The sequence below is a fragment of the Delphinapterus leucas genome, chromosome 13 (genome assembly GCF_059928025.1).
Source record: "Delphinapterus leucas isolate spDelLeu-1000000601 "Yukka" chromosome 13, BTC_Dleu_Yukka2, whole genome shotgun sequence".
Classification (NCBI taxonomy): domain Eukaryota; kingdom Metazoa; phylum Chordata; class Mammalia; order Artiodactyla; family Monodontidae; genus Delphinapterus; species Delphinapterus leucas.
The window spans coordinates 3,108,533-3,249,910 of NC_143141.1; the positions used below are offsets into that span (position 1 = coordinate 3,108,533).

At 50.4% G+C, this 141,378-nt stretch overlaps 4 protein-coding genes across 11 annotated transcripts; 2 read left to right on the forward strand and 2 right to left on the reverse strand.

The window, feature by feature from the left end:
- Positions 1–3,017: 3,017 nt before the first annotated feature.
- FHL2 (four and a half LIM domains 2) lies at positions 3,018–29,425 on the forward strand. Of its 8 annotated transcripts, none has more exons than XM_089922554.1 (7): positions 3,019–3,585; positions 5,017–5,702; positions 14,216–14,393; positions 22,359–22,533; positions 25,609–25,778; positions 26,510–26,696; positions 28,838–29,425. In XM_089922554.1, the coding sequence occupies exons 3-7, from the start codon at positions 14,238–14,240 to the stop codon at positions 28,987–28,989; spliced, it is 840 nt and encodes a 279-aa protein (XP_089778680.1). In that variant the 5' UTR covers positions 3,019–3,585; positions 5,017–5,702; positions 14,216–14,237; the 3' UTR covers positions 28,990–29,425. The 8 variants fall into 8 exon arrangements, with proteins under 8 accessions (XP_022454787.1, XP_089778680.1, XP_089778679.1 ...); XM_089922553.1 differs by lacking the exon at positions 3,019–3,585 and adding an exon at positions 3,658–3,909; XM_089922555.1 differs by lacking the exon at positions 3,019–3,585 and having other exon boundaries at positions 4,152–5,101; positions 5,541–5,702.
- On the reverse strand, positions 27,558–46,995 carry TSLIG2 (tRNA splicing ligase complex subunit 2). The gene is made up of 5 exons (XM_022599084.3): positions 46,622–46,995; positions 44,498–44,664; positions 41,365–41,746; positions 39,008–39,082; positions 27,558–29,863 (listed from the first exon to the last, which is right to left on the reverse strand). Exons 1-4 carry the CDS (start codon positions 46,721–46,723, stop codon positions 39,026–39,028), a joined length of 708 nt encoding a protein of 235 aa, XP_022454792.1. The 5' UTR covers positions 46,724–46,995; the 3' UTR covers positions 27,558–29,863; positions 39,008–39,025.
- Positions 46,996–51,001: 4,006 nt separating this feature from the next.
- Positions 51,002–95,126, forward strand: TGFBRAP1 (transforming growth factor beta receptor associated protein 1). The gene is made up of 12 exons (XM_022599071.3): positions 51,002–51,073; positions 65,108–65,808; positions 73,565–73,759; positions 75,958–76,112; positions 80,309–80,391; positions 81,702–82,043; positions 83,737–83,794; positions 86,534–86,677; positions 88,237–88,380; positions 88,941–89,100; positions 90,313–90,746; positions 92,596–95,126. The coding sequence occupies exons 2-12, from the start codon at positions 65,121–65,123 to the stop codon at positions 92,770–92,772; spliced, it is 2,580 nt and encodes an 859-aa protein (XP_022454779.1). The 5' UTR covers positions 51,002–51,073; positions 65,108–65,120; the 3' UTR covers positions 92,773–95,126.
- Positions 95,127–103,150: 8,024 nt separating this feature from the next.
- On the reverse strand, positions 103,151–106,914 carry GPR45 (G protein-coupled receptor 45). The gene has a single exon (XM_089922558.1). The coding sequence runs from the start codon at positions 106,849–106,851 to the stop codon at positions 105,733–105,735; it is 1,119 nt and encodes a 372-aa protein (XP_089778684.1). The 5' UTR covers positions 106,852–106,914; the 3' UTR covers positions 103,151–105,732.
- Between the last annotated feature and the right edge of the window lie 34,464 nt (positions 106,915–141,378).

The following is a 141,378-nucleotide window of genomic DNA, read 5'->3' on the forward strand; positions in this document are numbered from 1 at the left end:
TAAGCGGTGTATATGCAGCGTGTCAAAGGATCTTCCCAACAATTTTGCAAATGATATGTCATTGGCCCATTTTACATATGAGCAAACTGAGGGTTAGGGAGGTTTTGTGGCTGCCCAGGGCCACAGAGCTAGTCACAGGTAGGACAAGGATTCAAATCTGGGCCTGATTCCAGAGATCAGCTATATTGCTACAGACAGTTATATTTTCTCTAGTATTCCATCTGCTATACTATGAAATAATCAATTACAAAGTGAGAGACATCACGTATTAAACAATTCTTCTGTGACCCAACCATTCATTCAAATTCTGTATTTAATAAGCACATACTATGTGCCATGCCCTATAGTTAGGTCCTGAGAATACAGTTGGCTTTCTCTATCAGTGGGTTCTGCATCTGAAAATTCAAACAACCTCAGATGGAAAATATTAAAAAAGAAAAAACATTTCCAGAAAGTTCCCAAAAGCGAAACTCGAACTTGCCAGACTCGCAGTTAGTTACATAGCATTTACAACTGTTTACATAGTTTATGTATTATAAGTAGTCTAGAGATGATTTAAAGTATACAGGAGGTAATATGCAAATACCACTCCATTTTATGTAAGGGACTTGAACATCCTTGGATTTTGGTATCCTCAGGGGTCCTGGAACCAATACACCTCGGATACAAAGAGACAACTGTACAATGATGTACAAGATAGAACTTTACACAATATATTTTCCCAGAATGTCTAGTGAACTATTTTTTTAGTAGTTTGTCCTTTGGTTAAAATTGTTCAGAAAAGTACCTATGTCATTAAGCTCAGAACGCATTCCGCCTTCCTCTATTTGTTTTCTAGCAAACCACTTTTGACTTTCTAAAAACTCAGTTTAACAAATTTGTTTCCTATTTTTCTTAAAGAAGGAGCATGTGTTGCTTTAACTTTTAAAATACTTTTATTTTTGAAGGGACAATACATACGTATAGCTCAAAATTTCAAAAAAGACAAAGGATTTACAGTAAAAATCAGTCTTCCTTGTACTCCTGACCCCCAGCCACCCAGAACTCCCCGGTGGCAACCACTATTATATGTATATATTGTCTTCCCCCTTCCCTTCCTTATTAACACAAATGGTTGGTTACTATTGCCAAATTAATAAATATACTTACCTCGTTCTTTTTAACAACAGCTGCATACAGAAATAATTCTAAAATGTACCAAGTGATATTTAATTAGGCCCAGTTGATGAACATATAACATGGTCCAATATTTTGCTATTACAAACAATTCTACGATGACTACTCTTGTATGTATATGAATTTACGCATGAGCAAGTCTACCTGTAAGTTAATTTCCTTTAAGGGGAAATGCTGGGTTAAGGGCAAATGATATGTGCATTTGTAGTTAAAATTCTTTGCATTACTGAATATTTCAAGCATTCAGTAAAGAAAGAGACCAGTGTCATGAACTTCTACCACTTTTCAACGATTACCATTAATCTATGACTGATACTATTTCACATATATATACCCTTCAGCCCAAATTATTTTGAAACAACCCCAGACATAATGTTTTTTGTTTTTTTGCGGTACGCTGGCCTCTCACTGCTGTGGCCTCTCCCATTGCAGAGCACAAGCTCCGGACGCGCAGGCTCAGCGGCCATGGCTCACGGGCCCAGCCGCTCCGCGGCACGTGGGATCTTCCCGTGCCGGGGCACGAACCCGTGTCCCCTGCATCGGCAGGAGGACTCTCAACCACTGCGCCACCAGGGAAGTCCCAGACATTATGTTTTTTCATTGGCAAACATTTTGGTATTATTTCTGAAAAGTAAGGGCTTTAAAAATATGTGTGTGTGTGTGTATAATTTTAAAAATATGTGTGTGTGTATAATTTCATTATCATACCTGAAATAAATCAATATTATTTATTAATGTCACCATTTGTTAGTGTTACATTTCCCAAGATTGTCTCATGAAAACTTATTTTTCGAATAGTTTTGTTCTTTGATTCAGAATCTAAGTAAGATCCATCCATTCATTGCAGTCGGTTAAGTCTTTTTTTAATCTATTGGTTTCCTCCTCCATCTCTCTCCTTTCTTTCTTTTTTTTTTTTTCCCTGAGTGATATTACTGTAGAAACAGAGTGAATTTGCTTCCAGAGTCTCGATTTTGCTGATTATATCCCCATAGGGTCATTTAATACGTTCCGCTATCCTTTAGGTCAAAGGAAATATACAAAATTAAACTGTAGAATTTCTTAAAATAATAAGAAAACACAACATATCGGAGTCTGTGTGGCATAACTAAAGTAGTTATTAGAAGAAAATTTATAGAACCAAATAACTATCCATTTAAAAATTAAAATAAATGAATTAAACATTCAACTCAGAAAGCTAAAAGAAAAATAAAATCAAGTAAGCCAAAAGAGAGCGAAAAGAAGATAAATGCAGAAATTAAGGTTTCATTATTTTTTCAACTTGTTTTTACAAACTGAAACTTTAGGCTCATCACTTGAGAACTAGATCATTTTGTAATTTGCAACTAAATAGACAACATACCTAGGTAACTGTCAGAGGGAAAGGCTTTTCTCCAGTTTGCCCTGGATTTCAAGATAGGGCCTGCTTTGACTGTCAGTGGGAAATCGGGTCCCGAGCCCACACTTCCGTTCTTGGTGAGAAGCTGCAAGGTTCAGGCAGGAAGCAGGCGACGCAGAGTTCTGGGGGCTCAGGTCTGGGGCGAGTCTCAGCCCCTAGTGGCCCTGGAGTCACTGAAGGGACTAGGGGCACCTCCTCTCCTGGGAGATACCAGGGCTTGGCCTTGACACACTCCAGGTCACGTGGCAGCTGCCATAATTATTGCTTAGCAGGCCTTGAGCAAACCTCTGTGAGCTGAAATTTCTTCACCATAAAACGGGGGTATTATTAACCCTTAACTTTTAAGGGGCGAGAATCCAATGAGATGCCCGGTAGAGCTAGATGGTAGGTGGTAGCTAATAGTAGGTGTTAGCTGATAGGATGTAGGTGGTAGCTAATAGGATGTAGGTGGTAGCTAATAGGATGTAGGTGGTAGCTAATAGGATGGCGCTCAGGTTCTGTGATTCCGTGATGGAGGCCCATTTGGGGAGCCGCTAAAACATCACGGGACACAGAGCATCAAAGAAGGGAAAGCAATCAGATAGCTTCCCTTCTCTGAGGCCCACCGATGCTAAACGCGACACGCCTGCCCGCGGTCCTTCTGCCCACCTTGCGCCCGGGCTGCACGCGGAGGACGTTTCCATCCCGGCCGCCGTGAGCTCTCCGCCTCTGATCCCCACCCCCGCCCCCAGGCCGGGCTCGGGGGCCTGGGCTCTGGTGTGGGAGGCGCTTTCTCCTCCTCTGCTAGGTCTTCCTGGCCCGGAGGGGGCCACAGAACGTCCGAGGAGCCCTCGGCCTGGAGTGTGGGCGACTGGTCCTTCCCCTCCCCTCCCCAGCGGGACAAAGACCCGGCCTTCCCCATTCTTCCTGCCATCGGCAGGCTCACTTGGTGGCAGAGGGGCCGCGGGGGCCGCGGAGAGACGCCACCCTCCGCAACCCCCGTCCTCGGTGCGCCTCCCACTCCTCCGGACCCGGTAAGTGGCCGCCCCTCCGCTGCGCTCCCCCGCACCTCCCCGGCCGGGCCGCCGCGCGCTCGGAACCCGGCGGGAGTCCCGGAGCCGGCGCCCGCGACGCCGCAGGACGGAGGAAACGCCCGCGGCAAACAAAGGGCTGGGGTCCCCAGCGCCGCCCCGGAGCCCAGGGGCGCTCGCCCGCCCGGCAGCGCCGCCCGCGCCGCCCAGCGAGCGTCTCCTTATTTGGTCAAATGACACGCGGGGTTCTCCGGGCGGGGCGCGCCTCTCCCCGGGCCCAGCCGCCCGGACCTCCGCTGCCGTCTGCCGTCCGCGAGAAGCCGCGCGGTGAGTGCGCTCCAGCCGGGCTAGGGCCAGGGCGCCGGCAGTGGGCGACGGGGGACAGGGGGGCCGGGGGCGGAGGAAGGCCTGCGGACGGGGGAGCCTGGGCGGAGGGCGACCCCGGGGCAGGGGAACCGGGGGCGGTGGGGGCATCTGGGGAGGGGGTGCTGGGCAGTGGGGGGACATGGGGACAGGAGAGCTGGGCCACGGGGACACCCCGGGGGTACCTTGGGTGGGAGGGACCCCGCCCCAAAATTGAACTACTGAACCACCAGGGTTAAAAAAAAAAAAAAAAGGGCTTGTTTTAGACGAACACAGTAGTAATCAAACTGTACTTGTGTGATACCTTAACATACCAAAAATTGCCGGAAGAGAGTGTTAAATGCTTTATTGACAAATGAAGAGAGTTCTCTCTACTTTCGGATGCCCATTTGGGTTTCCGTTCCCACTAGGCTAACCAGGTTAAAGGAGCTGCACTAGGGCACTTAAATCACAAAAAATCACAGCTGGGGCTCATAGCCGGGAGAACCGCGCTCAGAACCAGCGCCAAATACTTCCCACCCCTTTGGCGCTAACCCCTGCTTGTGTGCGTTTTGTAATAATACGTTAGAGGGAGAGGCTTTGGTATCCTGAAGGTGATTTCGACTAAAAAACATTTGGGGCAAGTCTGAGAAGTACAGGAATTCCTAGGCTGCCTGTTAAACTCCTATAAAAGCAAACAGTGAAGAATGTTTTATTGTGCATCTATATGAATTTTTTCACAGTGTCTTTCATCCTGAATTTTTAAGGCTTATCAGTTAATGTATAGAATGGGGTTCAGTGTTTGTTATCCCGGCATGCCTCAGTGCTTCTGCACAGCTACATGTTCAGAGGGCTGTGTTGGCTTACCACAGGCCGGGCAGTGCCAGGTACAGTGGGGTAGGCTCAGGTACAAACGTGCCACGAGGCAGGTGTGGCAGGTAGCCCGTGTGCTTGGGCTGGAGCTAGGCTGCCTGAGCTTACGTTCCCGTCCATCAGCCCCGAGCGGTGCAGTCTTGGCCAAGTCACCTATTCTCATGGTGCCTCAGTTTCAACAGCTGGAAAACACAGATAAGATGGTGGCTTGCTTTGCAGGGTTGACGTGCACATCAGAAGCAGTGTATACAAATTGGATATTACCCTCGTCTTTACAGATACACTGAAGCATAGAGAGATCAAGGTAACTTTTCTCAAGGTTTTCCAGCCTAGAAATGGGGACCCTGAGAGCTGACCCCAGGCAGCTCTTAACTTGAGAGCCTGAGCTCTAACCACTGAGCTATGGCGGATGCACCCCAACATTTCAGTGAGGCCTTAGTCTGCGTACTTTCATCCAAGGTTGTTGTTAAACCACTTCCAGTACTGAAAAGACTCTAAATTGTAGACAAAAGGGCCCACCCAGCAGGATATTGAAAAAAATCATCCTGGGCTCTCAGGAGGTCTGGGTTCTCTTCCTGTCCGGCCCTGGGCTGGTTCCCCAGCCTCTGGGGCTCAGGCTGCCTCGTTATCAGCAGGGGGCTGGAGTAGGCAGGTAACTTACCTAAGCTGCTCTGACTCAGCGCCAGGAGATACCCAGTTCTGTGAGCTCCCATGAGCAGAAAGAGACATTGGATACTTCCTAGGTGGTTTTCTCAGGACAGTTTTATCAGAGCCACGTTGGTCCCGTGGACTTACACTGAGCAGTCACTTCCGGAAGATGGCCACCTCGAACTGAACGCACAAGCCCTTCTCTAGTGACTGAGAGCCCAGTCTTCCGGAGTCCAGGCTGGCATTGTGACTTTGGGGTGAGTTAAGGGAATGGCCTCTCTTGTCCTGACTGGTGGATCTCGGCGTTAGCTCTTGTGATGGTTAATTTTGTGTCGACCTGACTGGGCCACCAGGCGCCGAGACACAAATGTTATTTCTGGGTGTGTCTGTGAGGTTGTTTCTCCGTGTGGTTAACATTTTTATCTGTAGCCTGGGTGCTCTTCCCAAGTGGGTGGCCTCATCCAATCAGCTGGAGACCTGAACAGCATAAAAGGCTGAGCTGGAGGGGATTCCCCCTGCCCTACTGTGGAGCTGGGACTCCGTCCTCTCCAGGCTCTGGTCTCAGACTGAAGCATCAGCTCATCTTGGGTCTTGAGCCTGACGGCTTTTGAGCAAGAACTTAAACCTCTGGTGCCCTGCTTCTCAGGCCTTCAGACTCAGACTAGAACCACCCAGTAGCTCTGCTGGGTCTCCAGCTCGTTAGCTGCTTGGGACTTCCAGCCTCCATAGTGATATAAGCCAATTCCTAATATCAATAATAAACCTCTTCATATTATATATATATATATTTCCCCTTGGTTCTGTTTCTCTGGAGAACCCTGACTACCACCGTTCCCCAGTAACTTTGCTTCCCAGTTCTGCCCACCAGCTCTCAGTCTTGTTTTTTTAAGATTCCATCACCCCTTTCCTACTGGTGGTCCTCACTTTCCTTTCACTGCAAAATGTGCTTGCCCACCCTTTTGGGTCTCTGATGAGAGGTTCAGGGCAGCCTCTGGTCTGTCCATCTTTAGTCCACTTCTCATGGGTGATTCTCACACACTGAGTTTGGACATCACATGTCACCCTACTCATCCTTGGCCTTTGTCAGCCACACGTTGCCAGCCCTGATTTAGCCTGTGACTTACAGATCTCCTTTAGGTGTTTCTAAGTGTCTGTGCCCACAGGAGAAGTGGCTGCCGTTTTTGTTTTTGTTTTTTATAAAATACATTTATTTATTTATGGCTGCATTGGGTCTTGGTTGCTGAGTGTGGGCTTTATCTAGTTGCTGAGAGCGGGGGCTACTCTTCGTTGCGGTGCGTGTGCTTCTCATTGCGGCGGCTTCTCTTGTTGTGGAGCATGTGTGGGCTTCAGTAGTTGTGGCTCACCGGCTCTAGAGCACAGGCTCAGTAGTTATGGCACACGGGCTTAGTTGCTCTGCGACATGTGGGATCTTCCCGGACCAGGGATCGAACCCGTGTCCCCTCCACTGGCAGGTGGATTCTTAACCACTGCACCACCAGGGAATTTCATCTGCCTTGTCTTTATGGGTAAATAAAACCAGTGTAAAAGAGCATCCTTGAAGCCTGTAAACATTTAGGTTTCAAGAAAATAGGTCTGGGGCTTCCCTGGTGGCGCAGTGGTTGAGAGTCCGCCTGCCGATGCAGGGGACACGGGTTCGTGCCCCGGTCCGGGAAGATCCCACATGCCGCGGAGCGGCTGGGCCCGTGAGCCATGGCCGCTGAGCCTGCGCGTCCGGAGCCTGTGCTCCGCAACGGGAGAGGCCACAACAGTGAGAGGCCTGTGTACCGCAAAAAAAAAAAGAAAGAAAAAAGAAAATAGGTCTGTGTATGTTTGGTGGTAAAACTTTTGGAACAAATAAGAATTAGCCAACTTAGGCAGCAAGCGAAGCCAGCAGCAGGAGGTGTGCACGCCTGTTGGTTGTGCTAGAGAAGCGCCACGGGGAGCAGGGTTTTGAGGACAGTGAGGGGCCAGCCTTTCCTGGAAGTTGGGATCATTGCAGATGGAAGGCCAAGCAGATGAGAGCAAATCAAACCGAGAGCTGACTTTTGGAGATGGGAGGAGACGCATGAAGGGCAGTGAGGGTTTTTCCTTTTGTTCTGTGTAAACAGACATGGATAACTGGACCACACGTTCCCGGGAAGCAGAGGGAGAGAGGGTGGGGTACACGCCCCCCCGCCACACACCCACACACACCCACACCATACACACCACACACACACACCACACACACCATACACCCCCACACACACAACACACCCACACACACCACACACACACCACAGCACACACACACACCACACACACACACCGTACACACACACACCATACACACCACACACACACCACACACACACCACACACACCACACACACACCACACACACCACACCATACACACACACCATACACACCACACACACACCACACACACAACACACACATCACACACATACCACACACACACCACGCCACACACACACCGCACACACACACCGCACACACACCACGCCACACACACCACACACACAGCACACATACAGCACACACACCACACACACACCACACACACATCACACACATACCACACACACACCACGCCACACACACACCACACACACACACCGCACACACACCACGCCACACACACACCACACACACAACAAACACACACCATACCACATTGCACACACCCACACCACACCCTCACCACACACATACCATACACACCACACACACCACACACCAAACACATAACACAGCACACACACACACCATACACACACCACACACACACACGCCGCACACACCGCACACACACACACACACACACACACCACACGTGCTAGTTATGGACCTGAGGCCGATCGCTGTCCCAGCCCGCGTAATGATGCTTGTCCTGCGTAGACAGAACTGACATGTTTCGAGATTAAATATCCAGATAGTATCTTAAAGGTGATTTAAACTCTTTGGAGCTAGAACTAACCTCTTTCGGAGACTGTGTGTTTTATCTCAGTCTCCCAGGGCCTAAGACGGTACCTAGAAAAGAGAGGTTACTTAATATATCCTTGTTGGCTGGATTTAAAAGTCCGCAGGACCTCAAAACAAGTGTCACTATTCTTAGTTTATGGTCTTAAGGTCAGAATCTGACATTTGTTATTTCCCACTTTCTGTATCCAAAAGATAATTCCAAAGACAGCCGTTCACCTTATTCAAGCCTTGTCTCTCACACAAAGCATTTCTTAACATGAGCATAGACAAATCAAGCTTGTTAGACGTTTTTGAAAGTTACCAGTTTATATATCAAGTTATAATACCTCCCTGATCCCTGCCTATATAGTCAGACAAGGCTCAGTAAATGAAGCCATAAATATACAGCAGTAGGCATAGCCGTTCTTAGAAGAATCCCAAAATGGATTTCAGATGAATTTTAAATATTATAATATGTTTTTTAAAATAGCAACATCCCTTAAGGTGGTGTCCCTCTCCCTTTCACCAGAATTTCTATTTAAGAGAAACAGTTCAGCTGGACTAATGGAAAGAGTGTCAGGGTAGCAAAGCTGGTTCGTGCGTTGATCCTTCTGTCCACAGAAAAACAAACTGGTACAGAGTGTTCTCTGGCTTCCCTTCTGGGGTGAGAGCCCCTGCCTTTGGACAGAGGATCTCTGATTTAAAGGCTGCTGCATCCGTGTAGGACACCCAGGGCCCCACTGGTACCTGGAGCCTGGGTCAGGGGAGCTGGCTCCGCACAGAGATGTTGGGAGCATCTCATGGTGAGGCTTGTGCGTCTTGGCCTGACCAGGCCTCATCCGGGGCTGTGCAGCTGTGTGTTCACATGGGTTTGGATCCAAACACAGTAAGAACAGTTCCACCCTCTGTGGAAGCAGCAGTGTATCTGGAAGGGGGAAGAGGCCAGAGGCGGAGGAGAAAGAATGCAGCTCAGGATCTGTTGCATTAGAAATTGTACCAGCATCGGATGCCAAGCTCCATTACATCTGGGGTTTGCTATGCAAAGTGGTTGTTCACATAAAACATTCCTCGTTTCCACTCTGGATGTCTACATGTTTGTGCTCTGGGATATTTGTGTTCACCCGCCGCCCATCCACGTGTCCGTTCATTCATTCCCCAGGTGTTCATGAAGCGCCTGACCCGGGTTTGTCACCTGGTGTGGCCGCAGTGATCCTAGGGTCCACCTTTGCGGGACTTATGGCTGGGGGCTGGGAGGTGCACAGGCAGTCAGCGTCCTGCGGTGTCATGAAAACACTGCATTTTCCAGTACATTCTTCAAAAGAGCGAGCCCGCATCTAACAGACCAATTTTCTTAATTCTCTCTAAAGAGCCCTGGATGTTGGTAAGCCATGGCGTTTCCCACCTGGGACCCGGGTGGCATTTAAAGCTGGGCGTGGCTTCTTCGGCACTGACTTCCTGAGGCTGCTTCCTGCCTGTGGGAAGGCTTTGGGAATGTACACAGATTTCTCTGGAGGAATCGAGGATGTTAGGGCAGTCTCCTGGAGCAGCGTGGATAGAGAAGGACGTGTGGGTTTCGAGGGGCAGGAGGCAAATGGCATCTTTGGGGTCAGATTAAAGTACATGGTTGAGAAAAGAGAGCATTGAAGAGGGTGCTCCATGGACACTCGTGCGGCCCAAAGGGCCTCCTGTTCAGGAAACACCTGAAACTCTGCCCCTCCCTTGATTCCCAAGAAACGTTTCCGGTAAAAAAAGAAAAAATGCACGTGCTTCCTGGGCTCTGAACGCCCTCCTCCCATCTCCCTCCTCCTTCCTTTCTCTCCTTTCCCCACCTCTCCACTTCCTCTCCTCCTCCCTTCTTGTTTCTCTTCTCTCTTCCCTCCCCCCCTTCCCTTCCCCCCAGCAGCCCGCTACTCCAGACACTGACAGTTCTTAAACCTGAGAAGATAAAAATAGCCCACACGTATAAGCCTGTGGACCTTGCAGATGGTCATTATTTTCCATGGGGCAGCCCTGCGCGTTGCTGTCCACTGCGCTCTGAACCTGTGTCCTTGCCTCGGACTCAGCGCAGGTGGAGAATTGGTTTTAATCGGAGATCAAAGCTCTGCACCCACCCCTCACCCCAGGACTTTCCTCTCCCAGCACTGTGGTCGGTGGCTGAGCCTGTGGCCACACCTGTAAACCTGCCCCCTAAGATCCGGGTGCTTGTTCAGAGCCAAGGGGGATGATATCAGAGGATGACGTAACCCCGGGGGAGGGGTGAGAACTCCCAGACCCTGGGATTTGGGTTTGGTTCATGAATAACAAGTCAGCAGTCACACCTGCGGTGCAGATGTCTCCTCGCTTGCTGCTGCTTCATGCTGTCAGCACCTGTGCACCAGGTGATGTGCAGGAGTGACAGGTAACCCGCGGGGAGGGATACGGCAGTTGAGAGAGGGTAAGCAGATTGTGCACAGTTAGGTTAAAAAAAACCAAGATGGGCTTCCCTGGTGGCGCAGTGGCTGAGAGTCCGCCTGCTGATTCAGGGGACGTGGGTTCGTGCCCTGGTCCGGGATGATCCCACGTGCCGCGGAGCGGCTGGGCCCGTGAGCCATGGCCGCTGAGCCTGTGCATCCCGAGCCTGTGCTCCACAACGGGAGAGGCCACAACAGTGAGAGGCCCGCGTACTGCAAAAAAACAAAAACAAAAACAAAAAAAACAAAAAAAAAAACCAAGGTGTTCTGTTTGGGTTTTTAAACTTTATTTATTTATTTATTTTTGGCGGCGTTCGGTCTTTGTTGCTGCATGCGGGCTTTCTCTAGTTGCAGCGAGTGGGGGCTACTCTTTGTTGTGGTGCACGGGCTTCTCATTGCGGTGGCTTCTCTTGTGGAGCACGGGCTCTAGGGGTGTGGGCTTCAGTAGTTGTGGCGCACGGGCTCAGTAGTTGTGGCGCATGGGCTCTAGTGCACAGGCTCGGTAGTTGTGGCACGTGGGTTCAGTAGTTGTGGCTCGCGGGCTCTAGAGCGCAGGCTCAGTAGCTGTGGTGCACAGGCTTAGTTGCTCCACGGCATGTGGGATCTTGCCGGACCAGGACTCGAACCCACGTCCCCTGCATAGGCAGGCGGATTCCTAACCACTGCGCCACCAGGGAAGCCCAACCAGGCATTTTATAAGATTAAAAAATGGAGTTATAGGAGGCGTCTACTGCAAGGCTATAGCTAAGTTTTTGCCATTAAAAAGAGGCTTAAGATGGATCGTATGACTTTGAATACACAATTTTGTATAATAATTTTCTATTTGACTGAAGAAGAATTGGTTTGAAACACTTTGTGGCGGAAGGGACGCACCTGGTCTCCTCAGTAGCTCGTGGCCTACTGACCGTGATGCTGAGGGGTTTGTGCTTCTTGTAACGCGCCGGAAATGTGGTCAGATTTGTGTCCCTCTGCTCTGCCCCTCATTAGTGACGGTCTCACTTTCCACCCCAGCTTGTTGCTCTGAGCACGAGTGCCGTCCTAGTCAATAAAACTGGAGTGACTTCTCAGAGGACACAAGGAACAGGATGGGAGAGAGATCCACCAGCGCCCAAGACGGTTCTGCAGAAACGGGGGCTGTCGGACCCTCCGGGCCCGTTGCGGCCACACTGGTCCTCCTGGGAGTTAGTTTCAGTGATGGGGGCGTTGTCTCGGGGTCACCTCGGTCCCCTTCAGCCGACGTGGAGCCCTGTGTGTTCTCACAGTTTACTCTGTTAGATGATTTCTGTCCCAGTCCTGCAGAGTTGGAGGAGGTAGAAAGCATATCCCAGGTCTGTAAGCATCACCAGGGCCTTACCTGGGACGAAAACAGTTCCCCACTTTGATGACTCCAGAGCACGGGAATGGTGCTCAGTGGGGTTGGTGCAGGCTATGGTCTGTCGTCTCCTTTCCCCCGCAGGGCCTGTGCTTGTCCAAACCCACATGGAACCACCTTTCCATTTAGATCGGGAGTTTCTTTTTTCTAAGTGAGACGGCTGTTTGGGAATGCTCATATGAATCTCTGTTTTCATTAATATTCCTGGCCTCCAGTTTTTCCATCCAGAAAATGAGGTAGTCATAGATAATCTCCCAAATTATTTCCAGATTAAAAATTTTTATGATCTATAGCCCTATCTCCTTTCCTTGTTCTTATTTCAAATCCTCAAGTCATTATTCTTACATTTGTGTGACCAGAATAGGCAAATAAGATTCCACAGGTAAATGGTAGGCTTTATTCTAAAAATCTGTATGTTAGAGGGACGGCGCTTAACTGCGATGAACTAAACGCTGGCAGCTTGCCAGGCCAGTAACTGAGGAATTACAGGAAAGCATTGCATCTTCTGCCAGCATAGCCGCTGCAACCTGACGGCGCCTTAGGACAAAGGATATTTACATGTTGTGTTTCAGAGCAAAACTTCAAACGATCAAGAGCCTCATCTTGTGATGTTATTGCAAGAATGTCCAGACAATGTTTTCTCCAGGAAGAGCAACGCATGTGTCCAGCTGCATGCTTCATACTTTTGGGAAAAAACTGTCCTATAAACACAGAAGTAACCAAGTATGGTTGCTTGAAAGTTGTCCATTTCTTTGCTTACGGTTGTCGGGATAGAGTACAAAGTAAATAAACAGTATCAAATTCGGTATTACCTCATAAACCAGGCAGCAGTATGTCATTTGCATCCTGGGGTATGATTTTGGAATTTCACTCCTAAGTGGGTGGAAATGACTGAAAATGGAATCAAGTTTAATCAGAGTTTGTGAAACGTCGCTCAGAGTTACACAGTCAACCTGTCTCCCTATTTAATAATTTATAAAGCTTTCTCACTTGTGGCAAATCAAATATTGCCACTTGAGAAGATATTTCTAAAGAAGTTGGACCGTGTTTCTAATGGCTCGGAGGCGTTTCTCCACACCTAGCCTTCCCAGGGTAGACTGGCTCTTTCTGGGGTAGTGCTGACATGTTTGTGCAGGAACCACATGGGGAGCAGGGGAGGGTGAAACCTCCCGCCTTCCTCTGCCCCTACCCTGTCCTTTCTGCTCAGACACACACCACACTCATCCTGGAAAAATGCAGCTCGAGGTGTCACCTGGAGTGGCCGTTGGCTGTGTTTCCCACCGTGATCATCCCTGTCCTTGGAAGCCAGCCTTTCCCTTTCTCCTGCTCCCTGGATATCTGGGCTGAGAGAGGATAATCTTGTCATCTGGGAGGAATGAGGCCCCCGGGGCGCCTCCTCTTGGGCAGGGGCCGGGCGTGCTTCCCAGTGAAGCCAGGTCGAGGTCATGCTCCCCTGGCCTCAGGTTTACCGGCTCTGACCCCCCCCTCCCTTGGCTTCTGTGGTTTCTTCTTATTCAGATTCATGAATCATAAAGGGGAGCTCAGGGAAAGTCTTTTTATAGCAACGAGCATATTGTTTTCTATCCCTGCTGTGCTATTTTGGGGGCGGGGAGAATGGGAAGATGTGAGGTTGCGTCCCACGTTGGAAGCAGGCACTCCTTCCAGGGGATGAGGGCTCTGATGCCAGCTCTTTCTTGGGTCCAAAACTGGGATCACGTTTTCTGACACAGTCACCCAGAATTGGGACTTTTAAAGAAGTGGCATGTACTCAGACACAGAACTGCCCCCAGCTAAGTTTTTAAAAGTATCATTGAAAATTACACCCGCTTCAAGGGTGAGTGCCGATTGCTCACGCAGAGGATGTAGCCACCGACGGGAAAGGTGATGGGAAAGGGGACCCTAGCGGAGCAGGGCGGTCACTGCCGTGCGCACGGGACATCGGGCGCGCTCACCGCGCCTGTCCTTTCTCTCCTCCCTGGTAGGTGGCACAAATCTGGCGCCAGGATGACCGAGCGCTTCGACTGCCACCACTGCGAGGACTCCCTCTTCGGCAGGAAGTACATCCTGCGGGAGGAGCGGCCCTACTGCGTGGCCTGCTTCGAGGCCCTCTTCGCCAGCACGTGCGAGGAGTGCGGGAAGCTGATTGGCTGCGACTGCAAGGTACCCGCCCCTGGGCATCCCCCAGCCCCGTGCTCTCCGCCCTCCCTTGGGCCTCCCAACCCCCCTGGACACCCACACTGGACTCCCCAGGAACCACGTGCTTCTCGGCACAGTTGTGCTCACGTCCTGGTCATCACCCTGGACGCCCTGGAGGCCCCTCTGCTGGGCTCGGACCCTCCACTGCCCTTTCCCAGCCTCCTCCCCACGGACTCTGTCTCTGCCGGTCCCAGTCCCGCCACACCTGGTCGGGGCTTTTCCGGGACGTGTGCGCCGAGCATCCCAGGTCCACTTGTGGTGGCCCCGTGGTCAGCATCCTTAGCTAACCGGCCACCTGCCGCCCGATCCCGTGCTCCCCCGAGGGCAGCGCTCTCCCTCCTGGGCTGACTCGTGGGGCAGGTGCGCGCGATCAGTATTGGCGCAGTGAGCGTGCGTGTGGGAGAGCCGGCGCCCACCCCCGGCTGGAGGGGCTGAGAGGCCCTGTCTGCACTGGGGTGTCGGGGGAGCTTCTCTTCTTCGTGGGGACGATGAGGATGTGTGGCTGCCAGCTGAGCAGTTCGGGCTGGCTCTGCTGGGGGCGATCCAGAGTGGTCCAGCGCGCGTCTGCCCTGTTTCTGTCTCATCCATCCTTCCCATGACGGTCAGTAAGCAGCCGGCTGACTGCCGCTAGGTGTTTAGTGACAGTTGAGGGATAATTTCCATCTTACGGGGAAGAAAACTTTGCCCTGAGCAGAGACAAAGGGTGTGGGATGCCCCCACTTGAGCCCAGGCTGCAGCCACGTATCGTGGCTCCACAGAGGAGTGGCACGTGGAGCGGAAGGGAAACGGGACTCGGCACCTGTCCCGTGGAAGCCTTAAAGCATCCAGAACTTTGGCTACGACCACGGGCAGAAGTAGCTGCTCTTGCTCGTCTGAAAGCCGCCTGGCCTCCGACCTCCAGCTCTGTGATGTGTGTCTGAGCCCCTCTGCGTTCATCTCCAGGCCGAGCACAAGCGCTAGGACACCGAGCTGCCCCGCTCCATCCTGGCTCTGCGTCTCACTGGCTGTGTGATCGTGGGCCCATGGCTTGACCCCTCTGTGCCCGTCCGCATGTTTATAAAAGGGAGGTACAGGGCTTCCCTGGTGGCGCAGTGGTTGAGAGTCCGCCTGCCGATGCAGGGGACGCGGGTTTGTGCCCTGGTCCGGGAAGATCCCACATGCCGCGGAGCGGCTGGGCCCGTGAGCCATGGCCGCTGGGCCTGCGTGTCCGGAGCCTGTGCTCCGCAACGGGAGAGGCCGCAGCGGTGAGAGGCCCGGGTACAGCAAAAAAAAAAAAAAAGGGGAGTTACAACAAGGGAGCCTGCATCATGGGTTCTCGTGGTGTGTAGCCACCATGCAGTCAGTGCTCTAAGGAGCGGCTGATGGTGTGGAAAATTCCACCCCCTCTTCTCTTCCGACTGCTTCCCTGCAGCTTGCTCCCTCCCCCTGCCTCTCGAAGCTTCGCCCTGTCTCTTTATCAGTTTTCACTAGAGAAACATGAAGAAAAATGTCCGCTTTGAGGAAGAACTAAGAGGCAGAGAAAACAATTATTATTTTATAAAGGCTTTACCTGGAAAAGATATAAGTAGGTGAGAGGTTCAGATATCATTCTGACAAACAACTCTGGTTTAAAGGAGACGTTTTGGAGATTTAGGGCTCATCATCCTTGCCTGGGAGCTAAACTAAAAACAAAAGCGAAGTCACTGATCATTTTTTCAGTATGATTTAGTGGACAGACCCTTGAAACTAGTTATCCTTCAGCACATGCTTTAGGAGCAGATAAACAAGAATTCCCCAAATGGGGCCAAAATCAACAAGACTGCTGCAAAGTCAGGCGTCAGTCACGCTGAACTTTTCAACCCGGATAACGGTTCTCTCTCTGCGGAGTTACGCCACGTGATTCTGCGCATGTGGGAAGGGAAAAGATGTGAACTTGCAGTTAGACCTTGCCATTTGGGGCTTCTGAATATTTGGAACGGTTTTCTTGGCTTTCAGAAGTAATTATGCAGTTGGTTTTGTGGAGGAAGTGATGGCAGGAAAAATGTGCCTCTGCACTTCGGGAAGAGAAGCCCCAGCTTGGCAGGTGGGGCGCTGGGCAGAGCAGCTAGGCTGGCGGGTCTGGTGGCCGTTCTTTTGTCTGAAAATAGCAGGGGTGCCATAAGCCCCACTTGGGTCTCCCTCTGAAGGACATTTGTGCGTAACTTAAAATACTGCAAGCCACTGGGGATTAGGCTGATGTTGTGGGTATTGACTGACTTTCAAATGAGGTAGGCAGGACTTCAGGATGACCTGCTTCCATAGGTAGCTTACCTGTGTTTGAGCATCATTTCTATGCAGACTCTCTTTCTGTTCTTTCTTTCTGTTTAGTTAACTCTGAGGAAATGCTGTGATCTCCAGGGGTAAAAATCATTCATTTTTATGGCCAGTGGAATAGTTGACAACAGGTAATACAAATAAAAATTTATGATCCTCTGACCTTATGCTCTTCCGGAAATTTTTCCTGGACACCTGTGGATACCAGCAAAGTATATATATATATTTTTTTTTGCCTGATTACAGATGTTTTTCAGGGGATAGGTCTACCTAAGTCCCGGGCTTCAAAAAGTCAAGAAACCGAAGAAAAGATAAGCTGGGCCAGTACTCAGAGATGGCTGCTGGTCCCTCCCATCAGCAAATTGGTGTCTTTAGCAAACTCTGGGCCACGTACCTGGCTCAGACTTTGGGTTTTCCGTGTCTCTGCGAGCAGTGCCATAGAGTCAGACGGGCCTCCAAACCCACGCACCCGCGTGCCTGGAGGGGGCTGCGAAGAGGAAGACGTGGTAACAGTCAAAGGACCTTCTGCAGGTCTAAAACCAGCATTGGGAGCTTCCCTAGTGGCGGTGCAGTGGTTAAGAATTCGCCTGCCAACGCAGGGGACAGGGGTTCAAGCCCTGGTCCGGGAAGGTCCCACATGCTGCGGAGCAACTAAGCCCGTGCGCCACAACTACTGAGCCCACGTGCCACAACTACTGAGCCCGTGTGCCACAACTACTGAAGCCCACACGCCTAGAGCCCGTGCTCTGCAACAAGAGAAGCCACCGCAATGAGAAGCCCGCACATCGCAACCAAGAGCAGCCCCCGCTCGCTGCAACTAGAGAAAGCCTGTGTGCAGCAACGAAGACCCAATGCAGCCAAAAATTAAAAATAAATTAATAGTAAAAATAAATTAAAAAAATAAGTAAACAGGTCCCCTTGAGGGCACACCTGGGACAGGGCTGCCCAGCGTCGTTCTTCAAGGATTTGAAAGAATGTGCAGCTGGGGACGTGGTAGCCTGACAGTCTCAAAGTGCAGAACACCTTTTCAAAGTGCTGGGCACGAATGACACGGCAGATCCACTGATGAGGTGAAATCCCGTGGAGGTGAGGACTGGCTGGTTTGGGAATCAGCAGCTGAGCTTCTCCCAGCCCAGGAGGGATAGACAGGGTGTAAAGGAGGATGAGGGACGCCCCCTGCCCGGAGCTGCCTTCATTAACTGGTGGGCGAGGGGGTGCCTCCAGGCCACTGACTCCCCCTGCGGCTCAGCTGAGGTCTCAACAAGGGCACATTCGGAGCAAAGCCACAAGCGCTTACCCTATTAGGAATATTTCTGCAATGGAAAAATATAAATTCTGAAAGGAAGTGTCTGGGCCTTACCTTACCTTGTTTATCAGACATTTTACTGCAGTTTATGACATTCTGCGTGTATAAGATTAGCATTGGCCTTTTTTCTGCGACGTGTCAAAGATCTTTTTTCTTCCAGTTTTTTGTTTCTCCCCTTCGTGCTCTCTCTCTACAGAACCTTAAAACCAGGGTACTTCTAGAACATTTCCAAGTTCTTGAAAGTCAGTCAGCGCGTCCATATGTCTTAGCCTTGAACCTCCAGCATCTAAATGGTATCTTTGGGGACCACGTGGCGTACTCGACACATAACAGAATTAAGTGAGGCGAGACTAGCTCGGTACTAAAAACCAAAAGTAAAACTCTGTTTGGAGCCGTGAACACCAGAGGTGGAAAGAGCCACTAGGAACCCAGTTTTACAGACGAGCATTCAGAGCAGCCGTGCATTTCGGTTCAGGCACCGGGTCGAATCAACCCAACCTGACCTGGAGCCTTGGCCTTTCTGTGCCATTTTCCGGCCCATCCCCACGAGCCCCGAGCCCCCAAAGCCAGTGGCATTTCCCACCTCCGCGCCCACAGGGCATGGACTCTGCAGAAGTGAGTTCAGGAGGAGGTGGTGACGTGAATTATCAACTTGACTCAGACTCCCTTTTCAGGACCCCACAAGAGAAGGAGAATTACGGGAAACCCGACAGCACAGCAGCAGATGAGGGCTTCCACGTGCGGTCCTGAACGAGCTGCATGACGTGGGCTTTTCCGGGGGTGCGCGCGGGGGTGGCGCCAGGGCCACCATCACTCATGGCCACACAGGCGTCACCGAGCGGCTGGTGCCCTCGCGGGGCCTCACAGCCGAGGGGGCGGAGCGGCCCGCCCCCTCGGCTGTGAGGGCACAGGCACGGAGTGAGAGAGGACACTGGGGCAGAGGGTAAGGCTGGGCGAGCGCGCTGAGACCTGCTTGCAGAGATGCTCCCGGGCTGCAGGTCAGCAGGAGGGATGCAAGAAACGGGGTTCATGGTGTCTTAGCATTGTTACGTTAAACTTGCTCACCTATCAGATGGGAATAAACCTTATTCCATGGGGTGGGGTTATTGTGCAGTTGAAATCAAGTAAGAGGGGACTAAGAATTTTAGAATCAGAAGGGCTGTGGAGGCCAAAAGCCCTGTACAGAGCAGTGACTGAGCCAGGAGCTCGGAGCTTAGGTGAGGGCGTCCGTTCCATCCCCGTCTTCACGAGTAAATGTGATCTCAGCGAGTGACGCTTCAGGGCACCTGCTGTCACCACGAGCTGGCATCTAAGACTGACATTAATTGAGCCGTGTCAATGTGCCAGGACCGTTGTCAGGGCTTCACCGTCATCCCTGTTTCCCCGGGCGGGTCTGAGGCTGGGAGAGGTCAGGTGACTCACCCCCAGCCCCACGGCAGGTACATACATGGCAGAGCCAGGGTTTGAGTCTGGAGCCCTCCGCTTTAAGCACTGGGATGAAATGCATCAGGCATTTTAGACACTGTGCTCCTGGGTCCCCGAGGGCACTGGTGGCACAGCAGGTGTGCAGGTTGGTGACCGGAGGGCAGTCACCGCTGGCTGCAGCTGGAACAGGGGAGGAACGGTTCCAGTTCCCCACGGCCCCGCCCCCGACAGTGATGCTAGCTTGTTCAGAGACTGTTTGTGACTCACTGAGGCTTCTGAGAGCAGGAGTGTGGGTTGGTATTTATCTCAAGGAAAAACACTTCATCAAAAGGTTTGAGAATTATCAAATGCCCCTGAACGAACATTTCAGGGCTGTGGAGTGTTAATGCAGAAACACGTGTGTGTGTGTGTGTGTGTGTGTGTGTGTGTGCGCGTCTGAGAGGGGCAGACAAGGGAGCAGCTGTGTGAGGGTCACAATGCTCCAGGGAAGGGATGGCTGGTGACTCAGCTGAGCCGGCATCTGGGAAGGACAGAGACTAGCTCCCTGGGGCGGGATGAGGGTGGGACCAGGAAGGGGGGATGATCCCACGTGGCTGCTGTTACCGGCCTGGAGGACTAGGCAGAAGCCAGGGCGTGAGCAGTCCTTCCCTTGAATACAGGACACGGGATGTGGGATGCAGGACAGCAAGTGACCAGCAGCCTCGGGAGGGTGGAGGCTAGGAGCTGGGCCTCCAGAAGGTCTAGAAGTCCTGCCTGGGTGCTTATGGTCTCGTCAGGACAGGGCAGTGGTACCCAGATTTCTAGGGAACTTTCTAGTGTCAGATGTCTGTCAACAAATCAGCTCTTGTCAACCTAGCTAATGTGTTTTCATGCCGGAAATGTTAACCGTAGGCAAGTGGATTTCTGCAGTGCTTTTGACCCACGAGATCGTTTTAAATGAGCTTTCCCCTGACCGTCCAGTCCCCTAACCATGCGCGGCTCCGTCCTCCTATGGGACTCGCTAACCAGGGCAACTGGTGACAGCTGGCGGCTTCGCTCTCACGATGTCGTCCGTGGAGGGTCCCCCTGGGCTGTGTTGAAGGTCAGGCCCCAAAGGCAGATATCCTTGGGCTTGGCTTCCTTTCTTCCCGGTTCACTCGCCGCCTCGCTGTCCCCTGCCCCGCCCTCCCGGCTCACAGCTCAGCGGGGTGGGGCTCATGGAGGGGACTCGCTGAACTTCTGGAAGGGTGCTTTCCACATGCCACGTGATAATCAAAACTTATTTTTTAATTGTGGTAAAATACACATAACATAAAATGTGCCATCTTAACTGTTTGGAAGTGTACAGTTCAGTGGTGCTAAGTACCTACACTCTGCTGTACGACCATTTCATCTTGTAAAACTGAAGCTCTGTCCCCACTCACACCCGCACTGCCCCAGGTACCCACCTTGCTGCTTCCTGTCTCTGAACTTACCTCCTCCGGGACCTCATATAAGTGGAATGATTCAGTATTTGTCTTTTTCTGACTGACTTATTTCACTTAGCATGTTCTCAGAGTTCATCCATGTTGTAGTGTGTGTCAGAATTTGTTTTCCTTGTGAGGCTGAATAATAGTCCATGTTTATCTGTCATCTGTGGACGGACGCTGGGGTGACTTCCCCCTTTGGCTGCTGTGAATGTGGGTCTGCAGATTCCTTCTTTTTTTTTTTTTTTTTTTTTTTTGCGGTACGCGGGCCTCTCACTGTTGTGGCCTCTCCCGTTGAGGAGCACAGGCTCTGGACGCACAGGCCCAGCAGCCATGGCTCACGGGCCCAGCCGCTCTGTGGCATGTGGGATCTTCCCGGACCGGCGCACGAACCCGTGTCCCCTGCATCGGCAGGCGGACTCTCAACCACTGCGCTACCAGGGAAGCCCTGCAGAGTCCTTCTTTTGGTTCTTTGGGGCATATACCCAGAATTAGAACTGCTGGATCATATGGTAATTCTCTTTTTAATTTTTTGAGGAACTACCATACTGTTTTCCATACAAAAAAACTGTTAAATGCATTTATTCTATAATCAGTGTTGTAACAGTGATCCCATGATCAGAAACTACTCTTCTTAAATTAGGCATATTGTTCTTAGTGGACGGGGCATTATTTGTTTAATTATTTAAATTTTTTGGCCACGACGCTTGTATCATGTGGGATATTAGTTCCCTGAGCAGGAATTGAACCCGTGCCCCCTGCAGGGAAGCACGGAGTCTTAACCACTGGACCACCAGGGAATTCCCAGCGGATGGGACTTTAAATGGTTTGTTCGACTTTCAAAGCCTCAACAAAGACAGTGCTGAATTGCATTCATTCGTTTGGCCTCCTTGGTCTAGCCGGGCGGGAACTCTCCCAGCCGGCTACCTGGAGCCGTGGCACAGCTCCGCCCGGCGCCCCTCTGTCTTGCCCTCCTGGTCTGTGCCCTTTCTCTGCCCAGCTCACGTCTTCGACCCTCAGCTGATGGCACCTACTGGATCTCTCCTGACCTGCTTTCCACCAGGTTGACCCAGGGCCCCATCCTCAGGCTCCGTCTCTGAGCTTCCGAGCAGCCCGGCCTCCCTCCCGCGGGGATCACAGCCATCATCCAGCACAGTTGGGTTTGCCCAGCGTCCTCGCGGCCAGAGGACTCCCGGGGTCTCTGTGTCCAGGAGAAGCGCTGATGAGTTTCATGGGCCGTTTCTCTTTCTTACAGTCCCCAATGGAAAGCCACTCGTTTTTCAGACGCATCTCTCGCACACACCCCTGTCTAAACAGTGGCCCTAAGAACAGCAAGAGAAGCATCCTACCTAACTCATTCCAGCCCCTCGTTGCCCACTTGCCCCCCTCGCTGTGGGTCCAGCAGAGCCCACGCCCCCGGCCCCTCTCACGTCTCACGTCTCGTGTGCTCTGGGCCTGCAGGACTTGTCCTACAAGGACCGGCACTGGCACGAGGCCTGTTTCCACTGCTCGCGGTGCAGGGGGTCCCTTGTGGACAAGCCGTTCGCTGCCAAGGAGGACCAGCTGCTCTGCACCGACTGCTACTCGCAGGAGTACTCGTCCCGCTGCCAGGAGTGCAAGAAGAGCATCATGCCAGGTGGGCACCAAGCCGCTGAGTGTGCGCGTGCGTGTGAATGTGCGTATGCGCGCTTCCCCCGCCCCCTCTGCCCCCTTTGCCTCCCGCCCGCCCCCGCAGAACTTTCGCGCGCGGGCGTGAGCGTGCATGTGTGCGCGCTTCCCCCGCCCTCTCCGCGCCCTCTGCACACACGCAGAATTCCTGCCCCATCGGTTACTGCCGCAGGTGGGTGCTGGGCCGGGAGCTGGGCGCTGTGCCCTCATGCAGGTTATGTTCCCGGCAGGCTCGGCGGCAGCTGGATTCAGTGCCAAGGCCAGTGATGGGTGGCCTGTCTGTTGGTGGGGGAGCATGGTCCTTGCTCTTTGGGGGGACTTTGGTTTCTTTGTTTTATGGGAGAGAGGAATCTTTCATTTTAAAGAACAGAGTGGACAAAAATACTTTATGGAATTTTTCAATACAGAATTTAAAAAACGAATCTTGTTAGACACGCACACAGTGCGGGCGAGAAGAGCCTAAGATTTGGACCTTGGATGGTTCATCGGCTACTTAGGGTCAGTGACGTCCTCTGTGTGACCAGTAAGGGGTGGCTGGACGGTATAGCCTTGCCAGATTTAGCAAATAAAATACAGGACTCCCAGACAAATCGGAATTTCAGCTAATCCCACCTGGGACCTCGTTAATCTGGCATCCCTACCAGAGAGCCACCTAAAACCAGGAGAGGACTCTGTCCATTGACCGACTTTGGGGATGTGGCCCCCGAATCAGGCTCAGGCTGGGGAGTGGGAGTCAGGGGCACAGGCCGGGACCCCTAGCTCTTAGGAAGCTCGATACAGTTCCGCAGGGAGCCCTCAAATTGCCCTGGAAGGTATCTGTTCTCAGGACAGCTTCTTTGGTAGATACACTTCCTTTAGTCCTGCGAAGGTTTAGAATTAAGGGCACACATATAAAGAGAATCCAACTCAGAGCAATAATAGTGTGTTAAATAATCTGGTAACGTGTGGGTGAAGTTTAGAAAAAATTTGGTCTAAAGACTAAATTAACCTTATGATTCTGACTGAAAGTGTGCAATCAAGTAAGTGATTTAGGCTTGTGGTTTTACACTGGAATTTTCTTAATTTGTAAATGGTTTTGATGCTTAAGCTATTTTAGGATTCATCATATTTATAAGTTTAATTCATTTCAACAACAATTACTTAAGAACTTAAGGGACTTCCCTGGCGGTCCAGCGGTAAAGAATCCGCCCTCCAATGCAGCAGGTGAGGGTTCGATCCCTGGTTGAGGAACTAAGATCCCACATGCCCCGGGGCAACTAAGTCCGCGCGCTGCAACTACTGAGCCTCAGCGCCTCAAGAGAGCTCGAGTGCCGCAGACTAGAGCCCACGCGCCCTGGAGCCCGTGTGCCACAGCTAGAGAGAAGCCCGAGCGCACCAACAAAAGATCCTGAGTGCTGCAACTAAGACCCAACGCAGCCAAAAAAATAAATAAGTAAAAGAAAAGAAAAATAGGGGTTACTTTAAAAAAAAAAAAAGAGGAAGAACTTGAGGTGCGGTTTGCTAGTTGAGGTTCTTAAAAGGCATGTCAAATACATTAAATTTTCAAGTGTCCTTTTAAAGGAGTTCAGTTCACTACATTGGTGAATGGAACTGAACACAAAGAAATGCACCTTAAAAGTAATTTTTTAAATTCTCTGTATTCATGAATGCAGGATAAAGATGTGCAGGATGAACTTCAATTGAGGGTTTTGAATTTTCAACTTCAATAGAATGAATGTCAATTTGTAGAAATCAAGGTACCCTGCTGAGTCCTCCTAGCCCTCACAGCGGCTGGGGTCACCCTGACATGTGAAGAGAATCAAGGCTACAGGGATAATTTAGAGTCAGACTCCTGACTCTGTGGGGAGACTGACGGGTGAGGATGCCCAGCTGCCTGGACCCAAGCTGTGGGCCACGCGTTTGGGGAAAGGCACAGCTTCCCAGGGTAACAGCCTGGAAATTCCAGATTGGGAAGAAAGATTTTTTTTTTTTAATTTATTGATTGATTGATTTTTGGCTGCGTTGCTGCGCGCAGTCTTTCTCTAGTTGCGGCGAGCAGGGTCTACTCTTCATTGCGGTGCACGGGCTCCTCATTGTGGTGGCTTTTCTTGTTGTGGAGCGCGGGCTCTAGGCACGCGGGCTTCAGTAGTTGTGGCACGTGGGCTCAGTAGTTGTGGCTCGCAGGCTCTAGAGCGCAGGCTCAGTAGTTGTGGCACACGGGCTTAGTTGCTCCACGGCATGTGGGCTCTTCCCCGACCAGGGCTCGAACCTGTGTCCCCTGCATTGGCAGGCGGATTCTTAACCACTGCGCCACCAGGGAAGCCCCGGGAAGAAAGATATTAACTGCCGCTTTGACAAAGACAAATATATGTCTAAGAGTAGAAGGTGAATTCTTCTTGATTCTGGCCGGCTGATCTCAAGACGACGCCCTCCTCAAGAAACCAAAAAAAACAAACCTAGACCTGAGCGCTAGCTTCCTTCCTTGGTTTGATTTTAAAGTGCTACAACCAAATCAAGGTGAAATAGGTGCAGACGGTCAGTGTGGCTTCTGCAGCGAAATCAGATAGAGGACGAGAGGCCCCCGCTCAGTGCAAAGCTCGCCCCCCTGCCCACACCTGCAAGTCACCAACCGCGGTGCACAGCTCCGTCCCCACCCAGGGAGGCTGAGCCCCAACTAGCAGGTGCATCACGGCCTCCGGGCCAGGATCACGCTGTCACCAGGCCCTCACGGGGTTCCTCACTTGCTCCTTTGAATCAGAAAAAGACACCCCTTCCACCAGGCGGTGGACTCTGTCGGAGGCGCGTCCTCATCCGCAGCCCGTGAGAAGGAGCTTTGCCGCCCTCTGCTGGCGATGCTGCACAAGGACCACACGGTCTGCACCCAACCCTCTGGGGCTGCGGGGAGCCAGCGGGCGCCCTCCTACGGACCTGGGACGGGACAGTACCCTGAGCTCTGGGGTGGACAGAAGACTGTCCTTCAGAACATGCAGAAGGCACGTGTGGTCTGGCCTGGGGCTTTTAGTGAGCATCACGATTGTCCTCCTTTCTCCCCGACCCCTGACAGGCACCCGTAAGATGGAATACAAGGGTAGCAGCTGGCACGAGACCTGCTTCATCTGCCATCGCTGCCAGCAGCCCATCGGAACCAAGAGCTTCATCCCGAAGGACGGCCAGAACTTCTGCGTGCCCTGCTATGAAAGGCAGTATGCCTTGCAGTGCGTTCAGTGCAAAAAGGTACCTCGTATTCCCCCTGGCCCCTGCACACCTGTTGTTCTTTCCGAAAGAGCGGCCACCTATCCCTAAGGTGTCTTTGTTCATCGCCCTCCTTGAATAAACAAGAAACGGCCCTAGACCTAGTGGGGGGACGGGGAGGGGAAAAGGCAACTGGAAAGGCCTGTCCCTGGGGTGGGGACAGATCCCTCGTCACTATCCAGGGCTGCGTCAGGTTAAAGAAAGAAAAGCGTCCTAAGACCACAGACAGGGTGGGAAGGCAGGCTCTGGGCTCATTTTTTCCACCTAGGAAGCCAGCCCCACGGTGTCCGTTAAGCCTCTTCCTTCCCCCCGAGTAGCTGAGGAAGCTGTTGGAGCAGGTGCACCTGGTGGTAGAGAGATGCTACAGGGATCTGCCCGCAGGGGGGCGCTGAGGAGGGGCTGCGTGACATCAGACCCCGGCCCCTGAGCTGCGGTCTCCCTGCTTCGCCCTCCTGCCGACCAGGAGGCAGTGCTGTCCCAGCAGACACCCCGGTACCCACGTCACGAACGGGGATCCGGGGTCTGCAGCGGGAGCCTGGCAGCTTGGGGAAGGGGCGGCGGGGTGACCTTGCCGTCCGGAGGACAGCACCTCTGGGACCCGGACGCCGGTGCGGCGTGTCCTGGGCGAGGACCGCGCGTCCTCCAGCGGCGAGGGCCGGGACAAGGGTGCCAGGCACAGGCCCCTGCGGGAGCTGACGCCCTTCTGCCCGCAGCCCGTCACCAGCGGGGGCGTCACGTACCGGGAGCAGCCCTGGCACCGCGAGTGCTTCGTGTGCACCGCCTGCAAGAAGCCTCTGTCTGGCCAGCGCTTCACGTCCCGCGACGAGTTCGCCTACTGCCTGGGCTGCTTCTGCGACCTGTACGCCAAGAAGTGCGCCGGCTGCGCCAGCCCCATCAGCGGTGAGTGTCCGGTTCCCGGCCCGCACCACCGCCTGCCCCTCGTGTGGCTGCCAGGCTTTGGCTTGTGGGTCTGTTCACATGTGCAGACTCTGGGCCGCCGCGCTCCCCTCCCCCGCACACTGGGCGCGCTTCCCTGCCTCCCCCCCATCCCCACGGCCTCTTCTCCACGGCGGCGTTATTTCTGCTTTCGGCTGGATTCTCTCCAAACCGCAGGCTGTGAGTCTCTGACATCCCCGCACAGGCCCCGGGAAGCAGCTGGGCTGTGCAGATGCTCCCCGGCCTGTGCGGGGAGCACGCTCTGGGTGGGCTCTTCCCACCCCCCCCAGGCACTTGGTGGAGCCCAAATCTGGGTGAACTACAGAATGTGCCCCAAATTCAGAGTGGAGAGCAGATGGCTGGTGGGACTCCAGCCCTGGAAATGCGCCCACTTTAAACACCTCTGGGGAACTTTACACATGTCTGCTGCCTGGTCATGATTTAATTACTCTGGGGGACGACCTGGGTGTTAGAATTTTTAAAAGCTTCTCAGATGATTCATATATGCAGAAAATCCTGAGACTCTCTGGCCTGAATCACTCGTTTGGTTCTGCCTCAGGGCCAGGGCCCGGGCTGTGTGGTCTGCGGGTCTCCCATAGTCACTGTGGGCCTAGGATGGGTAAAGGCAGTTTAAGATATTTAGGGAAAGAGATGAAAAGCTTTGCTGGTGCAGCTCCATCGGTAGCAGAGGGAGTGTGGTGTCAGAAAACCGGCCTCAGTTATACACATATAGATTCCTTCTCCATAATGGTTTGCTGGTGCAGCTCCATCGGTAGCAGAGGGAGTGTGGTGTCAGAAAACCGGCCTCAGTTATACACATATAGATTCCTTCTCCATGATGGTTTGCTGGTGCAGCTCCATCGGTAGCAGAGGGAGTGTGGTGTCAGAAAACCGGCCTCAGTTATACACATATAGATCCCTCTTCCATGACGGTTTATCACAGGATATTGAATAGAGGTCCCTGTGCCCTAGGGTAGGACCTTGCTGTTTATCCATCCTATATATAATAGTGTGCATCTGCTAATCCCACACTTCAGTAAAAAAAAAAAAAAAAAGTTAAATTAGAAAAAAAAAGTCCCTATCTAGGTTTCAGATCATAAAAGAAAAGAGAACTAGCCTTGGAGACCTGGGTTCACCCCCAGTCCTGTCACTCACTAGCCCAGGGGATTAGCCTGAGGCCACCCACGTGTGAATGGATTTAATGCCAGACAGCAGGCAGTTAAATTACAAAAGGAGCTAACTGCTGGGTGAATGACAGACTTCTGCTACTCTGAGACCTCCAACTATTAGCCAGTGTTGTTACTTGTTCTTAACTTGGCAGATTGAGCCGTTATTTCTGGAAAGAGTTTGTAATTGCAAGTCATGATCCAAATTTCACCAAGGATTATACCCCATGTATTTGATTCCATTTTGTTTCAGGGGCCTTGGTGGCCGGACAGACCACCTGTATTGTAACAGGTAGCCAACGTACCTTAAACATTTGATAAGTAGACGTCAGACAGAGTCAGACACCCCAACTGAAATGAGTTCCTACTCCCCTTGTTTCGATAAAGGATGGCTTTCTCCACTGCCCACACGTCCTCCTAACCCGCTCTCACGTTCCACCGGCCTCACTAGACCTCCGTGGGGTGAGGACATGTGGGCAGTGGAGAAAGCCATCCTTTATCGAAACAAGACGCCCATGTAGCATCTCTTTCGTGAGGCCGTTCTGGGCAGTTCCAGAGACGGTTCACAGCTTTCTCATCTGTGCTCCCTTTGGCGCCTCATTCATTAATCGCCAAATTTTTGAGCACCAGGCCTGAGGCACCCAGGGAAGGAAGGGGTGGGAGAAATCGGCTCTGTAACTCACGCGTTTCACTCGGGTGGGAGGAACACACACACCCCGCAGGCTTCTTATAATGACGGCGATCGTCATGTAGCTGTGGAGCCCGTCTGTCTCTCTTTTCTCCTGCGATTCAGGAGCTCCCCGACCTGAGCACAGGATGGGATTTAAACGTGGAGCCCAGCACTGAGCACACCGCACCAGCCGGGCTTGGAATGCGTCCACGCAGGACTCCCCCCGCCCGCCCCCCCTCCTCACCCGTGTCCTTTTCCTCCGTCCACAGGACTGGGCGGCACTAAGTACATCTCCTTCGAGGAGCGGCAGTGGCACAACGACTGCTTTAACTGCAAGAAGTGCTCGCTGTCGCTGGTGGGGCGAGGCTTCCTCACGGAGAGGGACGACATCCTGTGCCCTGACTGCGGGAAGGACATCTGAGCCCCTCCGCGACCCCCCTGCAGCCCCCCCAAGCCCCTGCTCACGCTGCACCTGGCTCCACCAGCCACCTGGGGACTTGCCTCCGCGCTGCTCAGCGCTACTCACGTCTGTTTAAACCCTTCATCTACCCTTTGCGCTCATTCTGTAGAGAAGGAGAAAAGCCATGGAAGCCTGAGGCGGGAAGAGGGTTTTGAGTTTTTGTAATCAGGCGAGGCCAATCAAAGTGTAAAAATCCTTTTGAGTGATACCTTTATAAACGCTTTTCTTTCACTGCATACTTAATTTTTAAGTGCAATTAATGTGTCACGAACTTGAACATTTCCAAGCTACGTAAAGTAACGAAGAGTTGGTATTTACAACAGTGTAACTTCCTGTGGTGCGGGGCCAGAAGCAAGATTATATGGCTTACAATAAAGTTACCCAGAGCAAAACCTTTTGCCAGGCGCAGTGTGTGAAGTGGTGATGCAGCATTCAGGTTCTGAGTACGAATAACACTTTACTGCGGGTGCCACTCATCACTCTGGCGGGCTGGGTGGGTGTCGACTGAAACGGCATCCCACCTTTTATTTAAGAGAAAGTCTCGGTTGGAATTTCTTTCTCTTGGAATTCAGTGCTCTGCCTCTGATGCAGTGACACAGGCCCCGCACATGGGCTAACGGCCTCGCAGGCAGCATGGGGTCACTCTTCTGGACAGAGCTCGGGGCCCTCCCATCATCATGGGTCCGGACCTGACAGTGGCCTGCCTTCTCCTCCGTAAGTGGAGGGGTGCAGAGGCACACAGGCACCTCGAGGCCGGAAATGACATCTTGGTCGCCCGTGTAGTTATCAACACCCGGGCAACTGAGGGCATCCTGGGAGACTTCAGCGAGTGTTTCTGAAAAGAAAGACAGTAAAGAGAGAGAGAATCGCTGCCATCAGAATAACACTCTTTTCCGGTAAACCTCTAAAAACGGTTCGCTACTCACTTGACCCAGAAAACCCCATAAAATTGTGCAAATCAAGAGGTTCAAATCTTCGTGTTCACTTTAAGAACACGCGTGAAACCGCCCAGGCCGTTAAGGGTACGCATATCCAAAAAGCCACCAAAATATCCGAAGGATGTCACTTGACAGAAGCAGCGTGTGCCATTCCGTCGTTAGAATGGTGGAGTTGGTAGGTGTGCCCAGGCCAAACGGTGGGGCTGGATGCAAGGTCGGTGGCCCAAAAAGAGTGCTGAATTCTTACTGCACTTGCTCAAAAATGCAGAAAGGAATGCTGAACCTAAGGGCTTGGATGTAGATTCTCTGGTCACTGAGCACGTCCAGGTGAACAAAGCCCCCAAGATGTGGCGCAGGACTTCCAGAGCTCACGGTGGGCTCAACCCATACATGAGCTCTCCCTGCCACAGTGGATGAGCCTCACTGAAAAAGGGCAGATTTTCCCTAAAGCAGAAGAGGCGGCTGCACAGGAGAAAAAGGTATCCCAGAAGAAACTGAAGTAACAAAAGCGTATGGCCCAGGAATAAATGCCGTAAGAAACAAATGCAAATAAAAGTAAAAAAAAGATTAACACTCAGAGCCCCTAGCCTGGCAGCAGTCTGTAAACTCGTCTGGGAAAGAGCAGTTTACAGCTGGGAAGCACTGAGCCAATTTATGAGGTAGGGCATTGCATGCTTCTCTGTTTATAGTAACAGTTGTGACTTTCTGTCTTCAGTTTTCTAAGACAATGCAATATGATAAAATGATAAGCTCTGCAACAGAAAAATCTGGTAGAAATCAAGTCCCATCTGTGCGGAGCATGCGTGAAGTCAGTTTCTTGACCTGAGCACTGGTCAGTGCGGGAAAGCCTTGATCATGGCTGAGACAGGCCTCTGGATGGACAGTCAGCTGGAGGCTTTGCTTAAAACGAATAATGCCCACCATCCCTTGTGGGTTGTTTTGCCAGCTTCTTCTACTTTATGATACAAAAGTAAAAGCATTCTTGCAGATGTGCTTTTTAAAATAAAAATGTTTTTAGAACAGTAAAAGCTTTCTAAATCTTGTGATGGAACATCTTACCTGCCCCTCATGACAGCCACGGGCACACTAGACAGCCAGCGTTAAATTATCCAGCCTTAAATTAACGGTTAGGAGAGTTCCACGTCTAGTAAGTAGCTCCTATTGGAATAATCTTCCCACAAGTTAGAACCACTCTGGACAGAATATTTTTAAAAATTTGAGAACACTGGAGCATGACCCACAGCAGGAGGACTCTGGAGGGGCGTGGGCCCTGGAAGAAGAGGACAACCGGTAGGTTTCCCATTCTTATGGCTTTTAGGTCAGGGCAGGCCCCACAGGGCAGCTACAGCTCTGTTAGAAAACCTGCAGCCTCACCAGCTTGAAGAACCAGAGGCCAGAGTTTGGGACCAACAGCCTCTGGAAAGTGAGATGGAAAATTCTAGAAAAGAGAGCCCCAAGTTATGTGTGTGAAATCCCTACAAATTGCTGGCTGAAGCACCAGCACCCAAACAGCCCAGCCAAGCCTCAAAGAACAGACTTCTTTGAGGAGGAACTTCTGGATGGTGGTGTGCACCATCGTCAGCCCAGGTCAGCTGGGCTCAGCTGACCCTCTGCCCAGTGGAACAACCCTTTAGCTAGGGAAACTGTATACAAACTAAATAACGTAAAGTCTCTGAAAATGTTCCTAGAGGCATACAGCACATGGAGAAACATTTATTCAGGAAACTCGACTGCATGTTAACGAGACCAGTGAAGTCTGTGGCATTTGAGCCCCAGCTGATCCCACCCTACCCCCACTCCCCAGTGTCATGTGACAGAAGCCCTGCTCCAGGTTGGTGCTGCCCGGAAGGGAAGGGCTCCTATGGTCGAGGGCTGTGCCCCAGGGGTGATAGGCTGAGAATTCCGGGGCTCCAACCTCTCATGCGGTGGAGGTTCCACATCCAGAGGGGCAGTCTGAGAAGACCAGAGGCTACCAGTCCCCCCACCCCGACACCTCCCCAGCACCTACCTGGGAGAAGGAGTGTTAACTCTAGGAGAAGCCAACACTGTCCAGCCCCAGGTGGGAGGCAGGCTCTGTGAACTGGCAGCTCTGTGAACCTCTGCAGGAGGGCACTATTTCGTACCAAGAATGGAGAAATCTGCCGGAGGGGACTGTCAAAAACAACAGAGATCTTGGTGGCGAGCAGTCAAGAGGGGGCTGGTGGCTCCATGATACGAACAGCAAAAAGCCAAATGGCAGGCAGTTCTGAAGTTTAACTGAAAGAATTGGGGAAAGAGCTGACAAGAGCTGTCCTGGGCTCCCACTTAGTCCAGGAGACTGTGGGCATGGACTGGTCTGCACCCACCCACTCAAGAGCAGTCAGAGTGGGACGTGAACAGACTTGAAAGCATTCTCCAAGCTACACGAGCTCCTCAGCAAAGAGCAGAGGTCTTAACTAGCTCAAGGTGCTTACACAGATCCTCCAACCAAACACTGCTGAACGTGTGTTATAAACACGTTCAAAGAGGGACTTCCCTGATGGCACAGTGGTTAAGAATCCGCCTGCTGATGCAGGGGACACAGGTTCGATCCCTGGTCCAGGAAGATCCCACATGCTGCAGAGTAACTAATCCTGTGTGCCACAACTACTGAGCCTGTGCTCTAGAGCCCACGAGCCACAACTACTGAGCCCTCGTGCCACAACTACGGAAGCCCGCGTGCCTAGAGCCTGTGCTCCACAACAAGAGAAGCCACCACAATGAGAAGCCTGGGCACCGCAATGAAGAGTAGCCCCTGCTCGCCGCAACTGGAGAAAGCCCTTGCACAGCAATGAAGACCCATCGCAGACGAAAAACCAAAAAAACCCAAAAAAACATGCTCAAAGAACTAAAGGAAACCACATTTACAGAATTGAAGGAATGTGCGTGAGAACACTCACTCATCAGACAGGGAATAACCAAAAAGGAATAAACATGATAAAAAAGAATCAAGTGGAGGGCTTCCCTGGTGGCACAGTGGTTGAGAGTCTGCCTGCCGATGCAGGGGACACGGGTTCACGCCCCGGTCCGGGAAGATCCCACATGCCGTGGAGCGGCTGGGCCCGTGAGCCATGGCCGCTGAGCCTGCGCGTCCGGAGCCTGTGCTCCGCAACGGGAGAGGCCACAACAGTGAGAGGCCCGCGTACCGCAAAAAAAAAAAAAAAAAAAAAAAAAAAAAAAAGAATCAAGTGGAAATTCTGTAGTGGAAAAGTACATTAGCCAGAATGAAGAAATTCACTAGAGGGGTCAATAGTAGATTTGAGTTGGGAGAAGATAAAAAAATCAGTGAACTTCAAGATGGATCAACAAAGATTATGAAACTGAAAAACAGAGAAGAATAAAGGAAAATGAACAGAGAAATGTGGACATCACTAAATGAACCAACATATGCATAATGGGAACACCAGGGAGAAGAGAGAAAAGGGACAGAAAAAATATTTAAGAATTAATGGCCAGAAACTTCCCCCCAGTTCAATTAAAAATATTCATCTAAAAATACACATCCAGGACTTCCCTGGTGGTCCAGTGGTTGGGACTCTGCACTTCCACTGCAGGGGGCACAGGTCTGATCCCTGGTTGGGGAACTAAGATCCGGCACGCTGTAAGATCCCTGGTTGGGGAACAGCCAAAAAAATAAAATAAAAACACATCCAAGAAGCATGACAAACTCAAAGTAGGAAAAATGCAAAGAGATCCACACCCAGACACATCACAGTCTAAATGTTGAAAGCCAAAGATAAAAGGAAAAATCTTGAAAGTGAACCAAGGTTTGAGCTGTCACACCCACCTCTGGTCCCACCACACACAAAACTTGCCTCTGCCTACCCCGCACCCACCCACCTACCCTCTATCAGTGGAATCACTGCAATGCACAATATTTCTGACTGGCTCTAAAAGAATACAGTTCTTTGATAATCCTTTACATTAAGCAAGACTTTTATCAAATTAGAAGAAACGTTCTGTGTATCGTTGGCCCACGGGCTAAATCCTGCCTGCCACCTGTTTTCTTAAAAATTTACACTGGAACACAGCCATGGCCATTCATCTATGTACTGCATGGCCCACAAGGCCTAAAATTTTTACTATCTGACCCTTTACAGAAAGTTTGCCAACCTTGCTCTGTATCTCGATCTGGACAGTGTTTTTTTTATATACATATCTTCATAAATACATATATATGTAGATTCACTGAGCTGTATAAGACTTTTAAAAGTCATAGTATTTTATGATATCTCAATCAAAATAAAAAAAAATTTAAACATGTTACACTTTTTACAGTTTCTGTACTTAAGTCATTTTTTTTTTTTTTTGGCAGTACGCAGCCTCTCACTGTTGTGGCCTCTCCCGTTGCGGAGCACAAGCTCCGGACGCGCAGGCTCAGCGGCCATGGCTCACGGGCCCAGCCGCTCCGCGGCACGTGGGATCTTCCCCGACCGGGGCACGAACCCGTGTCCCCTGCATCGGCAGGTGGACTCTCAACCACTGCGCCACCAGGGAAGCTCTATTAGCCATATTTTTTAAATGAATATTTTAATTCAAATATGCTAAAACAAAAACAAAAACTTAGATAATTTTACTAGATAAAACAATGTTTAGGGCTATTATATATACTTATTGAACTAGTCTTATTTCAGTCTTCTGATTAAATTGAACGCTTGGTTAAGTCTGAACACAGTTAACAAAGAGCTTCCAATTGCTCTTAGAATCAAATCCGAAGTCCTTACACGGCCCGTTTAAGTCCTGTGTAACCTGGCTCCTGCCCCCCTGCCTTGGGGTCATTTCATACTAGCGTCCCCAGTCTCTCACTGATCCTAGCCACACCAGCCTTTCTGCCGTGAAATCCTGTCCAGCCTCAGGGCTCCACTCTGCCCCTGGCTGGCATCTGAGCTACCCAGGGCTAGGAGCAAAGCACCCCAACACCTAGTGGCTTTGCACACCCCTCACTCTGCTCCCTCATGGCTCCGGGTCAGCTGCCTGGGCTGGTCTCACCTGGCAGCAAGTGGGGAAGGGTGACAAGCAGTCCCAGGTCTGGGGGTTAGTGCTGGCTGCTGGCTGGGACACGTTTCTCCCACAGCCTTTTCCAACGGCTGCTGCAGGGCTCCACGAGTGAGAAGAACCAGTTTGATCAACACAAACTACCAGGCCAGGCCACACCCAGCAGGGGACACGGACTCCGCCTTCGACGGGAGGAGCAACAAAGACCATGCAGCCCTTTAAAACCCACCGCCAACAGGAAGCTCTTCCTGAAAGCTTTCCAAAACCGCCTTCCCTAAAGCATCGTCTCTTCTCGGAGGCCCTCCCTAACCACTCCTCCCCCTCCCCCCATCCCTCAACTGTTTCATGACTGATTTTCTTCCTGTCATTCACTGAGCAGGAACTTACTAATGCACGTCTTTAACTCTCCTGCCACAGTAGGGAAGACAACCGAGTTCAGCGCCACAGCACAGAGCACGTGAGCCAGCAAAGGGCACTTTAGTAAAAAACGATCTAAATGGAAATGAGATTTTTTCGTCTCTTCTGTCCAGACAAAAAATGAAAGATCTACTTTTTTTTTTTTTTTTTTTGCGTTATGCGGGTCTCTCACTGTTGTGGCCTCTCCCATTGCGGAGCACAGGCTCCGGACGCGCAGGCTCAGCGGCCATGGCTCACGGGCCTAGCCGCTCCGCGGCATGTGGGATCTTCCTGGACCAGGGCATGAACCCGTGTCCCCTGCATCGGCAGGCGGACTCTCAACCACTGCGCCACCAGGGAAGCCCGAAAGGTCTACTTTTAAGTTCAAGGTATTAAAGTTACCTGAGGCTTTTCCAAGTTAATTAGTTAATTTAGAGCTTCAGTCTCCAACTGTAAGATACCAGTAAAAATATTAACTTTTTCAAGATCACTCCCAACACAAATAACCCCTCGACCGAATCTCTGGTCAGTGCCCCCCGGGTAGGAAAGCTTCCACAGGACAGGTCCGGGGCACTGTGTCTCCATCCCACGAAGCGCAGTGGCCGCCAGCGAGTCAGCCGCGCAGGAGGCCTCCCGTACAGCAGGCTGCCCTGGCGACCCAGCACCTCCCGCAGGCCCAAGACGTGGCTGGACTATTGGCACCAGGGCTGAGCCCAACTGACCTGGGCACAGAAGGCTGTACTATAAAGAATAAACAACACTTTTTGACATAGTTTAGTGAAATGGAAAGAGATCAAATCACTACAGAGTGTGTTTCCATTTTATTTTTTTGTGAATGAGAAACCTACTCAATAATTTCATTCCTTTTATTTAAATAAGGATAAGGCTCCTTAAAAGACTTTTTACATACAAAAATGTACATTACAAGGTTAACCTTTCTGTACCGAATTACAAAACCTGCACAGGCATTTAATGAAAAGAGCACAACACTTAAAAACGCTTTGACGGTTCTGGAGCCTCAGGACTACTGAGGCCCCACAGTAGTAAACAAAGGAAGCTCTTACATACGATTTAACCCACTGGCAGTTTCACTTCATGTAAGCTTTTAACAGGTTGTTGCTATTAAACGAGTCTCTAGATCAGTTTTAGAATCACCTCTCAAAACTTAAGGTAACCAAAACACTCTTTCAAACAATAACTGCAATCATGAAGAATTTTAATACTAGCAGAAATATCACAGCCTCCCAGCAGTAGTTGAGCCAGCCTTGCAGAGTGCCTGGCAGCCGCCCAGATCAATGAGTGGGCCCTGGTAAACCACCCCGCCTCCAGAGCCACTGCGGCAATTCAGCGCCCGGTGCCGCAGGGCCTTGAGACTCGCAGACCCCCCGCAGCAGCGTCTGTGGTCCTCAAGAAGGATGGCGCTCGCCTAGCCCCGGCCCCAGCGATAAGCGGGCCGAGCAATACAACTTGTAAACCTAAGCCTGGAGCTCAGGGTCTACAGGGTGAAGGAGAAGGAGCAGAGAAAGTGAACTGTGGGGGAGGGGACAGTAAGAGAAAGGAAAACAGGGAACAAAGAGGGGGAGGAAGAAAAGAACGGGACCAGCTGCTAAGGGCAGGAAGTGGACACATGCCTATTCCCTGGGAGCCACCTGACTCGACCGACTGCCCTTCACTGACCCCAGGAAGGACTCCAAGTCACCAGATGAGCCCACGCTAGGGAGCGAGGGGTGGTCCAGGTGTGCGCCGTTCACACCAAGGCCGTGGAAGCTCTAAAGCCCACAAAGCACCACCTCGGATCCCTACCATGGCCCATGGAGCTGTGTCCGCGCACCGCGAGGAGGCCTAGCGCTCGGATGTCAGTGTACGTGACACACAGCACAGGGTTGAGGCTTCTCCACTTTTCAAACTCAAAATAGCTCAATAATATGCTGCTATATGAGCACTGATTCTGAATGTTCAAAATATAAACTTCAATTTGAAGCAACAATGTTACACAGTTCAGCTGTTATTACCAACCTACTCTGTAAGTTAAATATACAAATTAAAACTTAATTTTATTGAGTAACTAAAAACAAGTTTCCACTGACTTAAAACTGTCAAATGGCTAAATCTCTCTTAACTAAGAGAGAAATGCAGATGGAAGCAGAAGAGACAACAGAATGTAGAATATAATTTGTCATTCTACCCTGAAATCTGCACTTTTAAAATCTCCCTTAACACACAGCTGTGTATAGGATTATGGCTGTCCTTCAACAATATTCCAAATATCAGCCCTGCAGACAACCAAACGTTTAACAATCTAGCATAACGTTAACAACTTACGCCACACTCAGTGTCTTTCATTCTCGTCTGACCGGATGGACTTAGTCTGGATAAAGGCAGGAAGGCTAAGAACCGTAGGGTTAAAGTTTTAGTGCAGTACTTACCTGCAAGGCTGGATTAATTTTTTGTAAGGCTATTCAACAGCTGAACTAAAGTGCTTGTTTTAACATATCAAAAAAGGGATGGATTGCTCTAAAAAGTGTTGAAAGGCAAACCCCATTCGGAGATCAGTCGTACAAGGGAAGAGTATAAAGTGCCCTTGGCCTTGGTTAGAAATACACAGCAGCAAGTGGACACCAGAGCTCGTGAACCTGACTTCTGCCACACAACTGGAGTGACACCAATTAACACCGACGAAACCTCAGCAGTGCCTCCGCGGGTGCCAGGCCCTGCCCCCACGCTGCTCTCTCGTGACCTCCAACTCAGCAGACCCCCTTCTGCAGACTGCACACGCGCCGAGTTCCCCTCACTGCCAGGCTTCCTGGATTCTCAGGTTCTAGAATTCTACCCACCCTTCCTATCCTGTAAGCTTTCTGCCATCAGGTACCACCTCTAAAGTGATTACTTCCCCTGAAGAGTCTGAAGTCGGCCTCATTTGGAAAAGATTAAGCTCCCAGGAGAGAGTGATACCGGAGCTGAGAGGGAGGTCAGAGCCACCGCGAGAAGAGGGGCAGGGCTGCCACATGACAGGAGCGTCCAAGGGCTGGGCCGGTCTACTCACAGAAGTCAATTCACAATTAGGGGGAAGGAGCGATAGCAAGCACTGGTTCCCCTTTCGATCTTTAGGGAAAGAGGCAACATGAGCACTTAAAGAACAGCAATTTCATCTGTATATTCTGAACAGCTTTCCACGGGGAACCTTGAGGAGGAGTCTGGCAGAATTCACTAGAATATTGCAATGAATTGTCATTTTCTTTTGCTTGGGAAAAGAAATGAAAACTGTGAACTCCTAAAATATCCGAGTTTAAAAAACCTCAAATTTCCCCAAAGACCAAAAGAGACTAATGCGAATAACTCCTAAAGTTCATCAAATGCTTTACACCAGACTTGCGGCTGACTGAGTGGGGCCAATATAAAGGACTTTTACTGAATCACTTGTTTAAAAAGAAATTCTTTCCTAATTGGAGCATGAAAGGCAAGGTTTCTTCCCCCCAAAGGAAGGAAAAGGAGGGAAAAAGGAAAGGAAAGGACTTTATTTCTTTGAACCTAATTTAAACCTCTTAAGAAAATTCCACAATAATCAGGATCTCTGTAAATACTGTCAGTAAATGTGAACTTGTTTGAAAAACTACAGTTACAGTTATATTTACGTTTTTGGAAACTTTCCTTCACGGCCATGTAACATGCTGTATCTTCCTCTTTGCTTCTGGGGGCTTCAGGTTATTCTGAAAAGACATGAGAAGTCAGTTTACACTTGCAGAAATGTCAGAGAATACCCAAAAGGCACATTTTAAACCACCAAGCTTGACCACTGAGGCAGAAACGGTGGGGCACTGCTGCCATCTGGTGGGGAAGGCGAGGAAATAAGGCGAGCCCCGGGCTCCCGTTTTGCCAGCTGTGGTTCTCAGATGTTTATCCTGCAGACTCACCCACGGTAAGGCTGACCAACTAACCAACATGCCCAGGCCTGGGCCCTATCGCAGAACCGACTCAGTCAGCAGCCACGGGAGGGGGCTGGGACGGGGCTCCAGCTCTGGCCAGGTTTTCTGGAAGCCCCTCGAGGTGACCTCAGGCACATGCGGAGTTGAGAACCACTGACTGCTCCCAACCTGTTTCCTCCCTGCCGAGCCCATCTCCTCCCAACCTCACAATCTAAGACCTTAATACAAGATTTAAAAGAGAAAGAAATCACACCTCTGAAACAGTAAAAGCTTTCTGGGTAGAAAAATGCTTTCCAAGAGACTGGGGAAAAACTCCTCGAAGCTCACTCTTATCCCAATATTCACGGTCTGGACCGCTCGTCCCGCTCGCCCCACAGGAGTGACGGGGTGAGGGCAGAGGCAGCACGGTGCCGTCAGGAGTGCGTCCGCTGAGGCCACACAGACCTCGATTCAAACTGCAGGCCGGCCACTTACTGACTCTGGAACCTGGACAAGGTCATTTAGATTATTTAAGCTTCTTTGCCCTCATCTGTGAAAGGGGAAAAGCTACTGCACCTCCTTCACAGGGCTGCTGGAAGGAGTCAGTGAAGAACTAACACGAGAACTTTGGGCGGCTCAGATACAGAGCAGCTTTCTTTTTCCAGGGTCTGCTATCTTAGGTTTTTTTTTTTTTTTAATTAATTAATTAATTTAATTTTTGGCTGCGTTGGGTCTTTGTTGCTGTGCGCGGGCTTTCCCTAGTTGCAGCGAGCGGGGGCTACTCTTCGTTGCAGTGCGCAGGCTTCTCACTGCGGTGGCTTCTCTTGTTGCGGAGCACGGGCTCTAGGCACATGGGCTTCAGTAGTTAATGCTCGCAGGCTCTAGAGCACAGGCTCAGTAGTTGTGGCGCACGGGCTTTGTTGCTCCACAGCATGTGGGATCTTCCTGGACCAGGGCTTGAACCCATGTCCCCTGCATTGGCAGGCGGATTCTTAACCACTGTGCCACCAGGGAAGCCCCAGGTCTGCTATTTTAGAAGGTCTGAACCACTCAGAGTTTTGCTCCCTTTGACACACAACTTGAAGATGATAATAAAGCCAAAGTATACTTACAGGAATGCTATGGACGGAATGTTTGTGTCCCCTCAGAATTGTGTTGAAACCTAATCCCCCATGTGATGGTACCTGGAGGCGGGGCCTTTGGGAGGTGCTTATGTCATGAGGGTGGAGCCTCATGAAGGGGTTTAGTGCCCCGATAAGGGACCCCAGGGAGCTCCCCTGCCCCTTCTGCCATGTGAGGACACAGTGAAAAGCAGCTGACTCTGAACCAGGAAGTGGGCCCTCACCAGACACTGAATCTGCCAGCGCCTTGATTTTGGACTTCCAGCCTCCAGAACTGTAGGAAATAAGTGTTTATTGTTTGAGCCACCAGTCAATGGTATTTTTTGTTATACCAGCCTGAATGAACTAAAATAAGGAATAAAAGCTATAAAACTGCTGGATGTTTAAAAGTAAAATCACTTTTCTGAGAAGACTATGGGAAGATCAAATATATATAGATATGTAAAATCTCATAATTAAACTCAAAATAAACCATGGTAACTACAGAAATCTGCCGTACGAAATCCAAGCATCCAAATGCTAAGTCTAGTAGAGCGTAACAGAGGAGACTCCAGCCTTCTAAAGACAGGTACGTGTGAGGGGTAGAGGAGGCAAGGGGTAACTCCTAGAGATTCTGGTGTGATTTTACGGTAAGTGCAAAACAGACTTAAGGTCAAGCTCTAAAATGCTACTTAATAAATGTGTGACCCTGGGCAACTGAGTTAACGTTCTAAGCCCTGCTAACAAAGGACTATTTCTCTCTTTTAGTTCCAAGATAGTTAAAGGATCTAAGTGAAGAAGATCTAGGAAAAGGGCCTAAGAGACACTCTCTTTACACATTTTAAGCAGAAATAAACTGAGTGCACTTTAAGAAACGTTAGCTTATCATCATGGATTCCAGGGCTCAAACACACAAGAAATGAGTTGCACAAGTGAGCCGGATCACTGCCGGGCTGCAGAACGATTACACGTCCTGTCCACACTCACCGCGGCCTCGGCCTCGGCCTCCTCCCTGGGAGCGGCGCGCTTTAACTTCACTGGAGTACTGCCTACAGGCGACAAAGGCGGCGACTTCACAGGGCCGGAAGGACTTTTCCTATGCGTTAAGTCATGGTTCTGTTTAGTGTCATTATTACTGTGTTCCATTCTATTGTTCGTAGGCAAATTGGAAGACAAAATTAGGGGTGAAACACCTGAAGAGGAATCTGACAATTTTCGAAAGGCATTACTGGTAGCGCCGGCCTGAGGCCGGGACTTGAGTCGGTCATTGTCTCCGTTCTCAGTCTTCTTCACTTTTATGCTTGTACTTGTTGAACTCCCATCAAACACGATGAGGGGTCTTTTCCGAAACCCGTCTGCAGTGCTACTCCTGAAATTGGAGAGATGCGTCATGAAAAATACCCTCTGGACAGCAAACCAGTTCCCTGGGACTCAAAGGTAAAACAATGACCGAAAAAGATTTATTGATAAGACTAATCTATTCTAAGTAGGACTACTGGAAATAAGGCTACAAGAAATGCAGTTTTCTATGATTAGTTTAAGTGAAATGATAATTTTCCAGTGCTTTTAAGTTTAAAATATTTATTGACAAAAATTTAAAGTTACCTTTCATGTGTACATAGTTATTTTTAAAGCATCAATCCACCAACTAACCCCAAAACTTAAAACAGGATTTCCTAGTGACAAAAAAATTTTTTTAATTTTTAAAAATCACCATCCTATTGATAGGGTTATCTTACCCATGTATCAATGATTATTTAGAAAGGAAACAGATTATAAAACTATACTAAACTACCATAATGGCAGTCTACAAACAATGGGACAGGACATCCTACTCCATTCATTAAAGGTCTTTAAAGCCACGGCATCTTCTAAACTAACTGTAACTGTAACATTTGTATAATTTTAAGTTTATAACTTGGCAGGTCTTCACATTTAGCTTCCGAAAACCTAACTTCCACTCTTAATCATAAAGGTTAATAATAAAAGCATTCATTTGTTCATTATTAATTATACCTCAAATGAAACATAGATCTGTTTATTTAAAATAAACATGGTAAAAGAACTTGAGTCGTCAGGAAGAGCACTTCAGCTCTGCTGCTCAGGGGCCAGCAGCTTCAGCACCATCTCAGAGCTCAAAAGAAACGCAGCACCTGGGCTGTGACCTGCACCGATGCAGAATCTGCATTTTACCCAGATCCTAGGTGACTGGCCAGACTCACCAATTCTTAGGTCACCAGTGAACACGATTTGGTAGAAGATGAAAAACAAGCTCAATGTCCACCCACTGCAACCTCAGAGGGGAACAGACAACAGGACTGAGGGCAGGACACTCCAGCTGGGGAGAGGCTGGCCTAAGACTCAGGAGCACGCTGAAGTTGGAGAAGCGCTGCACCGAGAGCCGGGCCTGCGTGGTGTGCCCTGGGGGACACCGTAGCACCTCTGGAGCTCAGCTCCTCCGGGAAAAGCACAAGCAATTCAAAAAGGCCTGATGGTCTCTTAGATCCTTCCAGCTTTAATGCTCTGATTTGAGAGTCAAACTGTGATGTTTACAAACAGTCAAAGACCCTTTCCAAAATGATACAGAGGAATTAAGAGGGATTACCATAGGAAGTAAAACATAACAGTATTGAAAGCTTTGCTTACGACCATGTGCCTGAATGTGCAGGTCAAGAAGAAAATACTTTCTTATTAAGAGTCACCAAAAATAAACTAAAGGCGTACACGGCATAATTCACAGGTTTACAACAGTTAACACTAATGCACGGCCTGTAACCACGGAGTTAAAATGATGCTCACCCTGAACTGAATGTGTTCCTGAGCAACAGTGACACTGCACACACATCTCTTCTCCAAAAGACTGTACACAGATGAGCACACGTTACGTTCTTCAACTATTCTCAGACTTGGGGAACAATCTCCCTATCAGTCATGAATTTTTCTTTGTACCTAGAGATTAAAGCCACTAACTCAGAGCCCGCGCTCTCCTCACCCAGCCCTCTCACTCCATCTTCCCCCACTTTCTCTAGTGCACTGCCTGTGACAGTAAGGCTCTAAAAAGAAATTCAGCAAATAATCAATAGCACCCACTTGTGATAAACAGACACAAGAAAAGAAGTAATTAGCCCATTTAGGGATCTTAGGATACTTGGTCCTCACTAACCAGCTACACTGATTAGTTAAATGTAACTTTCTTTATAAAAGGAAATTCATTTGCTTGGGGTTTTATGAAAAATTTTCTGGAATTTAAAACTTTAAAATAGTGTACCTGAAGCTATACGACCATCTCTTCATTTCTATTTTATTCAAAGACCTCAGAGTCTTATCTGACTCCACTTTTTTCTGACAATTCAACAAATCTTATTGGCTCTGCCTCCAAAACACATCCAGACCCCAACCGCTTCTTACCAAGTCCACTACTTCAGTCAAAGTCACTGCCATCGGCTGCTAGGATTACAGCACAACCCCTTAAGTGCTTTCCCTACTCCCCTCCCGCAAGCTTAAATCATTTCTCAGTGCAGCAGCCAGAGTAACCCTCTTAAAATGTACATCAGACGGTGTCATCAGTCTGCTCAAAATCCTCCGATGGCTCTCATCTCAGAGCAAAGCCAAGGTTCTTACAACGACTGACCGCCTCCTGCACTCACCCCTGTGCACCTCCTTCCCTGCTCTGCCCCTGATTCTCCCTGCCCAGCCTGATGGCCTCTGGGCTGTTCCTGGCACATCGTGTGGACACACTCCTGACCAGGTTCTCAGGTTCGGCCTGGGACGCTGGCTTGCCCTCTACTTTCTACAGGTCTCTCTACTGAAATGTCACTTTTCAGTGAAGTTGTTCCTGGCCACTTTACGTAAAATTGTCATCCCCTTCCCTGTTTCGTTTTTCCCTTAGCATTTACCACAATGTAGCATACCTTGTATTTTACTTAACTTTTTTATTGTGTTTCTCCCAGTTAAAATATGAGCAAGGAATTCTGTCAGTTTTATTCAGGCTACAGCACAGTACCTGGTACTCAATAAACAGTCGCTGAGTCAATATTGTTTACCTAAGTTTATCTGGGGAAAAAAGAAAAGCAAAATTGTTTAGTCATATAAGATAAGACCTTTTCGTTCGGAAAAGTACCTTTTCGTCTCATTTTTTATCTCATGTTGTTCTCTTTTCTTTTCCATCACCTTCCCCCATCTATTCTTTGGCAAATCTCTCTGAGGCAGTGGTATTGCATGCTGAACATAAAGATCGGTCAGACTGTCTTTGTTTACTCTCATGTCATTTTCAACAGTTATGTTCTTCTGTAAAAAAAGGAAACAAAAGTTAATTTCAAAACAACATCTCATTTTAATAACTAACCAACTGCCCACCTAACAGGGTAAAACACGACTGCTTAAATTACAAGTATAAAACCATTTTCACGTTTAGACATATGCCTAACATTCTATATGATACTGCAAGAAACAGTATTACAGAGACACTAAGCTCTTCAAATTTTTGGTTCAGCTTCATCTTAAAGACAGCGGTCATATGTCCTCAGTGCGACAAGGACAGCTGTCCACACTGCTCAGCCCACACAGGAGGCATAAAGACCATTTCCAGTAGCAGCATCTTAATCTATGAACAAAACTGAAAATGAGGGACTTTCTGGAGAGACCAGACAAAAGAAAACAAACAATGATAACAATCACTACATCCTGTCAAAAAGTTATCTAGAGTGTTACTATCACGATCAGATTAGCGGGCTGGAGGTCTCACCCTGTGTATTATTCCCCATGTTTCCCTAATAGTGCTTCTTAAACTGAAGCTCACCACCCAGGCTTCAATGGCTCTATGGATGGAAGCTGCATTCCCCTTCCTGATGATGGTCCTGATAACGGCACACACTAGAACAAGCGGCCCCTCATGTCTGTACCAGTCCTTTCAATGGCTCCCAGTCATCGTCCAGCTATCCCTCTCTGCGTCACCTCACGTTCCGATTTATTCTCAACAGAAAACATAAAGCAGACGCATAGGAGCAGTTACGGATAGAGTGGGATTTAGGAAGGAAAATAAGGATGGAAAGGAGATTGTGGGCTCAACAATTCAGAAAGGCTTGGAAACGTTTGTGTTTAGAACTGACAAAACAAATCCAATCTGCCCTCTGATAAATTGATCCCCTTTCCTTTTGTTCTTCAAAATTTTAAAGCACAAATTTTACTTCTTTTATCTCTCATACTGGACCATTCTTTATTATCAATTGTCACCTGTACTCACTCAGAAGAACGGGAAAACGCTAGGGCTTCTCTTGGACAACATTCCTACAGAATCCATAAACACCTTAGTTAGGGAAGCACTGCCCCAGGACAGTGATTCTCAAACTGTGGTCTCTGGACCAGCAGCAAGAACTCGTTAAAAATGGCAATTTCCAGGCCACACCCCAAACTACTGAATCTGAAACTCTGGATATGGAGCCCAGCAGTCTGTGCTTTCACAAGCTCCGGGGTGACTGTGACCTACCTAAAAAGTTTGAGAACCACAGGTAAGAAAGGTAACTGACATCCCTAAAATAATCTACTTAGCAGGGGAGCTTGAGGAAACCAGAGGAAGAGTACCGAGGGGGGAAAAAAACACAAGGAAAACAACAAAACATGCTACTTAAACCCCTTCAAAAGCTTTCAGTAATTCTCTACCACTCTGAACAAAACTCATCACTTCTTTGGTCTTATTTCTCTTCTGCTATCAGAGGCCACACCAGCTGAAAAAGAGCAAACGCTGCACTGAGAGCCAATTCGCCTGTCTGCACCATCTACCAACGGTGTGACCTCACAGAAGTGATGCCACTTCTCTGGGACTCAGTTTCCCCATCTTTGAACGCGGTGGGAGTGGAGAACAGTCGATTTCTCCGATGCCCTCCAGCCCTGGCAGTCGGGGACCGCCACCCGTCTTTTCCGTTCTTCTACGACCTACCCCAGCCCCTCTCTTCGGAGGCCCTTGCTTACATCCAGGCCGCGGGGGTCGCCTGGACTCCCCTTTCCGAGTCACCAGCACCCAAAAACGTAAGTCCTAACTCCCGGGAATTCCTGATATTCTGAGGACGTCTCTCTCCCGGACAGGGTAGTGAGGAGACCCGGCCGGCCCGAGCGGGGCGGAGAGAAGCTCGACCTGGCGGCAGGCGTGCCGGCGGCGGGTGTGTCCGGCGCCGCCGAGGACTCCCCGGGGCGAGCTCAAGTCCCAGCGCCTCCCCCAAGCAGGCCCGCCCGCCCCGGCGCGCCGCACCTGCTCCAGGGTGAGGAGAAGGAACTCCTGGGACAGCAGCTCCGGGTGCAGCAGCAGCTCCGAATCGGTGCAGCTGCGACCGCCCACATACCCCGCCATCATCGTCGCCAGGAGACCCCGGCCGGCTACCCACAAGGCCCCGCGAGGAAGCGTCCCGGAAGTGACGTCCAGGCCGGCGCGGCGGCCTCGGGTGTGCCGTCACTCTGGGTGGGCCGCTCGTCCGGTTCCGCCTCTCAGGGTCGGCTGGGGTGCCGAATGGGGTCTCGCCGGGGAATACCCCCGGGGGCTAAAGAAGTGAAAGGTCTTTCTGCCGAGGAAACGATTGGCGTTTCCAGTCTGGCGGGAAGAGAAGGAAAGGCGAAGTTCACGGAGCGGCCCACCATTGGCGCCCGGTCGCGCCTCCTGTGACGTCAGGGGCAGAGACCAATGGGAGCCCCAGGATGGCCTCTCGGGAAGACGGCGCGGGAGAGACGTTATCCCAAATATGGCGTGGGAAGCGTCTCGGGTTTCTTTTTTTAACCGTTTTATTGTTTCTTAATCTTGAAACCGCACCGCCTGGCACATAGTAGGCACTCAAGTATTTATTCCCTGAAATAATACTCGGAATGAAGCTGCTCAAACATGAAAATAACGGCTGAGAAGCGCCGGGGACACGGCCGCACTTTTGTTTAGCTTCCGCAGCTGTGAAATGGGAATGATAACGCCACCTCACAGTGTTGTGAGGTTGGAGCCAAAGCAGGGAAAGTCCCTTGCCTGTTACCTCTATCTACCCGGACGTTTGTTGTAGCCTGTTGACTGTCATCAGGGGAGAGAGGTGGCAGGACGGTGGTGTAGGTGGGGGGAAAAGAATTTGTAAGAGCCTGAAAATGGGGTTACCGGTTCTTGCTGTGTTCTTTCTCCCTGTGGTTTTCAGGACTTAACCTGAAGCCTCAAGCTCTTCATCAGCAAAAATGTTTTATGGCAGGTGAGATCTGTGCGGTTTTTCTCTCCCGGTATTTTCCAGTTTAAAGCTAAAAGTACTTCCCTGCTTAAAACTAAATCCATTAAGATAACTCATGGTGCCTCTGAAACAAACATCTCAGGATAGAGGGAGCGTCCCTTGGGCAGAAGAAAAAAATCAAGAGTCAGAGAGGAGGGAGTAGAATTCGGTTCTAACACCCCTCCCTGCTCCAGGGAAGGAGAGACTATGTCTTTGGTAACGCCTGCCCTGGCTCCATCCTGGGCAAAGGCTTAAAGAGTGGAGCCTACGAGAACATGTGGTCTGCTGTGTTTTAATCAGAGTTTCTGATGGAAATAGGGCAGGGAGAATTTGCGTTTCTAACGAGTTCTAAGGTGATGTTTCAAATGTGTCCAGGCAGAAAGGCCACCTCACAGAGACTCCTGTCACATCGAAATAAGGAAGCTACAGGTATCCCGACCTTCAAGCCAGGCATTTACCGTGATTGGAAGGGCCAGGCCTGTCAGCACCAAAACCAAAAGACTGAAAACCAAACCCCAGAGTGGCCCAAGAGCATGTCAGAATCCGTGTGGGGACCAGGGATGCGAGGACCTGACCTCTCCCACTTCTCCTCACCCCTGGCACTTCACAAATTCCCTAACCAGACACAGTCCTGAGGAAGGGGGCTGGCCTCCGCTGATAAGATTATTGTCACTGCAGCTGAGTGGGGGCTTAAAGTAGAAATAAAGCTCAGTTACAGAAAAAATTCCATTTGTTGCATATTTAAGTTTGTAGACTGAAGTTTATTTCTGCTACAGTATTATCTGTGAGTATTATATAGTAACCATAAATGCTTAAGTTTTATTATGAGAATTTTCCCTTCACTCAAAGATCATGAGGTTTTCATTAACATTTTTATTTGGTGCCTGTAGTCGACAAGAACAGAGCTGAGGGAAACCAGCAAACACTGCCCTGCCTGGCATCATCACCTCATTGGGCTATGAGCTCCCCTGGGGCAGGGTGCATATGTGTCCTTGGAATCTCCGCCCGGTCCCTAGCACGCACAGCGCTTGTACTTAAGTACTCAGTAAGTGTCTACTGAATGAATGAATCGTGAACAAGATATAAACTGAGAACCTGGGGTGTTGATTCCTCTTGTTGGCAGTGTAATATTTAAGAGACTTACAAATATTTTATCAGATGTATTGTCAACTATATCTGAGCATCCATAAAATGCTTCAAAGTGAATATAACAAAAAACAGTTCATGTTTTGGACCCATGTTTTTAGCTATTTAGAACCACAGTTCTGCTATGTGTAAGTGAGGATGTTAAGTTTTGGGAGTAGATAGCAACTATTAGAGTATTCGGTTGTACCTATTCAATGCTTAATCTATTAGACCATTTTTTTCAAACTCTATAAAATACTCTAACGTGTGTAGTATGAGCCCAAGGGATATTTAGTAAATATAATAAATGAAGTTAATTAATAATTCCTTTGAAAATAAGACTTTGATAATTCATAAATATGACCAATCAAAACAACATGAGAAATATTGAATTAGCCTGATGCAGATCTTTGCACATTTATGGAATAGTTACTTACATACCGCTGGCGGACATATGTGAAATAGACTTCTCAGAAAGTTCAGGAAGAACAAATGTTTCTAGATGGAATAATGAGCACATGTGGAGTTTGCCATTTTAAGAATCTTATGGCAAATCCTTTCAAAAAGGAAATAATTATTTCTGAATTACCTCCTTTTACTCCCCTTTTTCGTTAACACGTTTGCACTCCCAGATTGTTTAAAGCAGAACACAAATATTCCATAAACCATTCAACCAACAAAACTTAATTTTATGTATAAAAAATTTTATGGTGTTATTGAGTTCTGGGTTCTTATCCTTGCTCTTTTCTTCCATGGAATTTGGGAGAAGCCTTTCACTTCTCTTTGCGTCTGTGAATTCGCGTGTACAATGCAGAAATCAGTAGTGCCTACTTCCTAAGGGTATGGCGAGGCTTAGATGAGATCACTGCAGTAAGCCCCTTAGCCCAATGTCCAGCTGGCAGTCAGTAGGTGTCACCTCTGCACCTAATCTCATGCCAGGCCATGGTAGAGCGCTGAAATGAAAAAGCGCAGAGTGGATTCAAGCTCCCGCTGGGCCAGTGATGAGCTGATGACCAGTCACTTATTCTCCACAGGCCTGGGCAAAATGAGACGGCTGTAGTTACTCTGGTGTTCTCCAGCTCCCTGGCTGCACTAGACTCGGGAGTCCATTCATTGCCACTTGTCCTTGAAGCACACATAGCTGTACACTCTGGGAAACCCCTTCCCCACCTGGAGGCTGGGCCAGTGATACTGGATCCATTGGGTCAAGGGCTGAAGCACTGTCTGGGGCTGGGGCACATGTGTGGCCATGAACTCAGAAGGGAAGGGTGTAAAAGGCCATAGAAGATTAATTCCTGATGGTTCTTTATTTCCTTCATTTAAGTTTTTTTGGGGTGGGGTCATTTGTTTTTCTCCATTTGAAGCAGAGGACCACAGAGTAGAATCTGGTATGACTCCTGGTTCTGGAGGACGGTTTTATTCTGTAATCCCCAGGGGCTGGAGGAAAGCTGGGACCTCTAAAGTCAGGGAAAATCATTGAGAAAATTGGGCTTTTTATAATTTATGCTGATAGTTGAGCACTGACAGCTCTGGAGGGAGTTTTCTAAGTTTTTCATCGTAAAACTGGATTTTGACTATATATTGAAGAGAGGCGCATGGATTGTTCGTAACCTAGGAGTCTTCACTGTGGCTTGACCCAAAGGAATAGCTATTGATGGAATTTCCTTAAGGAGTGGGTAAACTAGCCCCAGGACTCCCTGCTTCAATACGGACACCTTGGAATACACTGCCCCTGGGGCTCGTGGCTAGCGGTGGGCCGGAGGCGGGCGGCTCATGCCCGGCACTACATTTCGGTTCCAGGGGGGCCACCAGCAGCCGTCCACTCCTACAGCCCGACTTCGTCAGGTGGCAGCGCCGTCCAGCCCTTCCCAGGAGTGATGGATGGGTGGATGGATTCATTCATTCCTTCAGCAGGTGCACTGCCCAGCGCCGTCGCGGTGCTAGAAGCAGGGCGGCGAGCGAGTCCGGCAGGCCGCGGGGGAGGAGAAAGCGCGGCCCCGACAGCTGCAGCCTCGCCGCGTTACCGACCCCGCCCCGCGCCCGGTAGGCTCCGCTCGAGCGCCCGCGGGGATCGGCGCGTCTCTCCCCGGACCCCCGAGGCAGGCGCGCCGGGAACCCTGCAGACCCCCGGCACCTGAGGCCGGAGGGGCGTTCCCCTCCCCGTAGCCCGGCCCGGGGCGGGGTCTGCAGGCGACGCGGGGCAGCAGGCCGGACGGGGCCTGGCGCTCCCGCCCTCGGCCGTCCACGTGACGGGAAGCGGCGGGGCCGGGCTGGAGCCGGGGCCGGGGCCAGGGCCCAGGAGCGCGCAGCCCGGGGCGCGGGGCCCGGAGCAGCCGGAGCGCGGGCCGGTGAGCGCGGGGCGCGCAGGGAGCGCGGGGAGGGTGGGGCTGGGGTCGGCAGGGGCTGGTGGGCGGCGGCCTGCGGGCAGGTGCGCGGACAGGTGCGCGCAGGCAGGTGCGCGGGTGGTGGGCGCGCGGCGCCGGGAGGGGGCGGCTGTGCGGCTGCGCGCTTTCGGGGCAGGGAAGACCCGAGACTTGGTCCGGCTTTGGGTGGGCTTTCGCTGTTCTGGAGGGAGGAGCCCGGCGGGACGACACCCCGTGCCCCTCGCCCGTCTCCCCTCCACCCTTGCGTGCGATGGTTTTGTCGCTGTGCTTGACGTTTCCTGGAGCTCGTGGGATTTGAGGGTGCAGATTCCGGGCCACATTCGGGCCTGTTTGGCCTGTACTGGGAGACGGGGCAGGGGTGCGATGGGAGGAGGGGAGATCTCGCCCCTGTTCTCCCCTGGGACGGAGGTACGGGTGGAAGGAAGTTGAGTTCTCCGCTTCTCGTCTCCTGTGTTTTAAGGGGTGGCTTTCAAGACACAAGCTCCCGCCTGCGGTTGCCCGCACCTGCCATTGCTTCCGCCACGGGCTGCTGGGTGACCATCACCCCCCAGGCCCTACCTGGCCGCTGGAAATGGGGGTTCACACAGCGCCTCTTAATGCACACGGACTGTACTGCGTGCTGGGGTCCCAACCTGTCGGATCAGGGTTCCATCCTTGAGGAAGCTCTTGGGGAGGGCAGGCAGCCGCGGGGACAGTGGTGGCAGGTGAAGACCTGGGGAGAATGTGTGAGGAGGGTCCGCTGTGGTGTGAGCTGGCAGACCCTGGCCCAGAGCTCACGGCTGGAGGCGCCCCCCGAGCCCACTACCCCTCCTCTGGCCGCGCTTCTCTGTTGGTCAGCCGGAAACTCCAGCCCTATGGTCGGATAGGAAGGAACATCTGGCCAGCTGCTTCCTTTTCTTTTTCCTTCCATTTCTGACAGCCACACAGCCTCAGTGGTCACCGAAGCGGCCTCTGATGTGTGGCCCTAGAGGCCGTCTACCGCTAGCCTTCTCAGGCCCCATTCCTTTGTGAAAAGGGGCCGTGCTGCTCCATGGCGGTGGTGGGCGTGGAGCTGCAGGTTCAAACCCAGGGCATTCACTGGACGTTCTGAGCCTCATTTTCTTCAATCAAAATAGGGGGAATATGAGGAAAGATACATGCATTCCAGGAAGAAAATGTGCATTGGGCACAGAGCCTGGCACTTAGTAGGTGCTCGATGAATTATTGTTACTAAATAAAAGCGAGGATGTGGGGTGGTAGCTGTCTCAGCTCTGAAGTCCGTGGTGTTGGCTCTGAGTAACCGTTAACCCAGTGAGGGCTCTCCTCTGGGGTGAGACTCCCCGGGGGCTCTGAACTCCAGTTTGCTGTGCACATTTTACAAAGACACGGGGGACAGGTGTGGTGCTAGCCCTCGCCTTCAGGTACGTCCTCTGCCTTTTCTCTTCCACTCAGACGGTGAACAGCAGTCCTTGGGTCCTACAGGTGGAGGCAAGTTGCCGTCCACTGCGGACTCCCAGGACGCTCCAGCCTCTGCCTAACCCTCCAGTGACAAGGATTTTTGTCAGGAGCCTGTTCTTCCCTCAGGCAGCTCCAGTTGACAAGTTTTAAAAGCACGGAGCTCACTGTTTAAAAAACGTGAAATTTCCAGGCCTGATTTGCAGCTAGCATTTCTGTTCATAAAAAAAAAGTAGTTATTATGGTTTATTCCTTCACGCTAATATTAAAATTTTGTGATCCTTTAAGAAAACTCGAGGAAATTTGACTTAACGAGTTAAGCATCTTCGTCTTGGTCTCAGTTCTCATTAGAAATACATTAGTCATTTGTGGTAGCCAGGTGTTTGTATACCGCCTGACAATTTGGCCTGTGCTTTATAACTTATCTCCTCTGTGGCAAACCTGACCCATTTTTCTTTCTTAAACAATACTGTACTACAAAATGGACGTAGAAGTAACAAGTTAATTTGGGGCTACCCCGAATGAGCTGGAGTGCCCCTTGCAGAAGGGCAGGAGTAGTCATTGAGCGTGTTGTGAAATCGTGCACATGATTTGAGATCAAGATCTTTTGATAGTCAAGTAGCTGCTGTTGGGTAAATTAAAGATTCAGGAAAAATAACATGTGGAAGAGGACAATTGCCTAGCATCCAGTAGGCCCTCAGTGATTCTTATGATGGTTTGAAGGTCCAGTATTGAGGAAGACGTTACAAAGGAAATGCCTGGAGATCCACACTCCCCCTCTGCTCTTTTCCGCCTCCCCTGCCCCGCCCTTCCCAAATCCCTGCTTGTTATAACTGCTGATGTTGCTGTTCCAGGACGCATATGATATATATACACAGAGACACGCAAATGCATGTATGTTGTATGTGTATATATGTATGTGTACATACACTTGTGTGTGTATATTTACATATATACGTATTTAAATAATTCTGATTAGTATTGCCCAGGAAAACGGTCCCAACTATGAATAGTTACGTATAGGTATGTACTGGGAAACGATCAAGATGACAAGTTGGTTGTTCGGCCTTAGCTGTCTTTTTTCTTCTGTTTTAAGATACTCTTTCAGGTCACTGAAACAGGTTTATTGTGATGTAACTAGCCTTATAATATCTCTGTCACATGAGTGCAAAAGAGAACATTAAATGGTCATCCAGTGGTGTCCTGATTTTCAAAAGGGGGAAAAGTTGTCTTTGGTGCAGGTTGGTAAATGTGTTGTCGATTCCTGGCGGATTTCAGGACCGGGTCGCTGAGCAGCCGGCTGTGAGAGCTGAGAGAAGCACAGGGGCAGCATGGGCTGCAGTCCCTCAGAACAATTGACGCCACAGAAACGTGTGTCCCGTTTAGATAAGATTACCGGGCTAGCGGAGAAACGTGTGCGCGTGTCACTCTGTATCTGAGGTTGAGCAAGGCGGTGCTGACTGCACTCCATTTGGGAAGAAGCGTTTATTTGTGACACAGGTTGTTTAGGGGGCGTGGGGAGGGGGCGAGGCGTTTGGCCACAGAGAAACGTTAGAAGGGAGGGTGAGGCGGGTCCTGGGGGCCCTCTTCTAGCCTCGGGATGGAAAGCGAGGACCTACTGCTGAGGGTCCCCCGGGGAGGGCCTCACACCATGGTGCCCCCCGTGTCTGGGGTTGTCTGAGTTCTCTTCGGGGATCCGAAGTCACACTCGCCCCCTTTGGTCAACGCAGTAGGAAGAACATGGCCTTGGAGTCAGAAGCAGAAACGGGGCTGAAGTCCCAGTTTCTTCACCTGCGGCTTTGTAGCCTCTGTGTCCACAGTGACACCCGCCTCTCGAAGCGAAGCATCTGTCCAAACCCAGGGCCCAGGGCCGCAAACAGCTGGTGCCCATCCTTCATCCAGACTCAGAGTGGCCTTGAGCCCGGGGTGGGCAGTGTGGTGCAGTGGTTAGGGCCCCGCTCTCCGTGGTCCTTCAGCCTGTGAGAGCTCCATCTCCCCCTGCGGAGTGACGGGAGTGCTGGCCTGGTCGGCCACCGCGGTGAGCTGGAAGAGCCCGCTTGATCCGGAGCCTGGCACGTGAGGAGCATCGCAGGGGTTGTGGCTCCCCTAGGATACTGTTATCACTACCCTGTCCTCCACAGGAGCCAGAGAATAGCCCAGAGGGAGCATGTCACCCACCCAGATTCAAGAAGGGGACAGGCCCAGAGGCTTTAAGTGACTTGCCAGGAATACACTCTGTTCACCTGAGTCCATCCCAGACTTTCCCGGCTACCCTGGTCCAGCGTCTGCTCAGTCTTTTCCCTGGGTCCACGAGAAACTGGCCCCGAGCTTGCTTCTTAGCCTCCATGGGAGAGAGGCCAGGTGACCTGCGGTGTTGTGAGCCCTCCTTTCCGGCCCCTCCACTCAGCTCCGTCCTCTGGGCCTCAGCTGTTTCTCCTGATCTTATGGGACCAACGTGATAACCTGTTGGCATGGGGTTGAAAACAGCCGGTGAAACTTGGGAGGCTGTGTATGTCCCCCCACCCCCGGCCCTTTCCTGGAACGTGAGAATGTGTGACAACTTTAATTCCCTTGTAGGTTTGATATTTTCAGACCTGATTTCAGTAGAACTGCTATTTTCAGTTTTCCCAAAGATTTCCCCCTTCTAGAGTATTGGTATCTCAGGTCTTTATAAATGCGTTTACCCAGGTTAATCGAGAAACTTCTTACGAAACTTTTTTCTATGAAAGTCTGTTGTTAAATGGCAAAATAAAAATTTTTTTTAAGTTGCATTTGTAGAAATACTGTAAATGACAGGCAGATTCAAGGATTGCAAGCTCTCTTACAGCTAACGCCTGAACTCCTCTGACCAGTGGCAGGCTCTCGGAGGGTCTCTGCCATGCTCCCTGGGCCCACTTCCAAGACTCTGACCCCCAGTCAGAGTCTTTCTTTGTTTTTCAATTTCTTGGCCGCACCCTGCGGCATGCAGGATCTTAGTTCCCCAACCAGAGATCAAACCCGTGCCCCCTGCGGTGGAAGCGTGGAGTCTTAACCACTGGACCACCAATGAAATCTATTTTCTGATGAATGGTTTCCATCCCTTGAAACGGTGCCCAGGGAGTGGTTTTTGCCCCCGATCCCTTTTGACAACTGGTGGGTTTGTAGAGCACCTCACGTGCTTGCAGACGTAGACATGGCTTTCCAGCTCAAGTGCCTGAGGAATTCAAGGATTCAGAACTGAATGTAGCTAATAAAACAAGTGACTGATGTGGGATAATACGAATAGGTTAATGACTGTAACTTCTCTTTATAAGTAAGAGGGAAGGTTGGCCAAGTTTACATTTTTAAGGGTTTCGCATCTTGTGATCAGTTTGGAGTTTATCTTTTAGGCAGTGGCACACTTTCCGAAGCGCTTTCAGGGGGGTGATGACGTGATGTTTGAGATGTGAGGTCCATGGTCCTGCCCATCTTCCTGTGTTGGCTTAGAATCAGGCCTGGCTCTGGTCCAAACGTTAGAATGACCATTTGATCTCTGTTCACTTATAAAGGACTATCAGAAAATTTTAAAAAAATGTAAAATGGGACAGTAGCAAATCTGCCTTTAGGTAAAGTGTCCTTTTTAAAATGTAGGTAAGAATTAATCTTTAGCTGGTCCATAGGGAAGCACCTCCTGTGATAGGGCTGTGATACCCATTGATGGGTTTTTACCTCTAAAGTGATACATCTCTGATGCACATATGCTGCGTAGGGCTCTATAGGGTTTGTTTTATTTTAAAGTGTTGATGTAATCCTCAAATGTGTGATTCTTTGCAGACACACAGGATGCCATGCCCATCTTAAGGCTGTTCTCATATAATGTGAACGTTCTGTGACAGGAGGTAACAGTGTCCTTTGGTTCAAGAAAAGTAATTATTGGCGAGGATCCCATCTTAATAAACAGCACTTTGTCATAGCATTCTTTTAGCAGGATATATTTATTTCTGGCTCAGATCGGGAGTCTATATGTATATATATATTTTTTTCTTTGTTTAATCTTGTAACCTTGGGTCTACGAGTGTCCTTCTGCGTCTAGATAATCTTTCTACCTCAAACATTGCTTTTATTCCATGTTTATTCTTTCTGCTGTGACTTTTACCTGCGGCGTGGAGCATTTCCATTGCTCCAGGTTCTTGCAAATCCCCAACGTCATAGGACTTCAGAGGTGTTGTCCACTTGACGGATATGCAGCGAAGTCTCCTTGTAGCTGCAATTCGCAATTCCAGGTAGTTCTACAGGTTAATCACTCCTCCACGGCTGCTGGCCATTCACGTCTCCGCTTCTGTGAGAAGCCGGATCACCTTTTGCCCGGTCTTCTGTGAGATTCGTGTTATTTTCTTCCCGTGCGAGTTCTCTGGACCATCCGGGCGTGTTTTCGTCAGACGTGTGAGGTCAGCGTCTTCTCCCCCATCCTCATGTTTCTTCATCTTAACTTTTCACTTTCTTTTTTTTTTTTTGCGGTACACGGGCCTCTCACTGCTGTGGCCTCTCCCGTTGCGGAGCACAGGCTCCGGACGCGCAGGCTCAGCGGCCATGGCTCACGGGCCCAGCCGCTCTGCGGCATGTGGGATCCTCCCAGACCGGGGCACGAACCCGTGTCCCCTGCATCGGCAGGCGGACTCTCAACCACTGCGCTACCAGGGAAGCCCAACTTTTCACTTTCTTGATGGTGTCTTTTGAAGAACGTAGGTTTTACATTTTAACGTGAATAAATTTATCTTTCTCCCTAGGGTTTGTGCCTTTTTATCTTATTCTAGAAGTTCTTCCCTACCTTAAGGTCATTAACATAGTTTTCCCCTATTTTCTTCTCAAAGTTTTAAAGTTATGCCTTCCAAACTTAAGACTCTTCATCCATCTGGAATAGTTCTGATGTACGGTATAACGTAGGACTCTGGTTTATCTTTTTTCTTCTGTGTGGATATCCAGTTGCCCAGCACTGTTTACTGAGCAGGTGAGTGCTCTGTATACACCCCGTGACATGCAATGCCACCTCTGCCATATTTCTAGGTTCCGTATATGCACGGTCTGTTTCTGAGCCCTCGGGTATGTTCTCTTGGGTTCGTTCTGTACCAGCACCACATTATCCCAATAGCCATCACTTTATATTTCATCTTATCTGTTGAGTCAAGTCCCCTTACCTTACCTTTTTCAGAAGTGTCTTGCCTTTTTTGGTCCTTCTCTGCATATGAATTTTATAGTCTTCATGTTGAGTTATACACACACACACACACACAGATACACACATATATACCTGTTACAATTTTATTGGAATTGCATTTTTTTCTCTGGGTCTTTTAGGGGCAAGTTTGCTTTTTGTGGAAGCAGAATTTGCATACAGTAAAATACGCCGAACCTAAGCGCACAGTTCAGTGAATTTTGACAAACCCATACACCTGTGCAACCAATGCCTCAAACAAGACGTAGGATATTTGTGTCACCCCAGAAAGTTCCCTTGTGTCACCCCTTTGCTTCCAAAGTAACCACTGTTCTGACTTCTATCACTATAGATGAGTGTTGCCTGCTTTTGAACATCATATACATGCAGACACACGTATGTGTATGGTTTCTTTCATTCAGTGTTTTTGAGGTTCATCCATGCTGTTGGCTTTAGCGGTGGTTTATCCTTTTTATTTCCAAGTTGTATTCTGCTTTGTGAATACTCCACGTATGGGTACAAATGGGTAAAACTGAACTGTTTCCTGTTTTGGGCTATTATGAATAAGGCTGCTATGCACATTCTTGTACAAGTCTTATTGTGGGTGTTGGCATGTACTCTGGAGAAATGGAAACATTAAGAGCGGAACTGCCGGGTGACAGGATATATGCATGTTTAACTTTGTAAAAGACCACCAGATTTCCAAGGCAACAGTACCATTTTATCCTCCTTCCAACAAAGTATGAGATTTCTAGTTGTCCTTTATCCTCATTAACACTTAGTGTTGTCAATCTTTTTTTTTTTTTTTGCGGTACGCGGCCTCTCACTGTTGCCGCCTCTCCCGTTGCGGAGCACAGGCTCCGGACGCGCAGGCTCAGCGGCCGTGGCTCACGGGCCCAGCCACTCCGCGGCACGTGGGATCTTCCCGGACTGGGGCACGAACCCCTGTCCCCTGCATCGGTAGGCGCACTCTCAACCACTGCGCCACCAGGGAAGCCCATGTCAGTCTTTTTAATTGTCGCCATTCTAATAGGTGTGAAATGGTATCTCATGGCTTAAAATAGATTTCTCTGATGGCTAATAATGGTGAACATCGTTTCACGTTCTTATTGGTCATTCACATACCTTCACTTTTGAATCTTTTTCCCATTTAACAACTAAAGTTGTCTTTGTATTATTGGTTGGTGGGAGTTCTTATATATTCTGGAGAATGAGCCCTTTGCCTGATATGTATATCACAAATTTTTCTCCCAGTCTGGGGCTTGGCTATTCATTTCCCTAATGGTGTCTTTCAATGGATACACATTTTAAATGTTTATAAAATCCAGTTTATTACCTCTTTTTCTTTTCTGGTTAGTGCTTTTTGTATCCTAAGAAATCTTTATATACCCCGAGGCCCCAAAGATATTCTTCTACCTTTTCTTCTAGAAGATTTATAGTTTTAGCTTTTGCTTTTAAAATAATTTGATGCATCTCAGATTAATTTCTGTACATGGGATGAGGTAGGGGTAATTGAGGTTAATTCTTAACCCCATTGAAGGTTATCCACATGTTCCAGTGCCATTGATGGAAATGATTTTACTTTCCCCACTGAATTTCATTGGTGCCTTTGTCAAGAACCAATTGAATACATATGTGTGGGTCTAATTTTGGACTTTCTCTCCTGTTCCATTGATCTATTTGCCTATCTAGATACCTTAATTTGTCCAGTTTTATAGCAATTGCTGAAATCAGTGTAGGTCCTTCAACTTTGTTCTTTGTTTTCAAGATTGTTTTGACTATTCTAGGTACTTGGATTACCATTTAAATTTTAAAACCAGCTTGTCAATTTCTGCAGAAATGTATGCTGAGATTAAAAATCAGGTCTTCCTTAATATCTAGCAATAAGATTTTAAGATTTTCTCCTTGAAGTTCTTACACGTCTTTGCTAGACAATTTCTTCATACCTTAATTTTTTTATACTACTGTAAATGTCCTTTATTCAAGATTAAAATTTCTAATTGTTGTTTGTGTGTAGAAATGAAGATTACTTTGGTATACTGATTTTTTTGATTAAAGGATATTTCTAACCTTTTATTAATTCTAATAGATTATTTGTGAGTTTCCATGCAAATGGTACTGTCACCTGTAAACAATTATAGTTTTATGTCTTTGTCTTCAATTCTTTGTAACTATTCTTTTTCAACTGGCGAAGACTTCCATTACAATGTTGACTACCAATGGTGTATTAGTTTGCTAGGGCTGCCGTAACAAAGTACGCTAAACTGGGTGGCTTAAGCAACATAAATTTTTGTTGTCCCACAGTCTGGAGTAGAGAAGTGTGAGATCAGGGTGGTGGTGGAGGTGATGCCTCCTAAGGACTCTGAGGGAGAATCTATTCTAGGCCTCTCCCCGAGGTCCTCACAGCCTTGGGTGTTCCCTGGCTTGTAGATAGCCATCTTCTCCCTGGGTCTCCACGTGTCCGTCCTCTACGTATGTCTGTCTTGAGTCCAAATTTGCCCTCTTTGTAAGGATACCACTCATATTGGATTAGGGTCCACCCTAATGACCTCATCTTAACTTGATTATCTGTAGGGACCCTATTTCCATATAAGGTCCTATTCACTGGTAATGGGAGTTAGGACTTTTTTTTTTGCGGTACGCGGGCCTCTCACTGTTGTGGCCTCTCCCGTTGCAGAGCATAGGCTCCGGACACACAGGCCCAGCGGCCATGGCTCACGGGCCCAGCCGCTCCGCGGCATGTGGGATCTTCCCGGACTGGGGCATGAACCCGCGTCCCCTGCATCGGCAGGCAGACTCTCAACCACTGCGCCACCAGGGAAGCCCGGGAGTTAGGACTTTGTAACATACTTGGGGAGATATAATCAACCCACAAGAGATGATAAGGGTCTTGTTCCTTCTTTTACGTGTTTTCTCTTTTAATCTTTAAATGTGCTCAGTTAAACTTGGCAGATTTTATTACCTTAAACCAATATTGCATGCCAACTTATTCATATTGTGTTCATATATATATATACACACACACACATATATATGTGTTGCTTGACTCAGTGTGCTAACATTTAATACTTTTGCATGTTTATTTATAAGACTGATCTATGATTTTCCTTTTTCCTATATCCTTATCTGGTTTGGATATCAAAGTTATACTTTACACTGGCTTTATAAAATGAAGTAGGATACGTTCCTTCTTTTTTATTCTCAGGAAAATGTATTGTGTAAAATTGGAATTATGCGATTGCCAAAGGTCTGGTAGAACTGTTAGGAGATCCATCTGGACCTGGTGCTTATTTTATGGGACAGTGTCCATGAAATCAGAGTATAGCCCGAGGTCTTGCATTGTGTAAATGCATCAGCTCTCCCAGGCTCAGCCAAGTGCTACGAAGAGAAGTAGGGCCTCTAGAAGGCTGTTGTAACAGTTCTTCAAGTAAAGAACACAGAAAAACATTTTTGAAGCTTATGGGTAATCTCAAAATCTGCTGCCCAGCTCTCTGTGTAGCAGCAAGAAGGGACTTATTGAACTGAGGCTTCCTAGGAAACCTAAAGGGACCTAGGAAGTTGCCAAAGCAACAGGTTCTTTTGACAGTGGCTTCAGGTGTAACTACAAGATACTGTGTACATCTGTAGAAGAAAACTAGTATTTTTACATTAACATTTTCAAAGACACTCAGATTCTGATTATCACTAGTGGTGGTGTGTATATTCTTAATTTGGTGGAAAGTAATCACTAATATTTAAATTTTGGCCCTTAGCACACATGTTGCTTTATACTGTTACTTGTGTAGTTTTCTATTATGTCCTTAATGAGATTGGGAGACTCTTGGGAAAGGCACAGTGTCTTGTAACTTTTTTTGCACACATACAGGTGCTTGTTGAATATGTAATGTTATCTGTTTTTATTGTCCATGAATGTATTAATATTTTTCCCTTTTTTTCTCTAGGTATATATTTTGCAATTTTGAGAACACTGAAATATTGATCTTTTAAATTACAGCCATGCTTTTAAGGTGCAGTTCTAAGAAAAAGTTAGTTTAAATATCAGATCAGTTTGCAATCACACGATAAAGTATGAATTGTACACTTTAGAGAAATTTTTAATCTTATTACCATGTTAAAACCTCTCTGAATTCAGACCTCAGTAAAGTGGACTTAATATAGGGAGGTACAGCCTAAAGTTTATCTTTCTGTGATTCATTATTTTATCCAAGTAAATTTATCATGTGACTAGATCATGGAGGAAATTTTCCTGCTGCTTAAAGGAATAAGTCATTTTTAAGTATCAGAATGTTTAGTGTCAGCTTTCATTTACCTCCATGTAATTCTGTTTTAGCAACTTTGGAGTTTATAATACACTATTGTTGACCTTTGTGCTGTGAATTGGCTCTCCAGGACTTTATCTAGCACTAGATACACACTTGCACGCTTAAACAAAATCTCTCCAACATGCCCCCAGCACCTGGGAACCACCATTCTACTCTCTGTTTTCAGGAGTTCAGCTTTTTTAGACTCCACATATAAGTGAGATCAGTCAGTGTTTGTCTTTCTCTGCCGTATCTCACTTAGCATAACGCCTTCAAGGTCCACGCATGCTGTTGTAAATGGCAGTATTTCATTTTTCTCATGGCTAAAGAATACTCCCTTGTATAGACGTATATGCATGTATGTGTGCGTGTATGTGTGTCCATATATCTCACATTTTCTTTATCCATTCATCCATTGACAGACACTTAGGTGGTTTCCATATCTTGGGTATTGTGAATAGTGCTGCAGTAAACATGGGAGCGCAGAGATCTCTTCGAACTTCTTTTTTCGTTTCCTCTGGATATATACCGAGAAATGGAATTGCTGGATCATATGGCATTTCTATTGTTAATTTTTTGCGGAGCCTCCACAGTGTTTTCCATAGGGGCTACACCAGTTTTCCACCGACAGTATACAAGTGTTCTCGTATCTCCACATCTTCATCAATTCTTGTTGTCTTCTTGGTCATGGCCATTCTAACACCTGTGAGGGGTGTCTCACGGGGGCTCTGATTTGCATTCCCTGGTGATTAGTATCGTTGAGCACCGTTTAGTGTACCTGTTGGCCATTTGGATGTCTTCTTTGAAAAAAAATGTCTATTTAGTTCCTCTGCACATTTTTGATTGGATGGTTTGGTTGTTATTATTATTGATTTGTATGAGTTCTTTATATATTTTGGGTATTAATCCCTTATCTGATATATGGTTTGCAAATATTTCCTCCCATTCTGTAGGTGGCCTTTTCATTTTGTTGATTATTTCTTTTGCTGTGCGGACGATTTTTAGTTTGATGTAGCCCCACTTGTTGACTTTTGCTTGTGTTGCTTGTGCTTTTGGTGTCATAGTCAAAAAATTATTGCCAGTCCAAAGTCAAGGAGCTTCTTCCCTACGTTTTGTTTCAGTTTTACGGTATCAGGTCTTATGTTTAAATCTTTAATCCATTTTGATTTAATTTTTGTGAGTGATGTGAGATGGGGTCCAATTTCATTTTTCTGCACGTGGTTATCCAGTTTTTCCAGCATCATTTATTGAAGAAACTGTCCTTTCCCCATTAAGTATTCTTGGTTCCCTTGTCAAATATTAGGTGATTGTATAAGTGGAGGATTATTTCTGGGCTCTCTATTTTGTTTTATTGAGCTCTGTGTCTATTTTTATGCCGGTACCATACTGTTTAAATTACTATAGCTTTGTAGTATAGCTTGAAACCAGGAAGTTTGATGCCTCCAGTTGTGTTCTTCTTTTTCATGATTGCTTTGGCTATTTGGGTCTTTTGTGATTCCATACAAATTTTAGGATTATTTTTTCTATTTCTGTAAAAAATGCCACTGGAATTTTGATAGGGATTGTATTGGATCTATCGATGGTTTGGGGGTAGTAAGTACCTTTTAACAATGTTAATTCTTCCAATCCATGAACATATTCAATAGGTATCCTTCCATTTGTGTCCTCTTCAGTTTCTTTCATCAACATCTTGTAGCTTTCATTGTACAGGTCTTTCACTTCCAGCCTTTGCTGGAACGCATCAAAGAATTAGGGCTTTGGTCTCTTATGAGGCAACACTTTTGGATACTGGAAGTGAGAAGAAGTCCAGCCAGCCTCCCTCTGACTTCATTAGGCCCTGCAGTTCTCTTTAGAGCTGCATAATCCCCCTCTCCTGCTTGAGGCTGTCAGGGACTACTGGGCGTGAGTCTGCTTTCTGGCCAGTGGAGACATCAGGGAAAAGCCATCTTGCTCATTCCTGCTGCCTCTAACTTTGTGGAGTGTGAAACCAGTGTCCTTTCCGGAGGAAGAAGTAGAAAGCCCAGGGTTAGAGTGTGGGGCAGTCTGTCCTCTGGTGGAAGTAATCCATTAACTGACTTGTCAGTAACCTCACAAATCCACTAAGTACCTCAACTCACCACCTGCAAGCCTTGGAGATTTGCAGCACATCTTTTCTTTTATTCTTTTTGGCCACGCCATGCAGCATGTGGGGTCTTAGTTCCCCAACCAGGGATTGAGCCCACATCCCCTGCAGTGGAAGCGCGGAGTCTTAACCACTGGACCGCCAGGGAAGTCCTGAGGCACGTCTCTACTGCTCCAGAGAACAAGTTTCCTCTGGGAGCCAAATATGGTGCTGGGGCAACGTGCGTACCTCAGTGGGAAAAATGCAAGGGAATTTGGGGTGTGATCCCTGCCTCTGCGTCTCCTGCGAGATGTGAGGGGCAGGAATTAACCACACAATGTAGGTTGCTCTCCGCCATTCACTTAGACACCGAGTCTCGTGGCTGGTGAGGCTCAGGGGAACATCAATGAGGATCACTTTTGCCTTTTTCTGAAGTGTTTTTGTTGCGTTGTCTGTGTGAACAGGTGTGCTTGTCTTCTACCCACAGGTGTGTTTCCCAGGAACAGTGTAAGGAGACTCCCTATAAGTCTCAGCTCTCTTGAGAATGGGCAGGGTGGCACTTCATTAGAGGCACACGTGTGCTCTCCTGCCGGGGTCTCTGTTTGCCTGGTGAGAGGAGACCAAGTGGGAAATTTTTTTTTTTTTGCGGTACGCGGGCCTCTCACTGCTGTGGCCTCTCCCTTTGTGGAGCACAGGCTCCGGACGCGCAGGCTCAGTGGCCATGGCTCACGGGCCCAGGCGCCCCGCGGCATGTGGGATCTTCCCGGACCGGGGCACGAACCCGCCTCCCCTGCATCGGCAGGCGGACTCTCAACCACTGCGCCACCAGGGAAGCCCGGGAATGTTTTCTCTCCTTCACTTTTTTCCAATAGCGTCGAATGATTTCCTTTCCCTGAAATCGGAGCTGGGAATCCACGTATAGTTATGGCGACCAGAAATGGTTCTGCTTGGCCCTCGTTCCTCTAGCTTACGCTTCTTTTCCTCCCCCGCAGGTCAGCCGCGGACATGATGAGCACCAAGGCGTTTGCCCTGGTCCCCGCCGTTGAGCGGGAACAGCTGATGGGCGACAGGGAACGGGTGTCATTGGAGTGTGTGGAGTGCTGCGGCCGGAACCTGTACGTGGGCACCAGCGACTGCTTCGTGTACCACTTCCTGCTGGAGGAGGAGACCGCGCCCGGTGGGTCGGCCACGTTCACGGCCACCAAGCAGCTGCACAGACACCTGGGCTTCAAGAAGCCGGTGAATGAGCTGCGGGCGGCGTCGGCCCTCCACCGGCTGCTGGTGCTCTGTGACGGCTCCATCACCCTGGTCCACATGCTGAGCCTGGAGCCCGTGCCCTCGGGTGCCCGCATCAAGGGGGCCACGGCCTTCGCCTTGAATGAGAACCCGGTGAGCGGAGACCCCTTCTGCGTGGAGGTCTGCATCATCTCCGTCAAGCGCAGAACCATCCAGGTGTTCCTGGTGTACGAGGACCGCGTGCAGATCGTCAGGGAGGTGTCCACTCCGGAGCAGCCCCTGGCAGTGGCGGTGGACGGCCACTTCCTGTGCCTGGCCCTGACCACCCAGTACATCATCCTCAACTATAGCACGGGCGTCGCCCAGGACCTGTTTCCCTTCTGCAGCGAGGAGAAGCGGCCCATCGTCAAGAGGATAGGGAGACAGGAGTTCCTCCTGGCAGGCCCCGGCGGACTGGGTGAGGCGCCTCGGCTAACCTCGCCGACCTCTGCCCGGTCTCCCCGCGTTCCGTCCTTGAATTCACGCTGAGCTCGGAGAGGGAGATTGTGGTTCTGAAAACTAGATACTCGTGCAAACAGAACTGCACGCCCAGCGCTTGCGCAGTTTTCATTAGATTGTTTTGTGAGTGTGGGTTTAATGGAACAAAAATAGGCCGCTCTTAGAATCACATTTCCTTTGTGCTAAAGTAGAGCCTGACGATGGCTCTGGGGAGAGAATTCTACTAAGGGGATAAGTACACAAGGAAGAATCTGTAAGACTTCTCTATAAGATTTTCTCCTGTGGGTGGGTTTCCTAGCGGATTGGTTTTATTCTCCATTCTGAACGGAGCTGAGGGAGCTCACTTAACATGATTTCAAAGGTGGAGGCTCCAAGGGTATGTCCCTGGTTTTCTCTTACTGACTGCGGTTTCGTCCCACCAAAAAGCGTCTAGCAGCTAGTCCTTAAAAGGGCTTGAGCTGTTTGGTGTGGCCTTCCTCATTCTCCACACTGCCTCCTAATGTCACCGGTGGTCATGGTCGTGGATGGTTCATAGTGTGTGTGTCTGGGACAAGCAGGTGCTGAGATGAGCGAGTCTCCCTTAACACCCATAGTCTTTAACCTGTCTTCCTGCCCTCTTATAACTTTGTGATGTCCGTGGCTATGGGAGTAGTGCCTGGATCCTTTAAGTCCCAAGGGGCTGCCGAAGGGCAGCATTCTGTTGCTGTCCATTCCTCCTTCCTGTCGACTGGAACCTTCTGCAAGAGAAGCTTCTCATTAACTTGGTTTGCCCCCAGGATCATCATATAAGAAAGGCAGGAGAAGGTGGTTTTCGGAAAGATGACCCTTCTGTCTTCCCTAAGTGAAGTGTCACCATGAATCATGGATGTAAATGTATGTGGTGTTTCAGTCCATCTGCCCTTGAGGGTGGTTTATTCAGGTTGACTGCAAGCCCCTTCCCCACGCCCCGGGAACTTTGGTATCTTCCTTGCCTTCTGCTGTGACAAGGTGTCCGGGGTCCCTCTGTACGTTTCCTGCCCTAGATCTGGTTTCCGCCATTTCTCCAAGGACCCCTGATGTTTAGAGACCACAGTCTGGGTGCTGGAGGTGCTTGGGGTCCATTGTTTCTAGGTCTCTTGGGTGGACAGAGCTGGGAAGTATGCATTATTTAAAGATAAAACCCATCATGAGAGCATATCGATGGAACAAGTTTGGGGCTACCGGGCCCTGACCCCGTCTGTCTGCATGCCTGTGTCTCCTCCCGCCCACCCCCAAATCCTAGTAAGTTCCCACCGTGACGTGGTTGTTCCTTTGATCTGCCCCACAGGACACAGAGCAGAAGGACAGGACCGACACCACCGCGCCCACCATGTAATCACCAGAAAACGTTTGATTGTAGTTCTTTTGTCCTCAGGGTACGGGCCGTGTAACCCACTAGGAACGGGCAGTCACGTTTCTGCGTTTAATGTCACTGGGAATAGTTCCCATCCATGTGGCTGTGCCGACAACGGGATATACAGTTAGACAGATGTGCTTCGTTTCACTTTCCATTTCTAGAAATTGCTTTCTCTCATTGTTTTCTTCTGTAAATATGTACAAGTTTCCACGTCAGATCCACACAGCAAGGTACATTCCCCTACTCTCTCCTTCCCCCAGAAGTAACCTTTATTAGTGTTTGTCCTTTCATTTTCAAATAAAAATTATAAATGAATATGTAGATATGTGTATCTCCCTCCTTCAGAGTTGCAGGCTGTCTCTCCCGTGTGGAGGGACCACCGTGCCTCAGTCAGGCCCCGGTGGTGGGCATTTGGGTTTTTTCCAGTCCATGGTATTAGTAGGAGCTTATCTGTTTGGATTTTTCCAGTGTATCTGTGGGAAATCTTTCTAAAGATGGGGTTGCTGAATCCACATGTTAAACGCATGTGAATCTGGAGGGGGACAGTGCCACCCACTCCGCTCACCCCCAACAAAGGTGGTAGGTACCGTTTTTTCTTCCCCTGGTGCCTGTTTCCCCTGAGCTTTGCCAGCAGCGTCCATATATTGTCAGACTTTCGTGTTTTTGCCCGTCTGGCCCATGAGGAATGGTATCTCAGTGGTGTTAATCACATTTCTCCTTTTATAATCAAGATGGAACATTTTTCAAGAATTTAAGAGCCATTTGCCTTTCTTCTGATAATTATCCCTTCTCGCTAGCTGTTTAGTTTAGCATTTGTTATATATTTGAGATACCAGCTTATCTGAGACATGTTTCAAATATCTCCAGTTTCTACCCTGAAAAAGCGTTTCTTACACGTTTCTATATAATCAAATGTATTAACCTTTGTACTTTATTGCTTCTTTTCTGAGTCATAATTATTAGGGATGTTTCCCCCTCTCCCAGGTTGTAGACAGATTTTCTGCTGGTACTTTTATGGTTTCATTTCTTATAGTGAAGAGTGAATTCGATTTCCTCTTCGTCTGTATGGTTGTCTGTTCTCCCCACACCTGATTCAGGAGTCTGTCTTTCCTCGCTGGTGGCGGTGGCTGCCTCTCAGGTACAGTCAGTCTCCTCATGCCGTTGGGCCTCGCCTGATGGGTTTCCTGTTTTCTTCCATCAGTCCGATTGCTTATTGATGAGCCGGAGCCTGCTTTGGCTGTAAAGGCTTTGTTGTGAAAACATTTGACTCCAGTATCCTTGTGTTGGTTTTAGTGTCCAGATTGAAGGGAAATGGTAGTCAATCATGTTCAGGCCTCATTTTTCCTCAATAATCTGTCTCAACTACCTGGGCATCATGGTAAATGAACCAACCTTCTTAATTGTTGTTCTGCTTGTAACAGGTGTGATTATAAGCAAATTGGAGATCCCTTGTAAGCTCTGTAATACCTCACTACATGCAGGCTCTGTGTACCACACAGTAATCACCACCATCATTAAAGGGCTTCAGAAATTAAGTTCAAGCAAATTACTGTAATGAATGCATATGTACCAGCAGACATACGAACGCTTATGTTTTCATTTTGCCCACTGCCTTCCCCCCTGAAGATCCCATGTGCCCACTCCCCTGTCATGAGAAATTGCTCTTAACTTTTTGCCTTAGTTTTTTTTTTTTAATAAATGTATTTATTTTATTTTTGGCTGCGTTGGGTCTTTGTGCAGGCTTTCTCTAGCTGTGGTGAGCGGGGATTACTCTTCGTTGCAGTCCACAGGTTTCTCATTGCGGTGGCTTCTCTTGTTGCAGAGCATGGGCTCTAGGTGCGTGGGCTTCAGTAGTTGTGGCACTTGGGCTCAGTAGTTGTAGCTTGCAGGCTCTGGAGTGCAGGCTCAGTAGTTGTGGCACACGGGCATAGTTGCTCCGCAGCATGTGGGATCTCGCTGGACCAGGGCTCGAACCCGTGTCCCCTGCATTGGCAGGCAGATTCTTAACCACTGCACCACCAGGGAAGTCCCTTGCCTTAGTTTTTTTGTGTTTGTTTTGTTTTGTGTTTTTGGCGGGGCCGCGCAGCCTGTAGGATCTCAGTTCCCCGACCAGGGATTGAACCTGGGCCCCGGCAGTGAAAGCCCAGAATCCTAACCACGAGGCCACCAGGGAACTCCGTGCTTTAGTTTAAATTGTACTATTTTAGCAGCGCTTTGTTGAAAATTTCATAATACAATTGATTATTGTGACTTTAAACTCTATCCTTGGGTAATGCTTCTTGAACAATGCAGATAATTCAGCTATTCCGTACCCCTCATGGCCCCCCTTCCCCCTCCCAGCTCAGATAAGGGGGTCCACTGATATTTAGAGGGTGGAAACCGTCTAAATGGAAAAACAACCCAGTGGAAAACAATGGTTTTTGAAGGTGTACCATTTACAAACGTGGTACATTTGCAGGTTGACAGCACTTGTGTGCCTTTGACAATATAGAAACAATAGCGCGTGTCACCTGCTTTCAAGCATAGAATCGGTGTGTGGGTGTCAACAACGGTGCCCCTGTTCCTGAGTGGACCGGTGGCACCTTAACTCCACCTGACCTGGACCGCTGGTTGCCAGTTACTGATCTGCTCTTTTATTCCAGTGAAATCCTCTGCTTTTCTTTTTGTGTAGAAGCCTCTGTTCTTGATCTTTGGTTTCTGCCCTTTTCATTGCAAGAACATTCATGTCTGATCCTCTGTGCTGCACAGTCCCTGGTCAGGCGATGCCCGGCCTTAGCGGGTAAGTGCGGCGACCCTGATTTAATTCCAGGGCGAGGCTGGACAGCGTTTTGGTGTCCGTGCTCCCATGAGAGCTGTGCTATCCAGAACATGGTTATTTGACCTGAAATTCACAGGCTCCTTGGGGTTGCTGTATGCTTGTCCCGTCACCAGGTTACATTTGCCAGACGTCTGGGTGCAGATGGTGTGCTTTTCTCTCCCTTTGGGCTCTTTCGCTGTCTGGTTCTAAATGCTCGGAAAATTCTAGAGGGTGCGAACCTCATTTCCTCCTGCCAAGCTCAAGCTTTGCACCTCGAGTTTCTCTCCCTCCACATGTTTCACGCTCTTTGAATACTTCGGCAATGCAGTCGTGGGGTAACTCAGACCTTAGTTCCATCCTCTCTGTGACTGTACAGTGTCAGACGTGCCAAAGTCCATGCCTTCATTCTTGTGCCCTCTCCACCCCTGGCCCAGAACCCACCGCCCTGTTGGCCCCTCTTACCTGCTGGCGCTGAGCTTTCCGGGGTTTTCCACACTTCCACCAAACTCCTTGACTCCTGGTCTGCTCTGGAAAGAAGTAAGGAGGAGCCCTCGCCAGCCTCAGAGGAACCTCCTCTCCCCATGGCCTGGCCTCCCGTGGCTCTCCTGCCGCAGGAAGGGTGCCCTCACCCCTGAGGATGCACTGGAGCTCCAGGCGCCCCTCCCAGAGGTCCATGCCCTGCCAGCCCTGCATCCTGACCCCGGCTTGGTCTCAGACTCGCCCGATTGTGTCGGTCCTTATTCTGATGACGCACAGTGGCCTTGACTCTCGCTCCCTCTAAGTCAGGTGCCCAGTTCCATGATTCGCCCTGGAAGTTACCCCTCCTCGGTCAGAGCCCCCGGCTGGCCTGACTCAGGGCTCCATCCTGGTGGCTGGCGGCCGCCTGGCCTTCCCCGAGTTTGGGTCTGTCCCTCCTTCCAGGCTCCTGCCAGGCCAGCCTTCCTAAGGCCCCTGTAACCCTGTAACAAGTTCAGCCTGACTTACCTGGTCAGCGTTTCCTGCTCTGCCCCGAACTTGAACTTGACTTTCTGACCCTCAGCATCCCAGGCAGGGTTTGCTCTCTTCCGGGGTCACATACCCACTTCCCTGCAACCCGGGGACCCTCGTGCTTCTTGCCGCGGGGGCCCCACTGGCCTCCTGTCGTCCTCCTGTGTCTGCTTTTTATCGGGGAGGTAGTTACCAGCGCATCTCCCTGAACCCCTTCACCGCCGGGAGCTCCTGGGCGCGGCTCAGGTCGGCTGTCGCTTTAAGCTGACGCTCAGCACGTGGACTTACAGCTCTTCTTGTCTGTTCTCGTCTAATGCGTGAGCTCTCTCTTCTGTTCGTGGTGGGTTCACCCGAAGCCACATACTCTTTCGGTGCGTTATTCTCGATTTTACACTATTCTTAAAAACACCCCAGTGACCACTGTGCTTGTCAATTGGCCATCGATTTAAAAGTAGAATCACCAGATTAACATGTCAGTGTCCATTCAGTTTTGATAAAGAATTATTCTCCAGAAGTGTTCCTCATACCAAACCAACACTTGGTGCTGTTAGTCTGAAACCTCTGGCCAATCTGATGGGTGTAAGTTGGTTTTTTACTTTTTTTTTTTTTTCTGTTCCCCTGGTTACTAAGGAATATGGGAGTCTCTTCAGGAGTTTGTTAGCTGTTTGCATTTTGTTTTCTGTGAATTACTGATGCATATCCTTTGTTTTTCTCTTGAGTTAGTCTTTTTCGGAATGATTTTAAGAGACTTTTAAGGGTGGAAGGGAAATACTGAAGGGGAAGGAATGTGTTTCCTTAGTAGGAGATGCACTCTCTCTCTCTCTCTCACACACACACACACACACACACACACGCACACACACTCTCTCTCTCTCTAAGGATCACTGCTCTGTCATCTTGACGGGGTTTTGGTTGGTGCTACTTACGTGACGAGAGCCAATATTTTAAGTGTGAAGCAGAACCAAACAAGTGTTGTACGTACAAGTGGCCCCTGCAGGAGGTGCCCCAGATTGTGTCAGGCAAGAGCACAGCGTGGACACGCATGTGTGATCCCACCTGATACCCATTTTCTCTTTTTATAAATTTATTTATTTTACTTTTTTTGGCTGCGTTGGGTTTTCGTTGCTGCACATGGGCTTTCTCTAGTTGCGGTGAGCGGGGGCTACTCTTCATTGTGGTGGGCAGGCTTCTCATTGCGGTGGCTTCTCTTGTTGCAGAGCACGGGCTCTAGGCGTGTGGGATTCAGTAGTTGTGGCTCACAGGCTCAGTAGTTGTGGCACGTGGGCTCAGTAGTTGTGGCACGTGGGCTCAGTAGTTGTGGCTCACGGGCTCTAGAGCACAGCCTCAGTACTTGTGGCGCACGGACTTAGTTGCTCCGTGGCATGTGGGATCTTCCTGGACCAGGGCTCGAGCCCATGCCCCCTGCATTGGCAGGTGGATTCTTAACCACTGCGCCACCAGGGAAGCCCCTGATACCCATTTTCAAGAACAGCCTACTTTGGAGGAAAAGAGCTAGGTTTGTACTTGATTAAGCACAATACATTTCACTCTTTCTGACCATGGAAAATTTAGGAGGGTCAGTGATTTCATAGGCTTAGGAAGTTTGCTCCTATCATATATTTGAGATACTTTCCATTGTTTTAAAGTACTGTCTGTATTTCTCTGTCTCTCTCCCTCTCCCCGCTTCTCTGTTGTGTAATAGAAACCGTTTTTCTACTGTAGGAATATCTAATCATTTGCAGGCAATGGCATGCTGTTTTTTGTTTTTATTGAAGTATAGTTGATTTACATACCATGTTTTTAAAGGTGTTTTATGTCAAGCACTTTGAAAACTGACTTAAAATGGATTGACTTCACTGGGTGAATGTGATTTTCATAAACCCCAGTATCTGTGGACTCTATCCAGCTCATCTGGAAATGTAGTTTAGTGCTTTATGTACAAAATAGATGAACCGTGGTTGACTATGGAAGTTATCATTGACGAACACTTAACAGCTCTCTGTTTTCAGTTGCAAGATTGGTTGTATCCCTGCATCAGAGAGAACATGTATCCAGAATTAGACTTGAACTCTGAACAGAGACAGTTCTGGATAGGAAGCCTTGTAGAGTGGCCGGCACACAGTAGGTGCTCAATAAGTATCTGAATGAATGCGTTCAGTGTTGAGTGAATGTATAGGGAAGAGCTGGCACTTAGAGATGCAAACCCATTGGAGGACCGGATGTGGAAGCAAGCTTGTGAAGCTTCTTAAATTGTGTGAAAGTCACTTTTCCCCACATGTGAGGACATGGGCTGTATACACCTTCATGTGGGTACATGTACACGTTTTTAACGTCACGTTTAATTGGAAGGAAATACTGATGTAGACATCCTGGGGAAAGCGGCTCTCTTCACAAGAATAGTCATGGAGGGTCCTTTGCACACGCCGCTGTTATATTATCTTTCCCATCTCGAAATGTAACGAAGGGGCAGGTATTCTGCGTTGAGACACATCTACAGAAAACAAACAAGCAAAGCCCAGCTCCTTGAAGCCCTCCTGACCCTTCCTGTTTTCCCAGGCATGTTTGCCACGGTGGCCGGGATATCTCAGCGCGCGCCCGTGCACTGGTCAGAGAACGTGGTTGGAGCAGCCGTCTGCTTCCCATACGTCATTGCCCTCGACAGCGAGTTCATCACCGTTCACAGCATGCTGGACCAGCAGCAAAAGCAGACCCTGCCCTTTAAGGAAGGTCACATCCTCCAGGATTTTGAAGGTACTAGTTTCCACGGAATCTTAACCTTTAGCTGTCAATCTGTTATGCTTGTATTTCTTCACTAAATGCTATAAAGCGTCCATTGGGAACTTGGCCTCTTGCTGAGCATGGAAGATCCACAGGCCATGGTAATACAGTCTCTGCGCTTCAGGGGCACCGAGGTTAAAGGGAGATAGTGAAACAAATAGCCACAGCAGTTTGAGAGCTTGATAGCAACAAAATAAGGCCAATTGGGAGAGCAGAGGAGGAAGTATTTCCTAGAAGTACCAGGGAGGGCTTCCTGTAGGAGGTGGTATTTGAGCCAAACCTTTAAGGATGAGTAGGAATCTGCCAAGTGGATGTGGTGTGAAAGAACCTTCATGCAGAGAGAAAGGCAGGCGCATATCTGCTGAAGAAGGAACTCTGGGCTCTGGGCCACGCAAGTGATTCAAAGGGACTGTGGTGCCTGTTGTATGAGGAGGGCTGGCCTGGGTGAGGCCGCAGCGGACCAGGGCAGCCAGGGAGGGAGGGATTTATTTTACTTTTCCTAAATTTTATTATGAACATCTTCCAACGTGCTGAAAAGTTGAAAGAAAAACAAACTGAATCCCTGCCCCCCATTCACCTAGATTTTTTCGTACTGGTTCACATTCTGCTGAGCAGTTTGGAAGTAAGTGGAGGAGACCATGGCGCTTAATCCGGAATCCTTCAGCAGGCGTTTTCCCGCGTGACCACAAAGCCCTTTTCACACCCCAGAAATGTGCTCTCAGCCCCTGCCTGTGGTCAGAGTTCCCCGGCTTCCTAAGAATGCCCTTGATGATATCCTCTTCAAACCGGGAGCTAATCTAGATCTGTGCATTGCCCTTGCCGTGTCGGGACTGGGGCTCCCCAGACATTGCCCTTCTTATGTTAGGTGCTGGGGACGCAGACCTGCTGAGTCTCGAGGTCCCACGTGAAGCGTGTCAGGGCTTGACTGGGGCCCTGACACGCGTGCCGGGAGAGCTTATTCATGACAGCGTTCCGTGCTGTGCACACTGAGGGGTGGAGGTGGGCACAGGGGATCGGTTGTGGGCACGCAGAGGCTGGCAACGTAACCCACCCCCGGCGGGAACACGGGGAGGCTTCCCAGAAGGAGGGACACCAGTGCAGGGCAGGGGCAGAACCTCATCTGAGTGCGAGGACGGTGATGCAGACAGAGAGCCGGGCAGGGAGGCCAGGAAGGGGAGATGCAGGCGGGGAGAGACCAGGCGGTGGGACTGGGATGCACACAATGATTCCCAAGGAGGGAGGAGCAGACAGAGAAGAAAAGGCTCTGCTGACCCTGAACGACCTTCAGACAGACAGACAAGGTCGTTCCAGCGCTTCCTGGGAACAGGTGATAGTTTAGCTTAAAACGTGTCTCCAGAGGGAGCAGAAGTCGCTCTCGAAGCTTGGCAGGTGGAGCTGCCTTGTGTGGCAGGTCCGACTCCCCAGTAGACCGTGCCAGGCATCATGGTGCCAGGGGGCGGTGGGGAAGGGAGAAGGTAACGCCGAGATCGGGTGATTCTGGATGACGGGCGAGTGTGAAATGTTATCTTATGGTTCAGAATGTTGCGTTATAATCTTAGTTTCCTGTAAACTGACTACCCTGGAGAGAAAAGAATTTTTCAAAAGTTTTATATGAGGGATAGCATAATTCTTCTGCTTATTTTCCAGGACTGAGCACTATAGCCTCATTATGGACCTACTCAACTGGTTTTAAATTTAGCAGCACTTCAGAATAAATAAAAGGCCAAACGTTTTAATATCCCATACTTCGGAAATGTACTGTTAAGAGTTTGCCCTTGGGCTTCCCTGGTGGCGCAGTGGTTGAGAGTCCGCCTGCCGATGCAGGGGACACGGGTTCGTGCCCCGGTCCGGGAAGATCCCACATGCCGCGGAGCAGCTGGGCCCGTGAGCCATGGCCGCTGAGCCTGCGCGTCCGGAGCCTGTGCTCCGCAACGGGAGAGGCCGCAACAGTGAGAGGCCCGCGTACCGCAAAAAAAAAAAAGAGTTCGCCCTTTTCTGATGGTGGGAAGAGGAAAGAGAAGCATTCATTTCTGGTTGCCGTGGGAGCTTGGGGTTGGGGCGCTGTGATGACCTTGGTCACACAGCCGCTCGTGCTGTCTTTGGGCGAGGGGGTGTGTTTTCTTCCCAGCACTGTGTTCTTACCCTTTCCAACCGTGTTCCTTTCTTCCCAGGAAGACTGATCGTCGCCACAAGTAAAGGAGTTTACGTCTTGGTCCCGTTACCTCTGGAAAAACAAATACAGGATCTTCTAGCAAGCCGGAGAGTGGAGGAGGCTCTGGTTCTAGCGAAAGGCGCCCGGAGGAACATTCCAAAGGAAAAATTTCAGGTTTGTAATCAGCGGATCCCCAGGCCGCCGGCTTAGAAAACGTTAGGATCTAAGTGCCCGGGCCCTGCAGACCGCTTCCTGTCCGTCATTCAAGTTTCTCTGCGTCTCCACGTTGTACAGATAAGGAAGCAGGTTGCAGAGCAGCCGGACCAACAGCTGTATGAAGTCACGCTGCCGGCAGAGGCCTAGTCGGTATTTGAGCCTCTGACATAATTCCCACGCTTAATTCACCAAGTTGTATTTCTAATCAGCGTCCTTCCTCCAGAGGAGCCTCAGGGCACAGTTTTTACAGACGAAAAGAGGGAACCTCAGGTTAATTTGTCTCCCAGTTCAGAATTTATATTTGTTGGGATGGGGCTGAATTTGTAGAGTTTAGGTTTATGTTATCTACAGAAAAAGCTTTGTGAACATTAGATAAACCATCGAATGTTGCCGGAATCCATCTAATTCATTTCCTTAGGAGAAAACTTTTAATGCATTTTAGAAACGCTAACTTTAATATCGTTGGTATGATTAATACAATTGATGAAGCAAACACGAATTATTCTCATGTCTGATGAAATCAGGTTTCCTAAAAATTGCTCCCTGATCAGTCGCGCGGTGAGTTCGGGTTACTCTATGTATTTGAGAATAATAAAGCGTAATATTGGTGTGTGCACGCTTCATGTGAACATCTAAGTCCATCATTAAAAGTTCTAATGAATTCATAGCGATCCCCTTCTTGTTTCTGTTGGCCAGATTTTCAGGACGATGTGGTTTGTGGAATGAAGCTGTGCTTTCTGGCCTCAGTGGCTTTACGCTGCAGAGGGTAGAGTCTGAAGGTGGAAGAGGTCAGGATGTGTCATTTATGGTCACAGGATAAATATTGATAAACTTTGCATCTTAATTCCTCATTTAAAAAAAAAATTTATTAAAGTCTAGTTGATTTACAGTGTTGTGTTCATCTCTACCGTACAGCAGTGACTCAGTTATACATATATATTCTTTTTCATATTCTTTTCCATTATGGTTTATCCCAGGCTGTTGACTGTAGTTCCCTGTGCTCTACAGTAGGACCTTGTTGTTTCTCCGTCCTACAGAGAACAGTTTGCATCTGCTAAGCCCACACTCTCAGTCCTTCCCTCGCCCATCGTATTCCTCATTTTTGAGTGAGATGATCTATGAGCATTCAGCAGGGGGCAGCAAAAGCACAAAGAAGAAACCCGTCAGTTCAGGGCGTGTTTCTGCGCTGGGAGCGCCTGTTTCTGCCGCGTTTTCCTTGCGCATCCGCGTGGGGAGGCGGGTGCTGAGGCAGCCTTGGCCACTGCTCTGCCGCTCTCAGCTCCTCTCGGTCCCGAGGGTGGGCCCCGGGAGCTCGTGGGTGTCTGGACGGGCACGTGTCGGGGGCCCCCTCCTTGCACACACCCATGGGCACACCTCAAGTGGGTCCCATTTTCTTAGGGAGGCTGCCCGTGTTCTTGGAGTTCTGCTTTTTCCTCCTGTTTTCCTGAGAGCAGCTGCGCAGCGGGTAGTGGATGGTGTTAGCGCTCGTCTGGCTCTGCCGTCTGACATCCCAGTTGGGGTTTGTCCACCTAGCACGCTCCCCGCCTTCCCCCGGTGGTATGTGCCCCAGACGTGCACCCCCAGTGACCTTGAACTTGGCTCTCGTTCTCATGCCCACGTGGCTGCTGGGGACCCTTCTCCCGTTGTGCCTGAATTGTTTTCAAGCCCCTTTCCTGCGTGTCTGCAGTCCGTCCTCCACGGCCCCGCGGAAGGTGCTTTCTGACGCGTCTATCAAACCCTCAGCTGGAAATCCTTCCGCGGGTGCCTCCCTGCCCACAGTCAAGTCTGCGCCAGGGGGCCTTCACGGCCAGGCCCTGCCCGCCTCCCCGGCCTCCTTCCCCCCGTGACCCCGGCCTGAGCTGCCCCCACGCCTGAGCCCTGCGCGCCTGAGCCCTGCACTGTGCAGGCACTCCGGGAGCCATCCTAAAACACTTCTAATCCTGAAAACAAGTCAAGAATAGCCAGTGCCACCGTCCAAAGACCTACTGCAGGGATGGCTGGCCTCTGGGCATCCCTGGGTAAGGCCGGGCCAGCCGCGCTGCCCCGTCAGCGCCCCGTGCTTTCACCCACCTCCCCGCCCTCCCTGTTTTCTTTACTTGTTATTTGTGCTACTTTCTATCGGTGGAGTGAACTTCTAAACTCCACCGAGTACAGGTTTCGATACCTCGCTCAGATATGCCCTGTTCTCTGAGTCCGCCACACCCCTGAATGCTTGCTCTGCGCTCCCACAATTACACGTGTTAACCTGTGACCAGGGACGGGTTTTTTTTGTGTTTTTTTTTTTTGCCGTACGCGGGCCTCTCACTGTTGTGGCCTCTCCCGTTGCAGAGCACAGGCTCCGGACGCGCAGGTTCAGCGGCCATGGCTCACGGGCCCAGCCGCTCCACGGCACGTGAGATCTCCCCGGACCGAGGCACGAACCCGTGTCCCCTGCATCGGCAGGCGGACTCTCAACCACCGCGCCACCAGGGAAGCCCCGCAAAAGTAGTTTTTATTTCCCTTTAGGAAGGGGAAGAGTGGGTGACATTTGAATCCTGCAGCCGCGAGGAAAAAATTGTCATTCAGCGGATTTCTCACCAGCGAGCCTGAGTGTGAATGAGAATTCTTCTGCCGCAGCTGACGGGGCCTTTTTATCCTTCTTGCTAAGTGGCTGGCCTTTGTTGCTTCTCCTTTCAGAGACGGAACTGGCATTCCCTCACAACAGAACCTGGCCTCGCTCCTGTCTACTTATTGCTGGCGGCATACAGAGGCCAGTTTTCCCGTCAGACGTAGCTGGTGTCGGGGAAGAGAGTCATGAAAAAGCAGCTGCGTCTCCTGCCGTCTCTGCAGGAATTGCTCTGAAGGGACGGGAGGAGATGCTGCTGTGCTTTGGAGAACAAGCCCCTCTGAGAGCTGATCAGAAGCAGCAGCCTTTAGGTGTCTCCATCCCCCTCGTTTCTTCAGGGGTAACAGTGTTAGCCGCCTGCTGTGTACCTGGGTGAGCCAGAGAGAGGGAGGAACTGGGCTCTAGAAGCAGAAAGGTCCGGGTTTCAACCTTGGCTCAACCACTTACACATTAGTCACTCTGGGCTAAAAACTTAGCATCTCTGAACAGGATGTTCCTATCTGTAAAACGGGCTCAGCGAGTGACAAAGTGGAGTTTCATAAAAACTGATCAGGTCAATAGGTGATTACTTAAACGGCAGGTACTCTGCCGGGGTGTGGGGATGCTAAGATGAATTATGTACATGCCTTCAAGGAATCTGTGGCGTATCAAACAGCGGGACGGATTAGAAAGGGGAGGAATTGAAGTCCTAGGGTCTTAAGCATAGTTAGAGTCTTTAGTTGTGAGGTGGTGAGGGCCCGGGCTGAGGTGATGGAGCCAGTGAGGACAGAGCAGAGACGGGTCCACAAGGCCTTTCAGACAAAGGCGGACAAAGCTTGAAGCTGACCGGCTGGACAGTGACAGGGAGGGGGTGGAATTACAGACACCACAGAGTAGCTTCCTTAAGTGCGTTGCTATTTCTGGAAGTTACCAGAACAAAGGGCTCTGTGGTCCAGGAAATTTGGGTAGGACTGTATTAGACACAGATCGACGGCACTTTTATTGCAGGAATCCTCGGGCTGCGGTGTGGATGTGGCTGTGTATCACCGTTGGGGGGAGGGGACAGAACACACAGTGTCTCCCAAGCTTCGGCAGGAAAACCTGCGTATTTATCTGTTTGTCGTTAAATGGGAGGGGCCTTGTGCTCTGGAAGGATGCTCAGAAGTGCTGGTGTGAAGAGTCAGTTCCACAAGAATGAAGGATGGGCAGCTTCCGGGCTCCCAGGGACGCCGGCGATGTTCACATCCGTCTGAGCACCAGAGGTGGAAGCAATCAAGAAAGCCAGGGAGTGCGGGAGGAGGAATACGGATCGGGATGGATGGGAAATCCACGAAGAAGAAAGAACGATGCTTAGAGAACAATTTGGTCTCAGGAATGAGGGGTTGATTGACATGTATACGTGTTTATGTTGAAAATCATTTCGTATAAGCCTCGTTTTTACCTTACCTTGTAACTTCAGGTTTCCATGTAATAGTTAAGAGTTAGCCTGGATCATGACCAGAAACTTAGCTTCGCCTCCTGTCATGGTTCCAGGGCAGGTCAGAGTGATGAAACCTGTCTTTCCCTGCAGGTCATGTACCGGCGGATCCTGCAGCAGGCGGGCTTCATACAGTTTGCGCAGCTTCAGTTCCTGGAGGCTAAAGAACTCTTCAGGTAATCTGAGGTGTCGATAGCAAGCCTTCTAAGTGTCCCTCCGCGGTCAGACCTCCACTGTGGCTGTGATGGGAAAGGCCGCCATGGGTGCTGTGCTCCGGGGAGAAGTAGCGAGGCCGTTGTGTGTACACCCCTCGTGCCCCCTGTCCCCCTTAGCCCGAGGGTCACTGTCCTGTGTCTTGAAGGTAGGGCAGATAAGGCGCATACATTTGGCTGTGTTGGGTCTTAGTTGCTGCGAGCGGGCTTTCTCTAGTTGCGGCGAGCGGGCTTCTTATTGAGGTGGCTTCTCTTGTCACGGAGCACGGGCTCTAGGCGTGTGGGCTTCAGTAGTCGTGGCACATGGGCTCAGTAGTTGTGGCTTGCAGGTTCTAGAGCGCAGGCTCAGTAGTTGTAGCGCACGGGCTTAGTTGCTCCACAGCATGTGGGATCTTCCCGGACCAGGGCTCGAACCCGTGTCCCCTGCGTTGGCAGGCAGATTCTTAACCGCTGCGCCACCAGGGAAGCCCGAGGAGGCAATTCTAAAGAGCGTGTTTGATACCCTGTGAAGGATTCCTAGGAAAACGTGATGGTTCACTTTCCCTTTCCTCCAGAGATTTTACCAAAAGCTCTGAGTTTAGAGAAAGAGCAGGTGCTTCTGGGAAGACTTGAAAAACTGTTCTTCTGAGGACATTGTAAACGGCATGCTCCTGGCCCACCGTCTTAGGAAGCTGAGGTCCCTTCCGCATGACATGGATCCTGCACGTGTGGGCTGCCCCCTTCACCAGCACCCATCCCACCCCTCTCCCTCCCCAGCCCAGGCCTGTCTCAGCCCCTCCCCCTCCAGCAGCCTTTCCTCTGGGCTGGGGGTCAGGTGCGCCCCGGGAAGCAGTGGCTCTTCACGCTCACTCAGAAGATGAACTTAAACCCGCTGTGATCGCCCTTCAATGTCCCACGAAGGCATCGCCTGTAGAAGAAGTTTTCCAAATGTAGAACAGATTCCGCACGACTCAGAGCCGTAAGGGAGGAGATGTACACGGGGCCTCCTCCGAATCTGCCTTTGATCAGAGCCGCTGTGCCTCCTGCTGTTTCCCCCCACCTGGGTTTGCGGGGACCCATGTCCCACCGCAGCACTGGAGGTGCCACGTCTGCGGCCGCCGAGCCCTCTGCTCTGTCGTGGGGTCTGGGGGTGGGCGGTGCCCGGCTCGCGGTGCTTTGCAGCCCGTGCAGCTGCGGACGGCGTGCAGACAGTGCACCCGTCCAGTGTCGTCTTGTGTGCCTACGTGCACTCTCTCTCTCTTTTTGCTTCATTTAGTTTGACACTGTAATTGCAGAAGCGGCCAACTCGACGTGCGGGAGCTGATCTCCCTGTACCCCTTCCTGCTGCCCACGTCCTCCTCGTTCACCCGGTCCCACCCTCCTCTGCACGAGTTTGCAGACCTCAACCAGCTGACCCAGGGCGACCAGGAGAAGGTGGCCAAGTGCAAGCGCTTCCTCATGAGCTACCTGAACGAAGTCCGCAGCACGGAGGTGGCCAACGGCTACAAGGAGGACATCGACACGGCCCTGCTCAAGCTGTACACGGAGGCTGACCACGACAGCCTGCTGGACCTCCTGGTCACCGAGAACTTCTGTCTGCTCACCGACAGCGCCGCCTGGCTGGAGAAGCACAAAAAGTGAGTGTTTCTGGCCCCCCGGACGCTCCCCCCGAACCCGGGGCTCCCTGCCTGGCCCTTCCTCGTCCCCACCCATGGGAAGCTGTCATGCAGCTGAGGCACCAGCGTGACTTCTGAGTCCCAGGCATTCATCAGGGGACCACCCGGCACCCTCGGGATCTATCAGCCTCATCACGGTCTGCAGATCCACCGCAGGGGTCTTAGAGGGCACAACTCTCGCGCCAGCTCCTTCCTGACAGATCGTACAGTCATAGGCCTTGTTAGTCAATGGTGTGCTTGTTCAGTTTCCATGTGGGTGGGACTCAGCTGTGCGAGATGCCACACGCATGTCGGTAAAATGATAGTGCACTGCAGCCACTGATGGCCAGACTGAGCGGACAGATGGGCATCTGGATAAACAGATAGAAAGGGAGGCTTCCGGATCTTGTGGATAAAAGGTTACGGGGTCAAACTCCTTCATTACAGACGTGAGCTGGTCGGCACCCACCCACTTGCCGACCGGCCACCGGGTACGATGGGGGCCCGTCTGCAGTGATGACGTGGTTAAATCGGGCAGCTTCTTCATCCTGGGGGCAGGCGGTGGTCTAACCCTTCTAGGCCTGGGGGGGTTGAGCGCTCCCTGTAAGATTCTTTGCCTGTGACTTTTGGAATGCATTTGACATGGTGGAGGTGCTGGTGAAATTCCACGGAGACCCAGGCTCACGATCCAGACCCTGTTCAGATGCAGGATGTCATGGGCTGGTGACTGGCCTCCACGTGGGAAGTGGCTTGTTCAGCCGTTTCCCTCAGTTTCCCAGAGGCACCGTGGAATGGAGTGATTTATTTAGGAACCAGAAAATGCACTGACAGCTTATGGCGGTGACTTGGGATGGCAGGGAGGGTCTGGCGGAGTCAGTGTAACTTTCTAAAAGCTTTCGGGAGAAGAGGAGGGTTCTAGGGAATAGTTCAATATCTTGAGAGGTTGCTCTTTGAGGGAAGAAATCCGATGGCCCCCTGGGGCAGCTTGATCCGGTCACCTGCTGGGGAAGAGGGCCAGGAGAGGACGCACCTGTGAGCGTGGGAGGGTGGCAACAGCTCACAGCCCGGGCGATGCCCGTGTTGTCACCGACCCTGTCTGCTTATAAATGAGGAGGCAAGGGCCAAGGAAGGTAACCTACTTGCTCAAGGTTATACAGTCCCTAAGTAACGAAGCCTGGATTGAAAGTCAGGGCCTGGAACTCTGGGTCCCCCCAGCCTGACTCTCCCTGACCTTCTCTTCTCTGCGGTGCCTGCATACTGTTGGCGTTTATTGCCGTTCAAAATCCTTACCCCAGAATGGCTCAGACAGCATCCCTTCTTAATACCTCGTGATAAGTTAGTAATGGTTAACTGAAGAGATGGCAAATCATACTAGTATTTGAAGCAAGTTGTAAAGCAATTCCAAATGTGATTTTCCATAGTATCATTATAGTTTTATTTTTTAGCTCATCTTAGATGTGAATACAGTCCTTTCTGGAAATTGATAGGGAATACATTTTCCGACTATAAGTAAATAAACAGAAAGGAGAATCTTTCTGGTGCTTGAAATTTGTTGTTGAAGTCAGTTGAATAGCACATGTGGGGCTGGGGCCCCAGGGCCGAGGGCGTTGCTGTGGGGGTACTGCCTGCAGTGGGTGGTCAGGAGAGGGTGCACTTACCCTGAATTTTCTTCCAGGTACTTTGCACTGGGGCTGCTCTATCATTACAACCACCAAGACGCTGCTGCCGTTCAGGTGAGTTCAAAGGCATCTCAGCACTGTTTAAAAATCACCACCATTTAACTTAGCAACTAAGTTACTAAGCAACTAAGCCCGTGTGCCACAACTACTGAGCCTGTTTGAAAAAAAATTACAAATTGATAGAGACCGGTTTTGCCTGATCTACAACCTTTTTTACAAAACAAAAATAGTACTGTTTTAGAAAGTGAATACTTGAGAAATGTTGGCCAAGGATTTTCTTTTTTTCTCTTTTCTTTTCTTTATTTATTTATGGCTGCATTGGGTCTTCATTGCTGTGCGCAGGCTTACTCTAATTGTGGTGCGCGGGCTTCTCATTGTGGTGGCTTCTCTTGTTGTGGAGCACGGGCTGTAGGCACACGAGCTTCAGTAGTTGTGGCTCGCGGGCTCAGTAGTTGTGGCTTGCGGGCTCTAGAGCTCAGGCTTAGTAGTTGGGGCACACAGGCTCAGTAGTTATGGCGCACGGGCTTAGTTGCTCCGCGGCATGTGGGATCTTCCCAGACCAGGGCTCGAACTGGTGTCCCCTGCATTGGCAGGCGGATTCTTAACCACTGTGCCACCAGGGAAGCCCCAAGAATTTTCTTTTCTTCATCTTTCCATCTCTTTTTTTTGTGTGTGTGCAGTACGCGGGCCTCTCACTGTTGTGGCCTCTTCCATTGCTGAGCACAGGCTCCAGACGCGCAGGCTCAGCGGCTATGGCTCACGGGCCCAGCCGCTCCGCGGCATGTGGGATCTTCCCGGACTGGGGCACGAACCCCTGTCCCCTGCATCGGCAGGCGGACTCTCAATCACTGTGCCACCAGGGAAGCCTCATCTTTCCATCTCTTTAAAGAACATTTTCAAGACTGAGTTGTTTAAAATGTAAGAAAAATAGGATTTCTTACTGAGCCACAAGGCCTGTGACTCCACTGCCTTATCAAAAATTAAGGCTGTGAGTAACAGGTTGTAATTTCCACTGTTAATGGCAATAAGTCTTGCCAGAGAGCTGGGTTGTCATGTCATCTGTGACAAAACTAAAGCTGATCAAGGCCACTCACTTGCCTGGGTGGCACCGCTGGTCAGCAGGAGAGCTGGGTACTGAGCCAGTGCTCAGGGCCCTGGCAGGGGCTCTTGCGCCCAAATTTCTCATCTTGTCTCTTGTCTTGCATCTTTTGTGAGCGGCCAAGAGCATCAGCAGTGCTCACCAAACTCACCAAGCGTATCCGGTTGCTTTGAGAAATTACCATGGTAACACGATTGTGGAATAGGTAAAAAAAAAAAAAAAAAAAAAGGTTCTCATCAACATACACCCCATGGCTAAGAGCAGATTTGGGTGTCAAAGCTAAAATTTTTATTTTTTTAAAACACCATGTTCTGAGAATTTGTTATAAGTATGTTAATGACATTAGCAAAGCTACATAGACAGGAGTTTACAAAATTGAAATAATATGGAATAAATCACCATATATGGCAGAATTTTTTTAATGACACATTTCAATGGCTGTGTGAATAGTTTGTTTGATTTGGGGAATTCAGCGCTGAAGAAACTAGTAACATAAAAAACACTGGTGCGCTGCTACCAGAATTACGGCTGCCTGTGACAAAACGAAAGCTGTTTACACTGCCTGCCTGTTTCCTGGGCCGCTTGCTGGTGTGGTGTGGTTCAGGAGTCAGTGTGGACAGGTGGGTGAGGACCACGGCACAGACGATGATGCAGGGGGGCTCTCAGGCAGCCCCCATCTCTGCCACACCTCGTGATGCCACTTCATTCTGAGGCTCTGAAAGTAAGATTCAGTTTACAGGGACTTCCCTGGTGGAGCAGTGGTTAAGAATCCGCCTGCCAATGCAGGGGACACAGGTTCAAGCCCTGGTCCAGGAAGATCCCACATGCCGCAGAGCAGCTAAGCCCGTGCGCCACAACTACTGAGCCTGCGCTCTAGAGCCCACGAGCATCAACTACTGAGCCCGCACACCTAGAGCCCGTGCTCCACAACAAGAGAAGCCACCGCAGTGAGAAGCCTGCGTACCACAACGAAGAGTAGCCCCTGCTCGCCACAACTAGAGGAAGCCTGCGTGCAGCAACAAAGACCCAACGCAGCCAAAAATAGATAAAAAATAAATAAAATAAATAAAAATTAAAAAAATAAAAACAATAGTACATATGCACAGTGGAGCATTAAAAAAAAAAAGATTCAGTTTACACGGCAGGGAAGTGTCTGGATGAAATAGCAAAGGACTTTATTATTAAAATCTACCCTGAGCCCCCATGTAAAAGACAGTAGGAACACCAGGGCACAGGGTCACCAGAGGTTTTGAAAGCACATCAGACTCTCACAGTCCCAAAAGGTCTTCAAAATCAGAAATTCCTGTGACGGAGAAGGCTGAAACAGCCCGGCTGATGGATGTAGGTGAATGTCTTCTGTGTCCAAACATTGTCAGTGATGATTTTATTTCAGGAAGAGACCTTTTTTAATGCATCCAAGTCTCCTCATATACTATATTTACTACTTGTATTACTGTGATCTCATTAAAAAGGAAAGAAAAAGAACCTGGTGCTTTATGTTCCTGATTTCCTGGACCGTGTCCCCTCTTTTTTTTTTTTTCATGTGTGTGAAAAAATTAAAATGGATTTAAACCTCCAAAGTTTCTCCCGCCACTTTGAAATATTGAAAGGCCAGACAAACAAACACGTGCCCTTTCTGAGCTAATTCTAAGAGGTATGTAACCTTCCCTACCTTCTTTTTTATTCCTCTCCAGCTGTGGGTGAGCATCGTCAACGGGGATATTCACGACTCCACGCGCTCAGACCTGTACGAGTACATCGTGGATTTCCTCACCTACAGCCTCGACCCGGACCTTGTGTGGCAGTATGCTGACTGGGTCTTGCAGAAAAATCCAGAGGTTTGTGCTTCGTAAACGCATTCGTTCAGGGGTGGCAGGGGGACTGGTGAAAATGGACAGAAAAGTTGATTCTAGGTGGGAAAACAAGCTACACTTTAACCCTTCTCTCCGCTTTTTTTCTCCCCCCCTTTTAATACATGGCTTGAGCCGTCTGAATCCCAGCTCTCGAGGAATTTCTGCATTTCGGTGCTTCTGCACACCTGTGTCGGGGGCAGGCTACTGTGTAGGAAAGCAGAAGGCACCGCAGGTCAGGTCTTAGCATCTTCTTAAACACCCGTGTGTTGACCCCCATCCCTAACGGCATCTGGTCCCTTGTTCTCTGCGGGCTGGAAAAAGACCAGACTGTTGCCCTGTAGGGCGTGGAGCCGGGCCTGGGGCACACCAGGCAGACCGTCGCCCTTGCTTCTATGTCCTCAACCCCCTTTGGGGGGGTGAGTTGGGGACATAGAAGGGCCCTTTTTTGTTGTTTGTTTTCATCAGTCATTTTGTTAATCCTTAAGGGAAATGTAAATCAAAACCATTTCACACCCAGTAGGATGGCTAAAATTTAAAAGACAACAATAGTACACGTTGGCAAAGATGCAGAGGAATTGGAACTCGCATTCATTGTTGGTGGGAAAGTAAAACAGTACAGTCATTTTGAAAGACAGTCTGGCGGTTCTACAAATGGTTAAACAGAGTTATCATATGTGCCAGCGATTTCACTCCTAGGTGTGCATCCAAGAGAAATGAAAACCTTTATTCGCATAAAAACTTGTACACGAATATTTATGGCAGTATTATTCACGACAGCCAAAAGAAAGAAAAAGCCGTGTCCATCACTTGATGAATAGATAAATAAAATGTATATGCACAAAATGCAGTATTACTTGGCAATAATAAATGAAAGGGGTTCTTTTTAGTATTTTTTTTTATAAATTTATTTATTTTTATTTATTTATGTTTGGCTGTGTTGGGTCTTTGTTGTTGTTGAGTGGGCTTGGGCCCCACGTGGGTAAGGCACACGGTGGGTATGGGCGTTTGGAGAATCGAGTTCACTGAATCTTCAGCCACTTGTTCTTCTTTCACTTATGATCCAGCAAAGGATGATCTAAACGTGACAGAGTTGTTGCTTCACGGATTGTCAAAACCTACCACCAATAAATGTTTGGTTCCTTAGTTTCCGACCCTTTTAGAAGGAATTCCAGCTGGAGCTCTGCGGCATTTCCTGTCTCTGTCAGTGCTTCATCTGCACTGTTTTTCCGAATCGTCATGTTTTTTTGTTTTTTTTTTTAATGTATACCATTTTCAAAGTCTTTATTGAATTTGTTACAATATTGCTTCTGTTTTATGTTTTGGTTTTTTGGCCGCGAGGCATATGGGATCTTAGTTCCCCGACCCGGGATCGAACCTGCAACCCCAGCATTGGAAGGCGAAGTCTTAACCACTGGACGACCAGGGAAGTCCTGCAGATCATCATGTTTTTGACAGTGGTTTTACCCAAAGCGTACAGTGCTCAGAATGAAGATAAGATGGGGTCTTTGCAAGGCATGATAAATAAATTGCTATTCTTCTTTCAGGTCGGAGTTCAAGTTTTCACCAAGAGACCTGTGGACGACCAGCAGAGTAGATTTAACCCAGATGATATAATCAATTGCCTTAAGAAATACCCGCAAGCCCTGGTCAAGTACCTGGAACACCTGGTCGTGGACAGGAGGCTGCAGGTGAGGCCCCAGAGCGCAGGCTGAGCTGCGTGGTTGCGGTGGCATCACCGGGACCTGAACCTGGCCCATGGGTCTAACGTAATGTCTCGTGTTCCCGGCACTCAGTCTGTACGCGTGGGAGGTCAGGGAGGGAGCCGGATGTTCGTGAAAGAGACTGGCGGCCTAAGTAGCTTTTCTTCTCACCTTCCATCTCTTGTCTCCTCCGCTTATATTTTCTTCTCTTTTCCTTCCTTGTTATTCTTTTTTTTTTTTTAGAGTTTTTTTTTCCTTGTTGTTATTCTTAAAGGAAATGAGGAAAGCTGTCCCTTTTTTGGAGAATACCTAAACCCCGTGGCCCTTACTTCTCAAAATGAGATATTTTCCCATAGATTTTAGATTCAGCTCCTCTGTGTCGTGGTTTCTGAAAGCTTTTGCCCCAGTACGCGTGTTCTGTGGTTGTCCCGTAGCCCCCTCTCACCTTGCACGTCCAGTCTCAGGCACCTGCTGGCTGGTTGGTTAGGGGGCGTTCTCTGTGCTCCCCTAGCAACTGCTGTCTGTCTGCTTGTCCTCCTGTCCTGTAGAAGGAGGGGTACCACACGCACTTAGCCGTCCTCTACCTGGACGAGGTGCTGCAGCAGAGGCCCAGCGCCAGTGGCAAGGATGCAGAAGTGACCGAGACGCAGGCGAAGCTACGACGTCTGCTCCAGCAATCCGATTTGTACCAAGTCCACTTTCTGCTGGGTGAGTGCATCTCTCTGCATAAACGTCACCGGCGGGGGTGGGGGGTGGGGGCAGGGACGGAGACCTTGGCACCTCTTCGTCTCTGTTCGGGGGCAGGGGGTGGATTGTGAGCCTCTGTGGCACAAAGTCAGCCTCCTGGAGGGCAGGCGAGCCCCTTCGTCCGTCCTCCACCCTCTGGAAACGGATAGGGCCCCTTAGCTGATGACATGAAGGCTACCCTGGGCATTGGGAGGTCTACATGTCTGCTGAGACAAGCTGCTTTGAACTTGCTTATTCGGCTTTGAAGCCCTCAGGTCAGTTCCTTCTGAGGCTCCAGCTCTGATCACGGCTTTGAGGGTGGCACTGCCCCCAGCACCCCACTCGGCTGCCCCAGGCTTGGAGGAAGGCGGGGGTCCTGGAGGGGGTCTGGTTTTCATTTCCTCCAGGGCAGAAACCACAGTGTCCATGTTGTGTACGACCCTCAGAGCAGCACCTGGCAGACTGAACTTGTCTCTTGCGGTATCGGGCACCATGGAATTTCCGGGTTGTCCTTACTGGGTTGATACATTTCTCTTTAGCAGCTTTTACCACCGCTCTCTGACCATTAACTACGCCCATTCTCATTGTTGGCGGTAGTTGTGTCCTGTAGAGTCTCCACAACTGCGCTCTCGGACACTGAGCCGCCATACCTGGAGGAGTGCAGGGTCAGGCTCCTGAGAACCTCTGGGCACATCGTTTTCACCAACCGATCAATATGTAACCTTCTTTATGTGTGTTTCTGCTTAAAGACACCTTATTTAACGTATGTTGTTGATTCGATGACACTGAGCTCGTGGCCAGCAGCACATGACTCAGGCCTGAATGATGCTCGTGTGACACATGTACTTTGTCCTAAGGCACATGGCAGCCCTCCTGGGAGGCTACGTGGACACTCCTAAACTCTGGGTGTCAAGGCAGCCTGGGTGGCAGAGCTCAGGGGCATCCAGGCAGCCCGGGTGGCAGAGTTCAAGGGCGTCCAGGCAGCCCGGGTGGCAGAGCTCAGGGGCGTCCAGGCAGCCCGGGTGGCAGAGCTCAGGGGCGTCCAGGCAGCCCGGGTGGCAGAGCTCAGGGGCGTCCAGGCAGCCAGCCTTGCTCTGCCCGTTCTTAAGCGCGTGGCCCATGCAGTTGTGGCATTGGATTGGCACCGCCTGGCGCGGGCCCTGCCGTTTCTAACCAGCAGGTCCCACCCCACAGACAGGATCCGGGGCGCCGGGCTCCCCATGGAGAGCGCCATCCTGCTCGGGAAGCTGGAGCAGCATGAGGAGGCCCTGCGCATCCTGGTCCACGAGCTGGCCGACTTCCCGGCAGCCGAGGGCTACTGCCTGTGGCGCTCTGAGGGCCGGGCCCCGCCGTACCGCCGGCGGCTCTTCCAGCTGCTGCTGGCCATCTACCTGAGCCCCGGCCCCTCTGCGCCCGAGCTGGCCGTGGCCGCCGTGGACCTCCTGAACCGCCGTGCCACCGAGTTCGACGCGGCCCAGGTCCTGCAGCTGTTGCCGGGCACGTGGTCGGTGCAGCTGCTCTGCCCGTTCCTGATGGGGGCCGTGCGGGACAGCGTCCACGCCCGGAGGACCACGCAGGTGGCTATGGGCCTGGCCAAGTCAGAAAACTTGATCTACAAGTACGACAAGGTGAGAGCCCGGCCGTCTCGGGCGAGACGTGTGATTTGAGGTCGGTTTTACCCGTGGAAAAACAGTCCTTGTCCGTTTCTTCTCTGTAACTTCAACACACGTGATTTCTTCACACAAACACAGGTGTGTGAGCCCAGGCGGGAGCCGGGCCAGCAGGTGTACGGTGGGGGCAGCTTCCCGCCCCTTTTAGACACTGACGGTCCGCAGAGCCGCGCTCCGGGCCCTGGTCCACGCTGCACGCCACGGTGTCACTGCATCCGCACAGCGCTTCCGGGCACAATTGCGTCCCCGTCACAGAAGGGGCAGGGGCACCAGGAGGTGACACAGGACACAGGATCCCAGCTGTGGACTGCAGGCCGATTCAGAGCTGCACGTTCCGGGTCCCCATCTCTGTCCCCAGGGCTTGCTGTGACTAATAATAACAAATCCCATAGGCCGGGGGCTCAGACGACACGCATCCTGTTCTTACCGTCTGGGGGCCGGGAGCCCGAGATCCAGGCGCTGACAGATTCGGGGCCCATTGAGGCCCCCTTCTCACTGAGCTCATGGGGCCGGGAGCCAGCGCTGGTCTCTTCCCCCTCCATAAGGGCCCTGAGGCTGTCCTGGGGGCCCACCTCCAAACACCATCCCACTGGGGGTCAGGGCCTCGACGTTTGGTGAGAGATACAGGCATTCAGTCCATAACCTCCCCAAGCTTATCCAGAGGAGGCTTCTCTCTGGTGAGGCCCAGACACCCCGCAGTCAGGAACCTGTCCTTCCAGAGCAGGAATCCGCCGTGTTCCTCCCGCTGGGAAGCCTTCATTGATCCCCCAGTGGAGAAGCCGAGGCCGGCAAGATTCAGCCTCCCTCCTCTGGCCTGTCCCTGCCCGTCCCAGGGTGCTCAGAACCTCCCAATGGACTTGCCGTTTCGTACGTACGGCCTTAGAATCCACCGTTTCCTCTGCCTGAGACGGCTCACCTCTTCCTTTCGCGCCTGGTGAACGCCTACTCGAAACCCCGCCTAAGTCTTTCATTTGTGAAACCTTCCCATCCCTTGAAGCAGATGGGTGCCCCGTGTGCCAACTCACGTGCTGCATCCATAGCCGTCCCCTTCCCTGTTAGGCTTTGGGTTCTCTGAGGGCAGGAACTTCCTTTACTTATCTCGGTATTCCTGAGCCAACCTGGCATCTTGAAGGCATTGAATGTTTGCTGAATGACTAAAGAAACTAATGAGTAGGGTGAATTCACTAAGCCGTCACCCTGTCCTGCCACTAGGCTGACTTGCTGGGCTGATTCACGCAAATTGTGCAGAAAGGCTTTTAGCTTGCAGAGCTCAAGTCCTGTTTAATCAGACAAGAAATAATAAAGTTTTGTTAGTTTTGTTAGTTAATATTTAAAGAAAGGAAATGACGTTTCCTGGGGCCGGTCAGGAACGTGCCACGGATCAACCCCATGGGTTTGACCCAGTCTCTTATTTGGGCCTTAACGTTTCTTGTTTGCAAACGAGGGGAGCAGGGAATTAGATAGCTTTCCTGGCCTTGTCAGCTGTAACGCCCCATGATTCTGTAATAGGCCTTGCTTGAATAGATCAGAGCTCAGAGAATGTCTGAAAGATCTTGGTGAGCAATTCCTCCGCCAGACAAGCAGCAATTACTTTTGGGAAATAAGAAGGCGGTTTTGTAGCTTTTTTGTCTTTTCCAGTTCCGGAGGGTGTTTTTGTTTATTTTCACCGCTGATACTCTGTTTCGAGAAATTGATCTTAAAGCTGTCCTCACCAGTGATAGTAACAACCCACGGGGTGATGCGTGTCAGCTCTGAAGACCGGTGTCACTTATGTCACAGGCGTCCCTGTCTTTGTTTCTTTTTGCAGATGAAGCTGAAAGGAAGCTCAGTTCGGCTCTCGGACAAAAAGCTTTGCCAGATGTGCCGAAACCCCTTTTGCGAGCCTGTGTTTGTTAGGTATCCCAACGGTGGTCTCGTCCACACCCACTGTGCGGCCAGCAGGCACACGAACCCCAGCTCCCCCAGCCCCGGGGCTCGGACTTGAAGAGACTGGGCCGAGGGCTCCTTACCAAGCCGGCCAGGTGCACAGAGTAGGAGGCCGCGTCAGCCGCCATCTGGTGCTGGGGGGCTTCAGTCGTGGGAAATGGGGCCGACCCCCTGCATCGGATGGAAATGGATAATCCCCGAAATAGAGACAGGCCAGATTCACCCGTCCAGGGACATCGCCACCCAAAACAGATGTCTGCTCTGAAAGGAAATGAGCCTTCCTGTGCCACCGGGACAAACCAGACCCCGCACCCCGAGCCCCGATCTGTAGACATGTATTTGCACTGGAAACGTTTGCTCCGGTGGCACGGAGGGGACCGCGTCCTGGCAGGCGAGCAGCCAGGACGCAGAGCTCTCCATCCTCACCGCCTGGCCACCGGCCACCCTGCGGGCTCTGCCTTTGCCCTGAGGGACAGCTGACCTCAGGGAGGTATCCCATCTGGCTTGCAACCCCTAAAAGGTCTGCCTGGGTACCCAGGCCCTCCCTTTGGGGTAAATTGATCCGCTTCTGGATGCCTCGCACGTGAAGGCTCCGAGAAGCTGGGACGCGCCGGAATGAGCTGCTCGCAGGTCTGGAGCCGACGGTGGGGACAGGAGCACACGGCGCATCGCCCGCCGGTTTGTAACTCCGTGATTAACATGTTCAATTAGAACTTTTAATTTGGCGTTATATCCTCTTGGTGATTCTTCTCTCTTTTGAAAATTCACCTCCGTCATGTTCATTCGGGACGTTTTTCTTTGCACCACCACCCGCCCCATTGATTCCTCGAGAAATTAAAAGGGAAAGGTCGTGAGCACAAGCTGAGTGTTTTCCGGGGCGGCTGGTGGTCACCTCCATGCTGGCCAGGGCGGGCCGTGGGTGATGGCTGCCCTGCGCGATGGGGATGTCACCCCTCCCGAGGGAGCGCCACCCCCAGAGGAAGTCCAGGCGGGCTGCCTTACCTCTAGCACTTTACACGCCTGCCCTGCGGCTTCCTGGACACACAGGACAGACACCTCCCCGCATCACAGACCTCACGTCCATTCCGCGTCTCTGTCCAGCATCGCGGAGAAGCTGACGCTGTTGTTACTTCACTGCCCTCTTCTGAATTTCTTCCTGGTGTTTATCGACTCTATCGGGGACTAAGAAGAAAGATGCCGTGACGCCTGGCAAACGTGCATCAGTTCGTGCATGTGATGAGGGGACCCCGGGATCCGGCCCCTCTCCTTCAGCCCAGGCCTTAACAGACGGGGTGGAGAGCTCATCCTCCCTTCTGTGAAGATGCTTTCTGTACTGATCACGGTCACTGTTCTCTTTCCTCTTGTGATTCCAGGGGGTCCAGAAAGCAAAGGCATCCGTGCACTCTTCCCTACTGTGTCTCGATTTCTAAAGAATAAATGATGAAGAAATTCTTGCAGCTCAGCCGTGTGCTGTGTAAGCTGGTGTGAATGAAAGCCCAGTCATGAGTCTTACCCTGCGGATGGCTGTGAAGGAACGGCCATGTCACTGGGGACGTTACCATTACGACTCGTGAGTTTGGGGTTATCCCTCAGAGAACAAGTGACTAGGACACGGAAAACTGCACCTCTAAAAGCACTGTTTCTCTCCGCGAGATGGGTACAGTCCTGGAAAAGCCTTCTGATTGTTCCTTTCTCACTTGGGGGCACTGGTCTCTCTCTGCTCTGAACATTGATCAATATTTTGAAATGTTTGTGATCCTTTAGAATAATGGGAACTGAAGTTGAGCAGTTTCTATCTCTACTCTAGAATCCTCTAATGCAGCGGAATTCTCTGACCCTGTGCAGAATTGTTAAAAACCTTGCCTTTCTCTAACTCCCACAAGGCCCTTTTCTCAAATCATATTTTTAAAAGAAGTACGTGGTTCTTTCTAAAGACCTGCTGTCTTGTGATTGTGCCATTGGTTAGAGGAATTAGAGCCATCACTTGGCCCTTGTCCCCCTGGATTGGTTCGATGTCACCATCCTAGTTAAAATAGCATGAACCGGACTCAGCTTAGTATTCTCTGGGCAGGACTCTTCAATTTCACGACGAGCTGGTTATCTGCTGTCGCTTATCAGGTATCCATGTGGGAGTGGCACGTGGGCTATGGAGTCTTGAGCCCACGCTCAGAGCCGGAAGGCCCGGGCCTGAGCCCCGGATGTGCTTGCAGTGGGGCTCCAAGGGCCCTGGGTACCACCCTTGAGTCACTGCCTGTCACACAGCCAGGGTAACCTGGGCTTCCCCCTCGCCCGCCTATGGAAACCTGATCGTTTCAACTTTACCCTTTGCCCCTGGTTGGATCCCAAATACACAAGATGTACAAATGTAAACTTGTTGATTTTATTAAAATTCTTTTGATTCTTTGTCCCTCCTGTAATTGTTTTTTAAGTAAAAGTTATCTTGGTGATGTGATGGTTTCTGCTCGCATGGCACCTAATAGCCCAAGGGGCCATAGAACTTAGTCATCTGCCCTGGTGGTGCCTTCCAGCTCCTGCAAAAGGACTTGCATTGGTCGTTCTTCAAATCCTTTGGTGTTGCTTCACTACATTTTAAACAATGCACTTTTTTTTTAAATTTTTTTTTATTTTTTGTGGTGCGCGGGCCTCTCACTGTTGTGGCCTCTCCCGTTGCGTAGCACAGGCTCCGGACGTGCAGGCTCAGCGGCCATGGCTCACGGGCCCAGCTGCTCCGCGGCATGTGGGATCCTCCCGGGCCGGGGCACGAACCCGCGTCCCCTGCGTCAGCAGGCGGACTCTCAACCACTGCGCCACCAGGGAGGCCCCTCTCTGCAGCTTTTTGCAGCCGGGGAAGGGAAACAAATAGTTATAATGCAGCCTGCAATCCAGAGTCCTAAATTAGTGCAACAAGACACGTGCTAAGAAGGAATTAGAAAGCAACACACACAACCCGCAGGCCACGTGTGACTCGGGAAGTAAAACGCTGTCACTAGGGTCTCAGGGCTCTGGCACCCTCTGCTGTGGCCCTGGCAGGCCACGTCCCCTCGGCTGTGGTGTCATCCATAGCCTGGAGGTGGTGGCTGAGGGCCCTCTGGGTTAGGCCTTAGTCTCAGGTCAAAGCAGCGGGATGGGCCAGCCTGGGATACCAAATGCCACTCTCTGGGATCTCGGGTCTCGGGGACGCACAGGAACTCCTCTGCAGCGGCCCCGCAGATGCGTCTGCGCGCCCGGGGCGTCAGCTGCAAGAATCTCATTGCGTTGCTGCAGTCAGCAAGAAGGTCCCTCTGTGCAGCCCACACCCCCGGCTCCAGCGCTGGTCTGCGGCTGCCCTTTTCTTTTCTCTTCTTTCTTTATAATTGATTTTTATTGGCGTATAGTTGCTTTACACTGCTGTGTTAGTTTCTGCTGTGCAGCAAAGTGAATCAGCTCTACGTATACATATATCCCCTCTTTTGCCTTCCCATTCAGGTCACCACAGAGCACTGAGCAGAGTTCCCTGTGGTTTTTGAACCTCTCTTTACACAAACCTCTAACATCTTTCAGGGAGGGAAGGAGATATGCCCGTCCCCAGAGCCCTGGTCCTGCCCCTGCTTAGGTGGTTGGTCCTGCTATTATGGCTCAGTTCCTGCCTTCAGGTAGGTCACATAGCGTGTGCGTGTGCGTGTGCATGTGTATGTGTGCACGTGTGTGCCTGCGTGTATGTGCAAGCATGTGGATGTGTGTGCGCGTGCGTGTGTGTGCATGGGCGTGGGGGGGTCTGGGATGGTGAGGACTGCAGTTCGCCACTTCTTCCAACATGCTAATCAGGGAAGCAGGGAGTTAGATCAGCCCCTGTTTCCTCCCGTCCGGCTTCTTTGCTGCTGGGAGGAGTCTGGTGCTGTTCCCACACCTGCATTCAGACCTGTGTGGCGGGTCACCTGCAGCAAGTGTTCCCTAACTGCAGGTGGGCGGCTGGCTGTCCCGGCACGTGGCACGTGTGAGCCCCCGTAACCAAGCATCACCTCTGCTCCTCTGACCGTAATTTCATGCAACCGCGTGTTGGAAACGTGCAGGGGCTGTGCCACCCTCCTGTTTGTGCTTGGTGTAATTTACTGGTGTAATTTCCATGTATCTGGTGTTTGTACAAATACTAGAAAATACGCTGCTTTGTAGCAGCTGACAGAGAAGCTCAGCCATTCCCAACCCGCCTCGGCCGTGCCAGGGTGCACACCCGCCGGGCCAGGAGCTGAAGGGCTAAAAGACTCACTTTACCAAGAGCTGTACGCAAGGTGCTAAGGGGGTGGTTTTCCTTTTTCAATCCATGCATTCATTTATTCGTATATTCATTAATTCATTCATTCATTCCACAAGTATATAGCGGAAGATGCTCCGTGCCAGACATCGTGCTCCGTTCTGCAGAAAAACTGGTGAGAGGCACATCTGGTCTCAGCCCTGCTGGAGGTAATGACAGCCCCGGGGGACAAATGCCGGAGGACGCAGTGCCGGTGGACCAGATGCACGGAGTTGGAGGGAGAGTGCTGCACTCAGGGTGAGGGGGTGAGCGGGCTTATGGCCCCGTGGGGATGGAGAGAAAGAGGATCTGATGACTCTGCAGCCCGGGAAGGCGGCAGGGGACAGTGACAGATGAGGCTGGAGACCGAGGCTTCATCCCAGTTCTGGGTGGAAGAGAAACACGGGTGTCTGTGCTGTAGAGAGACCAGCAGTCCCCCCGCCAGGGGCAGCCTCAGCCAGCGTGTCCATCTGGTATTGGGTCCATTCATCTTGGTCTTTACATGGTTTTTATTTATATGGGAAAGGAGTCCCGCCCCCCAAAAAAGAAACAGAATGTTGTGGCCAGCTTATTTGGAGAGTCCCTTGTATTAAAATACAGTACATGGAGGGCTTCCCTGGTGGCACAGTGGTTAAGAATCCGCCTGCCAATGCAGGGGACACGGGTTCGAGGGTCTAGGAAGATCCCACATGTCACAGAGCAGCTAAGCCCATGCGCCACAACTACTGAGCCTGCGCTCTAGAGCCCCGCGAGCCACAACTACTGAGTCTGTGCGCCACAACTACTGAAGCCCACACGCCTAGAGCTTGTGCTCCGCAACAAGAGAAGCCACCGCAATGAGAAGCCCGCGCACCGCAACGAAGAGTAGCCCCCGCTCGCCATTAGAGAAAGCCCGCGTGCAGCAATGGAGATCCAATGCAGCCAAAAGTAAGGTAAATTAAATAAATAAAATTTAAAAAAAAAATTTAAAAATAAAATATAGTACATGGATAAAAAATTGGAGGTATAGTAAGGCCAACAGATCAGGAGACAATTGCCACTGAAAAGATAGTTTTTATACTCACGGATCCCGGAGACCCTCCTCACAGGGGAGGGGGCACACCAGCCACATGGGGAAGCACCAGGGCCAGGCAGGAGGCACAGGGCAGGTCGGGGAACGTGGGCAGGAGCCTTTATTGTGGTTTCCAAGGGAAGGAAGGGGTGAGGCAGCTGGACAGGCTTGGGGCTGGCGAGTTGGAATGATTTCCATGGGCTCTGGGCCCAGGGGCTGTCCCTGGCTGTCTGGCCCTGGCCTGGGGGCATTGGAGCAGGTGGATAGCAGCTCGGGGTGTGAGCTCTCACAGAGGAGGCGGTGGGGTGTGGGCGCTGCTTGGGCTGCTTTGTATTTGGAGGGGCACTCGCAGGTGAATTGTTCAGTGTCTCCAGGAGCCAGCCAGTCCTGGGAGCGGCAACCTCTCCAGGGTCAGCCAGGGCCCGGATGTCAAAGCATCAGAATACAGAAAATCAAAGATGTGGTTAATACAGATTTTCGATTAAACCACTGGGGTGGCCACATTGTACTCTGCTTCCCAGGACAGAATTGTACGCGACAAGTTTAACGCACTCCTAACAGCAAGAAAGCAAAGGCTGCCCAGAGTAGCACAGGGTGAGGAACAGGAAAGAGGATGGTCGGGAAACCCTTCCCAGGCCCCACCTGCCAGACGTGTGTTGTGGTCAAAGGGTTTCTCAAGCCTGAGTGACTCAAGTTGGCTTATACTTGCCATGAATAAGACTTTCAACCCAAATTGGTTTCTGGAGAGATGTAAGATGCCTTTAATAGTTGTTTCTCTGTATAGCTACTGCAGAGCACAGGGAACGATACTCAATATTTTGTAATAACCTATAAGGGAAGGGAATCCGAAGAAGAATGTATAATATATATATAGTCTGAATATAACTGAATCGCTGTGCTGTACACCTGAAACTAACATCATATTGTAAATCAACTATACTTCCATTTAAAAAAAGGAAAACATTAAAATATAGTTGTTTCTCATGCTTTTCTATTTATAATTAGTGAATATATATTAATTGGCCGAAGCCTTTGCAGCACTGTCAAGCTCTTGAATTATTAATGTCTCCTCCGTCAAACGGCTGTGGGCTTTCTCTCCTGGGCTCCTTCGTGTCCCAATTCATAATCCAACCTTGGCCCAGCCTGTTGGCGGATGACCCGTTGGTGGCTGCTGAGAAGAGCTTCACAACCTACCTTAAGAGTTTCCCAAGTTTTTGGTAACTGTCAAGCACAGCTGGTTAGAGAATAAATTGTCATGACCTTTCCAAAAAAAAACCATTTTATTATGGCATCAAAAGCCACCAATTCCACTTTCATACATTTATTTTAGGAAAATAACCAGCAGCTGGGTAGGAAGGTTTATGTCAGGGATACTCATTATAGGAAGACAGAAAGAAACAAAACCAGACAGGGAGTAACTTAAGTAACTTAGCTGCTGGTGCAGCCACATAACGGATGACTTCCAGCCAGCAGAAATCACTTCAAAACATGAAAAAAAATCTACCAGAAACACTAAGCTAAGTTGTCGGATAGTATGATCTAAACTTTGGAAAAGAAAGACACATGTTGATATGTAAGTTTAAAAACTAGAATATCTTTAATTTTCCTTATGCGTTTGGGTAAAAACAAAGTTTTCACTTCCACAAGGAGCAAATTACCTCTACAATAAAAAATAATCAGTAGATATGATTTTTAAAACTTGTCTAAGACTAGGGAACATTTATTCCTAAGGATGGAAAGTACTCCATTCTCTTACAGAATCTAAATCTAAACTTTAAGGTATAGCATCACCTCCTGTCTAGTTAGGAACTTACCCATATCTGCTTATTGCGTCATTTGAGAAGGAAAGGTTCGAGGAAATCAGAGCAGGGGGCCGGGGAGTGAAGAGGATCTGTAGGTTCACACGAAGGTATAATGGAGATTTAGACTCTGGGGACAAAAACCTGGTGGAACCTCACACCTTGGAGAGCGTCTGAGCGGATGTCTCTCGGTGGTCCCAGGGCTCCCCGCCAGGGAAAGCAGTTCCTAGCAGCCTGGACTGCCTGCTTCCTGAGAGGGCAGGCAAATCCCGTGACAATCGGAGCCCTGGGGAGACAGAGCCTCCTGCTTGCCACAGTGTTTCTCCCTTCACGCTTTGAAAGCAAATTACGCTTTGCACTTTTCCGTATGCATTTATAAAGTTATTCAGTCCTGTTTGTCTTTTATGGTGAGGTGAGCGACCCTTTCTTCATGGTTTAATAAAACATCCGAAGTCTTCGTGACACCACAGCAAAGCACGGCAAGGAGGGGAGACGGCAGCAGCATTTCAATGAGGGAAGAAATGAGAAACGAGTCCCCAAAGGACACTTAATAAGGAACAGCAAACCTGTCTTTTCAAAAATGCTTCTGGAAATGAGCTTGGCTGTTTTTTCCGGCTGGATGGTTGGCAAAGGGACAGCAGCTGCCAGAGGCAGCAGGAGAGCACTGGGGAGCTGGAACACGCAGATCCATGCAAGGGACCGGCCTCGTTACCCCGGCCTTGGGGATGGTCAGACGTTTACCTGGACACCTCCAGGCTGAGCTGGCGTATCAGCACCCTCGGATTCCTGGTCGCAGAAGGTAACGTTCTGGTGACACCTGTGTGTTTCTCATACAGGTGAGTTCTTTCTGTTCCTATCAGACTAAGTAGGGAAAATCCCTCTGTGCTGCAGCCCCTCCCTGGTTTCCTCTTAGCCAGGCACTCTGGCACCTCTCCTATTCTTAGATCACCTCGCCCCCGGCTCCTCCAGGAGGAAAGGGCAGAGGGCGGAAGGTAAACCGAGGCTGTCTGCTACAGTGCCCTCGCCCGCCCGCCCCAAATAAATGTGCGCGCACGCGCACACACCATGCTATTGTGTTCCAACATCCTTTTATTCTTACGCAATCCAGATGTAACCACCCCTAGGGTCCCCAGCCCTGTTTTCTTGAGCTGCTCAATCGCCATGGCCTGGCCCCGGCCCCCCCTCTGCAGGTCCACCTTGCCATCAGCAAACGGTCTGCACCTTCCAATAGGCGAAGCTTTGAAAGTATAGTCTTTCCTTTAACGTAATCAAATTCTTGGCAGACTCGGTCTCAATCGCTGTTGATTGTGGTTTTAAATTATAAGTTTTTTATCTTGGCAAAAGTCATCTCTTTGTGGCTGCAAATTTTCAAACACCTTTTGTGCCTAAAAGGTTAAACGTGGCGACTCTCTTCTCAGCCCAGTCATCAACGCATATGCAATTTCTGTGTCTGGACGCACATCCCCAGGCGCTGGGGGCTAGAGGTAAAGAGAGAGGCACCATCTTGGGTTGACTGTGTTTATTTTACATTGAGAAGAGGCTCAGTTATGAAATTTGTGCTTAGGACTTAAGAATGTCTGTGTGTGCTAAGATCGCTCATTTTTCAAAATCGTTCAGTCTCGGCAGAGACTGCTGGGAGTCCCCCAACTCCTCCTCTCCTGTGCTGAGAGAGCCTTGACTGGACACGTGGGCACCTGACTAGGGACTCAGTCTCCCAGCCTCCTTTGCAGCCGGCGTGATCATGTGACTCATCCCCCAGCCTCCTTTGCAGCTGGCGTGATCATGTGACTGGGCTCTGGACCAGGGAAGACCAGGAAAGACCAGGGGAGCGTGGATGTGCCTGCACACTTTCGCCTCCTGAGGAGCCAGGACACAGACCTGGCTGCGGCCTGCACTGACCACAGAGATGAGGACGATGCCCCAGGGACAGTGCACACTGAGATGGGTGGAGCCTGAGTCCCGAACAACCCGGTGGGTAGGGAGCCCACCTCACAGCTGGACTTCCGTGAGAGTGGGCCGGGTTATTTTTTAAAGTTAGGGCTGGGGGGTCGGTTACAGCAGCTCTGCCTATTTCCCCTGGTCCACTGCCTCCCTCCCGCCTGCATCCCTGCATTCCCAGTTCCGCCACCCAGCTGTCTGCGGACCTTAGAACCACCGAGAACAGTGGGGTGTGACCTCCGGCTGTTTCTCCAGCCTGGGAGTAGGGTGGCACCACCCACCCATCCCTTCCCCTAGCAGCCCAGGGAGGCTAACTCACAGCCCTGGGAGCGTTTTGAGCGGAATGAAGTGGTCATTTCGGGCCATCGAATCCATGCTCCTGGCTTCAGTAGCTGTTGTGTTCTTGTCAGCCGACCCTAAAATCTTACAAGCACATGAAGACAAGGAAAGGACAGGACAGCCAGTTTCTGAAACACATTTTTACCCTTGCCCCAGGCGGACAAAGCTGGGACGTAAGCAGGTTGACAACACGACCCTAGCAATTACTGCCCCGGTATATCCAGCCCAGGCGTGGGACTAGATCCTCATATACATTATGTCATGTGTTCCTCTCGGGGGCCTCTGGCTGGGAGTGTCTTCCTCATTTAGGAGGCCAGGAAGCTGGACACGGAATCACTTGCTGGAGGCAAGGCTGCTGACTGTGTGAGCAAGGGGAACATAGCCACGTCGGAAATACTTAACATGGCAGATTTTTAGTCCCCAAAAAGCATGCGCTGTAAATCACGTCAGGGGAAACTACGCCAGGGCTCAGAGTAGCCAAGTAGGAATTGATCTAGATTTTGCTTTTCATCTTGGTTGTCAGAATGGCCTAGAGAACCTTTGCCTTTATTTCACACCAACAGCAGGGGGCCAAGGTTCATGATGACAAAGTAGTGGGTTTTCCTGGGTGGTGAGAATTAGGATGGCACTTCTGAGACTTACTGAGTCTCGTTTTCTGAGGCAAGGCTCTCCCACGGGCCGTCACCACCACAGTCACTGCCCAGGACCCCACAGAAACAATTCGGCACCCAGGGTTTGGGGGAAGTCCAGGGCCAGAGAGAAGATGAAAACATAATACAGAGAAGCAGTGGTCGCCCTGCAGGCATCAGGGAAGGAGACAAGAACTTGCTATTTATGTAGTATTTTAAGAAGTTCCTTGAAGGCCTAGCGAGGCTGGAGAGAATCAGGAAGTCGGCAGAGTGAAAGTCAGAGGTGAAACTAACTGTCTGGAATTATCTAGCAGGGTGGGGAGCTTTTAAAAATGTGGGCGCCTTGCTGTGACCCTCCCACTGCCCAATCTCCCGTTGTCATCAGTAATGCCCTTTAGCCACTGCAGCTCGGCTAGGGGCTTTCAGGTTCTGGACTAGACTTCCCGAAGTGGGTGTATCTTAGGGGGTGTCCGGCCCCAGATTCTTCGTGTACTAGTCGTGGCTCTGGCGCTAATTTTGGCAAGAAACACAGTCTTATACACCGAAAGAGCAATAATACTTTACTTAAAATATATACAAAATTATTACTTTGAAACATATATATTACTATCCAACATACATCAGATAACACTGATTGATGTAAATTTTGGTACCTTCATTCGTTCAGTTTTGTGATTTTTTACACGAGGCTCCTGTAGAACGTTCTCTTAAATGCCCACCGGAGGGGAGGTGCCCAGAGGCCTCGTCCCCGTGGTGGTCTGGCTGTGCTCTTGGACACCACTGAGGCTGTGCAACTCTGCCTCGCGGCGGGCACTTGGGACACAGAAGTGAGGGGACCCACCTCAATCAGTCACATGCCATTGACGGTCTTCAACCAATCTCTGTCTCTCGTCTCTCCTCTCTTGTCTGTCTCCCTCTCCTCTCTCTCTCCCCCTCACTCTAGGTATACAATGGTCTGGAGGGGTCTGGGCCTGGGTGTAAAAGGAGGGTGAAGTTGGTGAGAAAAAGTGCCAATTATTGGGGCTTCCCTGGTGGCGCAGTGGTTGGGAGTCCGCCTGCCGATGCAGGGGACACGGGTTCGTGCCCCGGTCCGGGAAGATCCCACATGCCGCGGAGCGGCTGGGCCCGTGAGCCATGGCCGCTGAGCCTGCACTTCCGGAGCCTGTGCTCCGCAACGGGAGAGGCCACAACAGTGAGAGGCCCGCGTGCCACAAAAAAAAAAAAAAAAAAGTGCCAATTATTTTCTGGAAAAGCCCTCGTCTGTACTTAGGTTAATGTGAATTATGTTATCTTTCTTTTTTGCTTCTGTCACAGCAGGAAAGCATGGGAATGGGGAGCTGGTCTCTTCATACAACCTTGGAAAGGGAATGAGAAGAAAAACACAAAGGGGAGCGTCTGTGTTTGAGTTACGGTTATCCTGAGATATATCAGACACGTGCCTTTGGGCCCAGACGGGCGTGACTCATCACCGTCCCCTACAGTGCCTTGCATGTCGTAGGCACTTAATAAATGCTCACTGCGTGGATGGATAAACGAAGGCAGGGGATCTGGTGACTACAAGTGGAAAACACGCACATGGCAGGGACCTCGGCAGGGATGTGGGAGACCCTCTAGGCCTGCTTCCTCGCTTGGCAGATGGGGAAACTGAGGCCCAGAGAAGTGGGGGTGAAACGAGCAAGGTCATGTGACTAGTTCCTGATGGAGTTAGACTTAGAACCGTATTTTCTAAATTTCTCCTTAAATTTCCCACTCTCTTCAGATCTGAAGCTGTAAGGAGAGCTCCGTGGACTCGACCGTGTGCCCTGACCGCAGGAAAGTCACCTCCCCCATCAGAAGCTCCCAGAGGTAAAGGAGGCCCTGGGTGTAGAGGCTGGGCGTTCGAGACAAGCAGCAGGTCCCCTCTAGGCAGCTGCCCTCCTGGGATCCCAATCCTGCCTGGGCTGGGGGACCACGGTCCCGGGGAGGTGGCCCCGACAGCAGCGGTCAGACCCCTGCGGCCCTGAGTGAGGTAGAGGAACCCAGAGGTCAGTGGGAGTGGGTCGTTGCGTCCCCACCGCAGGTCCTGGGACGGGGTGAAGCGGCAGCCTCAGAGCGTCGAGAGGAACATGTAGACAGAGCCCCCGACCGCTTCTGGGGCTGAAAGCAAGTCGCTACAAGTACTTGCTGAAAAGATGGATCACAGGAGAAGGAGTGTGGTTCCTGCTCACGGGGACAGACAGAATGAGGACAAAGGGGTCCCGGGAACCAGAGGCGAGAGAGAGGGAAGGGGCAGGGGCTGTCACGGCAGGCAGGGAGGTGACAGGCTTCAGGGTGAGGGTCCAGGTGGGCCGGTCCAGGGAGGAGGGTTGAGGATGTGCGCTGGGGTGGGCTTGTCATTTCAGCTGAGCTGCCCCCGAACATTCTCTGGGCTTCAAGCCACCAAGGCCTCCCATGTGTCACACGGGGGCAGCTGAAAAGCCCAGGGGCTCCTCTGCTTCCCGCGTGATTTTGGTTTATAGAACGGACGATTCGGCATCGTCCAAAATGCACATCTGACCACTGTAAAGAACCTGGCGTGTTTCCACAATGTATGCCACAGACACAAACGCCTCTGAAGAATGCTGGCGCCCAGTACACTGACTGATGACCCAGAGGTGAACCTACCTGGGTTTCTCGTGTCAGAACATGGCACCACAGCTGTCTGCGAGGCAGATCTTGAGAGAGCTCTTTAGACAGAGCTTTCCTCCTGCCCCGCAGCCAACCTCCCTCCCTGCTCCCCTCGCCTGCCTAACGTTGGGACTCCTTCATCACCCACCCGTTTCCCCTTTTGTCGTGACGGCCGTCCAGTTTCCATCAGACCCGCAGGGAGAACAAAAATAATTCATCGTGCCAACCTGGGAGCCGCAGCTCACCCGGTAACAAATGAGTCCCTTTGTGCTTAAGAGGCCCCCCCAAGTGCTGACTGCACGGGAGTCCCAGGAAGCCGCGCGGGGGGCAGGGGGCTCACCGCCACCCCCTACACGGCAGACTGGTTTTCGGTGCACGCGTAGACGGTGCTCGGCTGGATTCGCCTCCGGATCCGCTCAGGCACTTTGGGGAGGGTCTGGAAGGTCTGGGGCAGCAGCTCCAGGCAGGCCTCGCGGAACTTCTTGATTCGCCAGCAGTAGACGATGGGGTTGAAGACGGACTTGAGGTAGCTGAGCCCTAGGATGCAAGAGCTGGTGGCGTAGAATGAGGGGCCGCAGTAGAACCTCCGGCTGAACACGGACAGCAGGCTGTAGACGGAGTGCGGCAGCCAGCACAGCGAGAAGCCCACGAAGAGTATCAGGATGGTGGTGAAGGCCTTGGTTTTGAAGCTCAGGTCCAGGCTGACCTGCTGCTGCCGCTGGAGCCGCCGCAGGCCGGCGCGGGGCAGCCGCCGCAGGTCCAGGCTGTCCGACTGGTTGTGCACGCGCACGGCGTTCTTGCGCACCGTGTGCAGGATGCCCAGGTAGGAGCCGAGCATCACGGCGAAGGGTGCGAAGAAGGCGGCGCCCAGCAGCGCCAGCACGTAGGCGCGGCCGGCCGGCAGGTCGGTGTAGCCCAGCACGCACTGCGGGGCCCGCGCCGGCACCTCCACCAGCGGCCAGGCGGCCAGCGACGGGGCCGAGACGCAGAAGGACAGCGCCCAGGACGCGGCGATGATCACCTTGGCCCTGCGGGGGCTCAGCCTGTCCTGGCGCTGGACGATGGTGAGGAAGCGGTGCACGCTGATGATCAGCAAGATGGCCACGCCCTCCAGGACGAAGAACCAGTAGAGCGCGGCCGAGAGCCGGCAGAAGGAGTCCCCGAAGTGCCAGCGGACGGTGACGAGGGTGACGGCGGTGAAGGGCATGCAGCACAAGGACAGCATGATGTCCGAGAAGGCCAGCGTGGCCAGCAGCAGGTTGATGGCGGAGCGCATGGCCGGCCTCTGGTACACGATGATGCAGACCACGGCGTTGCCGAGCAGCCCCACCACGACCGTCAGCATCATGAGGACCGCCAGGGACACCCTGAGGGGCGCCGGTGGCGCGGGGGTCCCGGGGTCCGCCGCGTGGCTCCCGCTGGGCAGCAGGTATTCGTAGGTCTCGATGGACGAGTGGTTACAGGCCATCGTGGAGGAAATCCTGGAGCCGGGGCAGCAGGGAGAGGAAGGGGCCTCAGCGCCTCGGGGGCGGCAGCCTTCTGTCTGCCGGCTGCATCTACCTCCCGGGTGTCTTGGATCTGGAGGGCGCTGCAAAAGCTGGGAGGAGCCTCCCTCTTCGGGAGCACCTGGCGGGGATGTGCGATGCATCAGTCACAGCCTCATCGTCTCCGTGACAACCGACTGCGTCCGCAGCTTCTACTCGGGCGCTCGCAGTGGCCTGGAGCAAAGAAGCACGAAAGAGAACGGGGTTATCCGCAGCTTCTACTCGGGCGCTCGCAGTGGCCTGGAGCAAAGAAGCACGAAAGAGAACGGGGTTATCCGCAGCTTCTACTTGGGCGCTCGCAGTGGCCTGGAGCAAAGAAGCACGAAAGAGAACGGGCTTAGACCTTCCAAGCACCGGTTGAATAGAGCAGTTTTTGCCTTTTGCAGGTATTTTAGACATCAGAGTGGCGGTGACTCACTTACTTCCCACGTGGGATAAGGCTCGGTCTTCACAAATACGCCGAGCCTTGTCACATCACCCGGGAAACCTGATTAGACCCACCTTGTGGGGGACCAGACTTTGTAATCAACATCTCCACAATCGGCATGTATTTTATAACTTGAATTATAAACAGCCTGATCCAGTGAAGCTTCGGGCAAGGCAACCCCCAGTAGAAAGCCAGCTCCATGAGGGCAGGGTTTTGTTTGTGTTGTTTGCTGTGTCCCCAGCGGAGAAGATGCTCAACAGAAATTGTGTGGAGTAAATAAATGGTAGGTGATGCTGCTATTTGTTTTACGTGTGGAGTCACATGCAGTTGTAAGAAATAATCCAGCAAGATCCCATGTACTCTTCCCCCAATCTCCCCAATGGTAACACTTTGGATAGCTAGTGCTGCTAGAATGTTACTTTTGGAAACACTGATTAAAAGGAGGACACTCTCCCCCCAGATAAACCCTTTTAAAGGGTGCTATTGGGGCTTCCCTGATGGCACAGCGGTTAAGAATCCGCCTGCCAATGCAGGCGACACAGGTTCGATCCCTCATCCGGGAAGATCCCACATGCCGCGGAGCAACTAAGCCCGTGCGCCACAACTACTCTAGAGCCCGGGAGCCACAACTACTGAGCCCGTGTGCCACATCTATTGGAGCCTGCATTCTAGAGCCCGCAAGCCACAGCTACTGAGCCTGTGAGCCACGTCTACTGAAGCTCACACGCCTAGAGCCCGTACTCCGCAACAAGAGAAGCCACAGCAATGAGAAGCCCGTGCACCGCAACGAAGATCCAACACAGCCAAAAATTTAAAAAAGAAAAAAAAAAAAAGGATGTTGTTATCTTTCATTTCTTGTTTCTTTCATGGGTGTGGCAAGGATGGTGTTCTGTAGCTCAGTCCAAAGTCAGCTTGCTTGAGCAGGTGCAATCCACCACTTTCCCATCGGTGGGTGCCTCCGGAAGGCTGCTTAACCTCTGCCGGTGGGACCTCCTCGTCTGTAACATACAAAGTCCATAGCTCCCCACTGACCGATGACTTGGCAGGCTGTCCACTTGAGGCTGAAAGAATGTCCTTGCAGAGACTGGGAGACGTCACTCCTTCTGGCATTCAGCATTGCTGGGGTTAGGCTGGAAGTGGATTTGATTCTGTTCCTTCACAGGTGACAAGTTATGGCCTCTTGAAGGCTGGATATTTTCTTTCTGAAAAATGTTTACAAGGCAGTGTCTAGATATGAGTCTTTTCTTGTTTGTTGTGCTGGGTACTCAGTGGGCCTTTTAAATCCAAAGCCATGTGCTCCTCAACTCTGGGAAAGTTTCTTTTTTCACGTCTTTGCTAGTTTTCTCCCTTTTGATCTTTGTGGGGAATACCTAACAGGTAGATGCTGGACCTCACTGATTGGGCCTTAATTTTTCTTTTCTTTTCCCTTATTTTTTAAAAAAAACTTATTTAAAAATTTTTTCATTGAAATGTAGTTGATTTACAATGTTGTGTGTTTCTGTGTGTGTGTGTGTGTGTGTGTGTGTGTGTGTGTGTTTAATTTCTCTGCTTTGGACTCTTTTTTTACACTGTGCTCTGAGGGGTTTTTTGACTTTATGTTTAGTCCTATTTAATTTCTGACTTTGGCAGTCATGTTTTTAAATCTCAGAGTGTTCCTATCTTCTGTGTCTTTTGTGCAGCTCTTCACTCGTTGAGGGATGTACGCTCGAAACTCTCCAGGTTACTAGAGGTGGTATTTTAAGTTCTCTTCATTTTTTCTGAACTTTTTCTGGTTTCTCTGGAGTCAGGGCCTCAGTTTCTCTTTTTTTTTTTTTTTTTTTTTTTTTTTTGCGGTACACGGGCCTCTCACCGTTGTGGCCTCTCCCGTTGCAGAGCACAGGCTCCAGACGCGCAGGCTCAGCGGCCATGGCTCACAGGCCCAGCCGCTCCGCGGCATGTGGGATCTTCCCAGACCGGGGCATGAACCCATGTCCCCTGCATCGGCAGGCGGACTCTCAACCACTGCGCCACCAGGGAAGCCCCTCAGTTTCTCTTTAAGACTGCTGGTCCTCCTCATGCTAGCGACCTTGAGTCCTCATCCTGCCCAGTTCCCAGGGCAGGGGGGCCACTGGGGGCAGTCTGCCACCCACCCTCTCACTGTGTGGCGTGCCCGGGGGTGGTCCAGTGCGGGCCAGCCTCGCATCAGGGTGCACGGATGCGGAGCCAGCCCCAAGCCGAGGGCTTCCTGTGCTGGGAAGAGGAGGGCTGCCCTCTGGGACCATAAACCTTCATGACCGCCAAGTGTATGGTCAGTACATTCACTGCAGTCTTCTACTCTTTGCCTAAAGGAGGAGAGGTAAGTATCTATCACTTGACTTCACACAGGTTGGACCTCCCCTTTTAAAAAAGTGGTTTGAGTGGGTCTCTGTTTTCCAATGCAGACGTTAAATAAGTATTTCACATAATTTGTAAGGATTATACCAACCTCACGACTCATATTCAGAAGTGCTGGGGCTTCCCTGGTGGCGCAGTGGTTGAGAGTTCGCCTGCCGATGCAGCGGACGCGGGTTCGTGCCCCGGTCCGGGAGGATCCTACATGCCGCGGAGTGGCTGGGCCCATGAGCCATGGCCGCTGGGCCTGCGCGTCCGGAGCCTGTGCTCCGCAACGGGAGAGGCCACAACAGTGAGAGGCCCGCGTACCTCAAAAAAAAAAAAGAATGTTGCAGTAGAGAATGTAGGTGACTAGAGTGGCCATGGAACCAGGAGGCTGGGCAAGCAGCTTCAGGCCACACCAGGCCCCCGGGAAAGTCTCACGAGCCATGGGGGGGGTCATGTGGGCAGTGACCAGCTTGGGCTGGTGCAGGCAGTGCCCACCAGGAGCCAAAAGAACACGCGTGACCAAGTGGAGATTCCTGCCGCAGGTGATGGTCCAGGAACGAAAGCATTCGAAGGAGACTGGAATGGTTTCTTCTTTCCTTTACCTTCTGCCAGAGACAAATTGTGTGAACCAGGTGAGCATCGGACCTGTAGAAGCTTCCAGAGACACCTCAGCTGATGCTTCTCTTTTTTGGAAGCACTCCTGCTTTCCACTTCCTCATGCCTACTTCTTCCTCTGTGCTGGCAAGAAGCATCTCTTTCCAACTTCCCTAGAGTTGTCCTTATCACAGAGATCTCAAGTTGAAGGGCAGGGGTGATGTAGGAATCTAGGAAGCCTCAGACCACTTAGTCTAAAGGCTCTGCGGGTGGCAATGTCTTGGTGACAGACATTGGCGCTCCAGGTGTAGACCCTGCCTTGGCCGAGCATGCCCGGAACGAGTTCATATCTGTGGTGGGAATAGTCATCCAGACTCGTGGAGGCTGAGCTGTATAATCAGAGACCTGGTGTGTTACTTTATAAGTGAGAAGTATCTCTCTGCAGATGACAAATGCTTGTGTTAGCACGGTACAATACTTCTGTGCCTCAGTTTTCCAATCTGTGAAATGGAGATAACTACACGTTACCCCCAGGGTTGTAAAAACATGTGCAAGACCTGGTACAAAGAAGGGCATCAGTAAATAATCAACTAGTAGTTAATACATTAATCCACATCCCTCATTGTTTCAAGTTTATGGATTTTTGTCTCTTGGATTAAAGAACAAGAACCATGACAGGCATGCATGAAGCCCTCATGGATTAAGTCCTTCTTGGAGCACAGAATAAGGGGTCACTGAGTAAAAGACACATCCCTGTGTGTCCATGTGTCTGTCAGTCCTGGCTGAACCTTTCACCTGCTCCCTTCTCTACGCTGTAAGAGCAGATCTTCCCTACAACATAATTACCGGGGGTGATTTCATGCTTAACCAAAGGAACAGATGGTGCAAGGAATATTTTTTTTTAATGTGTGTCTTGAGGTTGAATCAGATTAAAATTGTTTGGGCTTCTGGGCAGCAACGTGTCTCAGATATTTTAATTTAGCGTTCTGGTCACAGTCCTGTTGCTAATACCCAAATCAACAGCACTTTTCTTACCAAGCGCTCGGGCACGGTAAAGATCAAAGTGAGAGTTAACAGGCAAACAGGAAATGTTCCAGTACCTTCTTTAGTCTGACCCAGCATTACCGCCTCTCTGGCGATTTTCACTGGGAGGGGTGGGGTCATGATGGGAATTACAAGCCGAGGAAGAAGCGACTTGGGAACGGAACCATTTCAAGGTACTTACTGTAGCTCCCATGCCATCAATCCCACCTTGGAGCTGGGCGGTCTTGCAGGTGTTGAAGATAAATAAGCATCTTGAACTGAGGTTTAATTTATGAGCTAAGGGGAAGAGACCAGCCTGTGCTGTGGTGGAAGCAGGGGTCCGCTGACCGTGTGCTCAATGGACTGTGTCTACACAAAGGGTGGAGGGAGCTTTCGGCCGTGCGCAGGGAGGAAACACTGCCGTCTGTACACTGAACTGACCACGGCATTGCCTAAAGCTCCTTCAGCCACTCCTCGGCCCTGCCGCTACTCTGCGCGGAGAGCTGGCCCTGCCCACCATCCATGTGTGCCGCTCAGATGCATCCACGAGCAGCTCACCTTCGCAAAAGTAGTGCCAGGTAGAGAGAGCCAAGACCCGAGGCCGGTCTCCGGTGCTGAGGCTCCGAAAGAGGGGCCCGACGTTGGTAGGATCAGAGCGAGAGTGAACGCAGTTCCTTGTCCGTGATGCTGACGAGCACAGAGAAAAGACAAACAGTGCCTCCACCGAACCAACCAAGATGAGGTGCAGAGAACCCTTAGGTGAGAGCACCCCTTCCAGTAGGTGAAGGGTGGAGGGTGATCACCTGTGAGGGTGAGGGAAGGTGTCTTTCTCTGCTCTGTAAGTATGACAGCTCTGCGGGGGACCACCTGGTGGTACCCTGGGGGGTTACCTGGGCCAGGGGCAGCCGCAGGATGCTGCGAGGCCCTGGGACCTGCCCTGCCTGCCTGCCTCCCTCCCTCCTTCCTTCCTTGCTTCCTTCCTCCCTCCTTCCTTCTCTCTCTCCCTCTCCTCCCATCCCCTACTCCTCTCTGTCTATCTCTGTGTGTGTGTGTGTGTGTGTCCATCTTTCCCTTTTCTAGCTTTTAAAACTTTTTATGATGGTACATTGCAAACCTATAGAAAAGTAGAAAAATTAGTATAACAGAGCCCCATTTGGCCAAGGTTTTGAGATGTGTTTTTCCCATTTCCTTCCATTGAAGTGGGAGCAGCTCTGCACGTCCTTGTCACCAAACACCTCCTGTCCTGGCTTTTTTTTTTTTTTAATTATTTTATCTATTTTATTTATTTATTATTTTTGGCTACATTGGGTCTTTGTTGCTGTGCACGGGCCTTCTCTAGTTGTGGAGAGCAGGGGCTACTCTTCTTGCAGAGCACAGGCTCTAGGTGCGCAGGCTTCAGTAGTTGTGGCATGCGGGCTTCAGTAGTTGTGGCTCACGGGCTCAGTAGTTGTGGCTCGTGGGCTCAGTAGCTGTGGCTTACAGGCTCTAGAGCGAAGGCTCAGTAGTTGTGGCGCACGGACTTAGTTGCTCTGCGGCATGTGGGATCTTCCCAGACCAGGGCTTGAACCCGTGTCCCCTGCATGGCAGGTGGATTCTCAACCACTGCGCCACCAGGGAAGCCCCTGTCCTGGCTTTTGTTTCCAATGTAAAACCCGGAGATTCTGCTGGGTTTTCTTGGAGAACAGAGAGCAGGCTGGGAGGCAGAGGGGTGTGCTGATAGACAAGGAGAGGAACGCCAGCCCAGGAGAGGTTACTAGGGGACAGGGCCGGCGGGGAGTGGGTACGCAGAGGGCTAGGGGTTCTAGAACCTCTCCGAGCTGCTCCAAGGATTTGACCGTCCTAGTAACGATGGTCCTGCAGCCAGAGATCAGTCCTTGATAGGATGTCACTGACTGTATTGCAAACGTGTAGTTTCAGGTAACAGATCTCCTCTTAGCTGGTAACATGCAGCTCTGAGTTGATGGGAAGGGACAAAGTCTAAAATGTTTTTCTTCCTTTTCCATTTTCAAAGTCCGACATGAAGAGACCATCCATCCAGGCTGTAACCTGAGATGGAGCTCGCTAGAACCCAGAGGGGGAGGGAACGCAGTGTGTAGGCAGAAGCCCCTGGACTGGGCAGAGAGCTGCTGGGAGGGCAGCAGGGCCGGGCAGAGGGCAGAGCTGAGCCAGGGGAAGACTTCCTGGCAACTGGGAGGTTAAGCACCAGCATGGGTTCTCAGTGGAGGCTCTTATCTCTTTCCTTGTTGCCCCTAAAACAGAATGGACTCAAGGCAGGTCCACATGGAGACAGCAGGGTGTGTCATCACCTGTGTTGTCTGAAAAAAACAATGCACAACCTAAAAGTTGAGAGTTATGTTTTATTTGGCGGACAAAACTGAGGACTTAAGCCCGGGACACAGCATCTCAGATCACCCCGAGGGACGGCTCCGAAGAGGCAAGGGGACAGGGGTGGGGGTGGGGCCAGGATATATGGGAGTTTTTGCAACACAGACCAGGTAGTTGGAACATCAGAGGATTACTTAAAGAAAACCAGACATCTCAAGTGAAGGAATTTAGCGCTTTTCTCTGCATGGGAAGATGCAAGAGTCTTGACTCACTGAAATCATTCCTTTGATCTGCACCTCAGCCATCTGGGGCCAGTGTCGGGTGCTTTCTCAGCCTGAGTCTTCTCAGGGTGCACCTTCCAGGTGGCTGCAGTCTGATGGCTGCTAGATGGGGGAGCGTCCTGTTTCTATCCCGAGTTCCCTCAGGGCTCACCACTGGGGCAGCTGTAGTGTGATGGCTTGATGGCTGAAGCATCCTTTGTTTACTTATACGGCAGGTGGCACTTGTAGTTCACACGTTTGAGGTTGGTGCAGCCCAGAAAGCCCGCGTCACTGTTGGGTGTTCAGGGAAATGATGCCCCTCCTCACATGATGGCAACAGCAGCTGTTCCCCCATCTTCAGACCCCACCTGCCGTCTCTTCGCGGCTCCTCTGTGCATCTCTGCGTCTTCTGAGCGAAGGCGGGCGCTGGCCTTCCTGGGGCTGTGCCTGGGTGCCTGGAGAGTGTCCCTGGGGTGGGACCACCGCCCGCTTCGAAGAACAAACCCTCAAAGCACTGGGCTGGAGACCAAGCCCTTCTCAGGGAACTGTTTTCCAGAAATACTAACGTCAAGTACGCACTACACACAGGCACATCTACACTTTACTTCACAGACTTAGAAATAGGTATTTAATCTCCAGTAGAATTTGCCGTCTCTTCTGGTGGGAAACCTGGTGGACTCTTTCTCTGAAGTTGTGGTTATTGCTTCAGGTAACCAATTGGCATCTGAGATATTGGACTTTTATTTCTTACTACGGAAAAACACAGTGGTTCACAAACACCCAACCTAGGGAATGAAGTCGGTTTGGGCAGATGGAGAAGTTTGCTGTGGAAACAGCTTGACTCTATCCTTACCTGCAGCCACGTCACCTGCCTTCTTGATACAGACTCTCAAACAGATGGCATATTCCAATTTCAATAACTTTATTGGCAATGAAAAAATATGCAAGAGCTGCCCAAAGTAATCCATCAATAGCTGTGCTTAGAAACAGGTGTTGGGCTACGTGTCTCAACTTTTAAGAAAAGTGAGCTGAGAGAGACCAGATTGTTTGATTTCTCAAGTCAGGCAAGACTCCTGGGGGGAAGTTTTTCAAATAGAACAGAATCGGGGAGCCTTTTAAGGAAGCACATCTGTACTATTTTTAGCAACACCTGAAATGTATTGTGTGCGCGTTACTGCCGGCTAGGCTCGGTCCTAGCTCGGTGGTTCTCTGAACCTGCATCAGCATCACACAGGAACTTGTTAAAAAGGCAGATTATCAGGGCCACCCAGACCTACCGAGTCAGAACCCTGGGGGTGGGGCCCAGGAAGCTGTGTTTGAACCAGCGCCCCAGGGGATTTGAAGTTCTCAGTTGTGGGAGCTACTGACACAGCCTACCCCCTGGAACCCTGCCACTGGCTCGGTTTTACAGACAGAAGTTCTTGACCTAGAAATTCATAAAAAGACACACCTGCCTTGGGACCCAGGAGGACTGGTTTAACCCTGGACTGTGCCACTTCCATAAGATGTAAGTGAGAGTTCATGGCAGTCTTTTATATTTGCAACAAGTTAGTATTTCGGGGCAAGAGCAACAGAAACAGACGAAGGGAGGAAAGTGGCTCAGAGGCTCTGTAGGACCAGCAAGGGCCAGAGTGCGGTGGGAGCACGGCAGCCGAGGACAGGCCCCAGGACCCCGGCCGCCCTCGGGCATGTACGGCCTGCACAGGTGAGCTCTCACAGGTGCTTCTGGAGTGATGTGGGTGAGTTCTCCTTGTCCCCCCAAAGTTAAACTCTGCTGGCTGGACAGAATGTAGGATTCAACGCTACATTGGCGGGAGACGCAGGGTAGCACCGGGATTCGGCCGCTGTCCACTCTGTTGAATCCGCGGTGCCACTCCCACGATACGTACAGAAAACATCCATATGGCCCCGTGGAGTGACCAGGCTCGGGGACTTAGAGGGTTAAAGCCTTGACATGCCCGCAGCCCATCCTACGGAACTAGCTTTCAGGATTCTATGAGTAGATGGGGGCTAAGACAGACTGAATTTTTGCTTTGACCAAAGAAACAGTAACAACACCTAGTATCTGGATAAAACTTTAAAATATTCAAAATGTTCCCAGAATGTGCTCTTTATTTCCTTCTGACAGCCACCCGATGGTAAGTTAATATTCCCATTTACGGATGAGGAAACAATCAATACATGAAGTGATTTGCTTGAGGTGACACAAGTGCGCAGAGGGGCTCCGGTCACTTCTCGCCTCGTCTCAGGCCCTGATGCTTTCTCTGTCCCGGGGGCCCGGGTCAGTGGCACCCACTCAGGGTGCAGGTGGGTTTCATCGTGTGGACAAATTCCCTTCTACAGACTCAGATGCCGACTCGGATACGCTGACTGCCCACACTTGCTCTAGTTATGAGAAAGAATAGTTGGTAATATAAGTCCTTCCGAAAAGTCCAAAGAACCCACCCAACCTTCACCAAATACCTGTTTTCTGCATCTTTATGTTCTCCTCTTTCTTTAGAGGAGGCCGAAGCATATGGTTCACGTAGGGACCTTAGTTTCCAAGTGAATCCCTGAAAATTGTATTTGTGCATGTCACTGTTAAAAGGCAACTTTTCCCCCTTTCTGAACTAGTTTAGAGGTGTTGCGTCTAAGGTAGAGTTTTTAAAGTCCCGGAATCACGTATGAAGATTTTGCTAGAGGCACAAAGCCTACGGTGCTTGTTTAAAAATAGTTTGATGTTTTAATGAAATCTGAGGCACTTAGCACTTTTTCAAGATGCTAAAAAATAAGACCTGCCAAGGTCAAGTTTCTCCAGGTAGACATGTGACGTCCCAAGCAGCCTGTCTGGGGCTCCAAGACAGCCCACCCTGGGGCTCCCAGCGCAGCTGCAGCTCCTTTAAATTCGAGAAACCCCGGGTGCCGGCCCCTCAGACTTCTCAGCCTGGCAGCCTGGCTGCTTTGCAAAACCTTTTCCCTTCTCCAAAATCACATCTGCGGGTGCCCATCCCTCTGCTTTAACTTGGCTTTCTCAAAAACTATTTTTAAACTGTTTTTTGGTACCTTTGCGATTTTTCTAACATTTTAATGCCCCTCTTCTGAAAAAAGAAAACCCTGACTCTGATCAAAATATACTTTTTCATTTGTAGTAAAGAAAACAGACACAGCTGATGTATTCCATTAAAATGATCTCTGATGATACTTTAATGTCTTTAACAGCTTTACTGAAACACAATTTACATAGGACGAAACCTGCCCATTGTAAGATTACAATTCAATGAATTTTGTACAATTGATAATGTTGGGCAACTGTCACCACAATCCACCTTCAGAACGTTTCCATGGCCCCCCAAAAGACCCCTTGTGTCTGTTTGCAGGCAAATGGTTGCATCTTTAATAGCGGTTTTGTTTTTGTTTTTGTTTTTTGGCTGCACTGCATGGCTCGCGGGATCTTAGTTCCCTGACCAGGGACTGAACCTGTGCCCTTGGCTGTAAAAGCATGGAGTCCTAACCACTGGACCGCCAGGGAAATCCCGATTTTTAATAGCGTTTTAAATTTCCAAAAAAGAGTTCCTAATACCGCCCAAGAACTTGACAGTTGTACGGAGGGCTGTTAATCTGGCAGCCCCGCCCTGACATTTCCCCCCCTGGGTCCCCGGCAGGAGGAGGGAAGTGGTATTGAAATTTGTGATAAAGATGAAATAGCATTGGAATCATTTTAGTCCTTCGGCCCGGGCCCATGTGGATATTCGTGGCTCCGAGTGAACAAGCATCAGTTGGGCAGGGAGCAGGGCAAGCTTAACTCCTTCGCCCCTATACCTCCAACAAACCCCTGCCCAACCTAGAGTCACGATGGACCAGTGAAGCACAGCAGGCCGTGGGGCTGGGCTGGTCAGGGAGCTCCAGATCCAAACCACCGTCCTGCCTCTGCTTCTCAGCCTTGGAACTTGAGGACCGTTGGCAATTCTTCAGCCTCTGCTGCTGCTGCTGCTTCTGTACTAACCCCACAGGGTGGCAGCAAACATTAAACAGCATCTTGCAAGTCACAAGGCAAGCGGAGCGACGGGCCTTTATCAGGGCAGAGGGCAAGTTCAGAGGCATAATGCAGCAGAGCTACTCAGGAAACACCTGCTTGGCTCTCCAGGAGGTGGATCCGGTGTGGACAGCCCTGGAGAGCACAGGGGAGAGAGGGGCTGGACGGAGAAATGGCCGCTAGTGTTCGGTCGAGTTCTTGTTCCGGAGAAACATGGTCAAAGGGAAGCTACGCTCCCAGAAGCCCCGTCAGACCCAAGATCATTACTGCTTCCCGATTAACTGTCATGCATTGTGTTCAATACTATCCACGGTCCCTCCGAGCATCTGGAATGACTTGTTCAGACTTGTTTCATTTACAACGCATTAGAGTTTAATTGTCACATTAAAAGAACTGACCTAGAAATTCTACCTCCAGGAATTGGTTCTAGGGAAACAATTATTGATGGTCACAAAGACTTGGCCACACGAATGCTTAGGGCAGTGTCGTTTCTAAGAGGAAGACGGAGTGTAAGTTCGGTGACAGGAAGGCAGGCAGGAGACGCCTGGCCTGTGGCCGCAGCTCTGGGTTAAATGTTGACTCCGCTCTTGGTGAGCCTCTTGGTCTCGGTTTCCTCATCTGCGAAATGGGCAGATGAGATTCCCCCCCTCACGTGCTCCGGCGGAGCAGCACCGTGCACGGGCCCGGTGATCACTGGGCACGGGCTTCTGCTCCGCCTATGACGTCCTACAACAGAATTGTGTCCCCCAGCAAAAGTAACCTGCGGGCCAATGCTCGGCAGCTCGGAAAGATGTTCACGAGAGAGCAAGGGGAAAATGAAGGTTAGAGCATAGTTTGTAGAGTTTGAACCCTCGCTAATAAACGCACGCATTAAAAAATGAGCATGGGAAGTAAGTGCATGTTTGCGTTGGTCTCTCTGGCAACTTCCCTGCCTCCACCCCTCCCCCTGCAGGCCCTCCCACCCCAGCGCAGCAGCCAGGATTCCTGGGGAAACGGGAGTCAGAGCAGGTCCTTCTTGTGCATCTCCACTGACTCCAAACTCACTGGGAAGTGGGCATGGAAGCCGAACTTGTTCACTGTGGTGGTTTCCCGGCCCTAAGCTCCCTCTGTGACACCCCCAGTCTCCCCTGCTCCCGCCTCTGCCCCTACGCTGGTTTCCCTGCTGTGCCTACTTGGTGTCCTCTGTCGGGAATGTCCTCCCCCTCCTTGCCCACCTCCTGCAAGCGTTTCTTCAAAGGCCCATCTCAGTGTGTCCTTCCCTGCTCACTGGTGACAACCAGCCCCCAGAGGGCTCGGCCTGCGCCCTCCTCGCAGCCTCTGTCACTGACGTGCAGGACCCCGCCCACGCTCGTCCTCCGTTACCCCCAGCAGCACGTTCATGGAGTGAATGAATGCTTTGACTTTTCTTCCATTGCGCACCTGTATGTTCTAAGCTTTCTGCAGTTAACATACCTTATTTTTTTTCATAAAGAGGTCAATTTTTAAAAATGAGTATATACAACTGATTCACTTTGCCGTACGCCTGAAACTAACACAACATTGTAAGTCAACTCTACTCCAATATAAAACCTTTTTTAAATGAGTAGCATTTTATACGTATGCCTCAATTTTACACCATTTCGGTTTTGAACTCAAGATGCATGGATGTGATGGGCAAGGGTGGGAAACAGACAGTGAGACGGAGGTGGGGAGAGGGTACAGGCAGAACCCACTATTTCCGGCCATTTCCTAGACGGCAGGCAAATCCTTTGCTAAATCAAAGGGCTGGAATTTAATACGACTCCTCATCAAGAAAGGCAACTTACTAATTTAAACCCAGGGCCAGAATATTTCCATTCCAGCTGCTACAACTTCTAATAATTCCCAACATCTTTTTATTGTTCAGGATTTTAATAACATCAAACACATCTTCCCCAGCACGAGGAACACATTTAGTTCAAAAACAGCCAAGCTGGAAAACATGTGAAATGCACAGCCAAGCCACAGGGCAACTGGGCCCGCAGGTCAGCAATGTCCGCGTGGGCTTTCCCCACAGTTATAGCCAGGAGAAGAGGTCCGTTCGCCATAAGGGAGGCTCAGTCCAGGTTTCTTAGGATAATGGTTAACGATCCACTCAAACACACAGGCCTGCTCTGTGTTAAGCTCCTCGGGTAATATTACCCAGAGGTCTGGAGTGTCTGGAAGATGATGACTTGATTCTTACTTGGGGACAAAGACGGTGCTCAAGCAGGAACTGTGGGCGCCCCAGGGTCCGTCCTTGCTGTTTCCCCACACTCTCCCTAAGAGATCACTTCTCTGCCAAGATTCCAAACACCCTCAAGACACTGCTCAGACCCAGTTCCGCAAGCCAAATCCGGCTCCCTTTCTTGACCCCCAGGGCCCAGGAAGATCAGCTCTTGGCTGTTTCACACCCAGCGTACCTGAAGCGGAACTCAGCATCTTCACCCCCAACGGGGTCCTCCCCAATCACCCTGCATCCCAACAACCACCCTGCCCTGGCCCTCCAGTTACCGAAGCAGAATCTGGAGTCAACCTTGACCCCTCCCTGCCCCTCATTCCGTGCCTCCAAACGATCATCTACTCTCTGTCTTAAGAACCTCAGAACTCAACCCACTTTTCTCCGTCCACACTGCCACTGCTCCAGTTTGGGTGCTGCCATCTCTCAACCAGGTGACAGCCATCTACCGGCCCCAGGGTACCCCTCCCCTGCCCACCACGGCCCTCCCTCTGCTGCCACTGGAGTATCTCCCTGCGAAGGAAACCAGACCAGGTTGCTCTTGGCTTAAAGCCCATCAACCGCTTCCCACCGACCTCGGGATGAAGTCCAGCCTCCCTGCGCGGACTTACAGGGTGTGTGGAGGCTCATCCTGTGAAGCTTGTGAAATCAGCTTGGGGGTCACAGCCAGCACTGACAAAACTAGAATAAGGTGGAAATGGAGCTCCTCATGCAGGGTAAGGGGAGTACTGCTGCTGACTGTCGTGTCATACTGATGTGTGCGTCCTGAGCTATGACGTTACATGCATTTCTCACTGTGGGTTGTAGCTGAAGATTGGTTTGGAAGACGCTAGTGGGGACTTCCCTTGGTGGTGCAGTGGTGAAGAATCTGCCTGCCAATGCAGGGGACGCGGGTTCGAGCCCTAGTCCAGGAAGATCCCACATGTCGCGGAGCAACTAAGCCCGTGTGCCACAACTGCTGAGCCTGCGCCCTAGAGCCCGTGAGCCACAACTACTGAGTCCACGAGCCACAACTACTGAAGCCTGTGCTCTAGAGCCCATGCTCCGCAACAAGAGAAGCCACCGCAATGAGAAGCCCATGCACCGCAACGAAGAGTAGCCCGCGCTCGCCACAACTACAGAAAATCCCGTGTGCAGCAACGAAGACCCAACGCAGCCAAAAATAAATAAATAAAAAGAAAAACGCTAGTGGACAAGACCTTTGGTGAGCTGGTCCTGGCCCGACTGTCCAGGCCCCTCTTCCTCCCCCACTGCAACCTCCTCTAGTCACCTGCAGGATCTCACATACCCAGCTGCCTGCTACTTCCGGCCCTTTGCACATGCGGTTCTCTTCCCCGGAAGTGCTTTGCTTGCACTGCCCTGGCCTTGTTATGTCTAGTTCTCGCTCTTCAGATCTCAGCCGAAATGTCTGTCCCTCATGGAAGCCTTCCTTGGCCCCTGGGCAGGGACAGGTCACCTGCCCCACGTCCGCCTGTCGCCCTGCCCCTCCCCACTGTAGCCCTCACCACAGTGTAGTGCAGTGTCGTGGTTTGTGTCTGCCTTCCTGCTCTTGGCTCCACTGGGGCAGGAATTACATCTGTCTTTTCCCCTCTGTGTCCCTGGCACACAGCAGAGTGTCCAACATAGAGCACGTACTCAATGACCATGAGTTGAATGAGCCCATTCATTAACTCAAGGCTTATGCGTCAAGGGTTGCTTGCATCCCTCTTCTGTGCAAGACCTCGTGGACAGATGGAAACAAACAAGGCAGCATCATCGCCTGGAATTCGGAGGTAACGTTTCCCTGACCTCTGCAGCAGGACTGCCACTCCCCAGGGGACAGGCAAGTTCAGTTGCACAGCATCCTACGGGGTGATGCTCGAGGGTTAAGGAAGATTCTTTGGGACCCAGAATAAATCTAACAAAACCTCCTCCAGATCACGTCCTGCATTTCAGCCTTGACTTCCAGCTTGGGAATTTTATATTTCATGTAACATTTTTATATGAAAATTATGTTTATATTTCATATACAATTTCATATGAAATAGATATGAGACCTGCAGTTTACTCAGAACTTTAATATCTGGGGCAACGACAAGGTGTCATTCCTTAGGCTTAAGCCAGACACAGGGACTTTACCAAGCCTATAATGCTTCCACCTGGGGAGGGAGAATACATTGTAAATGTCAGTTATTCGCGCCACATGACTTCATTAATTCACACCCATTCCTTTTAGTCCTGTATGAAATAAATAATGCTGAGCCAAAGGAGGAGGCATTCAGGGTTCTGGACCCCGAGGCCAGACAAAAGGAAGAGGAGGCAGTGGGGAGACCCAGGGCTTGGGGTCCGAGCCTTGCCCAACCCTGCTTACCTGGGTTGCCCTGCTCGGGGCACTGAATCTTCCCGAGTCACATTCACTTGCCTACACAGAGGGGCAGCCACACCTGCACCTAAGCTTGTTGGAGGGATGAACACAGACAGAACTTTGAGGCCAGCTCTGCGGGTAGGTTGTGGATGCAGGAGCCGAGGCCAGGAGGCCGCTGGGAAGACGCCCTCAGGGTGACGAGGGAGGGAAGTGGGGTCTCTAAAACTGGGGGTCCTCCAGCCCCCAGGAGACCCCACCGGGCGGGGCCTGGGGTGGGGTGGGGAGCTGGGACCAGGCAGCCTCTCTAACCGGGGCCTAACCAGGGGCCAGAGCATCAGCGGTACCAGGGGGAGCCCAGGATCAGGGAGTAAGAGGCCCTGTTCAAACCACGGAGCAAAGGATGCAGTTTCCGCATCGGTTTCGTTTTCTTTTTCCTTTACGTATACTGTGAGCTTGTGTGTCCAAACACATCCCCCGGCAATAAAGTGTTTTCCTCTGAGACCATGTCAGTGCGAGGAACCGACTAAAGGAGGGAGTGACTACTGTCTTCTTATCCCCCATCAGCCTCCGAGTCCTGCTATCGGATGTGAATGCTCCTGCAGCACCCCGGCCGGCGTTCCCCACTTCCTGACGAGCTGCAAGCAGGAAGGGGGGCCGGCTGGACCTGGGGAATCCAATACCCCTCACCCTGTTCAGAGTCACTGTAACTGAAGCGTTGGGGAGAAACACTAATAGAAGCCACACGAGGGAGGCCTTGCATCGCCAGACGTTTAACATGAGACACGCACAGAACAGCCAATGGGCTTTGTAAGAAACGTGGTTTGTATTCCTCAGAGAAAGTCTGGAGATCAGATTTTCAGGGAGTTTCTCTAAGACATTTGTGGAAGTAAGGAAAACAAGGGGCCCCCTTCACTTTGGGGTAAGAGTGGGGCAGACTGTCCTGGGGGGAGGACTTAGGGGGTGGGTCTTCCTTTCTTTCGGTTCATCAAGGTGGGTGTGATGGTGAATTCTGTGTCACCCTGACTAGGCCACAGCACTCACATTGTTCTAGATGTCTCTGGGAAGGAATATTTTAGGTGAGATTAACATTTTGTTTCGTTTTGTTGTTGTCATTGGTTTTTACACTTTACTATTATTTATTTTTTAAACTTTTTATTTTATATTGAAGTACAGTTGATTAACTATGGTGTGTTTGTTTCAGGTTGGTGGGAATGTAAACTGGTGCAGCCACTGTGGAGGTTAACATTTAAATCAGTAGCCTTTGAGTAAAGCGGATGACTTTCCCTCATGTGGGTGGGCCTTATCCAATCAGCTGGGGGCCTTAAGAGGAAGAGCCGGAGGTCCTCAAAGAGGAGGGAGTTCTGCCTCAGACGGTCTTCAGACTTGAGCTCTTCCCTGGGGCTCCAGCCGCCAGGCCACGCAGGACTCATACATACCAGCCCCACCGTCACAGGAGCCAAGTCCTTAAAATCAATCAATCAGCCTCTCTCTGTCTCTCTCTCTCTCTCGATATACATGCACACATCCCGTTGGTTCTGTTTCTCTAAAGAACCCTGATTAATACAGGGGGTGAACATCCTCCTAACTCAGGTATGAGTCAGGAAGATGGAAAGGGGCCAAGCAGGGAAGTGGTCTGACCATCGCAGGCCTTCCAGAGGATTGGTCGGTGGGAGTGGGTGGAGTTAGGCTCCCATCTGAGTCGTGAGGTTCAGAGAAGTGTCTTGTGTCCCCACTAAGCTCGGGGGAGGCGAGCTGGTGTTGAGCAGTTTGGGCTCCCCCATCCATCCGTCCACCCGTCATCTATCCGTTCGTGCAACAAATCCTGACTACAAGGCCCCCTCTAAGGCACTGGGGGTGTGCCCTCCTAGCGCTTACAATCCAGGGGGGAGAAGACCATAAACAGGTAACTAATGATACGAAGTGAAACAGAGTAAAAGGATGGGGTGTGACAGACTGCTCGTCTTGAGGGTCTTCTCGGCGGCAGATGCTCTGCCAGGACAGTGAGAGGCCCGCTTTCAAGGAGGGTACGGCCTCCTGCGGGAGGCCAGCTAGTTCCCGGGCAGTTGAAACAGCAGCTCCGTTCAAGGGCCACGCAGCAGCACCCTGTGAAACCATCAGGGGCTCCTGGGCACTCAGCCGTGGTTCCTGGAGAACGTGGCCTCTCAAATCGCCAGTAGCTGTCTCCTTCCTCGGGCCCTCTCTTTCGGGAAGTTTTGTGCACCTCTGAAGCCCTTGCCAGTGGCTTTTGGGGAAGGGGGCTCCACCTTGGCTCAGACACCCTCTCTGGGAGCTGCTTCCTGAAGCCTTTGCCACTGCGTGAATCCAGACCAGAAGGCTGCTCCTCTCTTGGTTCGGATTCGCGTAGGTCTGTGTTATTTCTAGCCTAGGATGTAAGGGGCATCTCCAACCTGTACAGCAAACCCAGGACGGTTGAAGGGAAGAAGAGAGCCTAAAGCTGGGGTTCCGGCGGGGAGGGAAAGTCAGGCTGGATGTCCACCTGCAGAATCCACGTAATCAAACTGCTGTGGTCTCCTGTCTCTTCAGACCCCAGAAGTCACCAGAGGGAAGAGGCTGAGGCTGGCTTTGCAGCACTGGGATTTCTGAGCTGAGACGAAAGTGTTTTTCCGTTTCCAGTGACTCAGTGGAAACAAAGACTGAGCACCACGAGCGATGGCCCTTCTCTGCCATTACGAACTGCCCCTGAAAGGTGAGGCTCCAGCCAGCACCTGTAACATTTGTAATTTGCGTGTCTCCTTCAGAGCCCTTTCATTTCGCTCAAATGCCTCATGGAAATGTCCTCTTAATTGCTAGAGCTACAGCGGTAATAAGGCACCTTAGTAACAACTGCGAAGGGAATCAGTGACCGCACCCCAGCAAGAACAGAGCCTGCGAGGGAGCAGGGGGGCACCACGAACACACGAGACTAGGGTTTTATCTTGAGGACGAGACCTTATCTGAGAGAAGAATTCACACCTTTTGACTTCTTTCATATTCCTTCTACAGAGGCTGGTAGAGAGATTTATATATAAGCGAGCACAGCCAGTGTTTATTAGATTAAAATGCATAACAGTAAGCTCTTAATTTTCCACATCAATGGCAGGAACCTTTTATAGACAGCATTAGTAGAAACGATAATAATACTAACTATAATGTAATAAAAACAACAAAAATAACTAGGACCCAAACAGCTAAACGTTAAGTCCTGAAACCATAAAACTCCTAAAACGTAGGGGAAAAGGTTCATGACGTCGAACCAAGAAAACAGTGATTATTACTGAATTTAATTACGTGTGTAGACCAGGGCAGGGATTGTTAAAATCAATCCGATTGGGTGTGAAATATGTCAGGAATGCCTCTCAGTGGAGGTCACTGAGTGGCCACAGAAAGAGCAGTTTTGCTGGAGTGGGGATGATCCAGTAGTGAAGGAGAATGGGCAATGCAAGAGGCAGGAAGTTCTGCGGAAATGAACTTATTTACAAACCAGAAACCGACTCACAGATCTCGAAATCAAACTTATGGTTACCAAAGGGGAAATGTGGGGGGAAGCGATAAATTAGGAGGTTGGGATTGACATGTACACACTACTATATATAAAATAGATAACGAATAAGGAGCTACTGTACAGCACAGGGAACTCTACTCAATATTCTGTAATAAGCTATATGGGAAAAGGATCTGAAAACGAGTGTTAAATACTATGAAATATCAAAACCGCAGAAACAGTTCAAACTTCGGCTTCTCCTGAAGCAGAAGCAGCTAGTTTCCCCATCGTTTCTAGAAGTTCTCCACCGTTACGCCACCGCATTTGCTCTTCCCTCCTTCTCTCTCTTTCTGCCTCCTGGAGGGACGTTCCCACGTTCTCCTCTGCGTCCCCTAACCTCTCATATTTTCCGCAACGTCATCTCTCAGTTTGTGCCCCTGGGTGATTTCTTCAGGTTTTTCTTCCAGTTTACAAAGTCTTTCTTTTGCTGAGTCTATTCTGCTATGTAGTCTGTTCAGGAAGTTTTAATTATGATGGTTTTCATTCCCCTGTTCCTGGCACAGAGCTTTACAAGCCCTCAGGATTTGATAGGAGTGTCTTTGTGATGCTAAGGATGCAGCTCAAGGTGGGTCCCTAGATGGGTCGGGATGAGGCTGGTCACTGGAAAGGCAGACCGTGTGATTAGAAGGTAGGGGGTTTTGGTCATCCCACCTCCAGGGAGGAAGGGAGCTGGAGACTGAGTTCAATCACATAGACAATGACTCAGTCAATCGTGCCCCCCTGTGAGACCCTGATAAACACTCTGGACCCCGCGGTTTCCTGTCAGCGAACACATGCCTCAGAGCTCAGCTCTCTGCTCCTTTTATCTGGCTGGTTCTCCTGACCTATGTCCTTTATAATAAACTGTAAATATAAGTGCAGCACTTTCCTGAGTTCTGTGGGCTGTACTAGCAAATTATTAAGCGTGAGGGGTCATGGAAACTCTGGAACTATAGCCGGTCAGTCAGGGGTCCCAGTGGCCTGTGAAACAAGAGTCTCTTGTTGGGGACCAGGCCTCGACTTGTGGGGCCTCTGCTGACTCCAGGTGGTCAGTGCCAGGACACTCGCGTGTACAGCTGGGGTTGGAACAGAATAGAATCCAGTCCTCCTACTTGCTGTGTGTGAGACTCTGGGCAGGTCACAGAGCCGCTCTGTGCCTCAGTTACCTTGTCTTAAAAATGAGGGACTTCCCTGGCGGTCCAGTGGTTAAGACTCCGAGCTCCCAATGCAGGGAACACGGGATCGATCCCTGGTCGGGAACTAAGATCCCGCATGCCACATGGTGCGGCCAAAAAAAAAAAAGATCATAGCAGCACCTGCCACATAAAATGTATGAACAATAAACGGGACACTCAGCGTCTGGCACATCATGACTCCCCTGACAAGTGGGAATGCCCCAGACTCCCACTCAGATGTCACTTATCCAGAAAGCCTGCGGCGCGGCCTGCAGTGGAGGTCACTCCTCTTTCCCGGCACTGTGGGTACCCCCATCCCTCTCTCTGTTTAATTTCTGTTCGACCTGACACCTGTATTAGGCAGCTCTTCCACTGACAATGCTCTGTAACAAATCACCCCTCAGACTGTCACGTCCAGGAGCAATCCTTTACACTCACGCTCACGGGTCCACAGGCTACAGGACTGGTTGATCCCGGTGGGCTCAGCTGAGCATCTCTGTTGCCACCTTGGACCTGCTGGGCGGGTCTCCAGGCTGCAGGTTGGGGTCAAGTCGGTGCCACAGGTGTCCCATTATTCTGGGACCAGAAACTACTCGGGGCATGTTCTCACGGCAATGGCAAAAGTACAGGAAGCAAGCCAACACCCATGAGCATATCTGAAGCCTCTGCTTGCGTTGCCCACCAATATCCCACAGGCCCAGGTGCGTCACCTGCCACGCCCAGTGTCCAGAGGCCAGAATGGACTCTATTTGCTGGCAAGGAGCTGCACTGTCCATAGCAACGTGTGAAGTTGAATCCTAACATGAGCAGGCTTTGGGGGTCCGGGAACAGTGCTCCCATCTACCACTCTCCTTGGCATATTGTGTTTTTACTGGTTTTTATCAAGAGTACTTTTCCTGCCACGTAATGGAAGCTCCACGAGAGCAGGGACATCGGTTGTTCTGTACACAGTTCTCTCCTGGGCCCTTAAACAGTCACTCTTCAGCAGGTGTCTGCTGACTGAATGCGTGAACAAATGAATAAATGAGCCAGGTGAGAGCGGTAGTGATAACAGTCACGCTGCTAACCTTCTATGGTACAGCTGGGGATGAGCCGAGAAATGGCCAAAGAGAGGTGGGCAGGTGGGGTTTCCTTAATGCTGAAGGGAGGGGCCATGCAGGGCTGTCGGCCAGTTGGCTCCTTGTACCAGAAACTGGCCATGGGACAGCAGAGTCACAGGTTCCGGGCCAGGCCATGGTTCATCCATGTGGATCGCTTTATCCTCATCCTCAAAGCCAGATGCTAGAGCAAGAGCCACACCACAGGTACCCAAAGCCAGTGATGAGACATCACTTCAGCATCTCAATGCCCCTGGTTTCTCAACCATTTGTTGTAAGAAAAAGCGCTAGTGCTGAGTTAACTTCCCTAAAGTAATACTTAGCAGCTGGCTGACCACAGAATTACCAGCCTCATTCACTAAGTAGGATTCTACACCCAGAGGTGGAAACACTGAGTTCAACCTACTTTCATCTACGTATTTTTTAACTTTCCTTGTTAAGGAATGACACCATGAATGGAAAGAGCCCTAAAAATACAAATTCTCTACAATTTAGCAAATGCAGGGACAATGAAAAGTCTAATAATAAACTTGAGACAGACTAAATACCACATAATTAGCACACTTGAACCAGAGGCAGAAGAAAAACATGTAATTAAATCTGAATACTTTAGGAAGAAATAAAAGTGGTGCAATAATAGCTAAATCAACCAGAATGAGAAAGGTTATAAAAAGAAACCTCCGATTGATTTCCCCAGTAAGAAGATGATTTGGGACCGAACAGCAAAGGCTGGAAGAAGAGGGGGAAATTCACTACGGATACAGAAAAATGAAGCTAATGTAATTTCCAAGAGCAAATGGTTGCTTCTCCAGAAGCACCCTGACGGCTGAGTTCTCTTATGGTTGGTGAGAACAGAAAACACTGATGTGTAAAACTCCGTTCACATGTAAGTATTAATTATGTAAAGCCATCCCACCCCAAGCACCTGGCTGGAAGTACATGAATAAGAAACCTTCACTGACTGACTAAACAAGCACAGCACCCCAGAGGATCACCCAGTAAATCCTCCCAAAGGTGTGAACAAACAAATCCGTGGAATTTGTTGACTCGGCTGAAGGAAAGCACACCTTCGTCCGCAATATCACTGTTATAAAAGCTGTTGTTGAATAGTAGTGGTAAGTATAGCTGCCCTCAGCCTGCTCTCGGCACTGAATGGTACTGGCATTGAATTTCTCACAAGCACCTTTCTGGGGAGGTCCACGTCAGTGGGGGAGAAGGGGGCCCCGGAGCCCAGGATGCTTACTGCGAGGCCGCTGCGGAGCAGACTCAGGACCGCCCAGGCTGGGCGGGGGGGAGCTGAGGGAGCTGGCGGGCACCACGTCTGCAGGAGGCTCTCCAGGAACCAGCAGATCTGGGACTGACAGAACGATTCCTAGTACTCTGGCTTGTCTCCAGTTTCTGTGCAGAAAAAATGCAATTACTTTCTTCCCCCTCTTTCTGCTAAGAACCCGCAGAGAGAGGATGGCTGGCTTTCCAGGGACCCTCCGGACTCTGGCAGTCACAGTGATTCCCAGCCCCGGGCACAGGAGAACCACCCGGGGAGCTTAAATCGTAAGATGCTCAGGCCTCACGCTCTGGCATTCCATTTGCACTGGCCGGGGGCTGGGCCCAGGCATCTGCATTTTTTTTAAAAAAGGGCAACAATTGTTTCCACTGTGCAGGGCGTTGAGAGCCGCTGGGGCCCCAGAAGAGGTGCAGGGTGTGGAGGATGGGGTGATGGTGGGGGAATGAGGTGCCTCACTTTCTAAACAGACGCAGGATGAGAATTACTACTTTTCCTTTTGCCTCGGGCTCTGATATGGCTCCACACTGGTAATAGTCCTGTCTTTATTTAAACATTTTGCTATTTTGCTTGTCGTGGGTTTTTTGCATTAATTTTTATTTTTAAAAAATGCATGGAAATTTTATTTATGTTGATTATGGTGGTGTTTCGGCACCTCGTTAACTTTAGTGCCTGAAGCAAGTGCCTCAGGGCTTCACCCTGGGGGTGGGGGGAGGTGGGATGTGGCAGTGCCCATGGGAGGGGGCAGAGACCTGCCAGAGGGTGCATTTCCTGATGGGGACATCTCATCCCATCACCAGAGCCTCCCTCGGGGAGACACCCAGACCTCGGCTCTAAACACCATCTTCATGAACATGGTATCTCCGTCCGGCCCAGACTCCTCACCTGACTTCCCCCTGACGGTCGCACTTGAGTATCTGAACACGTCTCACACTTGTTCAAAGCTGGCCTCTGCGTTCCAAGTCCTTCTCTGGCCCAAAGCAGAACGGCAGCAGCAAACCCCGGTCCTCCTAGACGTGCCTCTCAGTTTAGTTGGGGCCCAGGGTGGGCTGCCCCAAAATGTGCCTCCACGGCGTATTGATTAATCTGAATTAAAGTTACTGAAGAAACGGCCGACGCAAGAGGGTCACTGTGACCCTCCTCTCTGTCCCCCTGAAAGCAGGAACTAAATCCTCCATGTGAAGGGCCATCCCGGTACAGGAGGAAGAGGCGTCCTTATCACCACAGATGGGGATTCAGGGCTGAGCAGCCTGGATAAACAAACCTTGCTCCTTCTTTACTAATTTAGAACCCAAGCCCAGAGCTTAAATTCCTTGCTAATTAGGCACCCAAACCTAAGTTTCTTTGTCCTGTCAATTCCCGCCTGCCCTTCTCAGGGCCCATTTCTATGAGAATTTAGATCCGTGTGCATGAATTAAAGGTTTCTCTTTCTCCCGCTCAACTGCATTGTATCGATTTTATTACTGGTCCCGCCAGGAGAACTCAAGAGGGATCAGAGGGGGAATTTCCCCTCCTCCACAGCACCGGTTCACAGGCCAGATGCTCTGGCATCCGTCACCTCCCCCCAGCCCCTCAGCACGTCCAATCCACCAGCAGTCTGTCGACTCTGCCTCTGCACATGCCCAGAAGCATCTCCTGTCCATCCTCACTGCCTCTCTCCTGTCATCTCCTTCCTGGACCCCTGTCAGCCTGTCTCCCCCCAGCCTCCAAGCAACCCAAGCGATTGTTCTACACCCAAGATCCATCACTAAGTTGTTCACACCTTGCCATCAAAAACAGGGCAAATCCGGGGGCTTCCCTGACGGTCTAGTGGTTGAGACTCTGCGCTTCCAATGCAGGGGCCACGGGTTCGACCCCTGGTCGGGGAACTAAGATCCCATGTGCCAAATAAATAAATAAATACATACACAAAAGATTTAAAAAAAAAATAGAGCAAACCCCTTCCCACAGCTTTCCTTGACAAACAGACACACCCTTTGCCTCGGCCCTTGAAGCGTCGCCTGACCAGCCGTCAAGCTGCCCAACCCTGCTGTCCACCACCCTCCTCCCCGCTCACCGTCTGCAGCCGCGCTGGCCTCCTTCCTGGCTCTTCCACAGGCCCAGCTGGCTTTTGCCTCGCGGCCTTTGCACCTGCAGTGTCCTGGTCTGGACCGCTCTCACCCCTGGAACTTCCCATGGGGGCCCCAGCGTTTAGGTCTCTGTTGAAATGTCATTTCTTTAGAGGGGACGTCCCTGACCACCTCACTGGTCACTTGTGAGCTCATCTCTGCTTTCTGTATCACACTTGTCTGTCTCCAAAATCATTTTAAGGTACGAATATTTTGCTTGTCTATTGTTTTCCTTCACCACTAGAATGTATATTTCATGAAAACGGCGGCATCATCTGTGTGGTTTGTGCTGTGTCTCCGTGGCCTACAAGAGAGCTGGCTTATAAGAGGTGTTCAATAAATACATGTTGAATTAATAAATTACTGAATAAATGAATGGATAAGTGCGTAACTGAATGTTAATAACAGAACTTTCTCTTGGAAATTCCTAGGACCTATAGGCTAGCAGGATGACTTTTACACTTCAAGGTAAAGAACCAAAGACATACAGCTAAGGAATTCCAAGAACTATAAGGTACAGAGTTGCTGTTCTTCTTGGAAACCCTTCCGGACCTTCAGTGGATTCGAAAGGCAGGCCCCTGTGACACGGTCCATAAGTAGCAGAATAACGGCCCTGCCAAGAGGCCGGGACAAATCCCTGGAACATGCGAATATACTCGACGTGGCACGGGGGAGTGGAGGGCGCAGGTGAGCTTGAGGTTGTCAGCCAGCTGACCTGGACGTGGGGAGGATCCCGACTGTCTGCGCGGGTCCACTGTGATCACAGAGCCCCAGGTGGGAAGAATCAGCGTCCGAATGGGCAGCAGAAAACTGGCCAACGCTGATCTTAAAGACGGAGGCAGAGGCCACAAGCCAAAGAAGGTAGAGGCTGGAAAAGGCAAGGAGACGGACTCCTTCCGAGCCTCCAGAAGGACCAGATCCCCGCTGACGCTGGACCGCAGCCGAGGGAGACCCTTCTCCTTCGTCTTGTCCCTTGTCTGTAAAATTATTGTTCTTTGCCGAGATGCTCTAGAAGCCAAGTTCTAACCACCCCTTGAGCTCTTCGGCACTGAGCTCTCCCGTGTGTACGTGAGATGCACGTTAGTAAGCTTCTGTTTGGTTTTCTCTTGTTAATCTGTCTTTGTCAGTCTAATTTAACAGGGTCCCAACCAGTGTAAGATGTATATTTCTCTCCCTGACAGTGGCTCTTAGGGTTCCTTATATGGTGGCCCAGGGCTCCTGAGGTGTGCGTCCTGAGAGAACTGCCTTCTCTAACCTAGCCTCAGAGTCACGCAGCTTTGTTTCCACCGCATTCTTTGGTGGAAGCATCCACAGGGCTCACTCAGGTACAGGGGAGAGGGACCCAGATGCCACCTCTTGACAAGAGGCAGGTCAAATGACTTGCACATATGTGTTTAAACAACCACAATATGGTTCTCCCCACTTTTGTGTATGTTTAAAATGTTTTCCATAATAACACACACAGCCACAGAGATTTATAAAATGCTATTTGGGAAGTCCCTTTACTTCCTTAGATGAACTTCAAATTAATGTAAAAGTTTTGTATGCAGTTCGGAGGCAAAAAAAAAAAAAGATAAAAAGAAACTGACTAGAAAAGAATGTCTTTCCAGCATAGTATATCATGCAGAAAAGAAACAATATCACGAGTCTGGGGAAACCCAAATACTGTTTTATTACACCTTGCAGCCTGTAATTTAATTCCCTTTGCGTATCACCTTTCAGCTCTGGGGTCTGTAAATATTTGCCAACATATTTATATTTATGCAGTTGCCATAAGAAAGAATAAAGGTTTTGCTTTTTTTTTCCAGCCGGGCAGAGGGAGACGGTCTGGGACAGCAGCCAATGTGGCACAGGAGGGCTCTGCCCCCTGGGGAGCATCTCAGTGCTTGTTGGGAGGGGCGGGGGGGGCGATGGGAAGGGCGTGGCTGGTGGTGATTGGGGCAGCCACCAGGAATCTCCCGTGGGTCTCCAGCCACACGGTCGCGTCGCCCTCTCCTCTCCCTTGAGGTTGAGCGCGGCAAGTGGCCCTCGTTGGCCAGTAACCGTGAGGGGTGCCCTCTGGCTGACGCTGAAGGGCAGGTGCGCCCCTGACTCCCGCGCCCCTCCTGGCCCTTGACGCTGGAGCCTTCCCTGCCTGAAGGTGACAAAGAGGAGACCCCAGCCACCCTCGGCGACCACGGAGCAGGAAGCAGCCCTTTGCTGCTCCCCGGGGTTGTCAACACCACGTGACCTCGTCCCCCGGCCACACAGCAGGCAAGGCCTCAGGGTTTGGGTCACGTCTCTGCCGCTCCCTGGGGCTCTGGGCAAGTGAGTTGCCCTCCCTGAGTAAGATACACATATTAATGCCTCCAACAACCTACAAGAAAGCATGTATGAGGCTCAAGTAACGGCCACACAGGGAGCAGCCACTCAGTGCCAGGTCATCTACGTGCTCAGTAGAGCTTAGTCTCTGATGCCCTGGTTCTCTCCAAGGCCTCGGTTTCTCATCATTAAATGAGGCTGTGAGGTTGCAGGGGACGGTCCCCGAGGGCCCTTCCTGCCTTCTCTAGGATACGACTGGCGCCTTTTACACAGTCACACTGTAGAGTCCCGGAGCGTCTGCGTGTGTCTTGACAGTGATGGATGACTGAAGGACACGGGCTAGCCACCTCAGAGGAGAGGAAAGATCGTTTCCCTGCCCTGAGAATCGTGTGTGATGGTCACAGAGCCTTTGGCAACGCCCGGCAGTAAATCAGTGGTCAGAGTCACTGGATGTGGCCTGAGACTCAGGGATGTGCCCTGGGGAGGGGATGGGAGACCCCGGAGAGAGCTACAGCTTCTGATCAGCCATTCCACATACCAGCTGTTTACTTTTCACTTGCTTATGTGATTAGATCTGCTTGGCTGGCGGCCTTTCAAGGCTCCGTTCTCAGGAAAACCACTCTGACGTTTAATAAGCCTGGGTAGACGGCGGCTGCGCGAACCACAGGGCACCAGGTCAAGGTTGACCTGCCCCCGCCCCAGCCTCGTCGTAGCATTTTCTTCTCCATCAAGTGCTCTTTTGCGGCAACACAAATCCCCATTCCCCCACCCCGCAAGTTTTCCTTCCCCACTGGATTCCTTCAAACAACAAATAATGACTGTGTGCTGGGCTCTGAGCTGGGAGCTGGGATGCAGCTCGGGGCTTGCCTCATGGAGTCCAATGGGGAAGAGGCTTCATGGAACCATCAGGCAACTGCTGGAAAATGGCAAGGCTGGAAAGAGCTGCGGAAGCAACACCCACGGTGCAGGGACCACGGCGGTGCAAGGACCATGGCGGTGCAGGGACCACGGCGGTGCGGGGCCCCTCCCGCACGTGCCCGCTCCCCAAGGGTCTGCACGCCTCCACCTCGCCCCTGCCCGGCTAACACATCCCCACCGTGCTGCAAAGACTCCCCAGTCTTGACCTCCTGCCCCTTGTCTGAGCTTCTGGCTTGTATTTCCAACTGCAGTTACACAACTTACAGTTGTCTCGTAAGAATAAAATCAAACGTGTACCAGCACTTACTATGGGTGTGTTTGACAGGAATGTATGCAATCCGTCTTAGGAGTTCTCCTACTGTTCCTACTTTACTCGGGGACAGTGGTGTGCAGAGGGGTCATACCCTTGATCAAGGCCACACGGCTTAGAAGTGGCTGAACCTGGATTTGAACTCTGAGCTTTGACACCAAGCCTGGGCCTTCACCACCGTCCACTCCATCCACTGCCACTGGGGTGACCCGTGGCATCTCGTATTAAAACATCTAAAACCAAGCCCTTCTTGCCCCTCTCCACCGAGCGCCTTATCCATGCACCCTGAGTGAGCTCTGTCCCTCTTCCTGTCTTTTCTAGAAATGACATCGTCACTCTCTCAGGCACTTAGACTGTCAGCACTTAGACTGTCGCCTCCCCCTGCCTCTTCCCTGCTATGAAATCAGTTGCTGAGTCCTGTGGCTGTCTGCAAAGTCTTCTAGGCCATTATAACAGCTCCTGAATGATCCAGTTTCTGCCTTGCCTCTCTCCAACTGACCCCCAAAATAACATGTAACGTTTGTCCCCCTACATCTGTTTGGTTCCTCCCTTGATCAGATACCTTATGGCTTCCTAATGGAACTCATGAATCCTAAGTCCTGAGACCTCTCTTCTGGGTCGCACGTATGTCCCCTGAAACTCACCCACGGCACCTGGAGCTCAACATGCCTCCAACCACACCTTCTGCTGTCACCCTCTCCATCCTCCCGTTCTTCCTCTGGTAGCAGAACCCCAGAGAGTCAGCGGGACACAAGACCATGTTTCCCATTTTCCCTGCAGCGAGGTATGGCCACGTGACTAAGGTCTAGCCAAACAGACGTTTAGCAAAAAGGATGTGGGAAACTTGTGGGCCATGACCTGGGAGGGAAGAGGCACGCTTTCCTTCCACTTCACTGGAGCCAGTGGTCTTGGTGGTGTGCCATCTCGAACCACCTGACAGATGACAGAACAAGGTAGAAAGAGCCTGTGTCCCAATACCATGGAGCTACCTTATTAGTTCTGAATTGCTTACACTTCAGCATCTATGTAGAAGATAAGTAAGTGTCTCTTTTGTTTAAGTCATTTTGTGTGTCTGTAGTAGGGGGGGAAATACCTTTCTAAGCTCTTGACTGGGGCCCCTATTGTGAGAAACAGACGAACAAGAGAAGGGCATACACATTTACTTGATAAACTTTCACATGACACAGGACCCTTAACAAGGAAATGAAGGCCCAAAGAAACGGTTAGATCTGAGTGTTTTTATACTAGGCCTGATGAACAGTGGAAGGCTGTGGAAAGATATAATAGGACAGAGAGTGCGAGCTAAGTATACTAAACTTGAGGAAACATCGCAAGTTCTCTTCCTTCAGATGCATCTGTGTCCCTTTCTATTCCAAGGTAAGGATGCCCTTTTCCTGTGGATATAGGGAGGGTACCTCGCACATGAGGGTTTTATGACCTGCTTCAAGGGAAGTTCAGAAAGTGTTTTTTACTAAAGACCTAAATGTAAGACCCGAAACCATAACTCTGAGAAGAGAACACAGGCAGAACGCTCTATGACATAAATCACAGCAAGATCCTTTCTGACCCACCTCCTAGAGTAATGAAAATAAAAGCAAAAATAAACAAATGGGACCTAATGAAACTTCAAAGCTTTTGCACAGCAAAGGAAACCATAAACAAGACCAAAAGACAACCCTCAGAATGGGAGAAAATATTTGCAAATGAAGCAACTGACAAAGGATTAATCTCCAAAATTTATAAGCAGCTCATGCAGCTCAATAACAAAAAAACAAAAAACCCAATCCAAAAGTAGGCAGAAGACCTAAATAGACATTTCTCCAAAGAAGATATACAGACTGACAACAAACACATGAAAGAATGCTCTACATCATTAATCATTAGAGAAATGCAAATCAAAACTACAATGAGGTATCATCTCACACCAGTCAGAATGGCCATCATCAAAAAATCTAGAAACAATAAATGCTGGAGAGAGTGTGGAGAAAAGGGAACCCCCTTGCACTGTTGGTGGGAATGTAAACTGATACAGCCACTATGGAGAACAGTATGGAGGTTCCTTAAAAAACTACAAATAGAACTCCCATATGACCCAGCAATCCCACTACTGGGCATCTACCCTGAGAAAACCATAATTCAAAAAGAGTCATGTACCAAAATGTTCATTGCAGCTCTATTTACAATAGCTCAGAGATGGAAACAACCTAAGTGTCCATCATCGGATGAATGGATAAAGAAGATGTGGCACATATACACAATGGAATATTACTCAGCCATAAAAAGAAACGAAATTGAGCTACTTGTAATGAGGTGGATAGACCTAGAGTCTGTCATACAGACTGAAGTAAGTCAGAAAGAAAAAGACAAATACCGTATGCTAACACATATATATGGAATTTAAGAAGAAAAAAAAATGTCATGAAGAACCTAGGGGTAAGACAGGAATAAAGACACAGACCTACTGGAGAACGGACTTGAGGATACGGGGAGGGGGAAGGGTGAGCTGTGACAGGGCGAGAGAGAGGCATGGACATATATACACTAACAAACGTAAGGTAGATAGCTAGTGAGAAGCAGCTGCATGGCACAGGGATATCAGCTCGGTGCTTTGTGGCCACCTGGAGGGGTGGGATAGGGAGGGTGGGAGGGAGGGAGACGCAAGAGGGAAGAGATATGGGAACATATGTGTATGTATAACTGATTCACTTTGTTATAAAGCAGAAACTAACACACCATTGTAAAGTAATTATACCCCAATAAAGATGTTAAAAAAAAAAAAGCTTTTGCACAACAAAGGAACCATTGACAAAACAAAAAGACAACATACTGAATGGGAGGAATGTTTGCAAGTGATATGACCGACAAGAGGTTAATATCCAAAGTATACAAACAACTCATACAACTCAATATCAAAAAACCAACCTGGCTGAAAAATGGGCACAGGACCTGAATAGACACTCCAGAGAAGACATCTAGATGGTCAACAGGAGCATGAAAAGATGGTCGACACCACTAACTATTAGAGAAATGCAAAGCAAAACAATGAGCTATCACCTCACACCTGTCAGAATGGCCATCATCAAGAAGACCACAAATAACAAATGCTGGAGAGGATGTGGAGAAAAGGAAATCCCTGTACACTGTTGGTGAGAATGTAAATTGGTGCAGCCACTGTGGAAAACCGTATGGAGGTTTCTCAGAAAGCTAAAGATAGAACTACCATACAATCCAGCAATTCTACTCCTGAGCATGTATCTGGGAAAAAAATGAAAACACCAATTAGAAAGGAATCATGCACCCCAATGTTAATAGCAGCATTATTTACAATAGTCAAGATATAGAAGCAACCCAAGTGCCCATCAACAGATGAATGGATAAAGAAGATGTGGTACCTATATACAGTGGAATATTACTCGGCCATGAAAAAGAATGAAATTTGCAGTAATGCGGATGGGCCTGGAGAATATTATCCTTAGTGAAATAAGTCAGACAGAGAAAGACAAATATTGTATGAGATAACTTATATGTGGAATTTAAAAAATAATACAAATGAATATATATAACAAAACAGAAACAGGCTCACTCACAGATAGAGGAAGACAAGCTAGCATTTTCCAGTGGGGCAAGGGAAGAAGTGGAGGGTAGAGCAGGTTATGGGTATGGGATGAAGAGATACAAACGACAATGTGTAAAATAGCAACAAGGACCTACTGCACGGCACTGGGAATTACAGCCATTATCCTGTAATAACTTTAGAGTATAATCTGTAAAAATACTGAATCACTCTGCTGTGAACCTGAAACTAATATAACATCGTAAATCAACTACACTTCAAATTAATAAACAAATAAATAAATGTCCTTTTCACAATGCCATTTCTCAAATTCCTTCCTCTCGAAATATTCAGTATGTCAAGGTGCCTTATTTTGGGGTAGCATGTCCTGAACCCCATCAGCGTGCATATGTGTGTTTTTCATTTCGGTCTGTTTAAATAATCAAATCTGTATCCTAGTGATGCATTTTCCCTTCCCCTCCGCCAAACAAATCCCTCCCTCTGGTTAATGACACCCTGTACCCCAAGCAAGCTGCTTAAGCCAGAAACCTGGGAGCCACTAGCTGACCCTTCCTCTCCCTCACCGTTCCCTCCAATTGCACGTCTAAGTAGTTCTCAGACCTGCCCCTCCTTCCGGCCGCGGCCCTAGCCCAGCCTGCCTTCCCAGCCAGAGTGCACCTGCCCAGGCTCGGGTGGGTGCCTCTGCAGCCCACGGCCCCTGGGCTGCCGCTGTTCTCGCCAAGTCCCCCCCCACCCCGAGACCTGCCGCGGCTCAAAAGCTCTCAACAACCAGCGCCTGAACGCAGGGCAAATCGCCACCTCTCTTCAACAAGTGCCAGGGTCAGGGCGAGGTGGGAGCGACAGTTACTGATGTAGTAACACTTACAGGACTTACCGGCCAAGTGCAAAGTGTACATCTCACCTGGACCCAAACGCCACTGTTAAAAGACGTCTCCGAGCCGACTGGGGAAATGTGAAAACTGCCTGAATACCAGATGATGTTTGGAGATACTGCTAAGTTTTAAATTGTAATAATGATATTATGGTGTGTTTAAGATGAGTCTTTTCCTCTTAGAGATACAAGCTGAACTAACATGATATGATGTGAGGGGTTTGGTTTAAAATAAACCAGGGGGACTAATAAGGACCTACTGTATGGCACAAGGAACTCTACTCAATACTCTGTAATGACCCATACGGGGAAAGAACCTAAAAAAAGAGTGGGTATATGTATATGTATAACCGATTCACTTTGCTGTACACCTGAAACTAACACAACATTGTAAATCCACTATACTTCAATAAAAATGAAAAAAAATAATCCGGGGGTTCAGGAGGGGTAGTGGAAAATAGAAACAAGATAAGCTTGGCTCCATATTGACAATTATGGAACCTGGATAAGCAGGTGCGAGGAGGTTAATGATACTATTCTATTTTTGTGCACGTTTTAACATTTTCGTAGTCAAGAATTTAAAACAAACAAGCAAACAACAAACAAGCGTGCAGAGAGCCCTGGCTAAGCCCTATTGCCTTCATGGTCAGGCGTCCTAGAGACCCCCTGACCTCTGCCCTCTGGACTCCTGTCCGCCCTACCCCTCCGGGTCTCCAGCTCTGCCCAGGCCCCTGCTGTCCCCAAGCCTGCGCCTCCACAGTCCTGAAGTCCTGCAAACACTCTCAGACCTGCTGGAAGTGCTGTCTCCCTGCCTACTGTCCTGCAGCCTGCCCGCTGGCTCTGCTGGGCTCTCTGTGCCTCTCCCTGACCCGTCCCCACCCCGTCCCCCTACAGGGTTTGGGGCTCCATCCTCTCCCCCGAGGGTGTCCCAACGCACCTCAGGGACAACCCCTCCAAACGGCGCTGAGCCCATTTGCTTCCTCCTGTCTCCCCCTCTAGAGCCTGCACTCCTGGGAGGTGGCAGTTATGACCCCTGGATCTGTCCCCAGAGGACTAGGGCTGCCTAGGTCCACGGCAGGGGATGTTTAATACAGGAACAGAATGAGTGCAGGAGAAAACTGCTGAGACAAGGAAACGGTCTCTTCCACCACGGATGAGATGCCAGCATGCCGTCACTCCTCTGAAGAAACGTGGGACAACCAGGTGGAGGAGGGCTTTCTGGTTGTACGTGGTCACCTCTGGTCATTACAAAGAGGGGGAGGGGTTCCAGCAAGACAACAGGCCTCAAATGGAGTCGTTCATGCTAAGTCACCAAGCCGAGATTCAACTTAACGACAGTTTCCGCTAGAGTCGCCTGACCAGCACTGGTCACCTGCCTGGTAGACCCCTGCCGTCCGTCCCCTACAGGAAAGTGATCTTGCCATAACCAACCTGCTTTTTTGCCAAGTATAACCTTCTTGCTGCCGTTGCCTTCGGCCTGTAAGAGTGTTTCATTTGGTCCAGCTCCTGACAGCTCTTTTCTATCTGCTGAACGAGATGCTTCTTGATTCATAAATCTTTGAATAAAGCCAACAAGATCTTTGAAATTTACTTCGTTGAAGTTTGTTTTTTAATGCTAGGGACAACATTTTTTTTTTTAAGAGAGACACTAATCTTGCCTGCTGAACTTCTTTAAAAGTGAGGACAGACCATGAAAACGCCTCTGCTGAGAATCTG

Excerpts from the sequence above, each read along its gene's own strand:
- FHL2 (XM_022599079.3), top strand. The coding sequence starts at position 14,238 with ATGACCGAGCGCTTCGACTGCCACCACTGCGAGGACTCCCTCTTCGGC. Across the intron at positions 14,394-22,358 it reads TGATTGGCTGCGACTGCAAG|GACTTGTCCTACAAGGACCG; the intron begins GTACCCGCCCCT and ends CTGGGCCTGCAG. Across the intron at positions 25,779-26,509 it reads AGTGCGTTCAGTGCAAAAAG|CCCGTCACCAGCGGGGGCGT; the intron begins GTACCTCGTATT and ends TTCTGCCCGCAG.
- TSLIG2 (XM_022599084.3), bottom strand. The coding sequence starts at position 46,723 with ATGATGGCGGGGTATGTGGGCGGTCGCAGCTGCACCGATTCGGAGCTG. Across the intron at positions 44,665-46,621 it reads TTCTCCTCACCCTGGAGCAG|AAGAACATAACTGTTGAAAA; the intron begins GTGCGGCGCGCC and ends CTTTTTTTACAG. Across the intron at positions 41,747-44,497 it reads ATAAAAAATGAGACGAAAAG|GAGTAGCACTGCAGACGGGT; the intron begins GTACTTTTCCGA and ends CTCCAATTTCAG.
- TGFBRAP1 (XM_022599071.3), top strand. The coding sequence starts at position 65,121 with ATGATGAGCACCAAGGCGTTTGCCCTGGTCCCCGCCGTTGAGCGGGAA. Across the intron at positions 73,760-75,957 it reads CATCCTCCAGGATTTTGAAG|GAAGACTGATCGTCGCCACA; the intron begins GTACTAGTTTCC and ends CTTTCTTCCCAG. Across the intron at positions 86,678-88,236 it reads TCTTGCAGAAAAATCCAGAG|GTCGGAGTTCAAGTTTTCAC; the intron begins GTTTGTGCTTCG and ends TTCTTCTTTCAG.
- GPR45 (XM_089922558.1), bottom strand. The coding sequence starts at position 106,851 with ATGGCCTGTAACCACTCGTCCATCGAGACCTACGAATACCTGCTGCCC.